The 144179-nt window shown below is 38.5% G+C and overlaps 2 protein-coding genes, 2 non-coding genes and 1 pseudogene across 5 annotated transcripts; 3 read left to right on the top strand and 2 right to left on the bottom strand.

Moving 5' to 3' along the window:
* The first annotated feature begins 2537 nt into the window (after positions 1 to 2537).
* On the top strand, positions 2538 to 2701 carry LOC141414150 (U1 spliceosomal RNA). The gene has a single exon (XR_012439234.1). It is a non-coding gene; the product is annotated as a U1 spliceosomal RNA (small nuclear RNA).
* A 32226-nt stretch (positions 2702 to 34927) lies between these two features.
* On the bottom strand, positions 34928 to 35051 carry LOC141414406 (small nucleolar RNA SNORA70; annotated as a pseudogene).
* A 23703-nt stretch (positions 35052 to 58754) lies between these two features.
* LOC141414385 (U7 small nuclear RNA) lies at positions 58755 to 58816 on the top strand. The gene has a single exon (XR_012439425.1). It is a non-coding gene; the product is annotated as a U7 small nuclear RNA (small nuclear RNA).
* Positions 58817 to 69405: 10589 nt separating this feature from the next.
* Positions 69406 to 125707, top strand: Appbp2 (amyloid beta precursor protein binding protein 2). Of its 2 annotated transcripts, XM_074046332.1 has the most exons (14): positions 69681 to 69818; positions 73286 to 73389; positions 84999 to 85087; positions 90010 to 90161; positions 94028 to 94151; positions 103382 to 103550; positions 108434 to 108523; positions 110010 to 110077; positions 110156 to 110261; positions 111276 to 111400; positions 114187 to 114272; positions 116203 to 116393; positions 117292 to 117457; positions 121071 to 125707. In XM_074046332.1, exons 4-14 carry the CDS (start codon positions 90041 to 90043, stop codon positions 121322 to 121324), a joined length of 1500 nt encoding a protein of 499 aa, XP_073902433.1. In that variant the 5' UTR covers positions 69681 to 69818; positions 73286 to 73389; positions 84999 to 85087; positions 90010 to 90040; the 3' UTR covers positions 121325 to 125707. The 2 variants fall into 2 exon arrangements, with proteins under 2 accessions (XP_020037055.1, XP_073902433.1); XM_020181466.2 differs by lacking the exon at positions 73286 to 73389 and having other exon boundaries at positions 69406 to 69818.
* Positions 125708 to 133694: 7987 nt separating this feature from the next.
* Positions 133695 to 143428, bottom strand: Chct1 (CHD1 helical C-terminal domain containing 1). Its single transcript, XM_020187852.2, has 6 exons — positions 143378 to 143428; positions 141862 to 141963; positions 141432 to 141607; positions 140823 to 140922; positions 137272 to 137461; positions 133695 to 133967 (listed from the first exon to the last, which is right to left on the bottom strand). Exons 1-6 carry the CDS (start codon positions 143426 to 143428, stop codon positions 133840 to 133842), a joined length of 747 nt encoding a protein of 248 aa, XP_020043441.1. The 3' UTR covers positions 133695 to 133839.
* Positions 143429 to 144179: the final 751 nt, after the last annotated feature.

Raw genomic sequence — 144179 nt, 5'->3', positions numbered from 1 at the left:
ATAAGATCCAACACCATTTCATGATAAAAGCTCTATGAAAACTAGGAATAGAAGGAAAGTACCTCAACATTATAAAAGCTATATATGACAAACCTACAGCCAGCATTATACTCAACGGAGAAAAACTGAAACCATTCCCTCTAACATCAGAAACCAGACAAGGATGACCACTATCTCCTATTCAACATAGTACTGGAATTCCTAGCCAGAGCAATTAGGCAAGAAAAAGGAATAAAAGGAATACAAATAGGTAAAGAAACTGTCAAAATATCCCTATTTGTAAATGATATGATCCTATACCTTAAAGACCCAAAAAACTCTACTCAAAAGCTCCTAGACACCGTCAATAGCTATAGTAAGGTAGCAGGATATAAAATCAACATAGAAAAATCATTAGCATTTCTATATACTAATAATGAACTAACAGAGAAAGAATAGATGAAAACAATTCCATTTACAATAGCCTCAAAAAAATCAAATACCTAGATGTAAACCTAACAAAAGATGTGAAAGACCTCTACAAGGAAAACTATAAACTTCTGAAGAAAGAGATTGAGGAAGACTATAGAAAGTGGAGAGATCTCCCATGCTCATGGATTGGTAGAATCAACATAGTAAAAATGTCGATACTCCCAAAAGTAATCTACATGTTTAATGCAATTCCCATCAAAATACCAATGACATTCATTAAAGAGATTGAAAAATCTACTGTTAAATTTATATGGAAACACAAGAGGCCACGAATAGCCAAAGCAATACTCAGTAAAAAGAACAACGCTGGAGGTATCACGATACCCGACTTCAAACTATATTACAAAGCAATAACAATAAAAACGCATGGTACTGGCACAAAAACAGACATGAAGACCAGTGGAACAGAATAGAGGACCCAGATATGAAGCCACACAATTGTAACCACTTGTCTTTGACAAAGGTGCTAAAAATATACGATGGAGAAATAGCAGCCTCTTCAACAAAAACTGCTTGGAAAACTGGTTAGCAGTCTGCAAAAAACTGAAACTAGATCCATGTATATCACCCTATACTAATAGTAACTCAAAATGGATCAAGGATCTTAATATCAGACCCCAAAGTCTAAAGTTGATACAGGAAAGAGTAGGAAATACTTTGGAACTAATAGGTATAGGCAAGAACTTTCTCAATGGAACCCCAGCAGCTCAGCAACTAAGAGACAGCATAGATAAATGGGACTTCATAAAACTAAAAAGCTCTGCTCAACAAAAGAAATGGTCTCTAAACTGAAGAGAACACCCACAGAGTGGGAGAAAATATTTGCCAGCTACACATCAAAGGACTGATAACCAGAATATATAGGGAATTCAAAAAACTAAATTCTCCCAAAATTAATGAACCAATAAAGAAATGGGTAAGTGAACTAAACAGAACTTTCTCAAAAGAAGAAATGAAAATGACCAAAAAACACATGAAAATATGCTCACCATCTCTAGCAATTAAGGAAATGCGAATTAAAACCACACTAAGATTCCACCTCATCCCTGTTAGAATAGCCATCATTAGCAACACTAGTAACAACAGGTGTTGGTGAGGATGCAGGGAAGAAGGAACCCTCTTACACTGCTGGTGGGAATGTAAACTAGTACAACCACTCGGGAAAAAAATTTGGAGGCTACTTAAAAATCTAAACATTGATCTAGCAATGATCCAGCAATACTACTCTTGGGGATATACTCAAAAGAACGTGACACAGATTACTCCAGAGGCACCTGCACACCCATGTTTATTGCAGCACTATTCACAATAGCCAAGTTATGGAAGCAGCCAAGATACCCCACCACTGACAAATGGATTAAGAAAATGTGATATTTATACACAATGGAATTTTATGCAGCCATGAAGAAGAACGAAATATTATCATTCGCTGGTAAATGGATGGAATTGGAGAACATCTTTCTGAGTGAGGTTAGTCTGGCCCAAAAGACCAAAAATCTTATGTTCTCTCTCATATGCGGACATTAGATCAAGGGCAACACAACAAGGGGATTGGACCTTGATCACATGATAAAGCGAGAGCACACAAGGGAGGTATGAGGATAGGTAAGACACCTAAAAAACTAGATAGCATTTGTTGCCCTCAACGCAGAGAAACTAAAGCAGATACTTTAAAGCAACTGAAGCCAATAGGAGAAGGGGAGCAGGAACTAGAGGAAAGGTTAGATCAAAAAGAATTAACCTACAAAGTAACACACATGCACAGGAAATCAATGTGAGTCAACTCCCTGTATAGCTATCCTTATCTCAACTTGCAAAAACCCTTGTTCCTTCCTATTATTGCTTATACTCTCTCTTCAACAAAATGAGAGATAAGGGCAAAATAGTTTCTGCTGGGTAGTGAGGGGGTGGAGGGGAGAGGGAGGGGGCGAGGGAGAGGGGTAAGGGAAAGTGTGGGGGAAGGGGGGAGAAATGACCCAAACATTGTATGCACATATGAATAAAATAAAAATTTAAAAATAAATAAATAAAATTACAAAACAACAACAACAAAAAAGATTATGTGTATACTTACCTGGCAGGGGAGATACCATGATCATGAAGGTGGTTTTCCCAGGGCGAGGCTTATCCATTGCACTCTGGATGTGCTGGCCCCTGCAATTTCCCCAAATGTTGGAAACTTGACTGCATAATTTGTGGTAGTGGGGGACTGCGTTCACGCTCTTCCCTAAAAAAAAGGAATAAAGTAAAATAAAATAATATTAAAAAATTAAGATAATGTGGAATTATTTTGGCATTGAAATTAACTTGAATTTCTTTCAAATAGATGTATTTCCAAAAGTCTTGTAAAACTATCCATATTATCCATTGGTTATTGATATTTTCCTTATTAGTTTTTCTATACTTTGAGTCTATTTCATGGGTAAGTATTCTCATGCATTGGTTTGTTGGTTGGGGGCTATATCTTGCTTTTATCTTTTATTATGTTTTTAATTATTAGAGTTCAATTTCTTCACACATGCACTTTGAGAAGCAAATTAAATATGAAATCAATCTGCTATTGTTTCTTCCCACAGCAAGAAAACATCAGTGACATCTTCTAAAACAGAGTCTATTGTTCTCCTATCTGAGCCATATGTGTATTTACATCACTGAGATAAGGTGTCCCAAAAGGTTAAATTCTGTACACCTGCTTTTACTGTGTTTTTGCAGTTTGGTATTTAACAAAATAATCAGCCTAATCTGACTATGACTGTCACCTTCATTGTGTGTAAATATAAACTGGTAGGAGACACAAAATTAGAACTGCTGCTGCAAAGCTCCCAAAGGTGTCAAACTTGTACGTGTTCTTAATTAGCCACAAAAATTCAATCTACCATGTGTTCTACAGATAGCTGCATTTTCAGTCATTAATATGGAAAGAATATTCAGATCTCTCTCTCTGCAGATAGCTCTACTTACACGCTTAGCTTTTTTTTTTTAAATAAAAAGATGTGGCCCACTCTGGAATTTATTGTTTTCCCTTGATGAAAAAAAACTTCTCTTTTTCTCTTCTTTGCTAAAAAGTTAAACAAAGGCTACTTGTTTTCTTCTCAGGAGGCTGAGGCAGGAGGATCCCTTGAGTTTGAGACCAGCCAAGACAACATAGTGAGACCCTATCTCAGAAAAAAGGAAAACAAAGTTTTGTTTAAATAATCTAGCAAAAGCTTTTTTTTTTTTCCTTGAAGTGATTACTAGGTGGTTTGGTTTTAGTTAGTGTCAGTATTTACTACACTTCTGCTGGAAAAAAGTTTTAAGCCCAAATAGTGTACCCTTCAGATTTTGAGACAAAATCAGAAAACAATGCCTTTAAAATAGAAACTAGTAAAATTCATCCTGTTTTTTTTCCTTTGCGTTTTGAGACAGGGGTCTCACCATATTGCCCAGGCAGGCCTCTGACTCTTGGGCTTAAGAATACTCCCACTTTAATCTCTCTAACAGAGAAGACTACAGTTGTGCACCACCACACAGGTGTTAGTAAAATTAAAACACCACATTAATTTGCTCTCATGTGCTAACAAGATAATTTTGGTTTCTGAACTAGTATAGACAAAGATTTTCTTAGAATACTCACTGTCTTATCTGTGCTGATATGTAAGGTACAGCACTGTTTTCCATATCTAATTTGTGACTCGAGTAAATTTAGAAAGGACTTCAGGGTTGACTTTTAGATAGATGAATTATTACACCACCTATTTAAAGAGGGGAAACCCATATTTTAAAATATATAATATATAGGCTATAATAACAGCTTATTAATTTTCTTTTGATAGAATTCTTATATTTTTTCCCTAGAATAGTCTCTCATTAGAAACCCCTGAGTTTTTCCCCCAACATATGCCTCAACAGAAAAATTTATTTTACTTCCTAACTTTTTAATTTGGCACAAGTATCCACCTCCTAGACTGTAAAGAAAAAACACAAAGGTAATTCAGGGAAAAATAACTAGAATAGTACCTGCGTGCAGTAAGTATTCAATAAATGTTATCTCTTATCATTGTTGCTAATAATTTACTTCTGTTAAGCTTCTTGATTAAATTTTCTATTTTTTTTCTTTATTTTCCTATGATCAGGCCTCCAGCTTCTTTTTGTTCTTGAATTAGCTGCTTTTTGTCTCCTACTTTACCAAGTAGTGTTCTAATTTTCTTGCTCATTGACCTCTCTGCTTCATTCTATGCTTTCACTGCACATGCACATATAGACTTTAAATATTTTATTTTAACGATATTATCAACACATTCATTTCCCAATCTTCTGATGTAGGACCAAGATCTTTACTTTGGATGAGTCTACTGTTTGGAGTTCAATAATCCTCTTTCTGCTGTAAACCACATCAGTAGTACTTCAACCTGTGACTTTCAGTTTTGATTTCTTTAGAGTAGACCAAGAACTAAAAACATGCACCAAGTGCTCCTAATACAGAATCCTTTGGATCTTATAACTTCCCTACTCTACCATTGGTCTTTTAGGTAGGCACTCTACCATTTGAACCCCCCTACCAGCCATTGACTTTTTAGAAGTAGACTCACCCAAACCTAATTTACTGTAATTTTTTTTTTTCAGTACTGGGGCTTTAACTCAGGGCCTTCACCTTGAGCCACTTCACCAGACCAATTTTTTGTGATAGGGTTTTCAAGATAGGGCCTCATGAACTATTTGCTGAGCTGGCTTCGAACTGCAGTGCTCTTGATGTCTGCCTCCTGAGTAGCTAGGATTACAGGCATGAACCACCAGTGCCCAACCAATTTACTGTAATTTTTAAAAATTGATTTGCCTTTATCAAAGGCAAGTCTTTCCAAATAATTCAATTTAGTTTTCATAGAAAAATTATTTTTCCTCCACTCATATTTTATCATGTTATATAACATTTAAATATACTATTAATAAGGACTATAAGCATGATTCAAATGGTAGAACACTTGCCTAGTAAGCTTGAGGCCCTGAGTTCAATTCCTGGTACTGCAGGAAAGTTAACCAACACCTACATTAAATATGTAATTAAAACAAGAACAACTGGAACAAGCAGGTTTGTGAGCAAGCATTGACTCAATATGTGGAGCAGGAGTGTGTGGATGTATCAGAGAGTTGAAGTCTATTCCCAGGGTTCAACATGCACTGGTTCAGTATCTTTTTTAAAGGCAATGGAGAGCATTGGTTAATCGGATATATATTGTTTAAATAGTGATTAGTCAAAAGAGCTTGTATTTAATTACTTTTGTATGGGCTTTAATGACAAAAAAGTCAGATGGCACACAGATAATGCCTGGGATTCTCTTCATAATAAGGATAATATAACTTACTCTGCCTACTTACATACAATTAACTAAAAATTATATGAAGTATGTTTTAATACTCTACTGGACATTTTTTCCCTGTCCAGCATCTATCCACCTTTCTTTGGTAATGACACAATGATTTTCTTCTGGGTAATCACTCCCTTCCTAACTCTCAAACCAAATGATTGAGTAGAATTGGTTCCAGCCCCAGAGAAGGCTCAAACTGGGTTAGGCCAACCGGCATACTGCATCTCCGTGGCCTTAATGATGGCTTCACTAACAACCCCATAATCTAATCAGAGGCCAGTGAGACATGAGAGCATTTGCTGAGGCTTGCCCTGCTGGGAGAGAAGACCTGTTCCCTAGTAACTGAGCTAATGGAAGAGAAGCCACCTCTTCTTAGGACTTGGGGAAATTGCAACTACTGCAGCCATTCTGCTATCACAGGAACCAGCCAATACTCAGAGGAAGAAGATTGCGAGGTTAAGTCTTAGTGACATTATTTGAACTTTGAAGAAAGTTATGAGTATCTGTGGACTTTCTGGCAGTATTTTTTAAATTCCTTTTCTAATGAAACCAGTTTGCCTTGCATTTTTCGTTACTTCAACATAAACACTCTTCGCTGACACAGATGAACTCTTTTCTTCCTTGCCAGGGACCAGCAGATGGCCTGTAACTAGTATAGTTGGTCTTGTTTGCTTGGCCTCTGAAATATCCTGCATTCCTCTATGTTGCAATGTTGCTTTCATCCCATGTGGTCTGTTCTGAGATCTCTGCTTTTTGATGTTCCCTTCTGATATGTCTTAGCTTTTGCTTATGTGCTAATTCAGCATATAGTTTTTATAGTGTGAGAATTTATTTACTGATTTCTTTTAGGCAGAAAATTATTTTTATGTGTTTATTGTTTTTTTATACCCAGAAGTTCCAATTACCTCATGACCCTTCCCACACTCAAAGACAGTTGACTTTAGGCCTCAGGAAAGGATGTTAGAGGAAAAAATTGTTAAATTGCCAGTTTAAAAAAAAAAACCAAAAAACCTTGGTCTTAACTTTAGCCATCAGGGAAATGCAAATCAAAACTACACAATCAGAATGGCTATTATCAAACAAATAAAAAATAACAAATGCTGGAGCAGATGTGGGGAAAAGGTATACTGTTGGTGGGAATGTAGATTACTATAGCCACTGAGGAAAACAGTATGAAGGTTCCCTTAACAATTTAAAAAGGCAGTTGTTATAGTGCATGACTATAATCCTGGCACTAGGGAGGCTGAGGCAGAATTATCAAGATTTCAAGGTCCACATAGGGTATATAGTGAGACTGTGTCTCAAAAAAAATTAAAAAAAAGAATTACCATGTGATTCAGCTGTACTACTCCAAAAGCAATGAAGTCAGCATACATATCTGCACACCCAGGTTTATATAGCATTATTCACTATAGCCAACTTTATAAAATCAGTCTAGCTGCCCATCCTGAGACAATGCATAAAGAAAATTATATATATAATGGAGTATCATTCAACCATAAGGAATGAAGTGATGTCATTTACATGACTTCATGTACAGTAAAAGAAGCCAAAATATGATTATTGCATTTTTTCCTCATATGTGGAATCTAGAAAAAGTGATGATTACCTAAAAGTAGAGGTGAGAGTAATGGAGAAGGGAAAGGGGAGGGGAGATGAAGGGGCAGAGGGCACTAGGGAAGGTAGGTTCAAAACATGATACGTATGGAAATGCAAAGACACCTATTATGTACAATTGATGTAAGTTAATAAAAAATAAAATCTTGGTCTTGGGATGAAAAAATAATAACTCAACACACCAGGTTTTCTTTTTCTTCTTTTTTTTTAATGGTACTGGGGTTTGAACTCAGGGCCTTGTGCTTGCTAGGCAGGCACTCAACCACTTGAGCCGCTCCACTAAGCCTCTTCTGTGTTGGGTATTTTCAAGATAGGGTCTCTAGAACTGTTTGCCTGGTCTGGCCTTGAACCACTATCCCCTTGATCTCTGTCACCCTAGGATTACAGGCATGAGCCACCAGCATCTGGCTACAGCCAGCCTTTTTGTGTTGTTTTTGGTTTTTTGTTTGTTTGTGTGTGTATGTGTGTGTGTGTGTGTGTGTGCAATGAAGGTGATAAAAATATACAACCCACCCAAGAAGACTATATAAGGATGTTCATTGCACTATTGTTTGAAATTAGAAAAAAATTAATTAAACAACAACAACAAAAAAAAACAGCATAAAGAAAGAAAAATGAAGGGCTGGAGGCGTGGCTCAAGCAGTAAGAAGCATCTGCTCTGCAAGCACAAAGCCCTGATTTCAAACCCCAGTCCCATTAAAAGAAAAAAAAAGAAAGAAATGCAAAAAAAAAATTGGAAACAGCCATCAATCATGAAATAGATAAGAAAATGTGATACATTCATATGATTGTGATAGCAGTTAGAGGGATTATTGCTTTAGGAAGAGTTTCTCACATATGGATTAACTGAATCAACATTTCTCCATTTGCTACCTTCTGTTTTTTTTTGTGGGGGGGAACTGGAGTTTGAATTCAGGGCTTCACCCTTGCAAAGCAGGTGCTCTACCACTTCAGCCACACTTCCAGTCCATTTTCTACCTTCTGTATGGAGGCTGAAAAGCTAATCATTCCTCTTTCTAAACGTCATCGCATGTATGCCATTGGAAAAATAATGATATATGAGATACAAATGGAAGGTCCTAATTCAATCAGAAAGGAAGGAAGGAAGAAAGGAAGAAGGAAAGAAAGAAATATTAATATGGCATAAGATATTACTTGGATAAATTTCATACACAAAGCAATACTTTATATTGCTAAAATAATATAATTAGTGTAATAATTAGCTACATGATAATCTATATATTATAAATTAATATATGTAAAATCTAAAAATTGTACTGGAAAGATACAAACAAATACATTAGTTGTGTTTTTGGGGAGAGGGCAGTAAGACCCTGGAATGCAGAGCAAGCAGTAAAAGGACGTCAAATTTACCTACAATATTTCTTCTTTTTAAGACAGGATGAAGAAGTATGACAAAATGTTTATCTTGCTAGTGTTCTTTTCATTATCCTCTATTGATTTCTTTATTTAAAAAAGTTCTCAAAGAGAAAAAAAACCAGGCTGTATGGGGATGTGAAACAGAAGAAAAATTACAGAGGTTAGATAAAGGTGAGTCAGGTGTCCCCAAATGCAAGACAGGTCTAGGGGAGTTGACTGACCTCTAGATGACTTATGGTTCAGGTGCAGCAAGGACTGGGCTTCATTTTATTGAGCCAACCTGGGAAGGCAGGCACTAGCCTTCAAGCCTTACACCTACATTGCTTAGCATGGTGAGGCATGAGGAGAGTAGAAAAGGTGCTTCTGGGATTTGGGAGGTGCACCCAAAAACTAACCTCATAGTCCCCACAGGGAACAGAGTGTCATGGGAAGCAGCAGAAAATGCAATGTGAATAGGTGCCTGAGCAGAGGAACAATGACTGATTAACATTTGCCCCTATCACCACTCAAGGTAAGCTCTACATATGGCTGCACTGACTGGAAGCAGCCTCATTGAATTATTTGAAAGAGCATCCAGCTTCTTAAGATTAGTGTTTTATTAATTTGGTGAAATGGGAGCACCTGACTTTGTGTGCTCACTACATATGGATGTCTTTGATTCTCTCCAGGCCAGTTTTGTGAAATATTAGGTGAAGCTATGGTGATGGGCTCCATAGGTTCTTTTGTTTCCTTTTTTTTCTCTTCCCTTTCTGCTTCTTCTTTCTCTCTCTTTCTCTCTTTCTCTCTCTCTCTCTCTCTCTCTCTCTCTCTCTCTCTCTCTCTCTCTCTGTCTCTCTCTCACACAAACACATGCACACACATCTTTGACATTCTTGACTTTTTTATTTTTTTATTTCCTTTTTAAAGATGTATTTCTTTTGATTTTGAGGAAATTGGAAAGGAATTTGTGAAACCCTTTTTGTAGCCAGTTGTAGTGGTGCACACCTTTAATCCCAGCTCAAGGAGGCAGAGATAGGAGGATCGTGAGTTAGAGGCTAGCCTGGGCTACAGAGTGAAACTCTCCCTGCCCCAAGCAGCCCTCAGAAGAAACTTTTTTGCTTGTTTGTTGGCTTGCTTTTTGTTTGTTTGTTTTGTTTTGTTTTTTGGTGATACTGGGATTTAAACTTAAGGCCTTATGCCTGCTAGTTGAGCACTCTATCATTTGAGCCATAACTGCATCCCTGTTTGCTTGTTTTTTGATGCACTGGGCCTTAAACCCAGGGTCTTGCAGATACTAGGCAAGTACTCTGTTGCAGAGCTACATCCAGCCCTGTGAATCACTATCTGAAAATGGAAGTCAAATAAATTTCTAGCACTGCAGCAGTCTTCTTGCTCTGAAGGGGGTTACGTGCACACACAGAGAAAAGCTGAGCACCAGCTGCTATTCAAATATCCTTTCCTTGTACCTTACCTTGCTGGAGAGTCTGAAGATGTTGTCCTGGGGGGTCCATAGTTTATCTACGTTCTGAGTGGGCTTCTAGAAAGAATGTAAATGATCCTAAGAGTGCAGAGAAGTAGCGTGTTTGAAAACAATAGTTACTGGCTGGAGACATAGCTCAGTAGCAGAGTGCTTGTTAACATGCGTGAGGCCTTGGGTTGGACCCCCAGTGCATACACACACACAAAGTAGAAAACAATACCTACTATGAAACAAGATATTCTTCCTAGAGGTGTAGCATAATTTTCTAAGCATGAATTCTGTAATAGCAATACAGTGGATCTGTTATACTTGCCAGCAAGAGGTATAAATACATGAGAACTTTTAAAAAATTATATTATTGTTGTACTGGGGTACATTGTGTGTGACATTTACAAAAGTGCTTACAATATATCTTAGATTCACCCTCTCCATCGTTTTCCTTTATCCCCCGCCCCCCATTCTTAGAATAGTTCCAACAGGTCTCATTGATTCATTTTCATACAATAGTACATAATACTTCTACCATATTTGCCCTCCATCACCCTTTCCTGTGTCCTTACCTTCCTGTCCTTCATGTTTGCTTGTTTATGACACAAGCGCTTTTTGAATATCCATTTAAAATTATAGACATGACCATCTGTCTTTGTAACTGGTGGGCAATGAACTTAAAGATCTTTGGAAAAAAAAAGGTCTTTGAAGAGTACTGCCCCATTGGGCTTGTACAATTCTGAGAAGCACTACTAGAAATACATGACGCAGGCTCCACAGCCAACTAGGGACAGTTTACAGAAGAAACACAGCAGAGTTCACACAGTCCCCTAAACTGTCATGATGCTGTGGAGAAGAAAACTTGGGCCAGACACAGTGGACATTTTAAAGATAGTGCTACAATGGAATTTTATGCAGCCATGAAGAAGAACGAAATGTTATCATTCGCTGGTAAATGGATGGAATTGGAGAACATCATTCTGAGTGAGGTTAGCCTGGCTCAAAAAAACAAAAATCGTATGTTCTTCCTCATATGTGGACATTAGATCAAGGGCAAACACAACAAGGGGATTGGACTTTGAGCACATGATAAAAGCGAGAGCACACAAGGTAGGGGTGAGGATAGGTAAGACACCTAAAAAATTAGCTAGCATTTGTTGCCCTTAACGCAGAGAAACTAAAGCAGATACCTTAAAAGCAACTGAGGCCAATAGGAAAAGGGGACCAGGAACTGGAGAAAAGGTTAGATCAAAAAGAAGGTAGCACCCACGCACAGGAAATCAATGTGAGTCAATGCCCTGTATAGCTATCCTTATCTCAACCAGCAAAAACCCTTGTCCCTTCCTGTTATTGCTTATACTCTCTCTACAACAAAATTAGAAATAAGGGCAAAATAGTTTCTGCTGGGTATTGAGGGAGGGGAGAGGGAGGGGGCGGAGTGGGTGGTAAGGGAGGGGGTGGGGGCAGGGGGAGAAATGACCCAAGCCTTGTATGCACATATGAATAATAAAATTTAAAAAAAATAATAAATAAATAAATAAAATAAAGACAGTGCTACAGGAAAGAAATCTGCCCTCAATCTGCTCTATGTAGTAGAGGGAAATTGAGAAGGGGGTGTGGAACACAAACCAACCAGACTTTTGTGGTTGAGGAATGGCCGTACATGCAAAAAAGACATTCTGTAGGGAAAGTTATATAAAGGAGCTCAAATAGCAGTGCTGTTATCTGCTAGTGATGTTGAATCCCTTTTTGCTGAGCTAGCTTTTTGCTAAACTCCTTGGGAACAGAGGGAATGCCTTACAATCCAGAAGATGAAAAGTTTGTTACTCCTAATTTCTAAATGTGGGCTTCAAATTGAAGGGAATGAACCATTCATAGAGGCAGATACCTCAATCATTGAAAATCAATTGGCAATAATTTAGGAATGGTGGGGATTGGGTCAGGAAATAAAATGCGCCACTACAAAGACGATGTCAGATCTATAGAAAGGGTCATCCCTGAAATAAAATCCAAAATATTCCAGGAACATTTAGTCACCAATTTCCTCATTCTTTGGGAACCAGGGATTTCCAGTTTAATCCTTGAGCCAGGCACAGTTGTCCTAAGTGTACTCTAGTGCATATGGGTCATGTAGAACTTCCCTGGAAGACTTCTGCTTATACACCATTGGCCATATCTTGGTCACATGGCCACCCCGACCTTATAGAAGTCTGAGAAATGAATTTTTTTTTTCTGAGTGGGTCATGTGCTCAGATAAAAATTCTATTGCTGTAAAAAAAAAAAAAAGACTAGCAGTCAATGCCCAAACTTTCAAGATAGTGTAAATACTGTAATCCCAGTTACTCCAGAGGTAGTGACAGGAGGATCTTGAGTTCCAGGCCAGCCCAGATACAAAAGGTAGTGAGACCCTATCCCAAAACAAAAATACAAATGAAAGGAATGGGGAGTAGCTTCAATGGTAAGAGTGCTTGCCTAGCATGCGCAAGGCCCTGGGTTCAATCCCCAGCACCACACACACAAAAAACAAAGATAGTATAAGTAAAAAAGGATTTGTTATATGGACACAGGGGTATATCAGAATCACACAACGGGAAGCTTAGCCAGGCCTAATGAGGACTCTGAGCAGGGATTTATCAGGAAGCAAGGAGATTGTTCTCTTTGTCTTTCCAGGAGTATAAAGAGTCTTTACTATGCCTTTCTAAGCAGCCTAGGCCTTTGTTTGCTCACCAGTACACATTCACTCAGCAAATATTTACTGAGCACATCCCATGGACTAGGACAGTTCCAGGTACTGGGAATAGAGAAGAGACTCAAACAGACAAAAATACATATCCAATTCCTTCAAGTCTACATGTCCCTTAAATTCCAAGGACTCATCTTATTTGGGTTTCCTCTTTCTATTTCTCAATTCTAATTCTTCAACAAGAGAAAGCATAGGTCTAAGAAACCCTCCTTGAAGTTTCAAGCTGGAGCTGTTCAGTCCTCTGACCTAGTATCATAAAGGGCACAACTGAGCCTCAGCTAGGGAACTGGGAGTCATTGTGACAGTGGTGAGATGATGCAGGCCTCCATGTCAAATGTGGAGGAGAGAATAAAAGTATCCCCTGGGAAAACTGAAGTAGAAAACCATATGATTCAAATGAAATGTCAATCTGAAGAGTATAGGTTGAGAGACAAAAAAAACAGGTAGAAGGAAATAAGGCAACAGGAGACAAGATGAGTAAGCAAGTTTGGAAGGTATATTAAATTAGTCAGGACTAAATCCAGAGGAAGGGCAGTGAGATGGTTGATTGTGATTGTCAACTTGATTGAAATAAGAAATGCCTAAGCTATTGGTGGAGCATGCCTCTGAGTGTATCTGTAAGGGTATTACCAGAGTCAAAAAGACCATGAGGGCTCTGATCTAATGAAAGTTTTGTTGTTTAAAGAAAATAAAAATATAAAAAGAAAATAAAAATAAAGGAGGAAGGAAGGATATTAATCAATGGCTTAATCATTCATTAAATCCCATTTATGGATTTAAAATTTGAATAGAGTATGAGGAAGTGGTGGAACTATGGAAGGTGAAGTCTGTTGGAGAAGGTAGGCCACTGGGGCATGTTCTTGGGGACTGTATCTTCCCTGATCTTTCCCTGTTATGGCTTTGTTCAGTTTCCTGTCTACCATGATGGGAGCTGCTCTACTACACTCTCCCTGCCATAATGGATTGAAGCCTCTGAATCAGAAACCATCTCTTTCTTCATCCAGACCTACCTAAAGAATGGGATAGAAGAGAAACAGTAGCCTCCCATAGATCTTTCTCAAGTGAAGAAGTTCTTAGAAGTCTTCAGCAAGAGTCTCTTAGTTTGCTAGAACTGAGTCACACTGGATCGTTTTTCTTTGCCATGCTACTGACAAAGTCCAGGACCTAGCATGTTTAACTAGTGCTCTACAACTGAGGTATACCTCCAACCCACATTAGATTACTTTTAGACCTGTGGTTCTCAACTATGGGCAATGTTTTCCCCACAGGGACATCTGGCTATATCTGGAGACATTTTTGGTTGTCACAACTGGGAGACAGGGAGTGCTACTGGCCTCTAGTGGGTAGAAGCCAGAGATGCTGCTAAACATTCTAGAATGCACCATAAAGCTTCCACAATTCAGTTAAGAATGCTGAGGTTGGAAAACTCTAGACAAGCAAGCCCATTCCCTAGTACCCAGGATAGGGTAGGGGTAGATACCTGAGGAATATGAGTGTGAGTGGTCAGAGAAGTAAAAAGAAAGAAAGAAGATATCCTGTTCCAATGCCATGGGAGAATTTAAGAAGCACATGTGGTCATTAGTGACAGTGCTACAGGAGGTCAAGAAAGTTTGTTACTGACAATCAACTACTGGATTTAGCTACATAGTGGTTACTCCTTACTTTTGCCTAGGAAGTCCCAGGAGGGTGGTAGAGATAAGTCAGGAGGACAGGACAGGGACTGAGGACTGAGTGAGGGGATGAAAAAGATACTATGATTATAGTATATGCAAATCACTCTAGATGCTTGTCTGTGAATAGGAGAGAGAGAGAGAATAAAAGGCAAACAGAATAAGGCTTAATATTGATGAAACACAATCACTTTTTAAAATGTTGACAGGAAAGATCCAAAAGAGAGAGAACAGTAAGAGAGAGAGGAAAATCTCTGACAAGAGCAAGTTATCTAGAACAGTACTTTTCACATCTGCCCATGAATCAGCTGGGCACCTTGAAAACATCTAGGGGATCCTACTGAATGCAGATTCTGATTCATTAGATCTAGGGTAGAATCCAAGAGCTACATTTTTTTGACAGGGTCATGCTATGTTGTTTAGTGTGATTTCTCTGTAGACAAATAATTATTTTTATTTAACCAGACTGTTATGAAACTTAAATAGCACACATTAGGTGGGATTAAAAATTATAATAATGGCTACTATTTGCTGAAAGATTATTAGGCACCCTTAGCACAACAGCTAGCAAAGGTCAATACTAGGTCTAGGATATAGCTCAGTAGTCAAATGTTTGCCTATCATGTGTAAGGCCCTGGATTTGATCCCCAGCATTGTAAAAAGAAAGAAAAGAAAGAATGAGAGAGAGAGAGAGACAGAGAGAGGAAGAAAGAGAGAGAAAGAGAAAGAAAGAAAGAAAGAAAGAAAGAAAGAAAGAAAGAAAGAAAAAGAAAGAAAGAAAGAAAGAGAAAGAAAAGAAAAGAAAGAAAGAAAGAAAGAAAGAAAGAAAGAAAGAAAGAAAGAAAGAAAGAAAGAAAGAAAGAAAGAAAGAAAGAAAGAAAGAAAGAAAGAAAGAAAAAGAATTTTTTTTTGCAGTACTAGGGACTGAACTCAGGGCTTTGCACCTCAAGTGCTCTATCACTGGAGCTATAGTCCTACCTCTGCTTCTGAGTTGCTGGGATTACAGGCATGTCTGCCATCATGCCTGACCCAAATACCTCCACTTAACAGATAAGAACCTGAAGTTTACAATATTTGTTAGAGCCAGGCACCAGTGGCTCACGCCTATAATCCTAACTACTCAGGAGGCAGAGATCAGGAGGATTACAGTTTGAAGCTAACCCCAGGAAAATAGTTCACAAGCCCCTATCTCAAAAATACCCAACACAAAAAACAAGGCTGGTGGAGTGGCTCAAGTGGTAGAGTGCCTGCCTAGCAACCATGAGGCCCTGAATTCAAATTCCAGAACCGCTAAAAAAAAAAAAATGTTGGAGGACCAGGCCTGGAGATGCACTCTTGTTGTCTCAGCCGCTTGGAATACTGGGGTAGAAGGATCATTTGAGCCCAGCAGATCCAGACCAGCCTGGGCAACATAGTGATACGTTGTCTCAAAATTTTTTTTTAATTTTGCTGTTACAAAAGATCAAGAAAGTTTTCCTAGTTCTCAAACTTTTTTTTTTTTTTGGTGGTACTGGGGTTTGAATTCAGAGAAAACCTAATTTTCATTTATTAACTGTTTTCATTGCTGGAGATGGAACCCAGGACCTCACACATGCTAGACAAGTGCTCTACCACTGAGCTACACCCTCAAACCCTTTCCTCAATTTTAGAATGAAAATAATTATTTCAAAACAGTAAAAGACATTTCCTATCACCTAATATAGCAATGTATTAATTTCCCTACATTCATATTAGAAGTTTGATTCATAGACTTTTCAGTGAGGGCTCATGGCCATGTCTCCTGGGCTAGAGTACAATGAATTCTTCCTCCCTCTTCAACAAACACACCTTCCTCACACCTCTAGCAGACAAATTACCCCTTTCTACCCAAGACTGAGTAGTCTTGCCAATATTCTCTGTAGGCAACATATTTTCTCTGAGGCAGCAGACTAGCAACCCCATCCCATTCCCAAGTCCTATAGCTACTGAAATGAGAAAAAAGAATAGCCTTAGGCTCCTTTGTAGATTTCATTTCTTTAGTTACACACAGTACCTCTTTCACTAACTAAATAATAAATGTACATTGAACACCCATTATATACAATAGCCAGAAGTTATCAAATGAGTCAACATAGTTCTATATTATCAAAGCCACCTAACTCTGTAATCTGGATATCATAATCCAGAATTTTATCTGAATATAGCTGCCCCAGGAGACCACCTGAATAGGACACCAGAGTTTAATCTATAGGCCAGCTGAACTCACCTGCCAGTTTTGGATTTTTACCCAAACTGTGAACATTTCATCACTAAGCCTCTAAATCTCTCATTGTTCTTTTTTTCTCCTTTTCCTTTTTTCTTTTTCTTTTCCTTTTTTCTACTTTGAGACCAATGCTCATTCTTTCTTTCCTGACTCTTCATCCCGCTGCTTCCTTTTGTAAAACATTTTCCCACCCTGATTGCCAGATATTTATTTCTATTATAAACAAACTCTTCTTGCCAGGATGGTAGTACACACCTGTAATCCCAGTACTTGGAAGGGTGAGGCAGGAGGATTGAGAGCTTAAGGTCAGTCTGGACTACACAGTGAGACCTGTCTCAAAAAAGGACGAAGTAAGTAAATAAAATAAGCAAAGTCTCCCACATTCTCCTCTCTTCTATAATTTTTCCTCTTCAAATCCTTCTGGTCTTATCCTGAAAATCATATTCCTACCACTGTCCTTTTGTTATTGGGGATTCGTGGTCTCCAATAATCCACCCACGGTAGAAATTGAAGGGAATTTCAATTTTTTTCTCCATTTCATTATTAGCAAACCAATACTCCTCTCTATGGATTAAAAAAAAATCCCTCACTTTTTTTCTTATCCATCAGTTTCTTTATCCATAAATTATATGCCATAAACTATATCTTATATTTATATGTGCTTTCTTTGCTCACTGTCTCTAAACTCCATATTGGGTCACCATCCTGATAACTTCTCTTTCCTTTGGAAGAAACACTAACCTCCATAATCTCACACTTCCATCACTTACTAAACTCAAGTGACATACATTTCACTCTTGATCAATCAGACTCATACATGACCATCTTAGAAACTGCTTCACACTATTATAAATCTTTAACTCCAATGTACCTATAATTCTCTATCTTCAACCTTTTTTCCATATCACCCATGCCTTAGATTTTACTACTATTCTTCTAAGGTCACATGGAGACCAATATTACTATTCTGTTTTTTGTTATTCTGTCAGCCCCATGTTAGCATCTCTGGTTTGACCACCCTTTTCCTTCACCTTCTAGTCTGACTTCATGGTTTATCAACTCAGCTATCCTATCAGGAGTCCTTTCACTTCTCTTGCATCCCTTCCTTCTTCTGTCAATCTGGAAATCAAAATGTCATTTGCTGAATAAATCCTATGCTGTCTTGTTGCTCCTACACCAAAACAGATGAAGAATAAGTGCCACTACAAGTTTCTGGATCTGTAGGTCCAGAGTAAAACTCAGAAACCTTATTACTTGTTTTTGATCTGCTCCCTCTCCCTCCCATTCTCTTCTTTCACCATTCCAAGCTTCCCCCACTCACCTCAAGTCCCCTTCAATCTGTAATTACTCACACTAAGGCTCACACTTCACTAGTTTTTGTTTTGTTTTGCCAGTACTGGGGATTGAACTCAGGGTTTCTTGTTTGTTAGGCAGGTGCTCTACCATTTGAGCCACGCCCCAAGTCCTTTCATTTTCAGTTTGCTTTTCAGACAGTGTCTTTTGCTTTTGCTCAGGAGGCCGGCCTCTGACAGATCCACCTATCTCCACCCAGACCATATGCTTCAATAGTTTTTTAACTTATTTTCATGCTTATATATTTGAAAAGATTTTTTTTCTTGGCAAGTTTTCATCACTCTTTTTTGTTGTTGTTGGAATGGACTTTGATCTCAGGGCTTTGCACATACAAAGTAGGCACTCTACCACTTGAGCCACACATCCAGTCCATTTTGCTCCAGTTATTTTGGAAATGGAGTCTTGAAAACTATTTGTTTGGAATGGCCTTGAACTGTGATCTTTCAATCTCATCCTCCCAAGTAGCTAGGATTATAAGTGTGAACTACCAGAGCCCAGCAAGTATTGATCACTTTTATTTTTCCCAAATTTTTCACTTCATCTGGATTTCCAATATAATACATATTTCTTTTAATTTACATCTGAAGAATGACTGTGACTGACATGGAAAAGAGCTGAGATAGAAATGGAAGGAGACCATATTGCTCCCCTTTTTGGTCCACTTCAATTCTCAGTTATTTGAGCTAATAATTCTATTATATTTATAGTAGTTTCAGTTGATTTTTTGTTACGCCCAAAAGAGGCTTAACTATTATATTTATGTTTTATGTATGCTATTTATATTTATCCTTTGTGTTTCATAATAGGGCCACAGACCCAGGTTTTTTTCTTATTATATTTGAGTGAGGATAGGTTCAGATTAGGGATCAGCAAACTGCAGCTCATGGGCCAAAACTAGCCAGATACCTGATTTTATTTGTTTGCTTTGTTTGCAGTCCACAAGCTAAAAATAGATTTTATATTTTTAAATAACTACATTTTAAATGGCTATATAAGTACTGACATAATAGCCTTGATAGTATCTCTTGGCCCACAAAACCAAAAATTTTTACCTATCTGTCTTTAAGAAAAACTTTTCCATCTCCTGATTTATATAGATAATTGACTAAAAATGTTCTGTATTTATTTTCCATGGGTCTTCCACTATTTACTCGAATGCTATTGAAATCTTTCATTATGTGGGTTTTAATAACCAGTTCAACAACTTAGCAGCCTACACAAAGTTGAAAGAAAGCCTGTGTCATAGGTCATCTTATCCACAAGTTTGTCTTTGTGGACTTTTTCCCCATTGTTCATTCAAACTGATGCTCCAGGTAAGATTTTTTTTTTTTTTATAGCACTGGGGCTTGAACTCAGGACCTCACGCTTTTTAGTCAGAAGCTCTTACTACTTGAGCTACTCCATCAGCCCCTTTTTTGTGTGATAGGTTTTTTCCAGATAGGATCTCTTGAACTATTTGCCTGGAGCTGGCTTCCTGATCTTTGCCTCCTGAGTAGCTAGGATTACAGATGTGAGACACTGGCACCTGGCTCAGGTAAGAATTTTTGATACTTGTTTTTCTGTTTGCTCTGTCTCTGCGTCAGGTACAAGCATAGTTGCCTGACTTCCTTCCTGGCTGCTTTGAAAGCTGAGTTGAGAGAAACCATCCCTAAGAATAAGGAAACTTCTCCAAGCTGAGATGAGCTACCCACTTTAATGACAAAATGAGAAGTCCAGTCCAGGAATGACCTCACCACAGATTTGTTTTTTGTTTGTTTCTGCCTCCTTTTTTCTCCTAAACTCTGTACAGTTGCCTGCAGGTACTGTTAACCTGTAGCATCAAAAGAAATTCCAAGTAAAATGGCCCCTCATCCCTCCAAAAGACAGCTTTTGCTAGATCTTGTTTCTCTGATTGGTAGTTACTAGTGGAGATCTGCCAGGATCTTCTGTATTTAGTTCTCAAGATACTGCACTATGCTCTTGGAAATGGGTATAGACTCATGCAATGCTTAATGATAGGGATACCTTCTGAGAACTGCCTCATGTTAGGCGATTTTGTCATGTGAACATCATGAAGTGGTACCTTGAGACTTTTCTCAGTGCATACCATGCTAAACTCCTTATCTCATCCCAATGCCATCCTTTGCAGTTGTAAGTTTCAATTATAAATCATTTGCAGCTTTAAGTTCCACCAAAGACAGGAAGCCTTGGGGAAATTCCACTCTTGATTACCTCTCAGGTAAAAGCCCTCTGTTTAAAATATGAATATTGATCACAACTCATACATATGTAATAAAAATACCTGAGAGCTAGCAAAAGTGCAGGCATAGAGTACCCCATGTTGTATGACAAGATCTTGTCGATCACCCTAGCCCATCCTGCAAAGACCGCTCACTTGCCATTTCAATTTATAAAGGCCCTTTAAAACAAAAGATTGGCACTTCTATGCCATCTGGCTGGAGCCCTCTGCTTTCTCTCACAGTGCCTTCCCCTCACCTTCAATAAACTTTACTATCACTTTAACTAAATATTTGCATCTTGCCTGAATTCTTCTCTCACAGGACACAAGTGCCTAGGAATCTTCCAACTAGAGTCTACAGAGACTACTCACCCCGTCACAATACAACATTATGACAACTACAACATTATCAGGCAATAGGAAAATTTCAGTTCCATCGTAATGTTTTGGAACCACCATTATATATGGGTCTATCATTGATTGAAATGTGGTTATGTGGCACAAGACTATACATGAATTTAGCTCTAGCATCAGTCGTAGGTGACCATTATCAAACAGAAATTCTTCTATGACTGATATATCTATGTCTCCCTTCATTTCAACACTGATGCATATTTTATTCATTGATTTTAAGTTTCCTTTGATTATTTAAATCAGTTGCATGGCAATTGAGTAGGTGTTTTCTTCATTCACACTCACTCACTAGAAGATAATAAAACCCATTAAACATAGAAAATGTAGAAAGTGTATTTTCTGTCAGAGGACCATCTGGGGCCCCAAATAGGAAGAATTCATGTCTAAACAGTGAAGTCATGCATGACATGGGGACAATGTGAACTTATTTTCAGGGGAAGGACTGTGATGTCTGGATAAAAAGCATTATTGACTGACTCTACTAAAGATAGGTGAAAGATATAGAACTAAGTAGGGTAGGTTAGCACTGAGGCAGGATATATGAGGAGACAGGAAGAATAAAATAATAAATATTAAAAGGAACAGATTCAGACATTAGAACCAGGAAGTAAAAACTGAAAAACAGCAGCAAGCTCCCTTCTCGTCGCCTCCTTTTAGGTGTTAAGTTACAAGGATAGGAAGGGCTATGTACATCTATCTTCCCCTTTGAGAAGCTGAGAAGCTACAGGGCTCCTTGAAGGGATGGAAACACAAAGAATGAGAGGCATGTCTTACAAAAGGAAGTCCTAAAACACCTAATGTTCCTGTGTTTTGGGTAGGGCTATATCACATCTCCATGTTTAAGTACCCATCTTGGCCACCCAGAACCATTGTCTAATGATTAGGGGTTGCTAGACTTCTTGACTATATTTCCCACGCTCAGAGAACAGGAAACCCAAGAAAGGGCCACCATTTTTGAGCTTGTCTTCTACACCTGCACTTCTAGCAGGAGGCTTTTTACTCTTTCTTTTTAAATTTCTCCCTATTTTTATCATGCTATACTAAAATAAATCCTTGCTAAAACTTCCACCTTGTAAGACTCTCTTTTCTGTGTGCAAGACATCTTGAAATTCCTTTCACATGTGTAGATCTCAAGTACCTGAGATTTTGCATGGAAACTGGGACACTGAAGAAACCCCCTCATCTGATGACAAGCACCTCATTCCAAATAGCCCACAAAACTTTTCCCTTCCTGATGCTGCCAGTGGGTGGTCTCAGCAGACCCTGGTAGAGAAGATCTCAGGTCCTTGTGTCTGTTGGCCAAAGAACTGGACAATGACACAAATTGCAAAACAGGAACAAAGTTTTATTGAAAGAGAAAGGGAAGTTTAGGCAGAAAGATTCACCACAAAGGCTTGGTGGGTTCTGGTTAGATGGTTCAAGATGCTGATCTTTGTTCAATGGGCAATTTACATGTTGTAAGGGCAAACAGGAAAAATCTGAGCAGTTTTTGCAGGAGGGGCTAGGATAATCAACGGGTTTGATTGACAGGTCTTGTTACATAACATGGGCATTTCATGCATGCGCTTATGCCGGTTCCCAGGTTTTTAATTGTATGTATGAGATGCAACCAATATTCATAAGGTCTTAAGTAGAGAGCTTTACCTAAGAGGTCAGATTGAGGAGAGACATCCCTTTACTGGACTTGTGCCATTTTCTTATCAGAACCAACCAGGAGATTCATCTTTTGGGGGAATTTACAACTATAATTCTGACCATAAAATGACCACAAGGGGGGATGTCCAAGGGTGGTACTGGGCATGGACAAGGAGGAGTCCAACATGGAGTGACCCCTTATTGAGGAGGGTTGAGTCCCATGTGGGGTTTTTTGTTTTGTTTTCTTTTTTCCCCTGTTACTAGTCTGCTTTACTGACAGGTAGCAATGATGGATCAAAAAAACATCCCAGGACTGGTGATGTAGCTTAGTGGTACAGAACTTGCCTAGCATGCACAAAAGCCCAGGGTTCAATCCCTAGCACTGAAAATAAATACACACACACACACACACACACACACACACACACATCCTGGATGAGAAGATGTATTAGAAAGAAAGAAAGAGAAAGAAAGAGCAAGCGAGCCAGAAGAATCTACTAGAATTTGATCCAGGCAACAATCTTGTAGATACCTTGACTATACTCATTATAATTTTCCTCTCTCCCTTCCTTTCTTCCTTCCTCCCTTCCTCCTTTCCTTCCTTCCTTTCTTCCTTTCTCCTTTCCTTCCTCCCTCCCTCCCTGCTTTCCTTCCTGGCTGCAATGGGGCTTGAACTCAGGGCCTCACACTTGCTAGGCAGGCACTCTATAACTTGAGCTACCCCACCAGCTCAAGTTATCGTTTTTTGTCTAGGATATTACTATACGTAAGAGGTCTTCTGTTGCATAGCAGGCTAGTGGGATGCTCTTTATGAAACACACTCCATTAATCTTTGGGAGCTCCAGTGAAGGAAACGATGCACTTTAGGGATAACTGGGCTGTTCCACATCAGAATAATCCTAAATCACACAGCAATAAAGATTCATAGTCTGGGGCCAGGCACCAGTGGCTCACGCCTATAATCCTATCTATTTGGGAAGCTGAGACCAAGAGGACTGAGGTCGAGATCAGCCTGCACAAATAGTGTGCAAGACCCTATCTCCAAAATATCCAGACCAAAATGGACTGAAAGCGTGGCTCACGCAGTAGAGCACCTACTGTGCAAGCTCAAAGCCCTGAGTTTAAACTTCAGTTCCACCAAAAAAAAAAAAAAAAAGATTCTGACCTTGAATTTTTTTTTTCATTTTTCTTTTATTATTCATATGTGCATACAAGGCTTGGTTCATTTCTCCCCCCTGCCCCCACCCCCTCCCTTACCACCCACTCTGCCCCCTCCCTCTCCCCTCCCTCAATACCCAGCAGAAACTATTTTGCCCTTATTTCTAATTTTGTTGTAGAGAGAGTATAAGCAATAATAGGAAGGGACAAGGGTTTTTGCTGGTTGAGATAAGGATAGCTATACAGGGCATTGACTCACATTGATTTCCTGTGCGTGGCTGTTACCTTCTAGGTTAATTCTTTTTGATCTAACCTTTTCTCTAGTTCCTGGTCCCCTTTTCCTATTGGCCTCAGTTGCTTTTAAGGTATCTGCTTTAGTTTCTCTGCGTTAAGGGCAACAAATGCTAGCTAGTTTTTTAGGTGTCTTAACTATCCTCACCCCTCCCTTGTGTGCTCTTGCTTTTATCATGTGCTCATAGTCCAATCCCCTTGTTGTGTTTGCCCTTGATCTAATGTCCACATATGAGGAAGAACATACGATTTTTGTTTTTTTGAGCCAGGCTAACCTCACTCAGAATGATGTTCTCCAATTCCATCCATTTACCAGCGAATGATAACATTTCATTCTTCTTCATGGCTGCATAAAATTCCATTGTGTATAGATACCACATTTTCTTAATCCATTCGTCAGTGGTGGGGCATGTTGGCTGTTTCCATAACTTGGCTATTGTGAATAGTGCTGCAATAAACATGGATGTGCAGGTGCCTCTGGAGTAACAGTCTTTTGGGTATATCCCCAAGAGTGGTATTGCTGGATCAAATGGTAGATCGATGTCTAGCTTTTTAAGCAGCCTCCAAATTTTTTTCCAGAGTGGTTGTACTAGTCTACATTCCCACCAACAGTGTAAGAGGGTTCCTTTTTCCCCGCATCCTCGCCAACACCTGTTGTTGGTGGTGTTGCTGATGATGGCTAGTCTAACAGGGGTGAAGTGGAATCTTAGTGTGGTTTTAATTTGCATTTCCTTTATTCCTAGAGATGGTGAGCATTTTTTCATGTGTTTTCTGGCCATTTGAATTTCTTCTTTTGAGAAAGTTCTGTTTAGTTCACATACCCATTTCTTTATTGGTTCATTAGTTTTGGGAGAATTTAGTTTTTTAAGTTCCCTGTATATTCTGGTTATCAGTCCTTTGATGTATAGTTGGCAAATATTTTCTCCCACTCTGTGGGTGTTCTCTTCAGTTTAGAGACCATTTCTTTTGATGAACAGAAGCTATTTAGTTTTATGAGGTCCCATTTATCTATGCTATCTCTTAGTTGCTGTGCTGCTGGGGTTTCATTGAGAAAGTTCTTACCTATACCTACTAACTCCACAGTATTTCCTACTGTTTCCTGTATCAACTTAAGAGTTTGGGGTCTGATATTAAGATCCTTGATCCATTTTGAGTTAATCTTGGTATAGGGTGATATACATGGATCTAGTTTCAGTTTTTTGCAGACTGCTAACCAGTTTTCCCAGCAGTTTTTGTTGAAGAGGCTGCTATTTCTCCATCGTATATTTTTAGCTCCTTTGTCAAAGATAAGTTGCTTATAGTTGTGTGGCTTCATATCTGGGTCCTCTATTCTGTTCCACTGGTCTTCATGTCTGTTTTTGTGCCAGTACCATGCTGTTTTTATTGTTAGTGGTTTATAATATAGTTTGAAGTCAGGTATTGTGATACCTCCTGCATTGTTCTTTTGATTGAGTATTGCCTTGGCTATTCGTGGCCTCTTGTGTTTCCATATAAATTTAACAGTAGATTTTTCAATCTCTTTAATGAATGTCATTGGAATTTTGATGGGAGTTGCATTAAACATGTAGATTACTTTTGGGAGTATCGACATTTTTACTATGTTGATTCTACCAATCCATGAGCATGGGAGATCTCTCCACTTTCTATAGTCTTCCTCAATCTCTTTCTTCAGAAGTGTATAGTTTTCCTTGTAGAGGTCTTTCACATCTTTTGTTAGGTTTACACCTAGGTATTTGATTTTGCTTGAAGCTATTGTAAATGGAATTGTTTTCATACATTCTTTTTCCATTTGCTCATTGTTAGTGTATAGAAATGCTAATGATTTTTCTATGTTGATTTTATATCCTGCTACCTTGCTATAGCTATTGATGATGTCTAGAAGCTTCTGAGTAGAGTTTTTTGGGTCTTTAAGGTATAGGATCATGTCGTCTGCAAATAGGGATATTTTGACAGTTTCTTTACCTATTTGTATTCCTTTTATTCCTTCTTCTTGCCTAATTGCTCTGGCTAGGAATTCCAGTACTATGTTGAATAGGAGTGGAGATAGTGGGCATCCTTGTCTGGTTCCTGATTTTAGAGGGAATGGTTTTAATTTTTCTCCATTAAGTATAATGCTGGCTGTAGGTTTGTCATATATAGCTTTTATAATGTTGAGGAGCTTTCCTTCTATTCCTAGTTTTCTAGAGCTTTTATCATGAAATGATGTTGGATCTTATCAAAGGCTTTTTCTGCCTCTATTGAGATGATCAAGTGGTTTTTGTCTTTGCTTCTGTTAATGTGGTTTATTACGTTTATTGATTTTCATATGTTGAACCACCCCTGCATTCCTGGGATGAAGCCTACTTGGTTGTGGTGAATAATCTTTTTGATGTGTTGCTGAATTCGGTTTGCCATTATTTTGTTGAGGATTTTTGCATCAATGTTCATTAAGGAGATTGGCCTATAGTTCTCCTTTTTGGAGGTGTCTTTTCCTGGTTTTGGGATAAGTGTAATACTGGCTTCATCAAATGTGTTAGGCAGTTTTCCTTCCCTTTCTATTTCGTGGAACAGTTTAAGGAGGGTTGGTATCAGTTCTTCTTTAAAGGTCTGATAGAATTCAGCAGAGAATCCATCAGGTCCTGGACTTTTCTTTTCGGGGAGACTCTTGATTGCTGCTTCAATTTCATTTTGTGTTATAGGTCTATTCAGGTGATTAATTTCCTCTTGGTTCAGTTTTGGATGATCATATGTATCTAGAAATCTGTCCATTTCTTTTAGATTTTCAAATTTATTTGAATACAGGTTCTCAAAGTAGTCTCTGATGATTTCCTGGACTTCCATGGTGTTTGTTGTTATCTCCCCTTTTGCATTCCTAATTCTACTAATTTGGGTTTTTTTCTCTCCTCATTTTAGTCAGGTTTGCCAGGGGTCTATCAATCTTGTTTATTTTTTCAAAGAACCAACTTTTTGTTTCATTAATTCTTTGTATGGTTTTTTTGGTTTCTATTTCGTTGATTTCAGCTCTTATTTTTATTATTTCTCTCCTTCTATTTGTTTTGGGATTTGCTTGTTCTTGTTTTTCTAGGAGTTTGAGATGTATCATTAGGTCATTGATTTGGGATCTTTCAATCTTTTTAATATATGCACTCATGGCTATAAACTTTCCTCTCAAGACTGCCTTAGCTGTGTCCCATAGGTTCCGGTAGGTTGTGTTTTCATTTTCATTGACTTCCAGGAACTTTTTTAATTTCCTCTTTTATTGCATCGATGATCCATTCTTCATTAAGTAATGAGTTATTTAGTTTCCAGCTGTTTGCATGTTTTTTGTCTTTACTTTTGTTGTTGAGTTCTACTTTTACTGCATTGTGGTCTGACCTTGAATTTTATGGAAGCAGGACCAACTTAAAATAGAGTTTTCATGCAGAGTTGTAGGAGACCTAAGAAAACCATGTTTAGGAATAAATTTGCCAGGATATTAACTTCCAGAATAGTAGAATGAAGACCTCAGTGAACTCAGTCTCCCATAAAAATAATGAAAATACTGGCAAAACCACTCAAATCTACTTTAGGACTTTGGAAATTAGCCAAAACCAAATTGTCTATCCAAGAGAAATTATTGAACTTTGGTAAGACAGGGAGGTCTGTAATATTTTAACTTGGCAGATGGGATGATATTCCCAGCCATTCTCTCTCCCCAGCTCAGCAGAGGCAACTGCAAAAGGATAGCAGGTTCACAGCCAGTGGAGAGGACAGACCTCTGGCTCTCAGTTAAAGAAGCAGTCCCTGAACACAGTCAATATTTTGTTCAAACTTGCAGCTACCTAGAAAATTTCGATTTCTTGGGAGTTGTTACTATTTGATTTCACTCAGAATTGAGTTCAGCAGAAAAATGTCCTACCTCTGGGGCATTATCAAAACAATAGCCATCTGTTGGTAACATTGAAGCTGTCTGAGTCTGCTCTCCACTGGGGTAAGCAAGACAGGTTGGGAATTTCAAAGCACATCCAGGAAAACTTGACAGCCATTGGGAACTTTGAAGAGCTTCGGCATTTTTCAGGGGTTCTAAAAGGCTGTGCATGTGCCCAGAAGAAATACAGGAATAGAAATACATGCATAGGGCAAACAAAATTGAACAGAAAATGTCCAAGATGGGGTCCAGATTTTGGACTTTGCAGACAAAGAGTTTATATCAGCTAGCATAAATATGTTCAAAGAAGTAAAGCATGTCAAATGGCACTAAAGGCGAGCATGACAATAACATTTCATCTTTTTTATAGAAAATACCAATAAAGAACAGAAATCAACTCACAACAGAAATTCTAGAGTTGAAATGAGTAGTTACTAAAGTTAAAAAATTCACTAGACATGCTCAACAGCAGGTTTAAACTGACAGAAGAAACAAACAGCAAGCCTAAAGTTAGGTAAATCAAGATTCAGTCTGAGAAACAGAAAGAAAATAGTAGTGAAGCCTCAGAGAACTATGGATAATCCAAAATAATCTCTTGGTCAAGATCTGTAACATCACCTCTGAGTAGTTAATTTTTATCCATAGAAGGTAACATTCACAAGTTTCACAAATTAGGATGTAGATATTTTCAGAGGATCGTTATTCAGTCTACCAGTTAGTATTAATATGAACTATACTGTTTTAAATTAAGTGGTAATTGTAATTCCAAGGACAATCACTAAGAAAATAACCCTGAAAATGTGTAGTAAAAGAAACAATAAGGGGCTAATGGTAGAGCGAGGCTCTGGATTTGATTCCCAGCACCTTCAAAAATGAGATGATAAAGGAGGAGGAGGAGAAAGAGAAGAAAAAGAAGAGGGAGAGGATGATGAAACAGTAAGAAAATTTAATGGTTATGTTAGTTTTTCATCACTGTGCCAAAATGCCTAAGGAAATCAAATTATAGGAGGACAGAATTATTTTGGCTTATGGTTTCGGAGGGTTCAGTTCATGGCTGGCTGCCCCATTACTTTTAGGCATACAGTGAGGCAGTTCATCATGGGAGAAAGGTGTGGTGGAGCAAAGCAGCTCACCTTATGCAGTTAGGGTCTCAGTCATGGTGTCAGAGAAGCAGAAAGAGAGAGAAACAAAAAGGAGCCAAGGATAAGACATACCCTTCAAAGATGCATACACAATGACCTACTTTCTCCAACCAGGGTCTACCTCCTAATACCCCATTCAGCTATGAACTAGTCAATGGATTAATTCATTGCTGAAGTCAGAGCCTTCACGATCCAATCACCTCTCACTAGCACTATCAATTGGGAGCTAAGTTTTCAACAAATGAGCCTTTGGGGGCACTTCATATCCAAAGCATAACATTGGCACACTAAAGAATGCAGAAATCAAGGAATTTGGAACAAAAAAGACAGAAACCATATAGAACAAATAGCAAAAGGGCAGGCATAAATTTTAGCTTTTTCAGCAATTATGTTAAGTGTAAATGGATTAAAATTATAATCAAAAAGCAGCCCAGCACTGGTGGCTCATGTCTGTAATCCTTGGCAGGCTGAGATTGGGAGGACTGTGGCCAGTCTGGGCCCCAGTTTACAAGAACCTCATCTCCAAAATAATCAGACCAAAATGGACTAGAGGTATGGTTCAAGTGGTAGAGTGTGTACTTTGTAAGAGTGAAGCCTTGAGTTCAAACCCCAGCCCCACCAAAAATAAATAGCAAAGATTGAAGAATGGATTTTTAAAAGTATAAGTAAACAGTGTTTACAAGAAGCACTTTTTAGACTGAAAGGCACAAATAGATTAAATTAAAAGAAAAGAAAATAACCTGCCATAAAGGCATATAACCAAAAGAGAGCTGAGTGTCGTGTCTATTCTCTCTCTTTCCAGGGCATTCTTTTTTGAGTAGTACTGGAGTTTGAACTCAGGGCCTCACACTTGCTAGGCTCTACCACTTGAGCCACTCCACAAACCCTTCTCTTCTTCTAGTGTGTGTATGTGTGTGTATGTGTATGTGTGTACATATATATACATATATGTATATACACATATATAAACACACATATATAAAACCTCTATGGGATATAAAACTCAAGAAGTTCAAAAAGATATTCAATGAAAGTTTCCTTTTCTCCCTATATCCCAACCACTCAGTTCCCCCTCCCTAGAGGCCATAATTATGAATTTCTTGTGTGCCCTTTCAGAAAAATTTGCACTTACAAACAAAAAAAATTGAGGTGTAGCTTTTGAGGAAAAGGGAGTTGCTTCTGCTGTAGAGCTCCAGTTCCTTCCACTGCTCCTGACACCACTATTGGCTCTTGCTGACGAATAAGTTGGTTAGAAAGCTGTGCCAGTCATAGCCTGTAAAGACATCCAATGGAACCAGAGGTTAGAATTACATCAACCAGTCACAATATGAACAACTCTGATTTGATCAGAAGCATGAAGGAAAAGAATCTCAAAGTGAAAGGACCAATTCAGATGCTTTCTGAGACTTTGAGAATCATTACAAGGAAAACCCCTTGTGGTGAAGCTTCTATGATTCAGGATCATTTCCAGATGAGAATCCACAAGTCACTCATTCACTTGCACAGTCCTGCTGAGATTGTTAGGCAGGTTACATCCATCAGTACTGAGTCAGTAGTCCAGGTTGAAATTACCATTGCAGATGCCTAAGTCAACTATTTCAATAAACTTACTATCAGTATTTTAAATTAGATATATATTTTTTTTCCTATACAGATAATAGCAACATTGTTTTATTCCTTGCTTTTTTTGGGCAGTACTGGGGTTTGAACTCAGTGCTTCATGCTTGCTAGGCAGGCACTCCACCACTTGAACCATTCCACCAGTCCTGTCTTGGAACTCTTGATCTTCCTGCCTCAGCCTCACCCTACCAAATGCTAGGATCACAGGCATGTGCTACCACATTCAGTCTTGCTTTTTTTCTCTAGCATATTTTGGAGCTCCTTTTCTATCAGTACATAGAGGGTTGCCTCATTTTAAAAGTACAACTACTGGAATTCTGTCATACTTGTGTACTATAATTTATATAATCAGCCTCCACTGGTAGACAGATAGGTTTACTTTGATCTTGTTTTAGAACAAACTACATATTCTTAATACAGTCATGGAATGTCCTACACATATTAGAGCTTAGCTGTAGGAATGTCTATGAGTGGCATTGCTGAGTCAGCATACTTAGTTCTCTTTCTTTCTCACCAATTCTTAAATATTTGGGGTCCAAAATAAATATTTCAGGCCACGACAAGAAAAATGTTGATCTCTAGGACTCTTTGCTCCTGGACAAAGTTGTAATAGCAAGTATTCAAAACCTAAGGTAACAAAGGGATGCACAGAAGGTGGAAGCCAGCGGGGAGAGTGTTGAATCAAATGATACTTCGGAGTGGAAAATACTAGCATTCAGGAGGTTAAGATAGGCGAGTTCAAGGCTATCCTGGGATACATAGCAAGACCCTATCTCAAAAAAAAAAAGGTAAATACTGGGCTGGGAGTGCAGTTCAGCAGTGTAGTCAATGTGCTTAGCTTAGAATATGTGACACTGTGTTCAATCTCCATCATAAAACAGAGAGAGAGAGAGAGAGAGAGAGAGAGAGAGAGAGAAGGAAGGAAGGAAGGAAGGAAGGAAGGAAGGAAGGAAGGAAGGAAGGAAGGAAGGAAGGAAGGAAAACAGGTGGACATGGTGGAATATGCTTGTAATCCTAGCTACTTGAGAGGTAGAGGCAGGAAGATCACCAGTTTGAAGACAGCCTGGGCAAAGTTATTGAGCCCCATCTCCAACAAACAAGCAAAAAATGGGCTGGGGATGTGGTTCAAGTGGTAGACACTTGTCTAGCATGCACAAAAATAAAAAAGAAAGCGAGAAGGAGAATGCTAAGTACTAGAGTAGTTGGAATGCTAAGGGAATAAACCACTAGGGGAAGAGGATAAAGAATAATGAGGTAAATCAGGTAACTTCCTCCCCTACATTTCAAACTATTGTGGGTGGGAAAAACTACCATGGAATTTGAATTCAATCTAATTATTTTATCTCCATGTTCTCCCTCCCTACTACAACTCTACAGGAATTTCTTTAAAATTAATCTTAATTCCAATTAAATTTGATTGCTCCTTGGAATTCTGGTTTCCCAGTATCTTTTCAATTGGGTTCCAGTATCTAAACATTAACCTTCCACATGAACAAATTCCTTTCACACCTAAGGATGAAACACAAAGTCTTTTCCCTCAAATCCCTCCTTAGGCTGGTGAGGAAGAATCCAGCACTCCAGAGAAAATGCTGGGAGATGTCATTTTCTTTTCTTCTCTATTTTTCTTTCTTTCACTTTTTTTTTTTTGAGACATGGTCTTTTTATGTAGCCCAGGCTGGCCTCAAACTTGCAATCCTCCTGCTTCAGCTGTCCAGTGCTAGGATGACTCTCCATATGCAGTTTCACTAATGAAAGCATAACAGGATTTCCATTGGTCTTTAGCCGGGGACCCTACTAAGTTTATGTTTGCATTGTGATTCTTTTTTTGTGTGTATGTGTGTGGTACTGGGAATTGAACTCAGGGTTTTGTCCTTGCTAGGCAAGTGCTTTACCACTTGAGCAATACCCCTAGTCTACATGTTTGTGTGTGTGTGTAAGGAGAAAGGGAAGGTATGTTTAGATGTCTACACTTGATAGAGAACTCTTGTGATTCAACTTTTGCCAATGGAACTGGCTTTGTTCAACTAGTGAACTCTTGTGTTGCATGGAAGTAGGTGCCTATACACTTGGCCCTTCTATTGGCTGTAGTAATTATTAATATTTGTGTTTTTCATAAGGACTTGGATATCTTGGTACCTGATCTCTCCAGGGAACGCTGGCTGGAAACATGTGGGAACAAAGTGACAGTTGTGAGTATGGAGTATATCTCAGAAAGCAGAGATGGATAAGGAGGAGAGAAATAAATCTAGATCTGGGCAAAGCAGAAAAGCAAGGGGGTGGGAATGAGAATGAATGCAAAAGGAGGCACTCTCTTTACTAGATCAAAACTATGCTGAAGCTAAACTGACGTATTATCCTCCTCTCCCTTTCTTATGTTAGTTCCAATGATTCTCTGAACTGCAGACACATGCAGGAGTGTGTAGTAATGCTATTGCCCACATTGTACAGGACAATCATGAAAAGAAGGGCATATATGGTTCAGGCCCTATTCCCAAGGTGTTCTAGTTTGTTTCCACACTTCTTAGGAAGCCCTTCCTCTTCCTACTATTGACAACCCTAGATACCCATAAAGTAGACTTTAATGATAGATGAAGGAAAGCAAAGGTCACTGAGCTCTTCACTTTCACCCTGTATTCTTAGATGCAGAAGTTGTGGCCCAACCTCATTGCCAGGCTAACTTTTGTGCCCTCACTGGATTATACTTCTACATCATCTTCCCCATTTCCCCCTTTAGTTTGTTCAAAGACATATCTCCCTCTTTTTCCTACACCCCTTCAGAGTGTGGTTCTATATTCTATTACTCACTCTATAGAATTAAGATAACAAATTAAAGCCCATTCGGGACAGGAGGCAGCCTTTTTAATGGAGATGGGTCAAAAAGATGTAAGTTCTTAATCCTTCTAATAAACTATTGTGCACAATAGTTTAACACTATCATGATAAACTCTACTCAGTATCAGAAAAGATTGCACAGGAGAGGAATACCAGGATTCCATGCTCTTCAGGGGCTACCTTGGAGACTGACTACTATGGGCAGAAAAAGATGGAGTTACAATGGCACTGAAATTGGGAATTGGAAGTCATAGAAGAAAACATACTATATGATTCCATCAATACAAATTTCAAAAACTTAAAAAACTAAGCAATATATTGTTTAGGAATTCTATTATATGCAACTATGAAGAAAAACTTGTCCCTCCAAATTTTACTTTGAAAAAATTTAAAATCTATAGAAAAGTTGGAAGAATAGTATAATAAATATTATATCCTATATCCTTCAGGTAGATCCATCAATTAACATTTTGCCATATCTATCTGTATTTTCTCTTTATGATTTGAGTAACACTCATTTTATTAAGGTTGGTGGTGAGTACACACATGTTCATTATATATTATTCTTTATATTTACATATTTTATGAACATTACTTTGCATTACAAAAAAAAAAATCTCCTCCTACTGCTGGGGATTGAATCTAGGGCCACCAACATGCTAGGCATGTGCTCTGCCCTACCACTTAGCTTCCTTTTTTGGTGGTACTAGGGTTTGAACTCAAGGCTTTGTACTTACAAGGCAGGCACTCCACCACTTGAGCCACACCTCTAGCCCATATTTTTGCTTTGGTTATTTTGGAGATGGGGACCTTGGGAACTATTTGCCAGGGCTGGCCTCAAACCTGGATACTCTTGATCTTAGTCTCTCAAGTAGCTAGGATTGAAGGTGTGAACTGCCACCCCCCCATGCCCCTCCTTTTTTTTTTTTTTTGCTGTACCTGGGATTGAATCCAAGGCCTCCTGTTTGTACTCTATCACTTCAGCCATGCTCCCAGATCTTTTGTTTGTATTTGGTATTTGAGATAGGGTCTCTAGCTTTTGCCTCAAACTCAACATCCTCCTGCTTCTGCCTCCCTGAGTAGCCTGGATTAAAAGGTGTGTCACCATGCCTGGCTCCTACCACATAACTTCTAACAGGTGTTTATGTTATTTCCATCGAGTATTTGGCCCCACAGCCATAAAGGAAGAACTGCTTCTTAGCCACAATGGCTTCAAATAAACCACATTAAATTTGGTAAAGTCCCACTTCTTTGAGATGTGGATCTTTTAGTAGCCAAGGAACTTGAACTTTGACCTGCATAGGGCCTCAATCACATTCCTCGTTCAGCAGCTTGGTGCAGATGGACAAGACTAATCCGAAACTTGGTCACTATGCCTTGGGGCTTCCCAGAGACACACCTCATACCTGTCTGAAGCCTAGATTGGGACTAGCACAAGATCAGAGTCATGAACATCCACTGAAAAGGGCTGTCTCTAAGGTCCCTTAGGGCAACCCATTCAAGTAGCAGGCTGCATATACTACCCAGGAAGTTGTAGTTGCACATGGGGCCCCCACAAGTATAGGATTTCATCAGTTTAACTGGCTGCAGTCTTAGGGTTAGGAAGAAATTGTCATAATTTGTATATACACGAATTTTCAAATAAAAAGGCACCAACTGAAGTCTCAAATGCTGTGTAGGATTTTGGTTTAGTAATTTAACTGTTGGAGATGAAGTCCTCTTTGCTGATGGAGAATTGACATACTAATTATCAACTTCCCATCATTGCTTAGCATCTGAACCTTTACTCCTAATACTTTCCCAAGATATTTTGCCATTATAGTAGCTAACAACTTGACAGAATGACAACATGAATTGAAACAATGAACATTTTTCTTTTAATGATTGTATCATGATTAATATGGAGGTAGAGATGTAGAAAAGAGAAAAGATGATGGCATCATCACAGGCCACTTTGGCTGGTTTGCATAATGGAGTGGACCCACCTGGAGGATCCATTAACCCCCTGGGCTCATTTCAATGATAATCTCATGACTGTTGTGACTGGTTGTTATAATGAAAACCATACCTGTTGTGTCCACCAGGGGGCATTTCTAAACTAGAATGCATAAAATTATGTTGCAAGATGTGCTCTTTGAAGAATGATCCAAAGTTACAAGGTTGATTTCTAGCTGCAGAGTGGTGTGCCCTTTATGAAGAAACTACTCCTTTAAAGAACACCTGTTAGCAGAGAAAAAAGGTATTGTGTATTGTTAGACCATAAGAGAGATTTCTCTTGCCAGACCTCAGTGAGTTAGACATTCAGGTGTCATCAGGTCTCATGATGGGCTTTTACACCAAACTGGCAGAGGACAGACTAGAGGTTTAACAATGTGTGAGAGAAGAGGGCCTGTTGGGAAGAAAGACTGTGAAATGGACATTTAAAAACAAAAACAAACTGGGCACTGGAGGCTCATACCTATAATCCTAGCTACTCAGGAGGCAGAGATCAAGGATCACAGTTTGAAGCCAGCTCAGACAAATAGTTCAAGAGACCCTATTTCAAAAATACTCAACACAAAACAGGGCTGACAGACTGGCTCAACTGGTAGAGCACCTGCCTGGCTATTGTGAGGCCCTGAATTCAAACCCCAGTACCACCAAAAACAAAACAAAACCCTTTACTCAGTTCTAACAGTCTGGAAAGTTGTCTAGAAAAATAGAATGAGTATCTTGGATCCAGATAAAATTTGACAAAGTAGGAGTTAAGTACGTGGAATGATCTCTGAAGTAGATGGATCTCCCCCAGAGAAAGCCAAAATTCAGGAAAATGTTGAGAAGTACCCTGAGAAAGAAGCAAGCAAAGAGTGTGGCTAAGCTAGGGGTGGTGGCTCATGCTTATAATCCTAGCTACTTGGGAGACTGAAATCAAAGATTCTCAGTTGAAGGTCAGCTTGGGCAAAAAGTTCTAGAGACACCATCTCAACCAAGCCTGTCATCCTAGCTACTCCGGAAATGTAAATAGGAGGCCCATGGTCCAAGTCCCATGGGCATAAATGCCAGACCCTATCTGAAAAATAATGAAAGCAAATAGGACTGAAGGCATGGCTTAAGTAGTAGAGCAGGCAAGGCCCTGCATGTTCAAACCCCAGTACCTCCTAAAGTAAATAAATAAGCAGGGCTGGGAGTACAGTGAATTGAGGGAGGCATTTAGTGTGTACACTGTAAGAAGACAGTGCTTACTCTCCAGGTCCTGCAAATGCTGGTGTATATAAAACATAACTTTTATCCCTTTTCTACAATTCAATCTTAATGTCTGACCTTTAATCCCCATCCTGCCTAAGAAAACAATCTTACTAGTTCTGGCAAAGTGAATCAAATTCAGTTATATCTCAATTAATGTTTAAAATGTACTATGTTCGGGTTTAGCATTCTGCCCCCTTGGAATTTATTCTGTGTGTGTGTGTGTGTGTGTGTGTGTGTGAGAGAGAGAGAGAGAGAGAGAGAGAGAGAGAGAGAGAGAGAGAGATTGCTGTGGGAGGAAGGGAGAGTTTATCAAATTCTCAAATTTTCACTCTCTACTGATCTGGTCCTCTATCTTCTTTCTTAATATTTTTTTTTGCTTTACAAAACATAAATAACTTTTGAACTTAAGAACCAAAATTTTCAACTTTCATTCCTGACATTCCACAGTGATCTCCCTACCCTCTACCTCATTGCCACCTCAATGCAATGGGAAACTTGGAACTAATTCTAGGTTTTGGGAAAACTTCTGGGAGACACAAACAAACAGAACTGATGATAACCTGGAGAGTGAGGAACACACATTAACATTTGACATTTTATAGCCCACCTCCCACACAAAGAAAAACATATGCTATTACAACCAACATGTTTAAGATGTTTATGGAACTGGGCATCTGAGGGAAACCACAGGCATTCAGAGGCACTAACTGGAAACCAGCATACATGACAGCATCACAAAAAGTGAGAGACTAGGTTAGCTGATGGGCTGATGGTGAAGGCTTATTCTGGTTGTGGAGAACCAGTTAAGAGGAAGTTTTTCACCTTATGCTAATTAACTTTGTATTTCACTATAGAAGATCCTTGCAGTGGCTGAAGATGTAACTTGCACAAGGCCCTGGGTTTGCTCCCCAGCACTAGAAAAAAGAAAAAAAGAAAGAAAAAGGAAGATTCTCACAAGGCAAGAGTTGAAATAATATATTATGAAAATGATTCAAAGTGCCTATATTCATATCCTAGGCTTGGTAACAAATTACTATAAACTGGGTGTCTTTAAATATTAATTTATCTTCTCACAGTTCTAGAAGTCCAAGACTGAGGTGTTGATAGGGCTGTGCTTGTTGAAGGGAAATATTTTTACTTTTTTTTTAGGGAGGGGAGGGAGACTGGGATGTCCAAAATCCAGGTGTCGGCATAGCCAGTGTCTGGTGCAAGCTTTCTTCTTGATTTGCAGACAGCAGTCTTATTATATCCTCACTTGGCTGAAAGCTGAAAGAACAGGGAGATCCTTCTTTGACTCGTCATAGCTCTGGTAGTTACTGGAAGTCCTTGTCATTCCTTGCTTTGTAGACACCAATCTCTGCCTCTGTCCTTACATGGTATTCTCCCTGTAAGGCTGTGACTCTGTGTCCAAATTTCCTCTTCTGATTATAATGGCAGTCACCAGATCAGGGTCTACCTTAATCCAGTATGATTTTCTTCTGACTTCATTACACTCTGACGTACTGGAGGATAGGATTTCAACATATCTTCTTGGGGAGACACAACTGAATCTTAACAGTACCTGAAAGTAGAGAAAAAGTGCAGGTAGTTTGTTTGTTTGTTTGTTTTTTGGTGGCACTGAGATTTTGAACTCAGGGCCTCACATAAAAGGCATTGGAGGTGTGGCTGAAGTGGTAGAATGTCTGCTCTGCAAGCACAAAACTCTAAGTTCAAAACTCAAGACTCACAAAAAAACACACATTTTAAGTGCACAGGTAAATATATTTTAAAAAATGTATATACTCAACATGACCTAGACTATCAAAACTGCTGCAAAAATGTTCCTTTATGTACTTCTGTAGTCAATCCCCCAACCTTCCACCCCAGGTACCCATTGATCAGTTTTCTGTCATCATTTTTTATATTTGTTTTTTCATTTTTTCTGTATTCAGGTTACCACCATTTATTGATTACAGACTATGATAGAAGATATACTATATACATTTTTTACCTTTGTAATGGTTAATCTTGAATGTCAACATGACTGGATTATGAGATGCTGAGAAAGTTGGTAAAGCATACTTCTTGGTGTGTCTGTGAGAGTGTTTGTAGAAACAATTCATATATAGACTATTGAACTGATTGTGGAAGATAAACCCTGAATGCGAGTGAAACTGTCCAGTAGTCTTGGGCCTGGATAAAACAAAAAAGTGAAAAGTGGAAGCTCCCACATGCTCAATCTTTCTTGAGAGAGTGCATTTCCTGCTGCTGCCATTATCTGTGGACATGACTCCAGAATCTTCTATATTTCAACTTGGACTTGCACCAGTGAAACTCCAGGGGGCTTCCACACCTTCACCCTCAGAATGGGGCTGCACTATTGATACCTCTTGTTCTGAAGCTTTTAAGTTTTTGAACTGAGCAGCAACTGGTCTACCCAACTCTCCTGAAGACATGCATTGTGGGTCTATTCAACCTCTGATCATACAGAGCAATCTAAAAGACTTCTTCCTGTTATATATATTTTTTCATTCTATTCTGTTAGTTCTATTCCTCTGGAGAACCCTGACTCACAAATCATTCAACTGAAGAAAGACTGGTGCTATACTAACCATCACTTTGCTAACAGTTTAAATGATTTCACAGATGCTTCTCGAGTTACAATGGGATAATGTCACAATAAACCAATGGAAAGCTGAAAACATCATACATTGAAAATGTATTTAGATGGGTGCTGGTGGCTCACACCTGTAACCCTAGATGCCTGAGAGGGTAAGATCAGGAGGATGGAGGTTAAAGGCCAGCCTGGGCAAAAAGTTTGAGAGGTCCCAAATAATCAGAGCAAAATGGATTGAAGGTGTGGCTCAAGCAGTAGAGCACCTGCTTTGCAAGTGTGAAGCCCTGATCAAACCCCAGTTCCACCAAAGAAAAATATTATTTAAGGGGCTGATGGTATAGTTTACCCTAAGTTCTAATTCCAGCACTACCAAACTAAATTAATTAATTAATTTTAAAAAAGAAGAAAGAAAGAGAAAATGCATTGTCTGGCATGGTATGATGGTGCATGTCTGTAATACCAGCACTTGGGCAGGAGGATAATGAAGCCAGTCTGGGTTCCATAGTGAGATCTATTTTCAGTTTCTGGGGTCCCTGTATCTTCCCCTCCAACTGGACAGTGAAGGTCATACAGCAATGGATTCTGAGCCATCTGGGACACTTTTCAGTAACTGAGAGGGGACGAGTACTGCAGCACCAGAAGGACTATCCATCAGGGTGTGGACTCTATATTTGCCTTTTTATTTCTTTTCTTTTCTTTTTGAGACAGGGTCTTGCTATGCAGCCTAGGCTGGTCTAGACCTCTCAAACTTCCTGTCTCAGCCTCCCAAGAGATAAGTGTGAGCATCATGCCTACTTTATATTTGCCTTTTCTATGATTTTTTTTTTGGTGGTACTGGGATTTGAACCCAGGGCTTCACACTTGCTGGTCAGGCACTCTAACAAATGAGCCACATTCCAGCACTGTGCTGGCTTTTTGAATAATGAATAGGTGAGGAAAATTTTTTTTTCAGTCAAGAATTCAAACAAAAGGAGAGCCTCACCTGGAAAACAGGAACCACACCTCTCAGCACTGTGGAACCTGATGCAGCAGGTACAGCAGCCACTGCAGCAGAGCAGAGGAGATAAACTATGGCAGATAAAACATTCTAAACTTGCTCAGAGTGATGCCTATTATAAATATATGGAATCATTTCCCTCAGAAGTAAGAGTGGAGGCCATGTCCTATGGCTGAAGCACCAGGAATACAGAAACCAAAAATGGAAATGGAAATTCTGAAGTTTTAAAAATATAGGAAGAAGATGCAGTGTTTGTTGCCATTTTGGGTTGTCTAGTATCAATCCTCCTGCTTTGGGGTATCTCTCCCTTTGTACATTCTTGGAAGATGATATTTGGGCTCCTAAGAGTAGTGTAATTCTGAGGAATCAGATTTGGAAAATAAATAGCAACCACAACAATGCAGGCCCAAGAAGCAGGAATCAGAACAGCTGTTTTCGATCAAGAGGTGCTTACTGCCCTGCCTCTGCAGCCCCTGTTGTGAATGAATTTGGATTATTCCTTCATCTTTTCCTCACTTATGAAATATTCAAATTCCAGGATAGGCACATTTGCTCTGACTGCTGGGAAGAAGAAGGGAAGACAGAATTTGCCCCTTTTGGTTTCTGTAGTGTGTGGTAAACTATTACCTCTCACCATGAAAGAGGTTGGATGATAATTAAAAAAAAAAAAAAAAGGCAGCCTACTAGTAAGAGTTTTATGAATAACCATTGCCCATTTCCTTTCTTTTCTTTTTCAAAGATACAAAAGTAGAGACTGGGGATATAGCTCAGTGGTACAGGGTCCTCAGTTTGATCCTCAGCACTGGGGAAAAAAAGAAATAAAAGTAATTGAGGTGCTATTGTCTGGGAGAAGTAGAAGATAATATATGCAAGGTAAATTTCGCTTCTCAGGCCATGTGAAGCTGTATCCTGCTTATTATAGTGGACCTTCTCCCAAATTGAATTATTTTTATTTGTTTGTCTGTTTGTTTATTCATTCATTCATTTATTTCTGTGGTGCTGGAGATTGAACCCAGGTGAGGTCAGTGTTCTACCACTGAGCACTACATTCAGCTTCTCCCAGTTAAATTTTTATTTCACATGTGGCATGCTCTAAATATCTGAAATGGACAAATAAGACTCACTGCAAATCTAAAATACAGAAATTTTTTCCTTTTTGTCTCTACTTTCTTGCCCCAACAAAGCAATTTCTGCTAAAAACAATAACTGCACCTGGCCTATGGATTTAAATTGCACTACATCATTGCTTGGGAAATAAGTTTTGTGAATAAAGAGATTTTTCTGGAACATTGTCTTGGGCCCCTTTAGAACTCAGAAAAAGAACAGAATTTGGTTGGAACACCCTGGGAAGAGCTGGAGGAACCAACAGGGTGTAGAGGAAGATGGATAGTTAGTGTTGTCCAAGAAAGAAAGAATGAGGCCTCCTCAGTTACTCTCCTGCAAAAGAATTGGGAATGGGGAAATTTGGGGATTTTAATGCTTCTTTGAGAGAAAAGGAGAGAAGATTCATTTGGGGAACATCGATATCTCTTAAAACTTAAGGGGGAAAGGCCATATTGTAAAATTTTAAATATTATGACTTTAAAAAACAACTTTTGAGTAAATAAGCCATGATTTTTCAATTTGTGTATAATGTGGCTGATAAATAAAAAGTGAATGTTCTGCTTTGACCCACTGCAAAAGCTTCAGAAGCCAATGTCAAAGAGGCATTCATTAAGGTCTAGAGGAACCAGATTGTTTGTCTCATTTGCCCCAGACCAGTGTCTGGGAAGCCTGTGCAAGAAGTGTAGGAAGGACTTGTCTGATATTACCTTGATCTCCTTCTATGGGTACACAGTGTTCCTGGAAAAATTGATACAAAACAGTCAGCGTAAGACAAATTCTGGAAAACTTGCCTATTAGGCTTCAAGTCTAAAAAGATACTAGAAAACATTAGAACCATAAAACAGTACACATAAAAATTAAAAATACTTCTTAAAGCCCTAAATCACCATAAATGAAGAAAAATTCAAAGTGACAATCAAAGAAAAATATTTTGGACCACTTGTTAAAGGTTAGTATTCATAATATTTATTGGAGAAAAACTAGGATGGGGGGAGAAAGAGAAAAGCATAAATAAATTCATAAAAACAACAAACAGCTAAAAACATGATAAATTTTTCAACTTCAGTAATTTAAAAATATTGATGAATGCAGCAGTGGTAAAATAAGTTTTTATGCTGGGTCCCAGTGGCTCATGCCTGTAATCCAAGCTATTCAAGAGGCAGAAATCAGAAGGCTCTCAGGTGAAAACTAGCCTGGGCAAATAGTTCTGAGAAACTGGATCGCATGAAAACCCATCACTAAAAGGGCTGGTAGATTGGCTCCAGCTGTAGGCTCTGAGTTCAAAACCCACAGTACTGCCAAAAAAAAAAAAAAGTTTTCATGTACTTCAGAGGCAATGAAAGACCAATATCACCCAATGAATTTCCAGGTTGTAGAAATTAGGCAATTGTGTCCTGTTGGTGAAAATACAAATTGGTATAGCTTTTTTGCGGGGTTATGTGACAATGACCATCAATATTTACAATGTATATTCCTTTTAAAGTATTAGTTCCTCTACCAGAAAAGTATCTTATAGCTATGCAGTCATGTGCCATCTAATGTTTTAGCCAATGATGGGCTGAATATATTAAAGTAGTTCCACAAGATTATATTGCCTAGTGATATTGTAGGGTTTTAGTTTGTGTAAGCATCATCTATGATGTTTACACAACAAAATCACCTAACAATACATTTCTCAGAATATATCCCCTGTGTAAAGCATTCATTCCTGGCTGTATTCATACAAATGAAATACAAATTGCAAAGATTGTTCACTGCAGCATTAAAGGAATAAAAACTAATTTCAATGTAAATGTCCAATCAATTGGAAAATGATTCAATAAATTGGTAAATACCCATCCAATGGAAGACTCTGGAGCCATTAAAAATAACAAGATCAAGCTCTTTTTACTGTATCTGTGTTCAGTTCAATAAATTGTCACAAGGCAATAAAACCCAGTAACAGCTCAAATGCACTTTCATACACCTTCCTAGTCATAATCCTCCTCAAAGGATTTCTAGCCTTCTAGGTTAGTTTTGCCTGTTTTGAACTTTATATTTGAACAGTACATTTTTTGTGTGTCTGGCTTGTAGTGTCATTATTGTTTGTGAGATATATTTATGTTGAGTATACCACAATTTATTTATCTGTTCTATAACTGGATTCTTTCTAGTTTGGGACTATATTACAAATAATTTTTCTATGAACACTTCTTTTTGTTTTTTCTTTTTTTGGTGATACTGGGATTTGAACTCAGGGCTTCATGCTCACAGAGCAGGCATTTTACCATTTGAGTCATACCTCCAGCCCATTTTTTTTAACCATGTTAACTAATTACTTCTTATTAGGATATATTTATTGTACAGGGGGATTCACTGTGACAATTCCAAATAGGCTTGCATTGTACATTAGTTAGCCTCCAGTCCATTTTGTTCTGGTTATTTGGAGATTTGGGGGGGGGTCTCACAAACTATTTGCCTGGGCTGGCTTTGAACTTAGATCCTCCCAAGTTCAGCTTCCCAAGTAGCTAGGATTACATGCATGAGCCAACAGCACCCAGTTTGAACATTTCTCTTATATGTTTGTAGTTCACATATGTCTACATTCATGCTGGGTATATAACTAGAAGTGAAATTATTATGTGCCTATGTATTAATTGTTTTAGTAGATGCTGTCAAACAGTTTTCCAAAATGGTGTGCCAATTTATAGTCCTACCAGCAATATGAAAATTTCAGTTGTTTATATAAAAAATCTGAAACTACATATTAATCCTAACAGAAGCTACTTCTGGGAAGTGTGATTAGGAGAGAATGGGAGGCTGTATAGTTAATATGCTTAAATACTTGGGACTTTGTTTTGTTTTCTTTTGCAGTGTTGGGGACTGAACCTAGGGCTTCATGTATGCTAGGTAAGCACTCTATATCCCCAACCTCACTTAATGGTTTTTTTTTCTTTTAACAATAGTATATCTTTTTCCCAAAAAACTAAAACACTAAAACTAAAATACTTTTCCCATAAAACTAAAATATTTTACCCAAAAAAAGAAAACACTTTTAGTTTTTTTCTGTATCCCTCTGATTTTATAATTTTAAAAAGTAATTCTTAAGTAGAATAATAGAGATGTGGTCCAAAGAAATGGCAAAGATAATTAGGCTCATAGGAATTAGGTTAATAAGAATGAGTTCAGTGACTAGACAACAAACTTAACTTTGAACTGCCCGAGAGCCTTGACAGTATATTCTGACTTATTTGGGGTAAAAAGGTACTCTCAACATTGACAAAAATGTGTCAATAAATAAAGCATGGGAGGTATGATTCATCGTGTATTTTCTGGTTAGGCAATGGCCAGATTTTTAGTACAGTTGGAGATCAGATTTCAAAAATAGGGATATGGAGACAAGTGCTAGGTGGGAATAATGAAGGAGATTAAAAAGTAGATTAGGTTAGTTTGTGAAAGGCTTTTAAAAGCTGTATTGTGAAATGCAGACTTTATGATTTAGACAGTGATGAATCACCAGAACTCTTTAAGCAGGTAAATAAAATGGTATGTCTTTGTTTTTGAAATTTACCATGTGTCACATTTTTTCCTCCTTCTTGGTTTACTACTTCATTTTAGTACAGTCCATCCTCTAATAGTTATTCGAGAAAGAATACCTAGGAAGCAATTTTTTAGATGTTCAAGGTCTGAAAATAATTTTGGTTTACCTTCTAGGTTGGAAATATTTTTGTCCCAAAGGAATATTTTCATGACGGTGTTGCTATTGAGAAATTTGATGTCATTTAAAAAATTCTTATTATTCCTCAGTGTTCTGAAATTTCACAATGTTGAGTCTCGGTGTAGGTGTATTTTTACTGTTTTCTAGGTACTTAGAAGGTTCTTTCTGTTTCAATACTCATACAGCCATGTCCTTCAGTTTGGGAAAATTTTTCCTAAATAATTTCTTGATTACTTTCTCCTCTTTATTTTTTCTTATTCTCTCTCTTTCTTGACAATCACCTTTCTCTTCCTTTATTTACTTGGCAGTGCTGGGGATCAAATCCAGGGTCTTGAGCATGTTAAGGCACTAAGCTACATTATTTTTTGGATTTTATAATACTTAAAAAAGCTATTTCTCGAGACACCAGTGCCCAGACCGCTTGGGAAGATGCAGACCACAAGGTGAGCTAAGTGACACATGGTACTCCCACAGACAATCCTGGGCCAGATCAGCATAGCCCCCTAGATACCAACCCCCACCCAGGGAAAAAAGAGAAACTGAATAATAAACAACAACAAAAAAGACACTAGCAAAGAGGGCGGGGTGCCCTGAGCACCGAAGGGGAGGGGAGGGGCAATCCTCCACAGAACTGTAAATAAACAAGCAGGCCAGAGAAGGCAGGAGTGGTGGCAACTGTCCAGCAACCAGGAGCAGGAAAACTTGTAAAAGTGGCAGTGGGAGGAAAACTCCACAGGAGAGGGGGGAAGGCCCACTTCCCACGTGAACTGTAAATAAACACACCGGCCTGAGAAAGCGGGTGTAGTGCCATCTCCCCCAATGTGCCTGGAAAAGGGAAAGCTTGTAACAGTGGTGGTCGTACCCAGGAGAACTCTAAATAAACAAAGCCTGAGGGCCTAGGTGAGTGTTAAGCTCACTCCTGAGATCTGCATAAATAAAGCCTCCAGCAACAGCAGGTGGACTGCAGCAGGCAGGTGAACCACAGCCTCAGATAGCCATTCACGGAACTGCCTCCAGACTCTCTTTTTTTTCTCTCTTCCTTTGATCAGACAACAACTGAACTACACCTGCATGCTGAAAAACTTACTGAAACTGTATTGCATTTGAACATGGGACACTTTGTGGTATTTTGGTTTTTTGGGGTTTTTTTTTTGTTTTTTTCCCCTTTGATGAGACAACAACAGAACTGCTTCTGAGACATCTCCAGGATTGGAGGTTGAGGAACTAATACAAAAATTATTAAGACTGAAACTTTATTGATTTGAACTTGGAGATTTATTTTATTTTATTTTTCATCCTCTCTCTGTCTCTCTAATGCCTGTTAAGCTTACTGTTGATTGGTATACTATCTCTCCCTGTTTATATCTTTGACACTTTTTTGTTTGTTTTGTTTTGTTTTTACTTGATTGTTTTTCCCTTTTTCTTTACCTTCATTGCTTTCCCTCTCCTCTCACCCTTCCATTCTAAATATCACCACTGTTACTATTACAAGCTAGAAAAATACTTAATTGCACACAGTACAAGGACAATAACAACACCAAGGGCAATGATGGGAAGACGGAAAAAACAGGGAAACCAGTTTCCCCACAGCAAAAAATCAGCACAGGAACCAGAGGGCAATGAAAACAGATACTTAGATCCAGACTCCAACAAAATGAAGATAAACTATACCAAAGAACCCAATGAAGCCCACAAGAATAATCTAAAAGAAGAAATACTACAGGTAATCAATGAGAATTTTACAAAGATGATACTGGATACGGTCAACCAAAATGTACAGGAGACACTCAAGAAATTCCAAGACAATAAAAATAGAGAATTTGAGAAAGCACAAGAAGAAATAAAAGTAACCATAGAAGCACTGTATAACCACCAAAGTAAAACAAAGAACATGATTAATAAAGAGATAAATGAACTCAGGGTGAAAATAAACAACATTAAAGAGGAAGGGACTCAGGATATGGAAAACCTCAGAAAAAAGAACGAAACAGAATTGCAAAACAAACTGGAAGGCCAATCCAGCAGAACAGAACAAACAGAACACAGAATCTCAGAACTCGAACATGAAATGGTAATTAAAGGAAAAACCGAAGAACTATTAGTTAAACAATTCAAGACCTGTGAAAAGAAAATGCAAGAACTCACTGACTCCATCAAATGACCAAACCTGAGAATCACTGGCATTGAAGAAGAAGAGGTGCAAGCAAAAGGAAATGTGTAATATATTCAACAAAATAATAACAGAAAATTTCCCAAACCTAGAGAAAACTATGCACACACAGGTAGAGAAAGCCTCCAGAACACCAAACAGACCAGACCAAAATAGAACTACCCCATGGCATATTATCATTAAAACAACAAGTACAGAGACTAGAGAAAGAATACTGAAGGCTGTAAGAGAGAAAAAAAACAAATAACATACAAAGGTAAACTCATCAAAATCACAGCAGACTTCTCAACAGAAACATTAAAAGCACGAAGAGCTTGGGGTAAGATCTTTCGGGCACTGAATGAAAATAACTTCAACCCTAGGATACTCTACCCAGCAAAACTATCATTCAAAATGGATGGATCAATAAAAGTATTCCACGATAAGCAGGAACTAAAACAATATGTGACCACAAAGCCACCACTACAAAAGATTCTTCAAGGGATTCTGTACACAGAAAGTGAAACCCAACATAACCATAAAAGGGCAGGCAGCAGCAAACTACAGGAAAAGAAAAAGCAAGAAAGTAGAGAGTAACCTCAATTTAGGTACACACAATCAAACCTTCAAACAACTAAGACAACTGAATGACAGGAGTCACCACATACTTATCAGTACTAACACTTAATTTTAATGAACTTAATTCCCCCATCAAAGGCACCGTTTTACAAACTGGATTAAAAAGGAAGATCCAACAATTTGTTGCTTACAGGAGACCCATCTCACCGACAGAAATAAGGATAGGCTTTGGATGAAAGGCTTGGAGATGTACCAAGCCAATGGCCCCCGAAACCAGGCAGGAGTAGCAATACATCTCTGACAAAGTAGACTTCAAACCTACATTGATCAAACAAGATAAAGAAGGACATTCCATACTAATAAAAGGGGAAATAAACCAAAAGGAAATAATAATTATCAACCAATATGCACCCAATCTCAATGCACCCAATCTCATCAAACATACCCTGAAGGACTTAAAAGCATATATTAACTGCAACACAGCGGTCGTGGGCGACTTTAACACCCCATTATCATCAATATATAGGTCATCCAAACAAAAATATCAATAAAGAAATCCTAGATCTAAAATAATACCATAGATCAAATGGACCTAGTTGATGTCTACAGAACATTTCATCCAACTTCTACACAATATACATTCTTTTCAGCAGCCCACAGAACCTTCTCCAAAATAGATCATATCCTAGGGCACAAAGCAAGCCTCAGCAAATATAAAAAAATAGAAATTATACCATGCATTCTATCTGATCACAATGCAATAAAACTAGAACTCAACAACAAAAATAAAGACAAAAAACATGCAAACAGCTGGAAACTGAATACCTCATTGCCTAATGAACATTGGGTCATTGATGAAATGAAAGAGGAAATTAAAAAGTTTCTGGAAGTCAATGAAAATGAAAACACAACCTACCGGAACCTATGGGACACAGCAAAGGCAGTCCTGAGAGGAAAGTTTATAGCCATGAGTGCATATATTAAAAAGACTGAAAGATCCCAAATCAATGACCTAATGATACATCTCAAACTCCTAGAAAGACAAGAACAAGCAAATCCCAAAACAAATAGAAGGAGAGAAATAATAAAAATAAGAGCTGAAATCAATGAAATAGAAACCAAAAACCATACAAAGAACTAATGAAACAAAAAGTTGGTTCTTTGAAAAAATAAACAAGATCGACAGACCCCTGGCAAACCTGACTAAAATGAGGAGAGAGAAAACCCAATTAGTAGAATCAGGAATGCAAAAGGGGAGTTAACAACAAACACCATGGAAGTCCAGGAAATCATCAGAGACTACTTCAAGAACCTATATTTAAATATTTGAAAATCTTAAAGAAATGGACAGATTTCTATATACACATGATCATCCAAAACTGAACCAAGAGGATATTAATCACCTGAATAGATCTATAACACAAAATGAAATTGAAGCAGCAATCAAGAGTCTCCCCAAAAAGAAAAGTCTAGGACCTGATGGATTCTCTGCTGAATTCTATCAGACCTTTAAAGAAGAACTGATACCAACCCTCCTTAAACTGTTCCACGAAATAGAAAGGGAAGGAACCCTGCCTAACACATTTGATGAAGCCAGTATTACACTTATCCCAAAACCAGGTAAAGACACCTCTAAAAAGGAGAACTACAGGCCAATTTCCTTAATGAACATTGATGCAAAAATCCTCAATAAAATAATGGCAAACCGAATTCAACAAACATATCAAAAACCAGTAATGCAGGGGTGGTTCAACATACGAAAATCAATAAATGTAATAAACCACATTAACAGAAGCAAAGACAAAAACCACTTGATCATCTCAACAGATACAGAAAAAGCCTTTGATAAGATCCAACACCATTTCATGATAAAAGCTTTAAGAAAATTAGGAATAGAAGGAAAGTACCTCAACATTATAAAAGCTATATATGACAAACCTACAGCCATACTTAATGGAGAAAAACTGAAACCATTCCCTCTAAAATCGGGAACTAGACAAGGATGCCCACTATCTCCACTCCTATTCAACATAGTACTGGATTTCCTAGCCAGAGCAATTAGGCAAGAAGAAGGAATAAAAGGAATACAAATATGTAAAGAAACTGTTAAAATATCCCTATTTGCAGATGATATGATCATATACTTTAAAGACCCAAAATATTCTACTCAAAAGCTACTAGACACAATCAACAGGTAGCAGGATATAAAATCAACATAGAAAAAATCACTAGCATTTCTATACACTAATAATGAACAAACTGAGAAAGAATATATGAAAACAATTCCATTTACAATAGTCTCAAAAAAATCAAATATCTAGGTGTAAACTTAACAAAGGATGTGAACGACCTCTATCTACAAGGAAAACTATAAACTTCTGAAGAAAGAGATTGAGGAAGACTATAGAAAGTGGAGAGATCTATCATGCTCATGGATTGGTAGAATCAACATAGTTAAAATATCTATACTCCCAAAAGTAACCTACATGTTTTATGCAATTCCCATCAAAATCCCAATGACATTCATCAAAGAGATTGAAAAATCTACCATTAAATTTATATGGAAACACAAGAGGCCATGAATAGCCAAGGCAATACTAAGTCAAAAGAACAATGCTGGAGGTATCACAATACCTGACTTCAAACTATATTACAAAGCAATAGCAATAAAAACAGCATGGTACTGGCACAAAAACAGACATGAAGACCAGTGGAACTGAATAGAGGACCCGGATATGAAGCCACACAACTATAACCAACTTATCTTTGACAAAGGAGCTAAAAATATATGATGGAGAAAAGACAGCCTCTTCAACAAAAACTGCTGGGAAAACTGGTTAGCAGACTGCAAAAAACTGAAACTAGATCCATGTATATCATCCTATACTAATAGTAACTCAAAATGGATCAAGAATCTTAATATCAGACCACAAAATCTAAAGTTGATACAGGAAAGAGTAAGAAATACTCTGGAATTAGTAGGTATAGGTAAGAACTTTCTCAATGGAACCCCAGCAGCTCAGCAACTAAGAGACAGCATAGATAAATGGGACTTCATAAAACTAAAAAGCTTCTGCTCAACAAAAGAAATGGTCACTAAACTGAAGAGAACACCCCACAGAGTGGGAGAAAATATTTGCCAGCTACACATCAGACAAAGGACTGATAACCAGAATATATAGGGAACTTTAAAAAACTAAATTCTCCCAAAACTAATGAGCCAATAAAGAAATGGGCAAGTGAACTAAACAGAACTTTCTCAAAAGAAGAAATTCAAATGGCCAAAAAACACATGAAAAAAATGCTCACCATCTCTAGCAATAAAGGAAATGCAAATTAAAACCACACTAAGATTCCACCTCACCCCTGTTAGAATAGCCATCATTAGCAACACCACTACCAACAGGTGTTGTTGAGGATGCGGGGAAAAAGGAACCCTCTTACACTGCTGGTGGGAATGTAAACTAGTACAACCACTCTGGAAAAAAATTTGGAGGCTACTTAAAAAGCTGGACATCGATCTACCATTTGATCCAGCAATACCACTCTTGGGGATATACCCAAAAGACTGTGACACAGATTACTCCAGAGGCACCTGCCCACCCATGTTTATTGCAGCACTATTCACAATAGCCAAGTTATGGAAACAGCCAAGATGCCCCACCACTGACGAATGGATTAAGAAAATGTGGTATCTATACATAATGGAATTTTATGCAGCCACGAAGAAGAACGAAATGTTATCATTCGCTGGTAAATGGATGGAATGGAGAACATAATTCTGAGTGAGGTTAGCCTGGTCCAAAAGACCAAAAATCGTATGTTCTCCCTTATATGCGGACATTAGATAGAGGACAAACACAACGAGGGGATTGAACTTTGATCACAAGATAAAAGCGAGAGCCCACAAGAGAGATATGAGGATAGGCAAGACACCAAAAAATTAGCTAGCATTTGTTGCCCTTAACGCAGAGAAACTAAAGCAGATACCTTAAAAGCAACTGAGGCCAATAGGAGAAGGGGACCAGGAACTAGAGAAAAGGTTAGTTTGAGAAGAATTAACCTAGAAGGTAACGCACATGCACAGGAAATTAATGTGAGTCGACTCCCTGTATAGCTATCCTTATCTCAACTAGAAAAACCCTTGGTCCTTCCTATTATTGCTTATACTCTGTGTTCAACAAAATTAGAGATAAGGGCAAAATAGTTTCTGCTGGGTATTGAGGGGGTGGAGGGAGAAGGAGGGAGCGGGGTGGGTGGGAAGGGAGGGGGTTGGGGAGGGCTTGGGGGGAGGGGGGAGAAATGACCCAAGCATTGTATGCACATATGAATAAGAAAAAAAAATTTTAAAAATGGGACTTCATAAAACTAAAAATCTCTGTTCAACAAAAGAAATGGTCTCTAAACTGAAGAGAACACCCACAGAGTGGGAGAAAATATTTGCCAGCTACACATCAGACAAAGGACTGATAACCAGAATATATAGGGAACTTAAAAAACTAAATTCCCCCAAAATTAATGAACCAATAAAGAAATGGGCAAGTGAACTAAACAGAACTTTCTCAAAAGAAGAAATTCAAATGGCCAAAAAAACACATGAAAATATGCTCACCATCTCTAGCAATAAAGGAAATGCAAATTAAAACCACGCTAAGATTCCACCTCACCCCTGTTAGAATAGCCTTCATTAGCACCACCACCAACAGGTGTTGGTGAGGATGTGGAGAAAAAGGAACATTCTTACACTGCTGGTGGGAATGTAAACTAGTACAACCACTCTGGAAAAAAATTTGGAGGCTACTTAAAAAGCTGGACATCGATCTACCATTTGATCCAGCAATACCACTCTTGGGGATATACCCAAAAGACTGTGACACAGATTACTCCAGAGGCAACTGCACACCCATGTTTATTGCAGCACTATTCACAATAGCCAAGTTATGGAAACAGCCAAGATGCCCCACCACTGACGAATGGATTAAGAAAATGTGGTATTTATACACAATGGAATTTTATGCAGCCATGAAGAAGAACGAAATGTTATCATTCGCTGGTAAATGGATGGAATTGGAGAACATCTTTCTGAGTGAGGTTAGCCTGGCCCAAAAGACCAAAAATCGTATGTTCTCCTTCATATGCGGACATTAGATCAAGGGCAAACACAACAAGGGGACTGGACTTTGATCACATGATAAAGGGAGAGCACACAAGGGAGGTATGAGGATAGGTAAGACACCCAAAAAACTAGGTAGCATTTGTTGCCCTCAATGCAGAGAAACTAAAGTAGATACTTTAAAGCAACTGAGGCCAATAGGAGAAGGGGGCCAGGAACTAGAGAAAAGGTTAGTTCAAGAAGAATTAACTTAGAAGTTAACACACATGCACAGGAAATCAATGAGAGTCAACTCCCTGTATAGCTATCCTTATCTCAACTAGTAAAAACCCTTGGTCCTTCCTATTATTGCTTATACTGTCTCTTCAACAAAATTAGAGATAAGGGCCAATAGTTTCTGCCCCGTAGCGAGGGGGAAGGAGGGGGGGAAGGAAGGGAGTTGGGGTGTGGTGTGGGGAAGGGAAGGGGGGAGAAATGACCCGAAGATTTGATGCACATATGAATAAAATAAAAATTTTTTTAAAAAGTGATTTCTCCTGGCCTAGTCCTCTTTTTCTCTCTTCTATTGTGTTCTCTTCATCTTTCTGAGAGATTTCTTCAACTCTGAAGTCTAAAAACACTATTGAGATTTTTCATTTCTATGATCCTATTTTTAATTCCCAAGCGCTCTTCTGCTTTCTAAAGTTTAGAGTTTATGCTCCTCCTTTTAAAATTGTACCTTATTCTTATTTGGATGGATGAAGTATCTCTGAAGATATGAGTAACCTTTTTGTTGTTGTTTTTTTGTTTTTTGCTTGTTTTCTTCTTTCTCATCATAGATTTCCTTCAAGTTGCTTTTTTCTGTTTGCATTAGTCACTATGTTTTACTTCAGATGCTTTTGTCTCATGTGAGGTGATGCTTGCCTGAGTGCACATTTTGAATCCTGGGTTGCCTCTAGGGTTCATATGCAAGTACAGCTTGTTGACTGAGGCCTTCACTAGATGGTAACCTGGCTCAGCTATTTTCTTGAGCAAGACTTGTGTCACTTTCTTTAACTTTTTTGGGTTGTTTGGACTACCTAGACAAGCCTCTTCTCTGAGCTGGAGGATACAGATCTGGTTGCCAGGATCTTAGGAGCTAAGGCAGGAAGAAGGCTGAGGAGTATCTCAACATGTGTTAGAAAAATTTCCACTTAGTGTACCCATTTTTGCTGTAGAACTGCTACTCCTGGTATTTCTCAGATTAGAGAAACCAGAAACATATGTGTTTCATCCTGTCTGAAGAATAAATTCCCATTTTTCTGCCAGGGTGGAGAAAGCAGAGTTGCCTGGTAAGATGTGGACAGGCGGGCACCAGATATCCTAGTATTTACTCATCAGATTTGCAACCCTTTCTTCTGTTTTTGGTTTCTCCTTTCCCTCAATTCCAGAGGAACCTGAGGCCACTAATTACTAAATCTTTTATGATGAGCTCAGTGATATATATCAGATTGAATCCTAGGACTATTAAGACCATACCCATCTATCTATGTTCCTATTGCCCAGATTTTGGTTGTTGTTGCTATTCTTTACTGTTGTTATAATGGAGTTTTGCTAAAGGAAGTTTCTGGCAGAAAAACACAGCTATTGAAAGCCATTTTTAACTAGAGGTTTGGAATAGTTTAAATACTTTTTGGTAAAAAATTAATACAAAACAGATGTTGCATTGGCCAAGATAGTGAACAAATCACATTCATTCCACTTCCTATCTCTCCAAATTCCTGATAAAATGACTCAAGATAGGTAAAAAGAAAAATTTCGTCTTGCCACAGGAAACTAAAGAGGAACTCCTTTTATGCATCAGTCTTTCATTTCCATGAAGCTGAGTCAGGTAAGAGGTTTGGAGGACAGAATCATCTGTATAAACAATTACTTTTTTTTTTTTTCAGTACTAATCTCTGCTAAGACAGGCACTCTTACCACTTGAGCTATGCTCTCAGTCCTTTCTCCTTTGGTTATTTATTTTGGCTCTACAGGGGTCTGAACTCAGGGTCTTAGTGATTGCTAGGCAGGTGTCTACCAGTCCACCAGTCCTTTTTTGTGTTGGGTATTTTCAAGATAGGGTCTCATGAACTATTTGCCTGGGGTGGCTTTGAACATCAATTCTCCTGATCTCTGCCTCCCCAGTAGGTAGGATTATAGGTGTGAGCCACCAGCAGCCAGCGCCTTTGGTTATATTTGAGATAGGGTCTCCCTTTATGCCTGGGCTGGTCTGGACCTCAATCCTACTATTTATACCTCCTGTATAGCTGGGATGACAGGCACATGCTACCATGCCTAGATTTTTATTGGCTGAGGTGGGTCTCACAAACTTTTGTCTGGCCTGGCCTGGAAGCTTGATTCTCCATCTCCTGAGAAGCTAGGATTACAGGTGTCAGCCACTGTGCCCAGCCAACAATTTCTCAAAGTTTGAGATTATATAATTTGGCGATGAAAAAGGGAACTTGTGCACTGAGGATTTTCCACAAATAACCTCTATTTGGGAAAAAAAAACCAAAAAAATTCATATTGTCTGCATTTTAGATACTTAAATAAGAAAAGCCAGTAACCCGAATAGCATCAGTAAACCTGATATTTCGATATCAGGGGGTATCTACATATGCCCCATTCATTCACTTCAACAAATACTGAGTACCTGCTATGTGCTTGTTATTGTTGTAGCTCACTGGAGATGGAGCAGTGAATAAAATAGACAAAAATCTCTGCTGTCATGGAACTTACATTCCAGCAGGAGAGGCACTAACAATAAACACCAAAACTAGTTTATGTGATATGTTAGAAGGTGCTATAGGAAAAAATAAAGCAGAGAAAAAGAATCAGTAAATGGATCAGAGGACTAGTTACAATGTTATTTAGGGTGATCAGGAAAGGTCTTATTGCAAAGGTATCATTTGAGAATGACTTGAAGCAGGGGAAAGAGTTAATAGTATCTATGGGTAGAGTGCTACAGGCAGAGGGAACAGAAGAGCAAGGAGACTACTGTGTCTAGAACAGAATAGAGGAGAACAGTAGAAAAGCAGGTCGAAGAGGTGAGGGAGGATGGGGGAATTTCAAATTATGTGGACTCCTGTTGGCCATTGTAAGGACTTTTGATTTTACATTGAGTGAAATGGGGATGCCACTGTAGCATTTTGAGCAGTGGAAGGCCAAGTGTGAAAGCAGTGTGACCCATTTTAGGAGGCTATCTCATTTGTCCAAATGAGAGAGGATAGTGGCCTGGACCAGGATGGTAGCAACAGACACAGTAAGAAGCAATCAGATTCTACATATATTGTGAAGGTGGAACCAACAAGATTTCCTGGTGGGTAGAATGTAGAAGAGGAACTGAAGATGATTCCAAGAGAATACTGGTGACTTTTCCTTATTCCAAAGAACTCAGAAAAACAACAACAAAACTTTACTGGGCTGGGTGTGTGGCTAACTGGTAGAATGCTTGTCTGTGGCTAATTGGTAAAATATGCAAGGCCCTGAGTTCAAAAAAAGAAGACAATAAAACACTGTTTACAGTTTTAAGGGAGAAGGGTCCTAATTCTACAGTGTTGTACTTGGTTCTGCAAGGCAATTTATCAAGGCAGCCAATAAGATCGGCTGTCTGAGTTCTAACTAATTTTAGGCAATCACAACAAAGAAGGAGAGAGAAAAAAATTTAAAAAGCAGGGGGGTGGGGAAGGGGATGGGGCATAGGATGATGACATTAGGCACAGTAGTCAAATATTATCTGTGAAGTCCCTTAAGCCTCTACCTCATGTTTGCTCTGGCAGGGTCTGTTTGCCATTCTGTTCCCCTATTCCATACCCACTCCTCACACTCAGGGTAAAGTCTGCTGGCAGAATGCTACAGCCTTGGGATAGGGGGCCTTACTCAGGGGAAATTGCTCAGCTCAGTGACTGACACAAGTTTTTGTTTGTTTTGTTTTTTTTGAGATAGGGTCTTGCTATGCAGCACAAGCTGGCCTCAAAGTCCAGATTCTACTGTCTCAGTCTCCTGAGTGCTGGGATTATAGGTGTATACCATCCCCCTCCCCAGGTCTGACACAAATTTTAAGGGGTATAAGCCATCTTTCAACAGAGTTTGTTTTTTTCCCTTCAAGAAGTTAGTTCTATGGCAGAATAAAAAATGAATTGCAATAAAAAACTCAAAAAGGAGCCAGGCATGGTGGCACACACTTAAGCAGTTACATATAAAATAATGCTAGTCAAAAGTCATCAACTGGTACACTTAGGATGGATGACTTTTATATGTATGCCTTAAATTTTTTATTAAAAAAACACTATAGTTTTGGTTATATAAATCCATTTTGTAGATTCAGCTATGGTAGACATTTATTGTTTTTATCTGCCAGACATCCCTAACCCCATCTTTTGTAACATCATCTGATTTTTTTTTCTTAGGCTATTATTTCTTTTCTATTTGATGTAGTTTTGGTGAACAAAAATATTGTCTTGTCCTCTCACAGTCTAAAGTGTGCATGTGACTCAAAATAGCTAATCAGACTCTCTGCACCTAGAATTTGAATCTTTAATCATGTGATCCAAGGACAAAAAAAAAATAGTTGGAGCAGTTTCATTCTGCCAGTGATCAGCCTCTGCAAGATGGGTAATGTCCTATTTGGCCCATGGCCATTGTACCTAACCATCATTGCTGTGCTTTCCTTCTTTTGGATCACAGAACATCCTCTTCTTCCCTCTGTGATAGGTATCAAACCAAATCTTCCACACACTAGGCAAGTGCCCTACATTGAGCTACATTCTCAGACCTATCACTGAGTTTTTTTTAATAAATAGTATTCTCTCTCCTCTCATCGGCACTCTTTGGTACACTAGAATTGTCAGCCCCTGTGACAGACTGCCAGTGACCAGTTCTAGGGGGCTGTCTAAAGTTCTTGGACACACAGAAATCATTCCATTGCCAGGCGCTGGTGGCTCATACGTGTAATCCTGTTACTTGGGAAGCTGGGATCAGGAGGATCATTGTTCAAGACTAGCCCTGGCAAACAATTTGCAAGACCCAATCTCTAAAAACAGAGCAACCAGAGCAAAAAAGTGGGCTAGAGTTGTGGCTCAAGAGGTACAGCACCTGCTTTGCAAGCATCAAGCCCAGCATTCAAATCCCAGTTCCACCAAAAAGAAAAAAAAAATCATTCTGCTGTTCTGAGCAACTTTTGGGTTTTCAAAGGACTGTACAGGTGCTGGGTACCACTAGGTATTCAAAAAAGTCATTCTACTATTCCCATACATGTACGATTTTCTTAGATGTCTAGGATCCATCTGCCTGGGCTTATCAAGCAGCTGTTACCATTTTAGAGTCTTTATTTTTTTGTTGGGGGAGGGCCTACACCACAAGCCCTTTTTTGTGAAGGGTTTTTTCAAGATAGGGTCTCGGGAACTATTTGCTCAGGCTGGCCTTGAACCTTGATCCTCCTGATCTCTGTCTCTGAAGGACTACAGGCATGAGCCACTGGTGCCTGGCCCATTGTAGGTTCTTATTGTCCTTCTGGACTCTTCCTGTAAAAGTAAATCTGATGTACTCAGATTCATCTCTTTTTTTCTCCATTCTTACTCTAGGATCCATATGAAGATAGAGGTAGGAGTAATGGTAAGGGGACAGGGTGCATGCAGGGTACTTCCTCCATAATCTGGTTTCTGTACTTTCTATTCTGGGCTTTCCCCTCCCTTCCTTTCTCCTTTCCAGGGAAACTGACTGGTCTAAGAACCTAGTAAGCTCTACTCAAGACAGTCCTGAATCTACTGTGGTGTCTGCATATGCAATCTTTCTTTTTCCCTTCAGAGCACAGATGTTTGAAATGCAAAAACATAAGTGTCACAGCTCTTTTGGAATTTGTCCAGCAGGTTTTCTGGCTTATGCTGGAACACCTCCCCCCAATTAAAAAAAAAAAAGAAATGCAAAAGCAAAGAAATGGCTCCTTGTTTCTCTTTTCTGTGCTCTCTCACACTAAACAAATGGGCATAGAACCACACTAGCTGCTGCCTCCATGGCTGGGGGAAGGGCTGCTGAGTAACATCAACTCATCTTTTAAAAACTGTTATCTTATTACATAAACAAACTGTATAAATACCCTTCTTCATGAATTTACTTGCGCATGTGAGGCAACACGTATAAATTATGTTGGAATTTGCACACTTTTAAGGCCCTAAAATATTTGCCTAAACATTTTCCAAATAACTTTAGTGTCAATTCTGCATTTGGTATACTTTTCTCATTGAGCTAGCTCATCACCTACCGTGAATTTTTGTGAAATATAAAAAATATTTTCCCATCACTTTACAACCATTAGGATGGCTATTATATTTTTTTAAATGGAAAATGACAAGCACTGGCCAGGATGCAGGAAAACTGGAACTCTTCTGAATTGCTTGTGGGAATGTAAAATGATGCAGATGCTGTGGAAAATAATTTGGCAGTTCCTCAAAAAGTTAAATATAGTATCGCCATATGGCGATTCTACTCCTAGTATAGTCCCAAAAGAACTGAAAATAGGGATGCAAATACATAACTGTACATTTATGTTCACAGCAGTGTTTTTTGAATTTGCCAAAAGGTAGAAATAGCCCAAATGCTCATCAGCAGATGAATGGATAAACAAAATTTGGTATGTATACACAATGGAATATTATTAGGCCTTAAAAAGGAATGTAAGTATGATATATATTAAACATGGATGAACCTTGGAAACATGTCAACAAAAATAAGCCAGATCCAAAATGACAAGTACTATTTCACTATATTAGGTACCTAGACTAGGTAAAGTTAGAGATAGAAAATAGACAAGTAGTTGCCAAGGCCTGTAGAGGACAGGAGAATGAGGAGTCGTCATTTCAGTAGACTCAAAAGTTTTGATTGGTATATGATTATAGCTACTTGGGAGGCAAAAATCATGAGGCTCATGGTTGAAGGTTAGCCAGGGCATAACCTTTGGGAGAACCCTGTCTCCACCAATAAAATGATGGGTGTGGTGGCATGTGCCTATCATCCCAGCTACAAGGAACCATCAATAGGAGAATTACAGTCCAGTTGGCCCAGACATAAAGTGAGAACCTATCTCAAAAATAACTAAAGCAAAAAGGGCTGGAGGCATGGCTTAAGTGGTAGAGCACATGCCTAGCAAGCGTGAGGCCCAGAATCCATTCTCATTCTCATCATTGTGTTTAACCACACTTGTGTGAGGCAATCATGGTGACATGATTAAAGGGAACAAATTTGACTCTCTTTTAAATATTTTGAATTATTGTTGGGTTATTAAAAAATTATTTGAAAGAGAAAAAAAGATGCTTATGGGCCAGTTGAAAAGGTGAGGCAACTGGGTATGTTATAAATATTTAAATCATAACATAAGACACTATTATAAGGATGCTAGAGGGCAGTTTATACAACCTTAACTTTTTCTTGAACTATATCTTCCCTTCTTTTGATATACTCTTATCTTCCCTATCATCAATTATCAAGTATTTTTTCCAGTCTTGAAATTTTTTCTCATTTGTTTGAGTATCTTATGGATAGACATATCCTTATATATAAGATACTTAGATATATCCTTAATAAATTCAAAACTACACCCAAACTCCTCAGTACGCTAAGATCAGTAAATTGCCTCACCATATATCTTTTCTTTTAAGTTAAAAACCTATATCATGTAAAGTCATGCGTTGTGGCTCACACCTGTAATCCTAGATACTCAGGAGGCAGAGCGCAGGAAGATTGTCATTTGAGGCCAGCCTGGTTGAGACTCTATCTCAGTCAATCAGTCAGGTATTATGGTGAGTATCTGTCATCCCATCTACTCAGGAGGTATAGGTAGGAGGAGAGTGGTCTATGGTGGCTTGGACCAAAAATCATCAGACCTAGCTGATAAAGTAACTAAAAGCAAAAAGGGGCATGGCTCAAGTGGTATAGCACCTGCTTAGCCAGGACAAGACCCTGAGTTCAAACTCCACTACCACCAAAAAAAAAAAGTGTCATTTGAGTATTTTAACTAAAATAAAAGTTAGTCAGGAGTTGGAGAAATATGGGATCACTTAGATAATGGTACCCTTATCAGCTGGTTCAAGAGTTATTATTTTATGGCTATATCATATTGCTTATAGTTAATCTCATTCATATTTTCTATCACATTAAAAGAGTCAGAGCTTTTCACTACAACAAATAAAGAAACATGACTGTGATTTACAAGTTTCCATGCATTTTTTAATATAGTGGTAAGTAGAAAGTTTCCCAGAAAAATTTCCCAGGTGTGACATCAAGTGAAAATGAAAAAAACCCACTTAAATTATTCAAATAAATCTGTTCCAGTGGAGCTTTTTTTCCCTTACAAACTTTGCAATTAATAATACTTTGGTAATTAACCCATATTAGAATTGCATTATTACATCCAAAACCAAGTCATTATCTTCTCCTTAGTACTCCCATAATATCCTGCACAAACCCTATCACAGTATTTCTCATACTGAATTGTTATTATTGCTTACATGTCTACTTACCAAGCATGATCTTTAAGTCTTTATTGTATACATTAGACCAGCATCAGCAGCACAAATTCTAAACTACTCAGTCTTTTTACACTGATTATTTCACATTGTCAGCTAAGTAGGTAGAATGTGTGTGCAGGGAGAATTCCAGGACTTACTCAAATAAGGACTGGCAAATGCTAGGCTATATTCTTTATTACTTCATAGGGTCCACAACAGGGATGGAATATATGTTAATGAAGACATGAGAAGTCAAAAACAGGAGGGAGACCCTACCAGGTAAGTCTGGATCAATAGACTGTCGTATTTAGTAAGCAGGGTGAATTTAAAGCAGCAAAATAAGGTGGACAGGAATATGAACATGTCCAGGAATCTCTTTTGAGTTTTCTGATGTGGGTGTGAGAACTAAGCTGAATTCCTATCTGATTTGTTTTCCCAAGAGAAGAACTTGATAACAAAGACTTGCTCTGATCTTTGGTGGGTGCAAGTTTCATGGGTCACTACAAAATGACCCAGTCATCAGCCAGGTACTGGTAGCTCACACCTGTAATCCTAGCTATTTGGGAGGCTGAATCTGGAGGATGAGGTTTGAGGCCAGCCCTAGCAAATTGTTTGTGAGACCCAATCTCCAGAATAACCAGAGCAAAATGGACTGCAGTTTTGGCTCAAGTGGTAGAGCACCTGATTTATAAGCATGAAGCAAAAAAAAAAAAAAAAAAAACACAAAATGACCCAGTCATTTTGTTATAGTGTAACAGAGTCTGGCATGATGGTGCTTGCCTGTAATCCTAGTACTTGGAAAGCTATGGCAGGAAGATCACAATTTCAAGAACAGTGAGGACTACAGTGGAAGTAAGACCCAGCTCCAAAAAAAAAAAAAAAAAAAAAGAAATGGAGACATTGTCAGAAAGTTATCCAGCACAGGCTATGAACTGCATCATTTTCATGAAGAAATTCACATGCTTAGTAACATTTAGCTATGAGAGGGAACAGGTTCATTATGGAATCTAAGGTTATGGGCTCCTAGGAACTCTAGGGGATTGAAATGGGGCTCTCCAGTTATATACTGTGACATAATAAAACACCTCAATCTACAAAACATCAAAAAGACCATTCACCACGACCAAATAGGCTTCATCCCAGGAATGCAGGGGTGGTTCAACATACGAAAATCAATAAATGTAATAAACCACATTAACAGAAGCAAAGACAAAAACCACTTGATCATCTCAATAGATGCAGAAAAAGCCTTTGATAAGATCCAACATCATTTCATGATAAACGCTCTAAGAAAACTAGGAATAGAAGGAAAGTTCCTCAACATTATAAAAGCTATATATGACAAACCTACAGTCAGCATTATACTTAACGGTGAAAAACTGAAACCGTTCCCTCTAAAATCAGGAACTAGACAAGGATGCCCACTATCTCCACTCCTATTCAACATAGTACTGGAATTCCTAGCCAGAGCAATTAGGAAGGAAGAAGGAATAAAAGGAATACAAATAGGTAAGAAACTGTTAAAATATCCCTATTTGCAGATGATATGATCCTATACCTTAAAGACCCAAAATATTCTACTCAAAAGCTCCTAGACACCATCAACAGCTATAGCAAGGTAGCAGGATATAAAATCAACATAGAAAAATCATTAGCATTTCTATGCACTAATAATGAACTAACAGAGAAAGAATATATGAAAACAATTCCATTTAAAACAGCCTCAAAAAAAAATCAAATACCTAGGTGTAAACTTAACAAAGGATGTAAATGACCTCTACTAGGAAAACTATAAACTTCTGAAGAAAGAGACTGAGGAAGACTATAGAAAGTAGAGAGATCTCCCATGCTCATGGATTGGTAGAATCAACATAGTAAAAATGTCTATACTCCCAAAAGTAATCTATGTGTTTAATGCAATTCTCATCAAAATCCAAATGACATTCATCAAAGACATTGAAAAATCTACCATTAAATTTATATGGAAACACAAGAGGCCACGAATAGCTAAGGCAACACCCAGCAAAAAGAACAACGCTGGAGGTATCACAATACCTGACTTCAAACTATATTACAAAGCAATAGCAATAAAAACAGCATGGTACTGGCACAAAAACAGACATGAAGACCAGTGGAACTGAATAGAGGACCCGGATATGAAGCCACACAACTATAACCAACTTATCTTTGACAAAGGAGCTAAAAATATATGATGGAGAAAAGACAGCCTCTTCAACAAAAACTGCTGGGAAAACTGGTTAGCAGACTGCAAAAAACTGAAACTAGATCCATGTTTATCACCTTGTACTAGTATTAACTCAAAATGGATCAATGATCTTAATATCAGACCACAAACTCTAAAGTTGGTACAGGAAAGAGTAGGAAATACTTTGGAACTAATAGGTATAGGCAAGAACTTTCTCAATGGAACCCCAGCAGCTCAGCAAATAGGAGATAGCATAGATAAATGGGACTTCATAAAACTAAAAAGCTTCTGCTCAACAAAAGAAATGGTCTCTAAACTGAAGAGAAACCCACAGAGTGGGAGAAAATATTTGCCAGCTACACATCAGACAAAGGACTGATAACCAGAATATATAGGGAACTCAAAAAACTAAATTCTCCCAAAATTAATGAGCCAATAAAGAAATGGGCAAGTGAACTAAACAGAACTTTCTCAAAAGAAGAAATTCAAATGGCCAAAAAACACATGAAAAAATGCTCATCATCTCTAGCAATAAAGGAAATGCAAATTAAAACCACACTAAGAGTCCACCTCACCCCTGTTAGAATAGCCATCATCAGCAACACCACCAACAACAGGTGTTAGTGAGGATGCGGGGAAAAAGGAACCCTCTTACACTGTTGGTGGGAATGTAAACTAGTACAACCACTCTGGAAAAAAATTTGGAGGCTACTTAAAAAGCTAAACATTGAACTACCATATGATCCAGCAATACCACTCTGGGGGATATGCCCAAAAGACTGTGACACAGGTTACTCCAGAGGCACCTGCACACCCATGTTTATTGCAGCACTATTCACAATAGCCAAGTTATGGAAACAGCCAAGATGCCCCACTACTGACGAATGGATTAAGAAAATGTGGTATCTATACACAATGGAATTTTATGCAGCCATGAAGAAGAACGAAATGTTATCATTCACTGGTAAATGGATGGAATTGGAGAACATCTTTCTAAGTGAGGTTAGCCTGGCCCAAAAGACCAAAAATCGTATGTTCTCCCTCATATGCGGACATTAGATCAAGGGCAAACACAACAAGGGGACTGGACTTTGATCACATGATAAAGTGAGAGCACACAAGGGAGGGGTGAGGACAGGTAATACACCCAAAAAACTAGATAACATTTGTTGCCCTCAACACAGAGAAACTAATACAGATACTTTAAAGCAACAGAGGCCAATGGGAGAAGGGGACCAGGAACTAGAGAAAAGGTTAGTATGAGAAGAATTAATTTAAAAGATAACACACATGTACAGGAAATCAATGCAAGTCAACTCCCTGTATCACTATCCTTATCTCAACTAGTAAAAACCCTTGGTCCTTCCTATTATTGCTATACTGTCTCTTCAACAAAATTAGAGATAAAGGCCAATAGTTTCTGCCCGGTAGCAAGGGGTAAGGAGGGGGAAGGGAGGGAGTTGGGGTGTGGTGGTTTAGGGAGGGGGCGTGGGGAAGGGGGAGAAATGACCCAAGCATTGTATGTACATAAAAAACACCTCAATCTTAGTTACATAAATGAACAACCATTTTATTATGTCCCTCTAGGTCAGGAATTCAGACAAAGCATAGCAGGAATGCTTGTTTCAGCTTGGCCTTCATCCAGGAAAACTGAGAGTGACTCAATGTCTTACAGTGGGAATTACCTGGAGGTTCTTTGCTCAAAACGTCTGGTAGCTGGGCTGGTATGATTCTGCTCAAATGTAGCCTTCCATGTACCTTGGGTTATCTCCATATATGGTGGCCTCATGGTAGTTGATCTTTTTACATGGTATCTTAGGGACCCAAGCATGAATATTCCAGAGAACAAGGTCAACTCTGCATGGCCTTTTCTGTTCTAGCTTTTGAAATCAATCAGCATCACATCTGTTGCATTCCAATGGTCCATTCGAAAACAATCTACCTGAATTCAGGGAGAAGTATTTGACTCCATCTCTCAAAGACGGAAGCCTGAAATAAATCATAATTTAAAAGCCATCACAATGTATAAGCTAACCTCTTAGTAGTCTCAAGAATCTTTCTGGGCCAGGTTCATGTCTTAGATATCTCTGTATAGTATTAGGCCTCCTGCCAAATTTGAGACTACCAGAAGTCAAGGCTTAAAGGGAATTGGTGAACTGCAGGATTAACTTTGTAACACTAAGGTCTTCTGTCCACCACAGTTTTGTAAGCTTTTTCTGTGTTCTATCCTTCTGAAGCTGGGAGCATATAATTCTAGATCCTCTTTCGGCTCTCTCTGCTGGTCAAAGATTATTGCCATACTCTTTCTGACACACAGCCTATCTGACTTCTCTATTATCTTCAAGACAGTCCAAGGATATTAGCATCACATACAAGCCCTTTTATGATTTTGCCCTGACCACTGGAAATTCAGATTCTATGCTATAGTCCAGGATATGAACAACAACATAACATTGTTACCAAATCCTAGCTCTGGTACTTCTCATTAATGCCCTGAGACACATGGGAGAATCCTCTTTCTGCAGTTGAGAACAGCCCACAACAAAAATGGCCAATTGTTGGGTGCTGGTGACTTACCAGCTACTATAATCCTAGCTACTCAGGAGGCAGAAATCAGGAGGAGTGCAGTTCAAAGCCAGCCCAGGCAAATAGTTCTTGAGACCCTATCTTGATTAAAAACCCTTCAAAAATGGGGCAGGTAGAGTAGCTTAAGATGTAGGCCTTGAGTTCAAACCCCAGTACCGCCAAGAAAAAAAAAAAAAAAAAAAGGCCTAGTTCCACTATTTTCTGTATTCAGCCAGTTCTTGAGGGCTCAAGCCTGCAAATGGATTGGAATCAATGGCTCCTCTTTGACACTTGATGCTTGTGTAGATGGCAGTCCAATGATCCCAACTCCTCTGAATTCTCAGGGGTTTTATCTTTTTTACACAGTCCATCTCTTTTTTGGTTAGGGCCTCCAAATTCATCTCACATATTTTAGTAACTTTCAGTCTCAATGAAGAAGAGATCAGTCTCGTGTGTGTGTGTGTGTGTGTGTGTGTGTGTGTGTGTGTGTACCTTCTTTCCTCCCTCCCTTTCAAGAGCTGGTGCTCAAACGCAGGGCTCATACATACTAGGCACATGCTGTCCCACTGTGCTACATACCCAAATCCATTTTTTAAAAATTTTGGCAGCACTGGGGTTTGAACTTAGGGCCTCGCAATTGCTAGGCAGATGCTTTTACCTGCTTGAGACACTCTGCCAGTATTTTTTTTTGGGGGGGGGGGTTCAAGATAGGGTCTTGCAAACTGTTTGCCCAGGCTGGCTTTGAACCACAATCCTCCTGATCTCTTCCTCCTGAGTAGCTAGGATGAAAGGCATGAGCCACTGGTGTCCAGCTCCCAGACCCATTTTTTTGTTTGTTTGAGATAGGGTCTCACAATACAGCTCAGGTTGGCCTAGAACTCACAATCCTACCATCTCCCAGTCCTTCCAGCCCCACTTTTAAAATACCTAACTCTGTCTATCAGCATCTAAGATCTTATAGCAATCACTATGTGTGCCTGACATACTTCATCTTCATCTATTTTCAAGCTCTGAGTCTAGGTCCTGATTCAGCCAAATGCCCTGGAACATCTACATTGATTGAGGGGATTCATGAGTCCCTTGAGGTGAGGAGGCTGGGTAAAATGCAGGTGACAAGTTAAATTTGAATTCCAGTTAAACAACAAATATAATTTTAGCATAAGTATGTCCCAATCGATTTTTGTACAGATAATGGGTAGTTATGCATTCCTGTGGGGAGGGGCTCCAAATGTTTAACAGAGCTTCAAAAAGGTCTTTAAAAACTGGTGCAGGATTTGCTGAAGGAACTATGTGCTTTAGTGACTCTAAAGGAGTGAAACTAATTGTTTTTTATTCCCATTGGACCTGGAAGGAGTGAAACTATTGCATGGAACATACTCATATTTACAAAACATTTGTCTGGGCATGGTGGCAGATACCTGTAATCTCAGCAGTCCGGAGGCTGAGGCAGGAGGATAGTGAGTCTAAGGACAGTCTGGGCTACATAGCAAGACCCTATCTCTAAAAAGCCAAAATAAGGCTAGTGTGGTAGGTCACATCTGTAATCCCAGCTACTCAGGAGGAGGAGATCCAGAGGATCAAGGTATGAGGCCAACCTGGGCAACCAATAATTGGTTATCTCAACCAATAAACTGGACATGGTATTAATCCTCTGCAATCCCTCCTACACAGTAGAAAGATTATACAGTCCAGGTCAGCAGTGCAAAAATGTGAACCCCTACTGGAAAAATAACTAAGGCAAAAAAGTGTTGGGGAAGTGACTCAAGTGGTAGAGTGTCTTCCTAAGCAAAGTACAGAGGCCCTGAGTTCAAACTCCAGTACTGCCAAAAAAGGAAAAGAAATTGAATGAAAAAATCCCCCGCATTTGTTTATCTAAAATTAAAATGTAGCTAAGTCGCTGTATGTATTTTTGACTTGCTGCATCTGGAAACTCTATCTTGAAGCCAACCATATTTTCCTAGGTTCGTGGGGTTATAGATTAAGGAAGGTATGGATGGAAAGACAAGTGTGTTTCTTTCATTTTTCCAAGTTATTCAACTATTAACACTGCAATACGAGGGTGAAGGGTAAATCGAGGAAGCTCCTTCCAATCTGTTAGCGCTAAATATCAGGACATTATCATTGTTTCAGAATTTACATTGTTACAGAGCGACTCCGAGACTGACAACATTGCCGATAGTTAAGGCAGTGGTTTCCTTGTTAAATTCCTAGAACAGAAAGAGTTTGCAGCAAGTTCTTTAAATCAGACTTAGAAAATTTCATTACAGAAACAACGTATGTTCAGACTGAGGGAGGGAAAGAGCGTAAGTAAATACACAACAATCCGTCCTTGAAGCCAGGACTGTAACCCTGGGAGAGAACAGCAATCTTCATTTCTATCAGTAAGTCCTATCACGGCTACCATTTAGCCTTTCATATTAAACCACTACAGTGTTTGTGCTCAAGCCTACAACCAGGCTAACCTTCCTACCAAATTCTTCTAGAGCAGGAGTTCTTTTTTCCGGTACTGGGGTTTGAACTCAAGGCCTACACCTTGAGCCACTTCACCAGCCCTTTTTGTGTTGTGTATCTTTGAGACAGGGTCTCGCGCACTGATTGCCAGGCCTGGCTTCGAACTGCGATCCTCATGATCTCCGCCTCTGAGAAGCTAGGATTACAGCGTGAGCCACCGGCGCCCGGCTTTTTTCTCTTCTTATTTTTGTAAATTTTATTTGGATACACAAACATGGTAAAGAAAAAAAAAAAAGTCCATCAATGCAAATAGTTATACAAGTTTCCCTTCCATCGTGACCCCGGGTCCTTGACATGAATTAGAGACTGGGGTCTCAGGAAGGATTTCTAGAGTTACGTGAATTCCCTGGATGCATAATTTTCAACGTATGGATATTGTGCGCTTTGTGGGGAGAGGATCTAAACTTTTTACCTGAGAGCTCAAAAAGGTGCGTGTCTAAGAACGCCCGATGCAGGACTCGCTGAAGGACTCTACGTGCCCGAGTGACTCAGAACGGGGATTAAAAACCCATTATCTTCGTGTAAAACGCCCACAACCCAGCCCGCTCCCGGGTCCCCTCACAAAGTAGGCTCCATGTAGAAAGGACCGAGCTTTCTTTCCAAGTTTTCCGCCTACCGCATTCCTTCCGTCCAGTGCGTCGGCGCGCTGACGTCACGACGCCGCGCACGCAGCCCCGCCCCTGCAGAGCTTGGCGCTGGGACGGAACCCGGGTTCCTCTCCAACCCGGAATGTGAGGCTTCGGCTCAGCTGTGGGTTGTTCCTGTCCCGCTCTTTTCTCCAGGCCTGTGTCGGTTGCCGCTGCCCCTCGGCTCGCCTCAGGAGGAACCAGGGCGGCCGTGCCCTTCTGTAGTGTGCCCGCGTGGCTGCCGCCGCCGCCTCTCCGAATCCTCCGGGGCAGCCGAGGAGTTCGCTACGGAGGGAGGCGGGGGCCTTCGGGAGGAGGAGGCGGAGGAGGCGGAGGAGGAGGGAAGGAAGATGGCGGCCGTGGAACTAGAGTGGATCCCAGAGACTCTTTACAACACCGCCATCTCCGCTGTCGTGGACAACTACATCCGCTCCCGCCGAGACATCCGCTCCTTGCCCGAGAACATCCAGTTCGATGTTTACTACAAGGTACGGGCTGGGGGCCTGCTCGCTGCCCTCCTGTCGTAGCCCCTGGGGCCGCACCCCCTTCCACGTCTGCGAACCCCCGCAGTTAACTCCTCACCCCGTAGCAAGATCGCCTCTGCGACGTCTGGTGCGGGGCCGCGGTCCCCACACACAGACGTCCTGTCTCTCACTTCGCCTGTCCCCTTAAGCTTTGGGGCCTTTATGTTCCTTCCTGATGAGTATCGCCCGCTTTTTGGTGTTTCCCTTCTGCACAGTGGCCCCCTCGGGTAGGCCTTTTGCGTGAGATTCCTCCATTGCGCCCCTGTCCCACCCAGGCCTTCTCTATCTTTGGGATATTTTCCGCCCTCTTCTCCCAATTAAGTGTCAGCATCAGCTGGACTTTTTGCTGTGCTCCTTCCCCATCCCCCAATCTTTCCTACTTTTCTCATCCCAATTCCCTCCGAGTGGTTGGTTTGTTGGTTGGTTTGTAGGGTTTTTTTGTCTTATTTTTTTTCTTCTGCTTCGTGTTCCTTCTTTCTCTTCCCAATCCGAAGGGAGTTAGGGATTATTCTAAATAGTCTGTGTGTTTTATTTTCATATTCTTTAAAGCTTTGATTTTTTTTGTTTATACTTGGTGTTGAATTGGGGATTTTATTAATGAGAGTTGTTGGTCGACTGCTTGAAAAGGAGATATCCCGAAAGAAAAAAAAAAAACCTTCAAATTTTAAATTATGTCCATGTATTTGAAAAGTTGCAATCTTGCCGCATTCCTCAATCTTTTTCCCCCTCAAAAATCTGAACAAAAGTCTTCAAGTCACTCTCCAAGGAGTTTCAAGGGTAAGTGTCCTTAGACGTGGACAATTTTGCAGTGTTTTGAGAGGGAGGAGAAGTTTATGGACTCGAGACCTCCCTTTTCCTCTCCCCCGCAGTCGAATGTGAACAGTGGATTTATTATTCAGTACTCCTTGCCTTGAGTCAGCGTGGATAACTCTAGTCTGCAGTAGCTACCCTGGCAAAATGTGACCTGAAGTAGAATAGGACTTATTTTTTTAGATCTTAAAATACTTCCCCTTGATTTGTAAGCTAGCTGGAAGAGTGTAAACTGATATTTAACAGATGTGTATGTTCTTCCATATGCATGGTGTTTTACGGTAGTTGTTTTATTGGGAAGATTGCCTGCTTTCTCTAACCTCGGAATATTTTTTCAGGATTAGCAACATTCTACATCGAGCTGCTTTGCACCAGTTCTAACAATTAAAATTATTTTTCTCCTAAATATTTGGAAAGTTTTATTTTGGCTATGCATATTGTTACTTTTTAATTAGAGGAAAACCTCCCTTCATTCCAAATCCCTTTGATACACTGATTTATTTTTTTGTATAGCAAAGGAAATTTTGTGCATTTAAGATACATTCCTCCCCAAGGGCAGATTACATTTGCCTTTCTCAACCAGGGAAATTGCAGCATTGTGTGTGCTATTTCTGTCCGTTTTAATAGATCATAAATAAACTTGTACATTTTTTAGAGGAAATCACCTGAAATTTAACCAGTGGAAGTACTTTTAATATTTAAATTCCCTCAAAATACTTGAATATCTTCTAGTAACTTCTAATTCTAATTGAAGCTCTTTCTTTGAATATTATTGAGTATGAACAGTTGGTGGTTTTTGTCACGTTTTCTGTCTGACACAGTTCAGAGTTTTAATATTGTTCTTTTTGCTACTCTTACTCCTTAATAGTTGTGTGCTTTGAATTGTTTTAAGTCTGTACCTGGAACAATGCTAAGCATTTTTATTGATGTTATCTTCTTTAAGCCTTACAATTAAACAGAGAAGTAGAGTTCATTCCTGTTTTATAGGTGAGAAAGTTAAGTAATTTACTTAAAGTCTCTATTTAGTTCCTGAGTACCTTACTTTTTTGCTAAGAAAGATTTTGTGTGTTGAGGTTTGGTTGTTTTAATGGGTGATACTTTAGAACTAATTTTTTATTAAGTTCTATACAACTTGATAGTGAAAGTCAATCCCAGGACTCCATTTTTTAATGGAGATAGAAGAAGGAAAAATTTAATTACAATACCAGCTTATAAAAATAAGATATTTTTTAAGCACTTTAAGTACATACATAAATGTAGCTATTCATCCCCTGCTCAACTTGTGGAAATTTTATGCATATTTTTTCCAGTTTTTAGTTTTTCTCCACTTTAGAGCCAAGGAGAACTCATAATCAGATCTCTCCAACAGTCCTTAATTTCCATCTTAGGCATAGTTATAGACAAAATGGTCGTGTTCTCCCATGCCTCTTGATTGGTGTAGTTCAGTGTAACTATTAATTTTGGTCAGTAGCTTCAAATGAAGACCCAGTGGTTCATTAGGCATGACAGCTATGGAATGAATGACAGGCGAAGTAGGAATGTTGACTGCTCCCTAAGAAGGGAAGGGTTGTTGAGTAAAAGGGTAAAGTATGAAGTGACTTCTTCTTTTTAAATAATGAAATTCATTAGAGTATATTTTTGGTCAAATAGCAGAAATCAAAAGAGTGAGAGGTTGAATATACCAGTTAGGCTGGAAATAAATTATGGAGCAGAGTCCCTGAGCAGAAACATGACTCTTGCCCTCTTGGTCTTTTCTCCTTCACTGTACATAAAGTATTAGTCTTAAATTGGAGTTAGGGGGAAAATATTTATTTTTCAGAGATCAGAAGAAAAGACTTAAAGATCCAAGGTATCAATATAAGTAACTTTGCAAGGATTTGTTGTCATGTATTAGGGGGTGAGATGATCTGCTGAGGCTAAAGTTAAGAGTGATAGATTTTTGTAGAAAGTTAAACAGAAGTTGGAAATAAGGGAAGGAAAACTGACTACAAATATGTAAAAAAGCCAGGCACTGATGGCTCACACCTGTAATCCTAGCTTCTCTGGAGGCAGAGATCAGGAGGATTGTGGTTTGAAGCCAGCAAATAGTTCCCAAGACCCTCACTCAAAAAAAAAAAAAAGAAAGAAAAAAATCACAAAAAGGGTTGGTGAAATAGCTCAAGCAGTTAGAGCACCTGCTTTGCAAGCATGAAGCCCTGAGTTCAAACCTCAGTCCAACTAAAAACTAAATATATGCACATATATCTATATATATGTGTGTATGTGTGTGTATATATGTAAAATAATTGATAGGCAGTGGATAGATGGTTAAATAAAAAGTTGATACCCCATGAAATATTCTGCATGTTTTTTTCTCCAAGGGCACTGAACCATCTTGGTATAAAAGTGGGTAAGGTGAATTGAAAGAATTGTAAGCTGTATATACATTGAAAGCAAATAAATTGAAGTGCTGTGTTGTTTCAAGAATGAAGTTTATGATCTGTTTTTGTTTTGTTTTGTTTTGTTGTAATGACTGCTGAATGGTCTATTTTGTGTCCTTTCTAAATACAAAGTTTCCATAGAATTAAGTTTTGGCTAGGAGAAGTACTTAAGCAGTGAATTCTACTTAATTGTTTTCACAGTCTTTATTTTTTTGAGACTGGGTCTTGCTGTGTTCAAGGTTTGCCTTGAACTCTGGACTCAAGTGATTCATCTGCCTTAGCCTCCCAAGTCGCTGAGACTGCAGGTATGTGTTTCCATGCCCGGGTACTAGTCTTTTTTTCCCCCAGCTAACATTCTTAAACTTAATGATTTTTTTTTTCAAAAATTATTACTTCATGTTGAAAACCACACTAACAAATGCTTGACTTAGGATTAAAGTTAATGTTTTTCTTTTTGTGTGTATGTTTGTGTTGTGTAGCTGGCTATATATACAGCCTCAACCAGTATTCTGAGAATCTTTTGATTCATTGGTAATAAATTGGAAAAACAGTTTACAAGGTATTTGACAACCTAAAAGTTAATATTCTTTTCATATAAAGAGCTTATAGGAATAAGATGAGAGCTCACACTTTATGGGGAAAAGGGACTTAAGAAAAATTGCCGACTGAACTATTTGTCTGTATGGGAGTTAATATGTAAAGTCATCTTGGTTTAAGCTGTGAATTTATAACAATTTAAGTTAGTATCTGGAATTTTACTTGATATAAGAAAGATTAAATATGAAGTTCATGTGGAGGAGTTAATTATCTGAGAAAAATGAACCAAGGAAAATTTGAAGCACAATGATTAGGAGAGATGTCCATTTTAAGATAGTAAAGTAGCCAGGTATGGTGGTGAATACCTTGTAATCCCAGCACCTGGGAGGTAGAGATGGAGGATTTTGAGTTTGAGGACATCATGGGCTATCAAGAAAGACTGTCTCAAAACAAAACAAAAGATAGTTAAGTCAAAGATGGCATATTAGAAATTTTAAAACTGTAGCATTTGCACAAGAACAGTACAGAGAAATTGATTTCTCAGACATAGTAGACAGTCCAGAAGAACCCAAAGCATAGTTATGATTTTATTATATGATAAAGTTATGAGACTGTTAATATTTCAAATCCATGGGAAGGTATCTTTTAAATGCTTTGAATAACTGGCCTTTTGGGAAATAAAGTTAGACCACTACATTACACCTTAGCACCAGAATGAATTACATGTGAATTAAAGATTTAAATATGACTATTGAAATCCAAAAAAATTTAGAATAAATTATTGGGTCAATTTCTTATAGTGAGAAATGACTGAAATTTTTTCTTTAAAGAAGTTATTTTAAAAGTAATTTACAAACTATAAAAATGTCAATTATGGAAATACATAAAAGGTGAAGACCTCTGTGTTACTCATCTTGCCAACATTGTGATGCCATCTTGGCATTGAGAAGGCTTTTCTAAGCATGAAACAAACAAACATGGCAAAAAAGGAATTGGTACTTTGAGTACTTTAAAAACTAGGGGGAGCTGATGCTGGTGGCTCCCACCTATAATCCTGGCTACTTGGGAGGCTGAGGGTAGAAGGATCACAGTTTGAGGCCAGCCTGGGCAAATAATTCTAAGAGACCCTATGTTGAAAATACCCAGCACACAAAAGAAAGGGCTGGTGGAGTGGCTGAAGTGGCAGAATACCTGCCTAGCAAGCATGAGCCTCTGAGTTCAAACTCCAGTACTGCCAAAAATAAATAAATAAATAAAACAATTTTAAAAATTGGGGGGGGGGGGCTGCGACACATTTTAAAAATGACTTTGCAAATGATATTTATAAAAGGCATGCTTCTTAATACAGGAATATCTAATATAAATCAGTATGAAAAAGGCAACTGACTTGTGTTCAGAGGGCCTGAATAACCAGCTATCTTTTATAAGAGAGGAAATACGAATGGATGGTAATAGCATCAAAGGATGGACAACTGAAATACAAATTCAACTATCGTATTGGGCTAAAGCAATCATAAGGAGGAAGAAGAAAGAAAATCTGTACGACTTAGACCACCAAATACCTAGCAATATTAAGATAACATGGTATTGGCACATGGGTAAAGCAAATAGACCAAGGAACAAAGCAGTCCAGAAAAACACTGACACATAGACTGTTACTTGGTTTATAGTAAAAGAGACACAACAGTACATTGGGGAAAGGAAAGTCAAATAAATGGTGTTGACCAATTAGGTATCTATCTGAGAGAAAAAGTGTGTGTGTGGGGTTTGATCTCATAGCTTCAAACTTTGAGGCAGGCACTCTACCACTTGAGCCATACCTCCACCCCTCAAAGTTTCTTGATCTTACCTCATATTACATGCAAGAAGTCTTTTCCAGAGGTACTGCTGATCGAAATGTGAAAAATAAAATTCAGGGTTTTTTATTTTGAGAAAAATTTTCTTTTTGTGTCAGTAAAGATCAAGTAAATAGAGTACAAAACCAGCTAAATATAAAATTTCGTAAATTTTGGTATATGAAGATCAAGAACATTTGTTTTTGTTTGATTGTTTGCTTGCTTGCTTTTTCTTCCAAGCTAGTGTCTTGCTATGTATCTCTGGATAGGCTCAAACTTACTATTGTAGTCCAGGCTGGCCTCAAGTGTTTTTTGTTTGATTATTTGTTTGGTGATGGTTGGAGGGGGGGTAGTACTGGAGTTCCAACTCGGCTTTGCGTTTGCTTGGCAGATACTTTATCACTTGAGCCACTCCACCTGCCTCTGGCCTCTAACTCTTGATCTTTTTGCCTCAGCCTCCCGAGTGCTTGCCCAACCAAGAACATCGGTTCATCAAAAGATAACATTAAGAGAGTGAAAAGCCAAGCCAGAGTGTAGAAGATATTTGCAGTACATGTGTCTGACAAAGGACCCATGCTGCATCTGAAGAACTACAAATTAATAGCAAAAGATAAAAAAACAAACAAAAAAACTCATTTCTTTTGTTCTTTAGGGTGAAAGAACTTTAATAGCTCCAAAAGGGAATATTCAAAAGGTCAATTAAACACTTAGAAAGTGATTTCAGCATCATTTTTCGTCTTCAAGGAAATGCTATTTCCATCAGAATATCTACATGAAAAAGGAAAAAGTGTTAGGAAATGTGTTAGTTTGCTTTTCAACACTGTGACAAAATGCCTGAGAAAACGACTTCATGGAAGATGGGTTTGTGTTGGCTTAGAAATTTCAGTCCCTGATTATTTGGCTCTGTTGTTTATAGGTTTGTGGCAAGGCAGAAATAGTATGGTGGATGGTTATGTAGGAAGAAAACTGTTTACCTCATAGCAGCCCAGAAGGGAGGGAGGAACAAGAGATGCTCTTCACTTCCAATCAAGTGCTACCCTCCATAGTTTCCACCACTTCCCAATAATCCATTCAATCATGATTCCATTTATGCTTTAATCCATTGATTTAGTTTAGTACCCTCATGATCCAGTCAATTCCCCAAAACTCTACCTCTGAACATTCTTTGGGGACCAAGCCTCAACAGTGTGAGCCTCTTGAAGTATTCTTCATACCCAAACCATAACAGCAAGAGTATAGTGTAATCAAAATCCTCATACAGTGCTAACAGAAGTATAAATTGATCTGTAATTTTCTAACACTAGCACTGTCTTAGTGTATATACTAAGCTGGGCACAGTGGCTCATGCCAGTAATCCTAGCTACTCAGGAGGCAGAGATCAGGAGGATTGCAAGACCCTGTCTCGAAAATACTCAACAGAAAGAAGGGCTTGAGGAGTGGCTTAAGTGCCTAGCAAGTGTAAAAAGCTCTGAGTTCAAACTCCAGTACCACCAAGAAAAAAAAAGAAAAAGATATATATGCTAAATGAGTTTTCATAGCAGCACTATTCGTAATATCCAGAAAGTACAAATTGTCCAAATGCTTATCAATAGAATTGATAAATTGTGGAGTGGATATATAGTACAATAATGAGTGGACAGCTGCTTGAAACAATATGGATGAATCTCACAAATAGTATCAAATAAAAGAAACCACTCACAAGATACAGTAGTTCCCCCTTACCTAAAGTTTGTATGTTTCTGTTACCTGTGGTCTGAAAATACTAAATGGAAAGTTGCAGAACTAAGCAGTTCATGATTTTTAAATCATGTGTTGTTCTTAGTAGTATGATGAAATCTGTCCCCATCCAGCTCCATCCCATTGAATGTGAACCATCACATTGTTCAGTGTATCCATGTTGTATATGCTGCTGTGTTGAGTCAGTAGCCATCTGGGTTATAAGACTTGACTATTGCAGTGTAACATTGCTTGTGTCCAAGTAATCTTTATTTGACTTAATAATGGCTCCAAAACACAGGAGCAGTGACAAAAGGAGGCACCAGGGGTGCAAAAGTTTTTAAAAGTCTTCACCTATAAGATTGTCAAGGTTTAAAAATTCAAACCATTTACATCTTTTAACCCACAATGCCATATGAAGATTTTTTTTCTACATGGATGTTTATTGAGTATGCAGAAAATTCTATTCAAGATGATTCAATACAGTATTGGTAATCATGGCAAAAATTGAAAGCAACCATATGATAATAACTTAGGAATGGAATCTCATACTGTGGTTTGTTTTGCTTTTTTTGTGTTTGTTTTTTGAAACTGTCTCACTCTGTAGACCAGGCTGGCCTCCAGCTCAGGATCCTCCTGTCTCAGCCTATAGATTGTGGGATTAGAGGCAGATTCATGCTGCAGTTACAAAGAATGAAGATTCTGTACCGGGATAGAGATGCCAGAGCACAGAGCAAGTGGAGAAAATAAAAAGCTTGTTAAGAAGTAGTGTGAGCTGGAGGCATGGCTTAAGTAGTACAGTGCCTGGGCAAATCTCTGGAGTTCCCTCCCCAGTACTGCCAAAAAAATGAATGAATAAATGAATTTTTTTAAAAAAAGGTGGAGTGGCTCAAGTGGTAGAGCACTTGCCTAGCAAGCATGAGGCCCTAATGGGTTCAAACCTCGGACCACCAAAAAAAAAAAAAAAAAAGTAATATGAATATATTAGATCAGTTTCACTGATCAATATATAACATTTTCATTACCCTTCAATATCTGGTTGTTTTTGCATTTGTTTCTGTGGGGACTTCGTACATTATATTACTAGTGATTTTTTTTTTCCTGTATTGAGGTTTGAACTCAGCCTTGTGCTTGCTAGCCAGCACTTACATCATGCCTCCAGGCCCAAGTAGAGCATGCAGTTGGTTTTTTTTTTTTTTTTCAGGGGTATTGTGGTTTGAACTTATGAGGCCTTACACTTGCTAGGCAAACGCTCTACCACTTAAGCCACACCTCCTGTAGGTAATATACATTGTGACTGCATTCTCACATTTAACTCAGCTTGTAGATTTTGGTTTTTCATGGAGACTTTCCTAAGATCATGGAAGATATTCTATCTAGCTTTTTTAATCCACACATCAGGTAGGTAGTTAATCTACAAGTCCCTTTGCTTATGGAATATGCTACCTGGATGCCTTTCTGGCTTTTGCAACTCTAGCCTGAAACCATTCAGAGGTATAAATTGTTCTATTTTGATTTTTCCTTTCCAGCTCTTTTCAAGTTTGTATTTTCTCAATTTTTGGCAAGTGTGGAGTTTCTGCACTTGACTCAGCTATTTATACAAAAGTTTTTTTGTAATATTTTATCTTGTTTTGAAAAGGGTTGGAATGTTTTTATCTGTCAGTGCCATTCGTCATATTTCTAGAAGTTTACTCCTATTTTCTTTTGCAAAACTCAACTGAAGTTCTTCTTGGAGATGGTATTTCATTTTGGTCCTAAAGCCATTTGGTTACCTTCATCACTAATCTCTGAGCATTATTTTTCTGCTTTGCTAGATTATAGTTTTTTGGGAGCAGAAAACAATTCTTTGGGCTGTTGTGGTGACCATAGTCACTACTATATCCTTCAAACCTAGCATTATGTCTTATGCAAATATTCCTGATATTAAGCTAATAAAAATGGGGCTGGAGGTAGAGCCCATTGTCAGAGCACATGCATATCATGTGTAAAACTCTAAATTTGATCTCTAGTATAAATAATAAACTTTGTTTTATAGAGAGTTACTATAAATACAGGACATAAGACTGCCTATTAAATGTTTCTCTTTAATAGGTTTACACCCTGGTTGGGGAGAAAACAGAAATTGTGTTAAATTGGTTTTTTGCTTTTAGTGTCAAATTCATCAGTCTCTGGAGAGCTTCAAAAGATAAAAATAGAGTAACAGTACTGAATACTTGGTTGGCTAATTATAAACTCCAGAGTAGAGACTGTATCTTGATTTTATTTTTGTTCTGAGGTTCTAAGTGTCATCCAAAGGAGATAACTACCAATTGGGATTATTCATTCAGAAAATAATTGAGTGTATATCTAGTGCTAGGCATTATGTTAAGTATTGAGGATATAATAGTGACTTTCGTCACCTCATAAGATTGTAGAGTATAATGGAGTGCCATATTTAACAGATGACCACTTAAGTGGATGCATGAATGTCTCAGTGCTACTGTGGAGGAAAGGTACAGTTTGTTGTGGGAAGGTGCAGCAGGAGACAGAATTTAGATTGGGGAGGCAAGAAAACATCTCATTGAGGAAATGGTATATTAAGACAATTTGAGCAAATAGTCTAGTCAAAGAATCATGTTACTGGTGTTTCATTTAGAGGCAGCAGTATATCTGTACAAAGGTCATAAACTAAAAGAAAGTTAAAGTGGTGGGAATGTAGGGACCAAGATAAAACAACAATAAAAGATCAGAAAGATAAGCAGGGACTAGGTGACTTTAGGAACTTGCAAGGCATATTAAAGATTTTGGATAATGTTTTAAGTGTATCTGAGATGCCTATTACTATAAATTTTTTCCCTTTTTTTGGTGGACTGGGATTTGAACTCTCGAGCTTCATGCTTTAGAAGAAGGTGCTCTAGTACTTGAGCCAAACCTCATGTCTATTATAAGGTTGTAAACAAGGGGATGGCATAATATGATTTGCTTTCTTAAAAGATCATTCTGGCTACTATGTGGACAGTTGATTAAAGGGTGACAAGAGTAATAATGGAGAGACCAGTTCTGCCAAACCTCTGTAATAATCAAGGCAAAAGATGATGATGACATTGTAAGTAAAAACATGAAGTGGGAGGAAGCAGAAAGCGTGCTTCCTAAAGTAAACTCTGGAGAGACTCTGGAGATACATCTGGCAGGAAAAACCACCAAGAAGAGGCAAAACTCCGACACCTCCACACCCCCAACCCACGCATAGGATCTCCAAGCCACATTAAACAGAGAAACCAGGAGGGCTCCGGTGCCACCAGATGCCAGTTCCTAACCTGCTTAGGAGACCACCAGCTCACTGTTGATTAGTACACTATATCTTCCTGTTTATTTCTTTGGCTCTGTTTTTTGTTTTGTTTTGTTTTGTTTCCCTTTTTCTTTATCACCTTTGCTTTCCCTCTCCTCTCACCCTTCCACTGTAGATATCATCATCGTTACTATTATGGATCTGCCATGTGACCTAGCAAAACCGTTCTTGGGGATATATCCAAAGGAATGCAACACAGGTTACTCCAAAGGCACTTGTACACCCATGTTTATTGCAGCATTATTCACAATAGCCAAGTTATGGAAACAGCCAAGATGCCCCACTATCAATGAAATGATCAAGAAAATGTGGTATTTATACACAATGGAATACTACTCAGTCATGAAGACGAATGAAATCTTACCATTTGCAGGTAAATGGATGGAACTGGAGAACATCATACTTTTTGAGGTTAGCCAGGCCCAGAAGACTAAAAAGCATATGTTCTATCTCATATGCGGACATTAGATCAAGGGCAAGAAGGGGACTGGAATTTGATCACATGATGAGGCGAGAACACACACGGGAGATATGAGGATAGGCAAGAAACTCAAAAAAAAAAAAAAAGATAGCATTTGATGTCCTCAATGCAAAGGAACTAATGCAGAAACTTCAACGCGACACAGGCCAATAGGAGAAGGGGACTAGGAACTAGAGAAAAGGTTAGTTTGAGAAGAATTAATTTAGAATATAACACATATGTACAGGAAAGCAATGTGAGTCAACTCCCTATATAGCTATCCTTATCTCAACTAGCAAAAATCCTTGGTCCTTCCTATTATTGCTTATACTCTCTCTTCAACAACATTAAGAGATAAGGGCAAAATAGTTTCTGCCTGGTAGCGAGGGGGTAAGGGAGGAGAGGGAGGGGGTGGCGGGGACGGGGGAGAAATGACCTAAACATTGCATGCACATATGAATAAAAGAAATAGAAAAAAAAACTTGAGATATAAGTCCTGTACCATACCATAGATGTAAACATTTTGTCTTTTCAGATTTTTATATGTTAAGGGTGTGTGTGTGTGTGTGTGTGTGTGTGTGTGTGTGTGTGTGTGTGTAGTAGTAGGTATGCAGTGTAAAAGCTAAAGTGAAATTATTTTACTCCAATTTTTGGAAACTTGTTCACTTTCCATGTTATCAGTCATTTTTTCTTGATAGTAACCCCTTTTCATTCTTGAAGTTTTTACTATTTAATGACTCATCAAAACAGTTCCAAACATAAGTGATATATCCAAGTTTCCTCTGTGTGTGTGTGTGTGTGTGTATGGTTGTGCACATGTAAGTGCTTGTTTGTGGCTTTTCATAATTTTTTTTATGGTACTGGAGTTTGAACTCAGGGCCTCATGCTTGTTAGGCAGGCTCTCTACTACTTGAGCCATTCTACCAGCCCTTTTAGTTTGTGTGTGTTGGGTACTTTTGACATAGGATCTTGAGAACCATTTGCCAAGACTGGCTTGGAACTAAGATTCTCCTGGTCTCTGCCTCTTGAGTAGCTAAGATTATAGGCGTGAACCCCTTGGAACCAGGTTCCCATCTTTACCAAAGAGTTCTCTGGGTTTTGGACTGTCTTGCATTGCCTTGGCAACAGTTGCCTTTAAGTATTTTGTTTTGCTTTGCTTTTTTGTCATTTATTTATTTATTTATTTGAGAGAGGATCTCAATATGTAGTTCACAGTAGCTTGAAACTCACGTAGTCCAGGCTAACCTTGAATTCATGATCCTCCTGTCTGATTCCTGAGTCCTAGGATTATAAGTGTGTACCACCATATCTAGCTAATTTAATTATTTTACAAGATTTTTGCTTTAGTTCCTGGAAGCCCTTGCTTCTTATCTTCTTGTATTATCTTCCAAGAGGTCGTATAGTGTAAGTTGTTAAGAACATGAATGTAAATTAGGTGTGATGGTACATGCCTGCAGTCCTGGCACTCAAAAGGTTTAAGACCTGAGCCATGTAGCAAGATCCCAAAACAAAAAAAAGAACACATGGATGTAAGGACAGATTGTCTGGGGTCAGATTTCTGCTTTGTTCTTTCCTAATTGCATGATTTTGAGATAATTAATTATTAAACTCCGTTATGCATCAGTTTACTCATTTTTATTTATAAAAGGATAAAGTGGATTATTTATGAAAAGTATTGAGAACAGTGCTTGGCTCATAAGATCTCTTTAGGATTAGATGCTACTTTTATTCCAAATTGGTATCCAAAAGCTCCTTTATTTATATAATTTTCATTTTTGGATAAACTTGGTAAGGAAAAACAAAATTTAATGAAACTATTAAATCATTACCTTCTTTCCACAATTTAAATGTGAACTCACTTTTATCTAGAAAAGTTAAGCATCTCAGTATTTAAAAAATTGCTGGTGTTTGTCATAGGGTATATTTTCAAACTGTAACTAATGAAACAACTTTGCTAAACTCTGGTGTACCATTTTTTCAGTCATTAAAGGGATAGTGTGAGTTATGGAACACGTAAAATGAATTTGTTTTTATTCAACTAGTGAGTATAGGCAAAAAAGCTGTATAACTTGTTTTTACTTCTTCTATCTTCTAAAAGAAATTCTAATTCTAAAATTTGTTAATGAGTCACTTATTTTGGTAAAAAGCTAAAGTCTTTATGTTAGTGCTTTCAGAGTATGTGTGTCTGTTTATCTTGGTAAGTGCACTTACGATTCTGCTTCACATCAGATGTTCATCACATTGCTTGGGCTACAATAGGAATTTGGTCGTAAATTCTCAGTTTTAGTTTCCCTGAGTTATTCTGTAATGGCTAGTAGTCAAGTAAATATGACAATGATTAGTAGTAATGAAATTCTTTTCAGTCGATGAATATTTATTAAGCCCATAAAAATGGGGCAGAGCTGTGAAATGACCCTCTCTCATCTGTGTATAAGTCACAGTGCCCTTCCAGAATCATTGCCTTGCTGTTTCTCTTCAGCTAGGTGTGCCTGCATTTCACTTGTGTTCTACAGTTACACACAACACTCAGTGTAGTGATAAGTTTTTTCAAAAGTTTGAGACTTCTCAGAAAGTGGTAGATAGCACAGTGCTATGGAGACTTTAGTTCATTTTAAAGATACACTGCTGTGGACTCATTGATTCCCATCGAGGTGCTGATCTGGTCTAGCTTCATGTGCAAAGCTGGTGGTGGCCATCTTGACATCCGTAGAGAATTCAAAAGAGTGTCACACACACACATCCATGGTCGTCTCTGGGTTTGCAGCCTACTGTAGGTCAGTGGTTGAATCTCAGTTCATGGCTCCTCTAGAGAAGTGGTTAAGTCCTCTTCAGAGGTGCTCCCCACATCGGCTGTTAACTATGGCTCACCATTTAATTCTGACTCACTGGCTGAGTCTAGAGGAGCTGGGGGCAATGTGGGAAAAGCCACAGCCAGGGCATACAAGGTGGAGAGGTTCAGGACCATGGTGCCCACTGGGAGGGGAGGGCAGGAGAGAGCAGGTGAGCAGGCTGGAAGGCAGGAGGTAGTAGTGATGACTTTTACTGTATATGTTCCCAGGAGCTTTTACTGTTCTACAGTAGAAAATAGTCATTTCCAGGAACAGCAGATCTTTCCTTATGAAGGTTTTAATGTTAATACGAATTAATGTCAGCCATTCTGTGAAGATAACATTTCTTCCTCCCCTTCCTTAGCATGTGTCCCCTCTCCCCTCAAGCAGCCATTACAGATTTGCATTAATACTTCTTTCATTTTTATTTCTTATTTTTTATAAATAAATTCTTTTTTATTTCTTAATTTTTTTCCATTCTGGAGCAAACTGAGGGCCTGGCCCATACTGTACCACTGAGCTACATCTCCAGCACTGTGTGTGCCCTATTTGACCTGGCCTCTGTGTTGCTAATGGTTTTTGCCCAAGAGTGTGCCAACTGTCCCATTTGGAGAATGAACTCTAGACCATATCTTCTTTTTTGAAACCCATGTTCTCATCATCTGAGCTAAGTATTAAATGCCTGTAATATAAAGTGAAAAAAAAATTAACAATACCTGCCTTTTAGTGCATTGTGTTATTTATATAGCATATGTAAACTCAAAATTATTTAGTAACCATGTACATGTATGACGATAAATATTTTAACACATTTATTACAATGTTCTTTTAAATAACAGATCTAACAAGTCAGAATGTATAAATAAATGATTATGATATTGTTAGAACTCTTGCCATCCTGGATTACTGTAGACATGCTCTAATTCTAGAGTGCTTGTAAAATACCCTGTCCAGAACTGAGCTGAGGTTCTTGAGATGTCTGAAGGTCCCAGCTCTGTTTTCTGAATATTGGCCCAAGAGTTTTTATATGAGTATATGAGTTGTAGAAATTTGTTACATTTCTCTTCCTACCTTTTCTGATATTATATAATTTATTGACATTGAGTCATGTTTACTAAAATCATCAAATAGTAAATCAGTTATATATTCATCAAATATAATTAAAGTAGAAATTCAATTTAAAATCATCATTTTTCTTCTTTTATTCCAGCTTTACCAACAGGGACGTTTATGTCAACTGGGCAGTGAATTTTGTGAATTGGAAGTTTTTGCTAAAGTATTGAGAGCTTTGGATAAAAGGTAAATTCCTCTGTGTGTGTGTGTGTTTGCTTTCTGAAACAGTGTCTCTCCCTCTTTTTTATTTTTTTGGCGGTACTGGGGGTTGAACTCAGGGCCTCATGCTTACTAGGCAGGCTCTCTACCACTTGAGCCACTCTGCCACCCCTGGCCTAGAACTCTTTGGCTCAAACAATCCTGTCATAGCGTCCCAAGTAGCTGGCACTATAAGATGTAAGACACCATATCCGGTAGTAAATTTTTCTTTTTAAATGTGATAAAATTTATGTTACATAAAATTTACCATTTTAACCACTTTTAAGTATATAATTCAGTGACATTAAGTATTAACTTTGGTCTGCAGCCGTCAACACTATCCATTTTCAAAATGATTTTTCCATCCCAAAGAAAAACTCTGTACCCATTAAATAGTAACTTCCCATTTCCTCTTCCCCTCAGCCATCACAACCACCATTCTACTTTGTGTTTGAGTTTGACTAGTCTAGGTACCCCATGTAAATGGAATCCTATAATATTTGTCCTTTTGTGTTTGTTTTATTTCAGTTAATAATGTTTTTAAGGTTTATGTAGTAGCATGTGTCAGAATTTCATTTTTAAAAGGTGGATAATATCCCATTTGTATGCGTATATCACATTTTGTTTATCCATTTATCTGTTGATGGGCTTTTTTTCTTGGTGTTAGGAATTTTTTTTTCTTTTACCTGCTCATTCTGCTTCTTAACAAAGGGGTAAAGATCCTTCTGATCCTCACTGATTTGGCACAGTTCTATAGCTAGTTTGTCAATTTGTTCCCGGAACTTTACCTGGCTCTCCCTGATGGTGTGGACATGGGACTCGAGCTGTTGCACAGTGGATTGCAGGAACTCCAGGAACCACTTGGTGAGGAGGTCATGGCTTGTGGGCTCCGCCACCTGGGTCCCTGCCCTGGACACAGCGGTGAAGCCAGACCCTGCCCTGTTGATGGGCATTTGCTATGTTTCCAGCTTTTGATGAGTACAAAAATACTTTTGTGAACATGGGTGTACAATTAATCCTTTGAATCTCTGCTTTCAGTTTTTTGGGTTATATACCATTTTATGCTAATTTTGATTTTAATTTTTGTGTGTGTGTGTGAGGGACTGGGGTTTGAACTCAGGACTTTGTGCTTGCAAAGCAGGTTCTCTACTACCTGAGCCACATCTCAGCCCATTTTGTTCTTGTTTTTTTGATATGAAGTCTTGTGAACTGTTTGCCTGTCCTCCCGATCTCAGCCTCCCAAATAGCTAGGATTATAGGCGTGAGCCACTGCACCCAGCTTGTTCTTAATTTTTGGAGTAACTGTCATATTATTTTCCATAAACTCGTTTTAAGAACCATTATTTTTCACTAGTTCCTTATGTATTTGGAAAGTATTTTTTAAATACAATCATATCAAAAATCTTAGATAAAATAATCTTGCCTTTATGAGTGCAGTGCCAATATACATCTTATAAAATTGTTTTATTGAGAAATTGTCTCAAATTAGTTTATCCATTTTTCTGGTATTATTTTGTTCATTTATTTGCATTTGTCACCTAAACCCCAGGAGCTCTGTCCTACTTTTTTCTAGTCACTTTACCTTCTCCCTGGGGAACCACGAGGCTCATTTTGCCTGTTTTAGATAGACTTAACATAGTAGTGTCCTTTTGTGTCTGCATTTCCGCTCCCTCCCCCCCCAATTTTGTGATTATTTTTGAGGTATGAATCAAGCCTAAGGCCTCAGGTATGCTAGACAAGTGTTCTACCTCTGAGTTACATCATCAGCCCTTTTTTTCTTTATTTTGAAACAGGGCCATTCTAAGTTGCCCTGGCTGGCCTTGAGCTTGCAATCCTCCTGCCTCAGCCTCCTGAGAAGCTAGGTTTACAGGCATGCTCCACCATGTTTTGCTCAGTGTTCTGTATTTGAGTCACCTATCTTGTTTAGTTTATTCCTTCTCATTGCTGAATAGGTACAGCGTTCCATTGTATATCATTTTTCTTTCTGTTATTGATGGACACTTGTGCTGTTAACAGTTTTAGCTATTACAAATAGTGCTGATGTGATTATCCTTGTTACATGCTTTTTGTTGAACATATGTATCCATATCTATTAGATTTATTCCTAGAAGTGTATTTCATTTTTATATACATATAATATATATCTAGAAGTACAATTTGAAAACAATTTAAGAATAATAACTTAAGAAGTATTAGCTAGCACAATACAGAATATAGTAAAAATACTGTCACAGTAATTACACAGTCCACACAAACTTGGTGACAAAGAGTAGAGGATTTGTTCCACCTGCCTCCATTCCCTTTGGAAAGTTAATATTCTTGCAGTTTAGCTTTTTGAGTTGAAGAAAGACTGAATTCATCTTCCCCAGTATAGGAGGTATTTTGAAGTAGGAGCCACAGAGCGATGATCTGACTTTGATTGTATGTGCTGTTCTCTTTAACATTCTTCCCTAAATTTGCTTTAACTGCTTCTTCTTTTTTCTAACCCACATTTCTAAGAAAACAAAAATACAATTTCACAAAATACTGTTGATCTCTATTATGAGTATTACCAAGTTGTTTCATTTTTTTCAACAAATTATATAAACAGTTGTTGAATGTCTAGTATATGCCAGGTACTGTTCTAGATGCTGAAAATACAGCAGTTAATAAGAACTCCAAGGTCCCTTCTTCATGAAGTCTATATTTTACAGAGGAATGGTAAGAAGTAAATACGTAAAATGATTTCAGTATTCAACTTTTGAAATGTGACCTGTTCTAAAATTAGAAACGTTTTGGTTATTTGATTAATTAAAATTGGTATATAAAAGATTTATAAAAGATAGTAGGTGAGAACTTCTCAATTTTAGTAAAAGACTGTAGAAAATATTTTAAGGACATTCTTTGGAGTTAGGAACATAATGCAGTGATAAGAGCATTTGCCTTGCAAGCATGAGGCCCTGGATTTAATAATCACCAGTACAAATAAAATAAAAATGAGAACAAAATTTAAAAATAGATTTAAGGAAAAGTTAACTTTTTTTGGATTTGATATCATGGACTTTGTAAAGATATAGTGGAATACCTAGCTTAGATTATTTTTCACCAAGTCCAAATCCTTTGGTAAGTGTTTTATATATTTGTGAAACTAAAAAGCATGTAATTAGATCTTTTTTTCCTTTATACAAAAGTGACTCTATTACTTACAATTTTTTAAGACTTTTTAGACTTGAGATATATTCTCATACCATAAAATTTCCATCTTAAATTGTATCATTTGGTGGCTTTTATATATTCATAAGATTTTGCAACCATCACTATTATCTAATTATAGAACATTTCATCACTTCAAAAAAAACCTCTGGGGTGGAGGTGTGGCTCAAATGGCAGAGTGCCTGCTTGGCAAGCACAAGGTTCTGAGTTCAAACCCTGGCTGATCATTAATCTTTATGTATTTGCCTATTCTAGGTATGTCTTGTAAATGGAATCATACAATATATGGTGTTTTTGAACCTTTCACTTAGCATAATGTTTTCAAAGATGGTAATGTCAGTACTGCTTTCCTTTTTTATGGCTAATAATTCTCCATTGTAAGGATAATAATTGGGTTTTATTTATCCAGTCATTTGTTGATGAACATTGATGAACATTTGAGTTTCTACCTTTTGACGGTAATGAGTAATGCTGTATGAATGAAGATGGGCAAGATTTTGTGTGGAATTCTGAATTCTCTTAATTACATATTTAGGGTGTATAGATATAATTACCCTGTGCTTAGCTTTTTTTTTGGGAACTGCTGAACTGATTTTCACAGCAGGCATGCCATCTTACATTCCTTTTACCAATGTCTAACGGTTCCAATTTTTTCACACCTTGACAATACTTTTCTTAAAAATTATTGTAGCCATTCTATTGAGTACAAAGTTTTATCCCATTGTGATTTTGATTTACATTTCCCCAATCACTAATGATATAAAACAATCTTGTGCTTATTGACTGTTGGTATATTTTTTTGGAGAAATTTCTATTCAAATCTGTTGCCCAGTTTTAATTGGGTTGCCTTTTTTTCTTGGTTGAAGCCGGGGCCTCATGCTTATTAGATAGGAATTCTACCACTTGAACCATGCCCCCAACCTTTTTTGCTTTAGTTATTTTGGGGAGAAGGTCTTAGATTAATGTCTGAATCAGCCTGGGCCATGATCCTCCTATTTATGCTTCCCACATAGTTGGGATGTTAGGCATGTACACCATACCCAGCTAATTTTGTTGAAATAAAGTTTCATGAACTTTTTGCCAGGGCTGGCCTCAAACCATGATCCGTCCTGTCTCTGCCTCCTGAAAAGCTTGGATTACAAGCATGAGTTACCACATCTGGCTTGGGTTATCTTTTTATTATTGGAACTATAATTAATTTTTATATTTTATAAGTGAAAAATTATAATTAATTTTTGCCAGGCACTGGTGGCTCATGCCTGTAATCCTAGCTACACAGGATGCAGAGATCAGGAGGATTGAGGTTCAATGCCAGCCCCAGGCAAATAGTTACTGAGACTCTATGTTGAAAAACCCATAATAATGACAGAATGGCTGAAGTGATAAGAGCACCTGCTTAGGAAGTGTAAGGCCCTGAGTTCAAGCTCCAGTGCTGCCAAAAAAAAAAAAAATTATATATATATATATATATATAATTAATTTTTAAAGCTGATTTGAAAGTTAGCCTCATCCTTTATCACCATCAAGTTCAGTGATCCACTGAGTAAAGATACCAGAATAAGTTTTGAATTACTGTAGCCTTGTAATTTATAAGGCATGATTTTTTTTTTTCATCTTATTCCATCTTGGAAAGTAATGGTGTTTTTATTTAATAGAGGAGCAGCTAGCTTTCCAGACAAACAAAGTTAACCTCTATAAAATCTTTTCCTCTCTTTCAGACATTTGCTTCATCATTGTTTTCAGGCTTTGATGGATCATGGTGTTAAAGTTGCTTCAGTTTTGGCGTACTCATTCAGTAGACGGTGCTCATATATAGCAGAATCAGATGCTGCAGTAAAGGAAAAAGCTATTCAGGTTGGCTTTGTTTTAGGTAAGTAATGGTAAAATAGTAGAAGTTTTATACTGTGATGGACTCATAATTAAGCTGCTAACAATAAAGAATTCCTCCAGGAGTTTGCCAGAGTGTGTGTAGGAGGCTTATGAGGAAACTATCAGAACTACGTGTGATTTATTGAGCATTAAATCTTTGCTAAGCACTGTACTAGGTATTTAAGTGATATCTTCCTAGTCCTCATGGCATTCCAGTGAACTAATAGTATTTATAGCATTTTACGTATGAGGAAGTAGATTCTGAAAACTTGAGTAACTGGATCAAGTCACATACCTTGTAATAAACTAAGTTTAGAATATTGTGTCTCTATTATTTCAAAGCACGTCTCTTTCTGTCATATTATGCTGACACCAAATTCTTTCACTTGCCTACTATGTGCTGTGGCATGGGACTTAATATTCTTGGGTCCTCATTCTTCCCATCTCTAAAATGACGGTTATTTTTAACTTTTTCATGGAGTTGTGAGGATAGTGAAAACATAAATGTAAAACATTTCTCTATATATGGTATACATACAGAAAGATGGTTGATATTTGTACAGCATTTGACACAGTTTTCACAGATGTGTTTATGTATATTTCAGGCAATTGTTTATTAAAGTTGTTACTGTCTAAATTTTAAATGATTGTACAGTCACAGAAAGTTGCAAAAGAATACTTAGAGTTCTTGGAACCTAAGTCCTTCAGCTTCCTCCAGTGATTACATATTCAGCTGTAGTATAATACCAAAATAAGGAAATGATCATTGGTGTTACACGGTTAAGTAGACTATAGACCTCACTAGTTGTCACCATTTCTCACATGCATTCATTTGTGTGTGTGTGCGCAGTTGGTTCATTATAAAAACTCATACTGCCTTTGTTATCAGGACACAGTATTCTATCATCATAGACTCTCTTTTATTTAGCTTCTCAGTTAATGTGTGTATGTGTGTGTTCTCTCTCGCACACGTGCACATTTTTGCCAAGTTTTCAATATTATTTCCTTCAGACGTAGAACAATTCTCTGTAGTAGTTAAAGACAGTTAGCTGGAGGAACTTCAAAATATTATTTTCTAAAACAGAACTCTTGGCATTTATCTTTTAATGGTAGAATATACATTGCAACAAAGAATTGTCCAAACAATGTCTCTGAAAATAGGCTGTTTGTGAGCTGTATTAATATTAATGATGATGTTTCTTTAGTTCCTGATAGTCATATAAAAATCTGTGTTGGAGAAATTTATTATCAAGTAAGTTGGAAGATGGGAAAGCTAGTGTTCATTGAGATATTCTGTCATCTCCACATACACTAAAGGTCTCATTTAATGAATTAGATGGATATCTTATAGGTAAATACCAAGTCCTAGCAAACCCATATTATCAGTACGGATCCTGAAATCATCCAGAGTGAAGAAATTTCATACTGAAGTATACAGTGCTAGAAATATTGTTTTGAAATAACAGCTTTAAACAGATAAAATTCACTTATACAACTCACCCACATAAGGTATACAATTCAGTGTTTTTTAGTACATTCACAGAATTTTGTTGTTTAGTGTGTAGTCACAGATTTTTGCACACATGATTTAGAACATTGTCATCACACCCAAAAGAAACCCCATTTGTGTTAGCAGTCATTCTTCATTTCCCTCCCACCCCAGGCAACCATTAGTCTACTTTCTGTTTCTATAGATTTACCTATTTCATATAAATAGACTCACAAAATAAGTGAATAGCTTCTTTCATTTAGCATAGCATTTTCAAGGGCCACCCATGTTATAGAGTTGAAATTTTATGTAACAAATTTTTATCCAAGTGTTAACACAAAAAGCCAGAGAGGGAGCACTGCTGTATTCAGTGCCCCAGAGCCCTGAAGGGAGTCCATGAAAAGGAGGTCTAAGAGCTAACAACTGGGTAGCTATTGCTGGTGTTGCTGACAGGGTGCTGTGAGTCTGGTTTTGCAAGTCTTGGAAAACTGCAGCTGGAATTGACTTGCTTACTGGAATGAACTCACTGTCAGAGTAAAGAAACATACCCAGGGGTGTTCTGTCAGCAATAAGAAGGAGTGTCCCTTGCTCTTCCAGTCTTGCAGGTCCTCCCTCTAGCACTTCCTCATGGCAGAGCCTAACATGGAGCCTTGATGGCACAGGAGAAACGCGTTTTGCAGAATACTGTGTCTGCATCTTGAAGTAGAGTCTAGAAGGATAGGTTTGAAGCTGAGAGACAGCCTAATAACCAACACATCATATAATATATTGGAGTGATAAGTAGAAGGTTGCTTAGCACAAATATACATAATAACCTCATTTTTTTCTCTTGGAGAGTGTCCCAGACTGTTCTGAAGCATGGTTCTCGCCCATTAACAAATTAGTATTTATTTAATTACATCTAGGTAAACATAAAACATCAGTCTGAGCAAAATACGATATTTTGTTCAGGCTCAGACATTATTGATACTACTAAGACACAACTATATTTTTTGTGCTACCAAGGAAAAAAATGCTGCCAATTAATGTAAGACATTATTAGCCTCATAATATGTCCTAATTTCACACATTTAAAAATGTGCATAAAATAAGTTATAGAACTGAAAAAAGCACAGTATATTACTTTCTGTTTTTCCTATAATTAATCTTGTATAGCACAATGAAAGTGCTCCTGATAATAGCAGATACAGATGAAGCCTTGGAAGCTCAGAAGTCAGATTATAAGGATTTGAGTCTTTCCACTTGTTAGCTTATAAGCTTTGGTTTCTCTGTGCCTCACGGTTTTTAATCTGTTAATTTGGGGTGATAAAAGATAGCATTTAAGTTGGTGTATTATGAAAATTAATGAGAGGATTCACGTGGAGTGGTTACATAATAGTTTGTGCATTGTAGTAAAAGTGTTAGCCATTATTAGAGGTTAAGATCCTCAAAAAAAAGTCAGGCATAGTGGTGTGTGCCTGTCATCCCAGCTACTTGGGAGGCAGAGGCAGGAGGAATACAAGTCCAAACCCAGCCTGAGCAATTAAGCAAGATACTGTCTCCCCACCCACCACACAAATATACAAATCCTCAAGAAAGATGAACAACAGTCAGAGAAACAGTGTCTAATACCTTAGGACTCTTTGAGGACAGTAATACAGTTTCTTGTTTAAAAAATGAGATGAATGCTGGGCACTGGTGGCTCACACCTGTAATCCTAGCTACTCAGGGGGCAGAGATCAGGAGAATCACAGTTTGAAGCCAGGCAGGCAAATAGTTCATGAGACCCTATCTCAAAAAAAAATCATTACAAAAAAGGGCTGGTGGAGTGGCTCAAGGTGTAGACCCTGAGTTCAAACCACAGTACTGCAAAAAAAAAAAAAAAGAAATGAGCAAGCATCATTGCCATCCCTTTGACATATATATCCTGTGATGCTGCTAAACTAAGTCTATTCAGATTTCATTTTCTTCTTTGCTACAGGGCATAGATTAATAGTTATGTGTATACCTCAAGAACACAGTAATGGTATAGTTATAACTCTTAGACCAAGGGATATTCTTAGAGGGTTAAAACTCTTAACCCGTTATTTATGGTCTCTTTGATCCTAATTCCCCTAGTTCAAAGCCTTTTTATTTATTTTTATTTTTTGGTGATACTGTCAAAACCTTTTTATAATAATCTCACAATATCTTTAGTTTGGGTGATGGTGCTCAAATCCAGGCCCTGGTGCCTGCTACATACATGCTTTACCACTGAGCTGACCCCCAGCCAGAGTATGTTTTCAGATAAGCACAAAATATAGTTTTTTTGTTTAGAAAATATTCATTGTATGCATGTGACTTTTAATTTTCAAACAGTTTGCTAAATTATCTCATTACTGGTTTTCTTTGTTCTTCAGGTGGCTTTCTTTCAGATGCAGGCTGGTACAGTGATGCTGAGAAAGTTTTTCTATCTTGCCTTCAGCTGTGTACTCTGCATGATGAGATGCTTCACTGGTTTCGGGCAGTGGAATGTTGTGTGAGGTAAGTTGGAGCAGCTCTTATAATTAGGTGCTATAGTGGAACTTACTGGCTTTTGTAATTTTAGCTCTCTGTGTGTACTCCAAAGCCTGACTCAATGTCTGAAATGTCTTTTTTTTTTTCCACAGTACTGGGATTTGAACTCAAGGCTTTACACTTGCTAGCTGGCCATGTCACAGTTTCACTACTCTGGCCTCTTGTCTTCCAGCTAATATAAATTAACCTGCCGTCTTCACTAGTTTAGATTTTAGTATTATGAATAAGAATGTGTATCTTTGCTTTTTCTTAGCATTTGTGTACTTTTTCAACTGGTGTTTTGACGCAGGGTTTAGCTTTGCAGCCAAGGTTGGCCTTGAACTCAACAATCCACCTGCTGGGTTTATTGGAATTACAGAGGTGTGCCACCACACCTGACAACAAACATTTATCAGATGCTTTTTATGTGGTAGGAACTGTGCTAACCAGTGGATGCTAGAAAATTCAAGAAATACACATTTTTAACTTGACATGGTAGAAGAGGCCTGTAATGCCAACACTCAGGAAGCTAAGGTAGGAGACCACTAGTTTAAGGTCATCTAGGGTACATGGTGAGTTCAAGGGCAACCTAAGCTATATAGCAAGACTGCCTCAAAAAAAGAGAGAGTGAGAACAAAGAAATATACTTTTTTCTTCACTGTCATTTTTAAGCCTTTTTTTTTCCTTTCTCCTTTTATTTTATCGTTTTTACATTTACTTACATGTGTATACATTGTTTGTGCCACCTCCCTCCCCAACACCTACCCCTAAGCCTTTCTTTGTTTACATTTCCTTAATTGTGCATAAGATTAGTATTTTACTTATAAATATTTTCCTTGAAGATATTTATCTTATTCTTGTGATAGATGTACTTAAAGGAAAGGCAAGCAAATCCTGCTTTATTATTTATTTCTCCTGCTTTTATTGCCCCTGTTTTTTCTATACATGTGACATTTACCTTTAGCTATTGTCATGTAGATTTTCTTTTTTCCCCCAGTTTGATTTGGCATTTTTTTTGTGTTCCCTATATTGTCCAAGTGGGCCTAGAACTGGTGATTCTCCTGCCTCAGCCTCCCAAATAGGTGGAGCTACAGGCATTTACCACCATACCAGCTGTTTTGGCATTTCTTAAGAATTTTCTTTATAAAAATAAAGTAGAAAGTAAAACACAAATTGCTTGCCTTAAATGCAGTTAACTGAATTTGCATTCATCTGTTTTTATAGAATTAAGGTTCATGTTTCCTAGGTATTTTAGATAAGTTAATTAAATCCAAACCCCTCTTTAGCTTTTTGAGTATAGATTCTTCTATAAAACTGTTGTTGATGTAAATTGAAATTGAATAAACCCTTCTCTCCCTCTCCCTCTTTGTCTCACTGTCTTTTTTAACCAGTTGGGTTTCAGTCTTTTCAGATTCTTATGTCCTATTTTATACAGGGCTTACCTGTGTTAGAAAAATGTTTAGATTCTGAAGTTAATTTTGTAATGTGCAAATTTATTATAAATATTTTAGAAGCTTAAAGTTGAACATAGTGGTGCACACATGTAATTCCAGCCCTGAGGAGGCAGAGGCAGAGGCAGGAGGATCTTAAATTTGAGGCCATCGTGGGCTATATAGCAAGACCCTGTCTAAAAAACAATTTCAGAAGTTTAGAATTTATATGTAGGAATATATATTTATATAAAGGGATTTGCATTTGGGCCTGTAATTTGCAGTACTGATGAAAATAATCTCTTACCACCTCTCTTTTGCCTGTTTTTTATCTTTGTAAAATAGTAGGCTATCCCATATATGATTGGGAAATTAGATAATTAAGCCTTTCTGTATACATGAACTAGTTTATTTAGAACAGGAAAAACATTAACCTTTTTTTCATATGTGCTTGATTTTTATTCACCCAGATACCTAATACCTAATGCTGCTTCTGTCTAATTTTAAGGCTTCTATATAAATTTTGTTTTAGCCTAACCCAAAGGTTTTATTTTCTCACAGAACCAGGGCATTTCTGTCCTTCCTAATTTGTCATCTTTCCTTCCTTCCTTCCTTCCTCCCTCCCTCCCTCCCTCCCATTTTAATTTTAATTTTATTCATATGTGCATACAATGTTTGCGTCATTTCTCCCCTCTTCCCCCACCCCCTCCCTTACCACCTACTCCGCCCCCTCCCTCTTCCCCACTACCCCCTCCCTACCTGGCAGAAACTATTTTGCCCTTATCTCTAATTTTGTTGAAGAAAGAGTATAAGCACTAATAGGAAGATCAGGGGTTTTTGCTACTTGAGATAAGGATAGCTATACAGGGAGTTGACTCTCATTACTTTCCTGTACATGTGTGTTACCTTCTAAGTTAGTTCTTCTTGATCAAACCTTTTCTCTAGTTCCTGGTCCCCTTCTCCTATTGGTCTCATTGCTTTAAAGTATCTCCTTTAGTTTCTCTGCGTTGAGGGCAACAAATGCTATCTAGTTTTTTAGGTGTCTTACCTATCCTCATACCTCCCTTGTGTGCTCTCACTTTTTTTTTTAATTGTTTTATTATTCATATGTGCATACAAGGCTTGGGTCATTTCTCCTCCCTGCCCCCACCCCCTCCCTTACCACCCACTCTGACCCCTCCCTCTCCCCCAACCCCCTCAATACTCGGCAGAAACTATTTTGCCCTTATCTCGAATTTTGTTGAAGAGAGAGTATAAGCAATAATAGGAAGGAACAAGTATTTTTGCTGGTTGAGATAAGGATAGCTATACAGGGAGTTGACTCACATTAATTTCCTGTGAGTGTGTGTTACCTTCTAGGTTAATTCTTTTTGATCTCACCTTTTCTGTAGTTCCTGGTCCCCTTCTCCTATTGGCCTCAGTTGCTTTTAAGGTATCTGCTTTAGTTTCTCTGCGTTAAGGGCAACAAATGCTAGCTAATTTTTTAGGTGTCTTACCTATCCTCACTCCTCCCTTGTGTGCTCTCGCTTTTATCATGTGCTCAAAGTCCAATCCCCTTGTGTTTGCCCTTGATCTAATGTCCGCATATGAGGGAGAACATACGATTTTTGGTCTTTTGGGCCAGGCTAACCTCACTCAGAATGATGTTCTCCAATTCCATCCATTTACCAGCGAATGATAACATTTCGTTCTTCTTCATGGCTGCATAAAATTCCATTGTGTATAAATACCACATTTTTTTAATCCATTCATCGGTGGTGGGGCATCTTGGCTGTTTCCATAACTTGGCTATTGTGAATAGTGCCGCAATAAACATGGGTGTGCAGGTGCCTCTGGAGTAACTCTTTCTGCTTCCTCCCCCTAGCCACCATCTTGGAATCCCTTTCCCATCTAATGTTTAAAATTGTTTTATGGCAGTTGAGACATGCAGCATATTTGTGAGCCATAAAGCAGAACAAAATGATCTAATTTGTCATCTTTAGCAAGTTAGCTCACAACCTGAGGGTTGCAAGTGTTACATGCAGAGAGAAAGAGGAAAGGCAAAAGACTTAGGCAAACTCAGTCTTTTTCTTCTTCTTTTCTTTTTGAAATCAGAAAAAAAAGTAGCTTTCCCCTAAGCCTACTCCTATCTCTATATCCTCCCAACCCATGTGAGATGTTTGTTTTAAGGAAGCAAAACATTTTAATTTTGTATATTACTACCCTGAATATATAATGTATCAGGGATATATAGTAAGGAAGAAAGGGAAGGGAATATTGAATAGGTAACTACCAGTACAGTAAATAACCTGTCTTTGGAATGAGCATAAAGTTAGAGTATTGACGATGAAGAAGCAAAGCCAATTTCAATACCTGCTTACTATTTGCATACTAAGACAAAATAATTTATGAGTTTGAAGTTTCAAAATAAAATTTAACACTGCACATCTATACTTTCCAAATTCTTGGTCATTGTAAGTACATTTAATATAATTTATATGTAATTATAATTACATTTGTTATTCGAAAAAATCAAATTTTTCTAACATTTAAGGCAGAAGGAAATTTGGTGTATTCATTGATCATGTGTGGTTGAAATGGAAAAGAAATATTTTGCAGAACAGATGCTAATGAAACCCTTTTGGTCAATCCCAAGGGCTTTGAGCCTGATAGAAGAATAAGAGTGCATTCTTTGGTTTAATATCACAAAGCCAGTTTCTGATCTGGTGTTAGCATTAAAACAGAGCAAATGTCAGAGAGTCTTCTTGGCCTTTCTGTAGTTAAGCCTGGTACTATTATTAGTTCTTTTTTATTCCTTGGGAATTTTACACATTTCCTTTTACTCATTTTCTGTTTAGTAGCTTTGTGTTTTCTGCTTATACATATCTGTTGCCAAAAAGTCAGAAAACTATGAAGAAAATAAATGCTAGATGTAACATTACTGCCCAGAAATAACCACAGTTACTGTACAGTCATTCCTCAGTATCCATGAACTATTGGTTCTTAGGATCCCCAGGGTATATCACAATCTGTAACATTCAGTCCTTCACATAAAATGTAATGGTATTTGCATATTACATAGGCACATCCTCCATGTAGTGTAAGCCATTGTAGATCACCTGTAGTACTTAATACAGTGTAAGTGCTCTGTAAATACTGTTTTGTTTAGGAAATAATGGCAAGGGAAAAAAAGTTTGTACCTATCCAGTATAGACCCATTTTTTTCTAAAAAAAAAATAGTTTTGATCCACAGTACTGCTAGATATGGAGGCCCAACTGTAGTGGTGCATTTTTGGAAGATTTACAACCTAAAACTTACTTGATCCCCTTTCCATCTTTTTATCTGGAGTTTATCAGTCCACATGAGCATGGTTGAGGTCAGAGAAGAAAGCAGAAATTGCCTTTGTTCTTCCCAGGATGGGAAAGAGAGTGCTTACTTTTCATTTCTAACTGGGTGTGGTGGTGCATGCCTATAATCATATACATATGTGTGTATATATATATATGTGTGTATATATATATGTGTGTGTGTATATATATATATGTATATATATATATGATAGAACATTAAGGATTTTTTTTCAAACTGGAGATAAAAGGGAAATTTTAGAAATAATATGAAACTGAAATTCTCAGCTACAGCTTGTTCTCAAATGTAAGATAAAGTTGTTTTGTTGTTTTTCCCCTGAACATCATTGCTTTGTAAAGTTGCCTTACTAAGTCTTTCCTATTATGTGTGAATAAAATGATGCAGCTGCAGTGGAATACAATTTGGCAGCTGCTCAAAAAGCTAAACATAGATTTACCATGTGACCCAGCAATTTCTTTCCAAGGTATATACACAAAAGAATTGGAAACAGAAAATCAGATTTGTGTGCCTGTGCTCACAACAAACAGCCAAAAGGTGGAAACAATTCAAGTATCTATCCACAGATGAATAGGTAAACGTATATGTATAGATTAAATTATTCAGCCAGTTTTAATGTATGCTGCAATGTGAATGAACCTTGAAAATTTCATCCTATGAAATAGGTAAGGTACAAAGGGATAAACACTGTATGATTCTACTTATATAAAATATCTAGAATAGGCATATTTGTAGAGACATAAAGTAGATTAAAAGTTACCAGGGTTAGTGCATAAAAGAGAGTAGGAAACTATTGCTTAATGGTAACAGAGTTTCTGTTTGGAGTGATGAAAAACTTTGGGAATGGATGGTGGTAACGGTTGTATAATGTAAGTATAATTAATGTCACTGAATTGTACACATAAAAATGTTCGATATAGCAAATGTTCCATATATTTCACCATAATAAAATATAAAATTAAACTCATACCAATCTTTATTTTCATTCTGCAACCCTCTCCATTCAATCTATCCTTAATTTCCAAAAAATTTTTTGTTTTTTGTTGCTGGGGATTGAACCCAGGACCTCAAGCAGTTAACCACTCACTGTACCACTGAACAATGCCCAAAGGCCTTTATTTCCAAATTTTTCCACTTGTTAGAAAAAGGCACTTGTAAAAAAGGAGAGAGATTCTTTCCTTTTAGGTTTGCTTTCAGCATATTTTATTTTTGTCATACCTGTCTGATGCACACCTAACTAGTCATCTTTTTCAGTCTTATAATATTCAAAATTTTAATGACTTCTAAATTTGTATATTTTATATTTCAAACTATGAACAGTTTAACCAGTTAAACATAATTAAATAACTGTTGATCAGGTGGATGTGATTTTGTGTTTTCATGAAAATAAGATCCTACTACATTTGGAGAACCTTGACTACATGCCTTTCCTTAGGCTAAATTTTGAGACAAAACTAGACTATCAGCTGGACCAAAAGTCCCTTGGGGATCTTGATCCTGCTTATTGTCAGCCCAGATGGACACACACAGACCCTAAGTCTCTATACGTTTAATTTGCTCTTTTGTTTCAATTGAAAACCTGTTGGGACTGGAGAAAATATCAGGCTGTGCCTCTTTGGCATAAATTGTTTAGTTTGTTACCTTGTTATGTGCTAGTTGCAAAATAATGTCCAGAAGTTATTATTTTAAGGGAATAATTGCAGTGAAGATCATTGGAAATGCAATTCTTAGCATTGTGGAAATGAGAAGTAAGCACTGTTCTAAATAAGCACTCTGTAAATTTACAACCTGTACCTAAGTTTCTCCTTTTTCTCATTCAAATCTGTATTTCTTCTAAGACTAATCCTTGTTTTTTTCTCAAGGGAAAAATTTTTTTTATTCTGGTTGTTTTAATGTCTTCTGTCTTGATTGCTTTGCTTCTACTCTTGGCTTTTCTATAATGTACTCTCCACACTGCTGTTAGAACAATCTTTCTAGAGTTGCACTGTCCCATATGGTAGTCATTAGCCATGTATGACTGTTTACATTTTAGTTAATTAAAGTTAAATTACTTAAAATTTAGAAATCAGTTCTGATTCATACTAGGTACATTTCTGATACTCAGTAGTCACTTGTGGCTAGTTGGTACTATATTGAGCAGCACAAGTTGAACAGTTTTTTAAAGGCAGGGTCTCACTATGTAGCCCTGGCTGTCTGCAGGCTCATGATCTTCCTACTTCAACATCCTGAATGCTGGCTTGCACTGCATCCAGCTCTCTTAACATTTCTTACAGCTCAGAAAATTTCTGTTAAGTAGAACTCAAATTTAGTCACTGACTATTACATCAATATTTCTTTCCATGGCCAGCCAGCATGGCCCAACAAAATCTTGGTTCTCTCTCTTTTCTCCTTTCCCTTTCTCATTTTGCTTTATTCAGTACGTTCCTGGTAAGTTGGCTGCCTTTCTGTTTTATTTTAAAAACATACAGTACTCCTTGCCTTTCTCAGGACTTTTGCACTTGCTATTCTGTTTGGAACGTGATTCCCCAAGATAGTTACATAGCTGCCTTGTTACCATTTGGTGTGAATTCAAATATTACCTTATTGGGAAGCCTCTTCCCAGTCTACTCTAAGTACATCCTTTAAGAAGCTTTTATATGGTAGAGCACTTGCCTAGCAAACACAGAGCAATGAATTGAAACCTCAGTACCACCAAAAAACAAACAAAAAACTAAAGCTTTTGTTCAGGATTGTGAATGTAGCTCAGTGAGAGAGCCCTTGCTTGGTATGTGGGAGGCTCTGGGTTTAATCCCCAGCACCATCGGGGTGGAGGGGAAGCTTCATAATACTCTTATTTTTATTGTCATCATAGCATTTATCCTGAAATAATAGTATTATTTGTGTGTCTACCTATCCTACCACCTTTCTCCCCACTAGAAGGCAAGCGCACTATATCTTTGCATCTAGAAAACTGACTGGCATGTAATAGTACTCATAGGTACTTGAATGTGAGATTATTTCAAAACATTATCATCTGAAATACCTTATTTTTTAACTGTTTTCCTAAATTTCAGTTCTGTTTTCCTGTGTACAGTTTATTTTCAGTTTTGACAAAGGATCATTACATACTACTGTTTGATCATCTAACAATTTGACAGTCAAATTACATTGTTTATCAGGACACTTATCATGATAAGTCTGTAGTCTAAAACACAGTTTTTCCATTTCTGCTACTAAAAATATACAGTCATGTTACCCACCATTCTAGAGTGAAGTTACTCTTCTGTTTTTAAAGATTAAAAGTTTGCTTGAATTTTTTATCATTTTGGATTATTGACCTGTTGATATTTTTGGTATAACCAGAAAAGATAAATTTTAAGTTTCTGTTGATTTTCTCTTTCTTTTTTGGTCAGTACTGGAGTTTGAACTCAGTGCTTCTCACTTGCGAGGCAGGCACTCTACCACTTAAGCTGCACTTCAGCCCTGCTTTGTCTTTACATGTCTTTTATATATTTGTTCCCTGTCAGGGTAAAGTATTTTCAAAAAACTGTATTAACCTAATATTTAATGTGATATCGAAGCCTACATTACAATAGGTAATATTTGTCCATTTCTAACACTGTTCTGTTTAGTATCATCTGTGTAGATGTATGTTTTGTTACTATGTAGACTTTAGTCTGATCTAAAGCATTTTACTGCTCTTGCATATCATTAAATCATTAACATGGCAATACATTTACTTTGCATAAAGATCTCTGTATTTTTCTCCATAGAGAATAAAAGTTATAAGAGAAATACCTGACACTACTACTTTTTTCAGGGAACTTATCTTAGAGAAAAACTAAAGGCTCAAATGATAGAGCACCTGCCCAGCAAGTGTCAGGCCCAACGTTCAAACCCCAGTACAACATTTAAAAAAAAAGAGAGAGAAAAGAAAAATGAGCAAAAATTAGCATTATTGAAGCATTGTAAAATCACTGTTAACAGATCCAGTGTTGTGTTGCACAAATACACTAAGAACAAGAATGGTAGGCAGTGGTGGATAATACTGTTTCAGGCTGATTTTTATTTTCTAGAATTCTTATATTGAAAATATATTGGTTTTGAATTTAGAACAAAAAGAATGGGTTCTTGATGTTACTGTGTAAGCAGGCTAGTCTCAAAAATCATGATCCTCCTCCTTCCACCTCCACAGTGGCACATGTAGAGTACCCAAAAAAATATAAAAGTAGACAAGGAATCAAAAGTGGATGAGATTAATCATGAGAAGCTTTCTTGGCAGGCCATGTACTATACTTCCTGGTGGGCATAATCAATTCCAATTTGGACCAGAATTTTTTGTAATGTGGCCTCATTTTTTGCATTGAATTATATTGTCACTTAGGCAGAGTTATTGTAAGAGATTATCATATCCACCATGCTGGAAGTATCAGAAATAAAAGACGGTTACTTGTCTTTTGCAGGTTGCTTCATGTACGAAATGGAAACTGCAAATATCATTTGGGTGAGGAAACATTTAAGTTAGCTCAGACATACATGGACAAACTGTCAAAACATGGCCAGCAAGCAAACAAAGCTGCACTGTATGGAGAGCTGTGTGCACTACTATTTGCAAAGAGTCATTATGATGAGGTAAGTGTTCAAGCATGCCTTTCATTGTGACCAGTAAGTGCCTATAAAACAGAGGATAAATCAAATAGTCTTCTTATTATATGCTTTATAAATCTCATTTTCATGCATTTGGGTTTTTTGCGGAGCTGGGCTATTACCATGTAGCCCAGGCTGGCCTCAATCTTGTCATCCTCCTGCCTCTGCTTCCCAAGTGCTAGGATTAAATGCATGTACCACCATGCTTCACTTTCACATGTTAGGTTTACTTGGCACCTTTGTAATGAATTATGTAAAATAAGGCCAGTAATATTTGCGAGATGGATTTTAAATATATACATGTACAATTTAGGGCTTTTTGTTTTTAATTTGACTAAATGTTTCTCTGCCTAAATTGTTTTAATGGACATGCTCTGTTACCTGAACTTCATTTAATACATGCTTTGAGCCAGGTGTGTCATGCCTGTAATCCTAGCTACTCAGGAGGCAGAGATCAGGAGGATCATAGATCCAAGCCAGCCTAGGCAAATAGTTCATGAGACCCTATCTCAAAAAAAATCCTTCACCAAAAAGGGCTGATGGAGTGACTCAAGGCGTAGGCCTTGAGTTCAAACCCCAGCATTGCAAGCAAGCAAGCAGTAAATAAATAAACAAATAAATGCTTTGATTGGATGTGTAGTTTTGGTGAACTCTCTGAACTTGGACCCCATTTATTTCAATGGGAAACTATATTTTATTTATACTTTAATGCATTGATTTGGCCCTTCCTCTCCCTGATGAGAAAATAGCTTTTTTATTGGATTTGTAATATTAAATTAATTCTTTGATGATAATAAATATGTGATTGATAAGTGATCAGTATATGCGTAACTCCTTTGCTTGGTTGCTTTCTTAATGGAAGAATACCATAATTGTCTCATGCTATCAGATAATTTTTGTTTAGGTAATATATTTTAAAATTACCCCATCTTGATTTTTGCTGCATTCTATTTCACATACATATTCTGTATTTAAATGAAAATTACAATTAGAAGTGAAACCAGAAAATTCTAGAATAGGTAAAAAATGAGGTTTATGTAATTCAGACACAAAGATCATCCTGTTTTCTAATATCTATATGGAATACATCAAACCAGCATGTAAAAATCTAAAATCCTTATCAGCACATATGTACTATTTAGGAAGTTTATATACTTCTGCTCATTTTTTATGCTGAGCTCTGTATCCACTGTATTTGTTCAGTTGATGGGTTGTTTTGTGGCCCCTGGGTAATGACTGCTCCATAGTTGATCAACTTAAATATGGAATTTGGCCCCCATGTAATTTTCACACACTAAACGCCATTCACAAAAGGCGTTTGTGCAAATAACTGACAAGTACAAGTACAAGTAGAAAGTACATCATCACTTTGAGTAGTGAGTAATTCCTATCTTAAAAGTTCTTCAGATGCCCCATCTTTTCATACCTCTGCATAAGAACCAGAGCTGTCTGGTGGTTGTTTTTTTTTTTTTTTTCCCCTAGTACTAGGGCTTGAACTCAGGGCCTACACCTTAAGCTACTCTACCAGCCCTTTTTTTGTGTTTTAGAGATAGGGTCTCACAAACTATTTGCCCAGGCTAGCGAACTGCGATCCTCCAAATCTGTCTCCCAAGTAGCTAGGATTATAGCCGTGAACCACTGGCTCGCAGCTCTGGATCTTCTTCTATTATTGCTTCTTATCCCTCATGTCTCACACTGCTTTCCTGAACTCAGTATTTTTCTTTCTGTTCCGTAGAACAATTCATATCCTACCATTATTTTTTGGTGTACTAGGGTTTGAAATCAGGGTCTTGAACTTGTTAGGCCAAGAGTTCTGGCACTTAAGCCACACCTCCAGTCCTTTTTGCTTTAAGTTATTTTTTAGATAGGGTCTTGGGGTTTTTGCCCAAGTTGGACTGGACCTAAGATTCTCCACTTGTCTTCCATGTAGGTGGAATTACAAGCATGCATCACTACACCCAGCTTATTTTGTTAAGATGGGGCCTCACTAACTTTTTGCTTGAGCTTGCTTTGCACTCCAGTCCTCCTGATTTCTGCCTGAGGAAGAAGCCACTGTACCCAGTCCCTACCCTATCCTGCCATTTTTTACCTTTTACTACTTCCTTTTTTTTTTTTTATTTTTTTTTATTTACTGAGCTAATACCAGTTAATTGACTTAGGGCTTTATACTATGCCTTCCTTATTTATGGTCTTTGCAAAGTCTTAGCACATTCATGGAGAATGTTTAAGTACATTGGCATTTCTTAGATAATTAGCATATATTATATGGGAGTTTCATTGTGACATTTCCATATATGCTTACAATGCACCTTCATCCCTCCTCCTGCTTGTTAAAACTATTTCAGCTGGTTTCATTGTTCTATTTTCATATAAGTTTATAAAGTACATCCACCATATTCATTTTCCTTCACCCTCTCCATTCACTCTCCCTCCTTCTACCTCTCCTTCTCCCCACTCCTCCCTAGGAACTGGACTTATTTTACATTCATGACCTCCTTTTTTTTTAAGTGTATATTAATTGTTTGGGGGAGTTTCTCTGGGTTATTTCACACATACTTATATTGTCCTTTAACCAAATTAACCCCTCTATTACTCTCTCCTTATTCCTCATACCCCTCAATTATTCAACAGTTTTCAGCATACTTTATCTCCATACAGAGATGTGATGTATTTAGATATTATTCACGGTATCATTCTTTTTTCCTCTCCCACCTAGTCCTCTTAAATAGTCCCCTCAAACAGTCCCACTATTACAAACATGTTCTCTCTATATGTGTGTATGTATATATGGTCACGTATGTATTTATGTATACATTTATCTTATAGGTCTAGATTGCACATGTGAGAGAGAACTTAAAACCTTTGTCCTTCTGCACCTGGCTTACTTCACTTAGCATGATCTCTAGTTCCATTTACCTTGTACTTTTGTCTTTAGCTCCCCTCCCCCAAGGGGGCTTGAAACTTCATGCTGTTTTTCTCTGATGCATGTTACTCTTGCTTTTCTGCTGTCCTGCCAACCTCTTTCATGGATCCTGAAGCTCTTTCCTCCCTTTCTCTCTTCAAAATAGTCAGTCCTTAGTTATCTGACTTTTGTCATTCATAGAGTCAGAATTCTGAGTGGATACTTCAAATACACCATCCTACCTTCTCTTTCCCCTGTTTATTCTTTTAGACTTTTCATTGATAACTACAAGAAACTACATAAATCATGAGGATAGTATGTGATGAATTACCATCAAATTCTTATTAGTTATGATATTGTTGCCCATTCTGAGGCAATATCAATCCTAAAACAGTGACTTGGAACAATAAAAGTTTATTTCTTGCTCACACTGGGAGAGCTGTAGCTGTCCTTAATATTTTGTCTACACTTTGATCAAGACCCACTGTGGTTTAGCACATCAATCTGGAGCATTATAAGCCTTGGAGCCAAGGCAGAATATAAGAATATAATGGAATGTACTGCTGGCTTTTAGAGCTTTTACCCAGAAATGATACCTTTAACTTTTGCTCATATTTTAATGGACTGAGAGAAAGCACTCAGCTACACTTGTCTCTTTTTTTTTCTTTTTTTTGCAGTGCTAGGGATTGAACACAGTCAAGTGTTCTGCCACTAAGCTGTACCTCCAGCCCACCCTTGTCTTTAATTTGGAAGAGAAGTATGTCCTTCTCAAAGTGGGGAAGAAGGAATAGAATAGTATTGTTAAACAGTATACAGTCTTCCACGGTTCTTTTACATTATTACTTTGGAGCAAAGCCAACATATTTCCTGTCTTACAAACACAAACCATGTGTTTTGGCCTAAATCTAAGTGGGATAAGTAGCTTTTATTTCATTTTTGCATCACAGTTATTTCTAAATCTTTCTCCTCCACCCCCACTCCCATCCCCAAACCTTTCTCCTCTCTCCACTGGGTTTGAACTCAGCTGTCTTTTGCTTGCTAGGTGAGCATGCTATCACTTGAGCCACAGCCCCATGCCCTGAATAGCTGCATCTCTTAAGTGAAATGTAAAAGGAAGTTTACAAAAGAGAACAAATTATTATTTTTCTCCCCATTCCTTGGATCCCTTCATAAAATTGTTTTCTTTCTGCTGTTTTTCCCCTTCTACTAATAACTAGGAGGAGGAGGAGGACATTCTTTGTTTTGTTTCCCACCGCATACATATTAGCTCTTTTGCCTGCCACTTAATCTCAGTTTCCCATAATAATAGTACATACTTCATGTTGTGTCATTTAATCATGTTAAGGCACATAGTGCTTATTAGAACAAAGTAAGCACTCAGCTAAAGAGGCAATTAAAATGTAAAGTAATTAAATATTATAGAAGGGGAGGGAAAATACAGGGAACCTAATCTAGGGCTGAAACCTGAAAGATAATTAGATGAGCTAAGAGGTTAGAAGAAGAGGGGATGCAGCCAGGCTCTGGTGGCTCAGAGCTATCCTAGGCAAACAGTTCAGGAGACCCCATTTCCAAAAACCAAAGCAAAATGGACTGGAGGTGTGGATCAAGTGACAGAGCCCTTGTTTTGCAAGGGCAAAGCCCTGAGTTCATACCCCATCCCACCAATAAAAAGAAGGGGGAATGCATTCTAAGGCAGAGGGAATACTATATGAAAAGGCTTCTGGGCAAAAGAGAACATGGCTGTCATTTTCTGAGAATGTGTCATATCTGTGAGGTCTAAATTCAGGAAAGCTATAGATACTAAGAATAAAAATAACATAACTCATACTTTGAGAAAATTTAGCTTAGGAAATTATAACAATATTTTGTATGTTCTTATTTACTTAAAGCTTGTAGGAAAATTATAGTTTCATAAGTACTATCAGTTTGACTTCTTTTCTTAAAAAGTTTATTTTGTTTTTTTTAGGCATACAAATGGTGCATCGAGGCAATGAAAGAAATTACAGCAGGCTTGCCAGTCAAAGTTGTGGTGGATGTTTTAAGACAAGCTTCTAAGGTTACTATAATGTTAAGATTCTTAAATGAATTATAGAATTTATCAGGCTTTGGATTTGCTAACCTAGTATTTAACATCTTAGTTTTAGGTACTATGTAGACTAATAAGGTCAATTTTCCAAGTGTCTCTACTCAGTTTTAAAAACCTGGTTTCTAACCAAAACTGTCTTACATAGACTTTAGCTGATTTTCCTTTACTAAGAAAACCCGTGAAGAAATTCATTTTGATAAGTGTTTCAGCTCACTAAAGTATACAGATTAAAGTAGTATTTTGGTGCTGTTCTGGCTTAAGTTTTTGTTTTTTCTTAAACCCCTATAGTAACCTCAACTTCTTTTGCCAAAATTGTGTGAGTTCTGATCATATTTCTCCTAAAGGAGAGTCTAGTATTAAATGTTTTGTTCAGAGTATTTCAGTCTCTTGGCAAGACACTTGCTATACTTAGCCTGATGGATAATCTTCATTAGATTTTTCTCTAGTTGCATCTTACTCTGTAAATGAATTCATTAACTCTTTGAAACCATTTCGTAGCATTTAAAAATTACTGTTTTCACTTACTGAAGGCGTAAAGCAGTAATGTACTTTTCATGCATATTGTTCCTGCATAGAAGTTTCTCAAATTTTAATGCTCCATTTTGGTTGGTTTTACTTAGGGAGATTTAGTTAGGGAAAAGAATACAAAATTGTAGATTTAGAAGACTGAAATATTTCTGTGAAATGTTAAATCAGTGATTTTAGAGCAATTAAACAGCAGTATAAATATTCAAGTCGTCAGCACTAAAAAAGGAATATTAGTATTCTTAATTCAAAATACTGAACAACATAAAGATGGCAGAGTTTAAAAGATTAACTTTCTACGTGGTTCAAAATACTTTAAAGAAATAATAGGACCTCACATGCATGAGGCCCTGAGTTCAATCCCCAGTACCACAAAAAAAAAAAAAAAAAGAAAGAATAGGAAAACTTGAAATTTCTGTTTATTTAAAAATTATTAGATGAATCTATGGCCATGCCACCTGGAATGTGCCATATTTCACAGGCTAAAAGCAGGGTTAGGTCTGATTAGCACTTGGATAGGAGACTGCCTGGAACCATATATATATAAAGATAGCTACAAAAGGTTGTCACATAAGCCATTCCAGAACTGGGATAAGTACCTTAGAAAATACTGTATATGGTAAGCCCTTCCCCCCACCATTCTATTTTAATATTGTAGAAGGATAGTAGTACCAGCTATGTGAGGTAACAAGTGTGCACTAGAAATGATGGTCAAAGTTTTAAATTACATGATTTTCCCAGGTTATATAGATCTGTTTATAATAGATCTTTTAAGTACTTGGAAGGAAAGGAATTATAAATAGAACCTTTGTGTTTACATTTGAAGATTGTTTCTTATTAACTATTATAATAGGAATATATGAGCTGTATTTACTTTGCACGCTAATGAACTGTTTGAGAGGTATTTAACAGTTTTTCACTTTGTCTTTAGGCTTGTGTAGTAAAACGTGAATTCAAGAAGGCAGAACAGTTAATTAAACATGCAGTGTATTTGGCACGGTAGGTGATTGTTACTAAAAGTAACATTTCATATTATCTCTCTGCTTTATATCCTAATAGTTTTGTATCTTTTTATAGGGATCATTTTGGATCCAAACACCCAAAGTACTCTGATACACTGCTAGATTATGGGTTCTACTTACTCAATGTAGATAATATCTGTCAGTCTGTTGCAATTTATCAGGTATGTTAACCGTTACCCTTTTTATTAACTATTATCTAAATGGCTTAAAAGTTCAGTGTTTTAAGGATTAAAGAGAATCATTGAGGAACATAATTGTTGGATTGTGAGCCCATTTTTGTCTTTTGGTTGATTCACCAAGTGTCAACGTAGCTGCCTTTCTACCTGCAAGGACTGATAGCAATATTAGGCCTTATAAGTTGTCATTCTCAGGGAAATAATGTGTGTACTTTGACTCCAGACAAGGTATCCTTAATTTTATAGTTCACTTTAAAGAAGGACAGAAAAGGTTGGCGGAGTGACTCAAGTGGTAGGTTGCCTGCCTAGCAAGCGTGAGGTCCTGAGTTCAAAGCCCAGTGCCACCAAAAAAAAAGAAACCTAAGCTGGGCACCGTGGCTCATGACTGCAATCCTAGCTCCTCAGGAGACAGAGATCAGAAGGATCATGGTTCAGAGCCAGCCTGGGCAAATAGTTCAAGAAACCCTACCTTGGAAAAAAAAAAAACCCAACACAAAAAAGGGCTAGCGTAGTGGCTTAATGTGTAGGCCCTGAGTTCAAGCTCCTACCCCCCCAAAAAAATAAATAAAGCAAGGAAGGACAGAGAAAAAACTTGATGTGATTTCCAAGACACAGGAAAGATTATTAAGCCACTGCCTATTTTTGGGGGGGGAGGAGTTTGTTTTTGTTTTGTTTTGTTTTTTTGAGGCAGCACCTTACTGTGTTAGCCCAGGCTGGCCTCAAACTGGAGATCCTCCTGCCTTAGAATCCCAAGTGCTGGGATTATAGGTGTGTGCCAACACCTTACTAAGCTATTACCTTTTAAAGTCAGGCTCCAGCTTCACAAAATAATGCATTCTGGGTGACTTTCATGATTTTTCTACAATTTAAGTACAACAGAACTTTCTTGCTTAAAAACTTAAGGGATTAGCTATATAAATTATGAGGATGTTTAACTTAACGTAGGTATTATTTTGTAAAGTTTTACAGTATTATTAAATATTTTTATGACTCTTCCAGGCAGCCCTTGACATTCGACAGTCAGTGTTTGGTGGCAAAAATATCCATGTAGCAACAGCTCATGAAGACTTGGCTTATTCTTCTTATGTTCACCAGTATAGTTCTGGGAAATTTGACAATGCACTGTAAGTTCCACATTCCTTTTCAGTGAAAGATTAAATACTATTTTTGGGGGGTTTCCCTAGTATAATAGTACTTACTGCATTTTATTTCTGGAACTTTAAGAAGATGTCTAAAATGCTTAGGAAATCATTTGAAATCATACTAATTTGTAAGCCATTCATTCATTAGGCTTTATGTGGTTTTAATATTGAGACTTGTATATTTCCATATAGACTATTATGTATCTTTTGAGTGTTTGCTTCCACAATTTCTTTGAGTAATAATTAGCTAGACAGCAGATTTAATACCCTAAAAACTTCTTGCTCAAAACTTACAGAAACACTGAATAAAATATAATAGTCAGCTCTTACATATGTGCGACTAAGCCTGCAAGAGTGAAAAGAAGTCCCCAACAAGCAATAATGGACCCTAACATCTATAGCATGAACTGTGGTATAACCACAACCACTCTGGGATGGTAGGAAATCTTAGAGGTTTCTGTAATCTTGATTGCACAATAATCCTTGTGCAACCAGCCTCTAGGAGGCTATGAGTTAGCACTGAAACCCTCATATGAAGCCAAGATCAATGATATACCCTCAGGAAAAGGACTTGGGGTGAGACTAATTGTCCATTAGCAGAGCATGACAAAATTTGTCCATCTGAGCTTGGGCCAAAACTAACCAAAAAAGGAGTCTCACAGGGGAACGTACATATAACTGCAGACCTATACCACTCTGGCCTGTGTGGATCATGCATGGAAACTGTGGAGCCGATAGTTCTCTTGTGATGCCTTCTAGGAAAAAACACAAAATTCTTGAAGGTAATTAACTATCAACCCAAGTCATACAGACATCTTATAGATTTACCTAAAATGAACTCAACATCAAAAATACACATTACATAAGGAACCATTTATCCTATGAGTGAGATTCAGCAGACATAAGAGTAGGATTAGAACTTTAGCAGAATTTTTTGATAATTATAAAGTACATATCCTTTAATGATTAAAGATATAGAGTGGATTGGCAAAATAAGATTTTACTGGAACATAGCCATACTCATTCGTTCGTTTATTTTCTATAGCTGCTTCCACACCACAATAACAGGGTTAAATAGTTTTGACAGAGAACAGCCAACACAGTGTAACATATTTACTGTCTGGCCCCTTTCTGAAAATATGCCAACCCTGATATACAAGAAGGTATTAATAATACTTTGGAAGGAAAATAGGGCAGGCTTTACTTTTTACTGGTAAAAATGTATCAATAAAAAGTCTTGCTATGTTCCACAGGCTGGCCTTGAACTTTCAGGCTCAATCAATCTTCCTTCTTCAGCCTTCTGAGGGCTGGAAATAATGACAGGTGCCACAGCACCTGGCTTTGGTTTTACAATAAAACAACTGATAATATGCCACAACATGGTTGAATCTTGAAATCTTTCTGCTAAGTGAAAGAAGCCAATCATAAAAGGTTGCCATCTTACATGATTCCATTTCTGTGAAATGTCCAAAATAGGCAAATTCATAGAGACAGAGAATGTAAATGGTTGTTACTTAGGCTGAGGAGTTGTAGGGAAGTGGAGAATCACTGCTAAATTGGCCTGGGTTTCTTTTTGAGATGATGAAAATATTCTAAAATTGATTACAACTCTGTGAATTATGTGGTATGTGAATTACATTTTAATAAGAAAAACCTGCTATTAAACAAATAGCACAAATGACTAGAAATAGAAAGTAGTTATTGACATTAAATCTCAGTAAACAAGTTAAACAGCAGATCACTTACAACTAAAGAGAGAATTAGTGAAATTTGAAGATAGAGTTGAGAAAATGTAGGATTACTTAGACAACAGGAATAGGAAGCTTATAGTTGTTTGAAAAGAACTGGCAGGTAAAATGAACAAATAATTCACCTTCTGTTTGGTGAGGTAGACTATAAACAACTAACCATACATGTCAGGCAAGAATACTGCTGTGAAGAATGAGATAGGCTAAGCATTTAGTGGCAGGTTATTTTTAGAGACTTCGTATGAATAGTCTGTTCTGGAAAGACATGTTCAGTGAAAGTGAGCCATGTGGATATTCAGAAGAGCATTGCAGAAAGAGAGGGAAAAGCAAGTGGCAAGGATGACAACATGCTTTGTGCATGTCAGGAAACTGGTAGACCTGTGTGGTTGAGGGGTAAGAGAAGGTTGGTCTGAGAATGGTAGAGCTGGATGCTGCTGGCTAATCCTAGCTACTTGGGAGGCTGAGATCATGGGGGTCACAGTTCATGGCCAGCCCAGGCAAACAGTTGGCGGGACTCCATCTCCCTATGGCTCAAGTGGTAGAGCGCCTGCTTTTCACATGTAAAGCCTGAGTTCAAACCCAGTCACACCCAAAAAAAAAAAAAAAAAAAAAATAGCCAGTAAGATCAGAGGTAGCAAGGTGAGAGATGTGAGAGATTGTGTTGAGCCTTGTAGGCCATAGTAAAGATTTCTTATTTTATTCTGAGTGAGATAAGAATCTTTTAGGTATTAAAAGCTTAGGGCCCAACAGATGAAAATTTAAAACAACAGTAAACTGATTCTTAGGGCTAGGGATGTAGTTCAGAGGCAGAGTGCTTACCCAGCATGTGAGAGGCCCTGTATTCAATTCCCAGCCTGAAAAAAAAATCAGAACTTTAGGAAAAACACAAAAACTTGATTGTTTACCATAGTTGTAGAACTACTTTCTATCACTATTATATTATAGATTGTGATTTTTTTGAATGCTTAAATCATTTGTAACTGCAAAGAAATGCCACATTATCTCTATCTGTAATTGCAGATTTCATGCAGAAAGAGCTATTGGTATCATTACTCACATCCTACCTGAAGATCATCTTCTTCTGGCTTCTTCAAAGAGGGTGAAAGGTACCCTTTGTAATCCAGTGTCAAATTATTTTAAATTGGTGGTATATGACAAAATAAGTGCCCTTGCTTATTTCTCAGAAATACTATGTTTAATCTCTAGCTACATATTACTAAATTAGCCAGTTTTCTCAACTCCGTTTAAAGGTTTCTCATAGTTACTTCTACTGCATTGTTAATTCAAGTTAATTTCTTTCTTTTGTCTTTATTTATTTATTCATGCATGCAGGCACTAGTTTCTTTTGAGGAGAACCTGAAGGAATAGCACAAGTGATTCCACAGTAATGTGAATAAGACATTGAAGATGTTATTTCATAGGTTTAGCTTAATAATGCTAAAATTTCAGTCTCTCTCTTTTTTTTTTTCTTCCTGTTTTTTTGTTTTGCACAGTACTGGGGGATTGAACCAAGGGCCTTGCATATGCTAGGCAAGTACTCAATCACTATCCCTAACCCTTCCTATGTTTTTGGGGAGGGCCCAGGCAGACCTCAAACTGTGATCCTCCTACCTCTGCCTCTTGAGTACTGGGATTACAAGTGTGCTACATCTGCTCCACTATAGTGCAGGATTCTTAACCTGAGCTTCAGATCAGGTTGTCCTGAGTATCGCAAAGCTCTTGCCAAATATCACTTTGGTTTTTTTGTTTGTTTGTTTGTTTTCTTTTTCTGCAGTACTGAGGTTTGAAATCAGACCAGATATCACTTTTTTCCATTTCTTATTTTAACTTTTCTTTTAGCCACCACTATGCTCTTTCATTTTATGCATTTATTTTGCTAACATGATTGGGTCATTCTTATAATAATTCCATGCACATAGGATAAGTTTTACGTAAATCCTGGGGCTGTTTTTTTTTCTCCCTGTAGATTGGAATTAAGCTACACAAATAATATGTCCATAAATTAAGTTACCTGAAAATGCCGCCAATCCTGAATCAACATTTTAGTGACTTTTTTCTTTAAATAAGATGAATGAATAATTTGTAGTTTTATAACCTTATTATTTCATTTAATATATCATGAACATTTTTCAATATGCATAGGTATTTACCTTTTCTTCTGATATATTTAATTTCATCTCTATTATTGGGCCTTTGTGTTGTTTTAAAACCATACATTCTTTAAAAATGCTAGTTACCTTTGTGCATGTAGACATTTGTCCAAGAAATGAAATTACCTGGTAAAACATATATGTTCTTAAGACTTTAAATGATTTTGAAAGTCTTGAATGGAACTTTGAAGTTGAAATGTCTTTTAGTTTGATTTCGTTGGTCAAGTGTGTAGGAAGAGCCAGTTCTTTTAGTTGTGTTTAGTTAAAGGTTATGATTTATAAAGTAGTCTCAAAATTTTCAAAAGTGTAGGTACTCCTTGATACAGTTTCATAACTTAAAAAAAAAATTGCGTCTTATCTGGGCAATAGTGGCTCACACCTGTAATCCTAACTACTAAGGCAGCAGAAATCAGGAGGATTCAAAATCAGCCCCAGAAAATAGTTCACAAGACCTATCTTGAAAAATACCTAATCCAAAAAAGGACTGGCACAGTGGCTCAAATGGTAGAACACCTGCCTAACAAGTGCGAGGCCCTGAGTTCACACCTCAGTACCACAAAAAAAAAGAAGAAAAAAGGCTCATTTTGCATTTACTTTCAAAAATAAATTCTTATCAGCAGAGTAGAGCAGTCTGTTAATATAGAAGCTAATTCTGCAAAATAATTTGATGTATACCATTGTTTTTCTTAAATTTAGATTCATTCTACTGTGCAAAATAAAATGGCTCCTGAAAAGTATATTGTTAAACTAGAATACTTTGTTCTTGACCAGTTCTAAACCATAGTCATATATAATATATTCAATAAATATTTCTGTATAAATTTTCTGTTAGATGTTCTGATTTGTCAGTTTTGATGTGCACTAACTTACTGCTTTCTTTATTCAGCACTTATTTTAGAGGAGATTGCAATCGACTGTCATAATAAGGAAACTGAACAGAGGCTGCTTCAAGAAGCCCATGATTTGCACCTGTCTTCACTTCAACTCGCTAAAAAAGCTTTTGGAGAATTTAACGTGCAGACAGCAAAACACTATGGAAACCTTGGGAGACTGTATCAGTCAATGAGAAAATTCAAGGTAGAAACATGTTTGTATTTTTCTTTCCCTAAATAATAAATCTTTAGTAATCTTAAATAGTGAAATACACATTCATTGTATTCCTACCTTAAATACTAGTAAAATTAGCAAATCAACACCATGGAAAAATAAGAAACATGTTAAATCTAAAAGCCTAACATGATTGTTAGACTTCAAACATAGTCTTAGCTAAGTATGTTAAGCTTTTAGTAGAATGTGTGGCATGTGGTAGGTATAGAAATATCAGATATTAATAGTAGTATTGTTCACATATAATTCATTTTATAATTATTAATAGTTAAGTAGCATTTAGAGTAGCAGTGCAATAACTGACTTTTGTTTCCCTTTTAGAATTTTGAGTTATCAGTTATTTTGCCTATTTTGGGGTCTCAGAAGAGACAGAAAGTCTGCCTAACATTTTGACTTTCACCTGATAATCAATCTGTATATCCCTCAGTTAGCCTGCATTTAGTTTGTTGGAATAAAAATGATCAAAACTCAAAAAAAAAATGTCTGTGTTAGTTAACCTCTTTTTAACAAGGTTCAATTAAACTTTGAATGTGTTAACTTAAAGATAAAATTTTCACTTTTAATTTCTTCTAGCAGTTTTGTTAAGTTCTTTTTTAATTTCTTCTAACAATTTTTTATTACTTGAAAAAGTTTTCTCTCATCACTTTTGATATAGCACAGTACTGCTGTCATTGGCTTATATGCACAATTTCCAAAAGCCAAATACTTTCTGTTGGGAGCTTTTGGAATAACATAGTATGTTCCTTGATCTTATGCATTATATCATTCATAAGCTATCTTTGACATTTAGAGCAATCTTCTTCATTGGACAGTTGTTGACCTAAGAAAAAGTATAGTTGAATGATCGATTGGCATAATTATTTTTTAGGAAGCTGAAGAAATGCACATCAAAGCAATTCAGATTAAAGAGCAACTTCTTGGTCAAGAAGATTATGAAGTAGCCCTTTCAGTGGGACATCTGGCATCTTTATATAATTATGACATGAATCAGTATGAAAATGCTGAGAAACTGTATTTACGATCTATAGCAATTGGTATGTTACATTTAAATTTTCTTTAGTCAGTTAATTAACAGATCAGCATGTTTTATATGTTGTATAAAGGAACTGTTATTACTGGGAAGTAAAAGTTGAGAACTGCAGAGGATTTTCAGAAACTACCAAAAATCAACCTGGAACACTTGGCTAAAGGTGATTTTGATGTTGGAAGTCAATAGTAAGAGGTGTGAGCCTGGAGGGTCAAGTGTAGGTAAAAGTAGTTATTTTCAAGTGCTAGTGCAATTACTATCCTCTCTCATGCCTTTAACGTCATAGATTAGGTTTACCCGGGGTTTTGTTTGCTTGCTTGTTTATTTGTGTAGGTTTTTGGTGGAACCTAACTTACTTGTTGAGGTGGGGGTCTTGTGGACTTTTTGCTCATCCTGGCCTCAAATCATGATCATCCCAATTTCTGCCTTCTGAGTAACTGGGATTACAGATGTATGCCTCCATATCCAGCCCCTAGATTTTCCTGTTTTTGAACTTGATATAAATGGATTCATATAATTTATATATTTATGTCTAGATTCTTTTGGTGAACATTGATTGTAAAATACATCTGTGTTGCATATCACTACCACTTCTTAATTTCCAGTGCTATATAGTATTTTATTAGATTAGTGTATTATTATTTGTCCATTCCACTATTAATGAACATATGGAACGTTTGGGTTGTTTTTCATTTTCGTGTATTACAAAACAAGATTTGTGGCCATCATCTTATGAAGTGCCTGTTAGATAGGTGTGGTGATACAAGTCCGTGATCCCAGCACTCAGGAGACTGAGGCAGGAGGATAGTGAGTTCCAGGCCAGTCTGGATTACATAATAAGACCCTGTCAAGAAAGAGAGAAAGAGAGATGCCTGTTAAATGTCTTGTTATAAACCCCGTATGTGCATTTTTTGGTAAAGTACTTGTGTTTATTATGCACAAAGTTCATTGTTGTGCAACATCTAAGCTTTATAGAAATCCTGAGGTAACAGTGTATGGTAAAAAGTAGAGCTAGTGAATTAGCCAACTTGTAAATAGGTTATAATCAACAGAAAAGATGCATCTTTGACCTGAAATTGTCACGCCTCTGGCATTGTGAGTAGTACTTGTTCATTAGGCTGGTAGCAGAGGGGCCGAAGGAAGCCTATAGGGAGAGTTATGTGCAGGTGTGCTCAGATTCACAGTTTGATGAGAGCCACTGATGTGTATGTATCTTCTGTCTGTACTATAGAGATACATTAATTCAGTGGGAACATGCCTGCTTGCTAATATTTTAATAGTGTAGATATGATAATGAACTCTCAGAAACTATGCTTAGTGTACTCTTGTTTTATGTCTCATTGTAAATGGAGCATTAAGGGAATGAAGTATTGTAACTCTGCCAATAATTCTGTCTAGAGAGAGGCCTGTTGCCATTTCTGTCTTCAGTGAAATTTTTGTCCCCAAGGAAGGCAGGGTTATAATTTTTTCCTAACAGATTGAGTTGGTGTAGTGTATTCTTGGCTATCAAAATATTCATGTAGTTTTGGGATTGAGTTGGTGAGTATTCACAGTGTGTGGAAAAGCATGATACAGACCATACGATCTCAGTTACCTAAAATGGATCGTTATGTGTACACAGGATTTAGGACAGTCCAACTGTACTGCTTGTGGCTATGGATGATTTTGTTCTTTGCTTCATGTGTTTGTTTCCTGTAATGCACATGTTAACTTAATAAAGGTTATTTTAAAAAATAAATAAATAAATGTCTTGTTATTTTCATATTGAATTGTCATTTTCTCTTTGACTTATGGCAATTCTTTATACACTATAGATATGAGAAGCTCTTTATTGATTATATGTTTTGCCAGTATCGTCTCTCATTCTACTGGTTGTTTACTAAGGGTACCCATTAAAAAATAACACTTCTTAATTTTAATGTAATTAAATGCATTCCTCTTCTGTGATTTACAATTTTAATATTCAGCTTAAGAAATCTTTTCCTACTCCAAAGTCATGAAGGTATTCTTCTAAAAGATTATCTTTTGGAAGTATTACTTAACCATTCACACTTAGATGTACAGTTACACAATTGATTTTTGTTTATGGTGTGAGGTAGGAATCAAATTTCATTTTTTTCCATATGCATAGACAGTTGACCTGGAACCATTTCTTCAGAAGACTGTCTTTTTTCCTCTACTGTGCTACCTTTGGCATAAATCATGTGTCCATGTATATGTGAGTCCCCCACTAGCTATATTTTGATTTACTCCCTTAGTCCTAAAATTCAGTTTCAGAATTGCTAGCCTATACATCTGTGAATAACAGACCTACTACTTAGAGTTTGATCTTTGTTTAGTTTTCATTGTCTTTACCTTGAAAGTAGGATATATTCAGAATGTGTTCAGAAGTAGTTGAAGTTAATTTATTTATTGCCTCCCTTCAGTGTGGATATGTTACTCGTTTGAAAAATAATTAGGCTTATTTATGTTTATATTACATTTCGCTTCCTCTATCTTTTTTTATTTGAAATACTTAATGTTCCTAAAATCACAACTATATAGAAAAGTATGCTCCTAGAAGCATGTAGTTTCCCCTAATTTCTTCTGCCCATTTCCTACCCACCTGGGTAACCAATCTCATTAGCTTCTGGTTTATTCTTTCTGTGTATATTTTTGCACAGAATTGCAAATAAACAAGTATTCTTTTTTCCTTACCTAAAAAAGAATATCTGTTGTACAATAGATACTCTTTTATACTTTTTATTTTTATTTTTTGGCACTACTGGAGTTTGAATTCAGGGCCTATACCTTGAGCCACTCCACCAGCCCTTTTTTTGTGATGGGTTCTTTTTGAGATAGGGAACTATTTGCCTGTGCTGGCTTCAAACCTCAGTCCTCCTGATCTCTGCCTCCTGAGTAGCTTGGATCACAGGCCTGAGCCACCGGTTCCAAGTTTATACATTTTTTTTAACTTAAAGATACACCTGGGCTGGTTGAGTGGCTCAAGTGGTAAGACCCTGTCTGCCTAGCAAGTATGAGGCCTTGAGTTCAAGCCCAAGTACCACCAAAGAAAAAAAGATATACCTTATAAATCACTCCATATCAGTTCATAGCTGAAAGCCTCCTTGGTTTACACCTGAATAGTATGCCATTGAGTGGGCTACAGTTGATTGAACCATTTCCTCTGTATTTTCACTTTTCACTATTACTGGGCAATAACAAATATTTCTGTAATGAATAGCCTTTGTGAGTATGTGTTTTCATTGTTAGCGGTGCTGCCATTCTTTACTTTGAGTTCTTTTAAAAATCAGGCCCTTAAAACCATGAAATTTCATAATTCTGTTCTAATGAAATCAACCTCTTTAGACAAGAGAAAGTCTTACATATAGCTCATATTTAGGAGTGGGTTAAGAGGCATTAATATAAGAGTTGTATCTAAGATAGAGCACCTGTCTAGCAAGGGCAAGGCCTTGACTTCAACCCCCAGTACTGCTCCCCCCCCAAAAAAAAGAATTGTATTTATTCCTTTTAGGGGAAAACAGGCCAACCTGTTTAATGAATTAAGCTTGTATTTGTATTGAAGAAAAAAATGCTTTTTACTTTATTATTTGACCAACTTTTGTTTTTGTTACTTTCAGGAAAGAAACTTTTTGGTGAAGGCTACAGTGGACTGGAATATGATTACAGAGGTCTCATTAAACTTTACAACTCCATTGGAAATTATGAGAAAGTATTTGAATATCACAATGTTCTGTCTAACTGGAACCGGTTGCGAGATCGGCAGTATTCAGTGACCGATGCTCTTGAAGATGTCAACACCAGCCCCCAGTCCACTGAAGAAGTGGTGCAGTCCTTCCTGATTTCTCAGAATGTTGAGGGACCAAGCTGCTGAGGGAGGACCTCAGTTAACCAATTACCTTTTCCCAGATTCCAGGGAATTCATACTGTGAAATCAAAACCATGTTGTTTGGGGGCTGGGTTTGCATTGAAACACTGGTCCAGTCCCTTGAAGACCCTATTTTGGGTAACCCTATCTTGCAGAGTGTCAGTAGAATAAGCATATATTCAGTTATATTCAGCATGTAATGCATGGATAAGTAGTCTGGCCCATATTTTAAACTTAGTAGAGCAAACAGGAAATCTTTTTTTTTTCTTTTCTTTTTAAAAAAAGAATTCATTTTGCAAAAAGCCCGAAAGAAAAAAAAAAAGAACCCCTAAATAAAACTATTTAAGAGTTTTAAAGAGTTGCATTCTTATTATGTAAGGATGATTTTAACAACTTTTTAACATAATTCTTCCATGTGGAGGTATTCAATACTGTATTGTAAAGAAGTTTTATGGAGAAAAATCTTTATATGCAGTATAGAAAAGTAAACATAAGTACTAATAAAAGAGGGACATCCTGACTTAGGTTTGGCTGCCTTACCCAGAGAGTGGACACAACCACTCCAGAACTATACTACAAGGAAAGGACTGTCAGATTCATCTGAACTGGACCAGTGTTGATCTGTAAGTAATAGCATATCTGATAGTCGGGCAGTTTTAACTCTTAATTGTTTTGGTACAACAATGCAAGATGCTCTAATAGCATTTGCTAACAGGACCAGGAGAATCTAAAAAGGACCAGCCTGATGAAGAAGGTGGTTATTTGGACCAGAGGCTTTAGATGATTATTTTAGCCCCTGCATATACTTTTTTTAATAGGGTGATTTCATTTAGACATATAATGAACAATGATAATGCAAAAATTATATTCACATAATAGATATCAAACTAGGGAAATTTGGCAATTTCATTGGCATATCTTTTGTTCAGGTAAACAGATGGCAATGCCATAAGCAAGTGTATCTGTTGCATCTACCGCCCTCATGTTAATTGTTACCCTAATAATCAATGCTGTTAACAAGTACATTGGCTAAGAGTCTTGAAACAGCTCATGTCTAGATGGAAATTTCAGTTTATTATATGGTTTATGGGGATTAAAGAAAATGAATGTCCAAAAAATAAGTCTTGGAAAGTCCTTCATTTTTTTATAGTACATAATAGTACAACTGAGTCATTTTATTTGAAATGCAGGAGCCAAATGGAAAGATCCCCTAGTGATATGTCTATTTCACTAATTTGTTTATTGAGTTTTGATCTTTTTTTTTTTTTAAGCCTGTCTGGTTATTTAATGTTGAGGTAATGTTCAAATTCTTAAATTTGAAGTTGTGACACGTAGCAAACCAAGAAACAAAAAGGTCTTTTGCTGTTACCTCAATTCTTCTTACAGTGGCCCATCAAGTGCCTCTGTAGTTAGAATCTGGGTTTCTCCCCTATTTTCAGGGGTTCATGACTTGGCCGTTAGAAACGTTGCTCCCGGCTAATGCTTGGAGTACTCTGTGGGTGAGTGGGTGTGTGTTGAATTTTGTTGGTTTTTTTTTTTTTTTTTTACAAGCATGTTGGGTGAGGGGGAAAAAATGTAAACTCTGTCACATAGAGTACAGAAGAATTAATTGGAGATTTCAAAGTTTATGTTAAATACTTGTTTGAACTTTTCACCTTTAAACTTGTTTGAAACTGCTCTTTGCAGTCTTAGTTATGAGCCAGTGCATTTGCTTCCTCATGAGATTTATTATTGGGGGGTGTACCTAAAGAGATGAGACAAGCCCACACACTAAGATAATAATAACCTTGCGATTTAGAAACCTGGGCTTATTCCTCAAATTGAATGACTTTCTTTTTTTAAGTTCTGGAAAGAATGAACTGGCACACCCACACTTTACGAAGCTGGTCCCCCTCCCAGTTAATTGCCGTCTACTGCCAACAGGCACCCTTTATTAAAATTACCAAATAGTCTGTGTGACCAAGGACTAACATTTTTAAGTTACTCAGCTCTATCCTCATGGGCTTATATATTTAATAACTCCAAAGATATTTTCAGGATAGACTTTGTATACTTTATTGGTTATTTAGAGCCCTGTGGTATGTTTGTGGTATAGGAATGTCATGGTCAATTGTTTTTCAATAAATATTTTGAAATTTATGTTTCCACATGAAGTTTTTTTTTTTTAAATCTGATTTTTTTTGGTTTTAGGCACATATAGCATTTTGTAGTATTAAATCAACTTAAGGCCTCATCTGCCCTAACTCAGTTTGAACTCAGCTCACACTCGGTGATAAAGTAACATGTATAGAAACCTGTGATCACAGGGGGATAATGTCAAATGGTAGCCAGTTTTTCATCATTCTCAGTTTCTCTTTATCACCACTGCTTTAATACAGTTTTTTAAAAGTTGATAAAAATGCCTACACTCTAGCTTAAGGAAACAAATTGCTGATTTGCTAGTGATATGACTTGATAGGTTATTTCTGATTCTAACGAAAAATAGTACCTTAATTTTAAGTGCAGGATTTATTCCTTTTGCAAGGATGTTTAGAATAAGAGAGGAATGCCACCATGCTTTACGACATTAAAAAAAAAAAAACTCAAAGGAAAAATGAATAAAATTTTCTTCACAATAACCAGTAGCTTGCATAAACTTTTTACATATTGTGGGATTGTGTCTAAGGAAGCCCTGGCCAACTTAAAAGAATTTTCTGGAGGTTCAGTGAAGTAACTTTAAGTAAAGGACTTTGATCTCATCCTTCCTTAACTTCTCTTCTACCCAGTCGTTTCCTGACATTTGGTGCTACTCAAGTTGGGGGCATCAGGGAGCTCTTGCCCACGCCACACAGGAGGTGAGTCACTCACGCATTCAGTGTAATAGAGCCAACTGGGTTTTTTAGAGTATAACATTTATGAATCTTCTAAGCAACCTTGGCCCAAAAGATTAGGACCCTTCTTGCCATCACATCTCTGTTTGGTTAAAAATGAACTCACTATTGCTTTGTATTTACTCCTGCCTAGGTATTCTTGCATTGTGAAGATAAAGGATTTGACAGAGATGTTTGTTCCTACCCTATTAGAAAGAGTTTATAACCTTGTGATAATTAAGTACTGAAAGCCACTCATTGTGGCACAAGAACCCTGAGGCATCAGGATTACTTAAGCCCACGAATTTAAGATCAGCCTAGGCAACCTAGCAAGACTCTTGTCTCAAAAACAAAAACAAAAACAAAAAAACAGTAGCTTGGGTCTTAGAACTAATGAGAAAACATTCTGCTGTTCTTTATAGTGCAGATAGAAAGCTGAGCAGTAAACACATGCCTAAGACAGAATTTTTTGCAGCTTTTGACTAAAACTTTGCAAATTGAAAGAATGATTTGCTAAGTAGCAGATATTTTTAACTGATGCTTCTTTTTTATGTTTCCCTGGATGCATAGCCTTGCTGCTTCCAAACTTATTTTTCTGGATGGCAAAATCACTACTGGAAAAATAATTACTTTTTTAAGAGTTTCATTTTTGCTTTTAAAATTAACATATATTTCACCTCTTGGCTTTGGAGGGCCTCAAATTACCAGGAAATTTTTTTTTTTTTTAAATAAGACATTTGGATTACTCTCCAGCTTGAACTCTAGTAGTACTTTTGCCCACGAATCTCAGGAATGTTTTAGGCAGAAAACTGGTTTTCCCCTGTTGATGATCTGAGGGAGTGTGCTTTAAGGTTATTAAATAATGCTATGCTTCATTGCAGTCCTAGGTATCTATAGCATGAGTGGCCTTAGTGAGTTTGTTGAAGTGCACATGTTTTTCAAGAGTAAAATTTAAGATTAAATATATATGCTATACATAGATATCTAGAAAACTTGGTTTGTGGTGCACAGTTAAGTGTTGGATCACTAAATAACCATTGCAGGTACCATTTGTGTAACATCGTTCATTCTGTACATTCCTTTTATGGGAAGATATGTTGCCATGGTAACTAAAAACTTTTCAATTTAGTTCTACTTTTATGATGTGAATGAATGCTACATTTTATTAAATATTACCAGGTCAGTACTATTTTTATACTTTATTAAGCAACAGGGGATTTTAGTTTAATAGGCTCAAAATAAAAAGCTCTTAATGGAACAATTAAAAATAAATCACTAACATTCTTTACGGGAAAATCCCCACTACTAGTGCCACAGTAATTTCTATAGAAATATCTAAGGTCATTAATAGATTTTTGAAGACAGCTCATTGTGTCAGAATGACCTTGCATATTCTCACCGACGTGTAGTGCCACCATCATTTGTAACTATGAAAGCATACTAAGTATGTTTGTAACCAGCATTGTGATATATTCTGTACTTGTATTGCTAAAAAATGAACTGTTGACATAATAAATATAGTGTTCCTGCATTCATAGTGTATCTGTTTCCACTTTAGTTGTGATTGCTTTTGCTTGGGACTCAGAATTTAAATTTTGCTGACCATTTTTATGGAGAAACTGTTGGAACTAGAACAAAAGTGCTCTTGTTCAAGAAAATTAAAATGTGTGGCAGAGGAGGCTCGTGGTAACAGTGTCTGAAGATGATGCTGATGAAAATACTCTGGAAAAATAGAGCACTATGTTAAGCAAGGGAGGTTTTAGTACTTATGAAAGTGACTGTACCACTCCTTCCCTGGCCTTCCATTGCTACAAGGCTGAAGATGGCTGACAAGAACTGGGAACAGAGAAAACCCTGGGTTGTATTTCAGTTCAGCTTTGCGTCTGAACTGTAGGAATTTGAGTTATGTCAATTTAACCCTCAGTGGTTCATTACCTCACATGGAGAAGATTAAGTTAGGTCTGTAAAGAACTCTACTGTGACACACATAAATCTTAACATACACCCAAAAGACTTAGAGGAAATGAAGCCACAGTTTAAAAGACTAAAGAAAACATATCAGACAAAATTCCACCTTTGTAATAATAGCAGTAGCTTCATTGCTTGTACCTTCAGCAATACTAATTCTTTTTAATTTTTCTTTTTAGTCTCATGACTTTGAAACTTTGAACATATGTTTCCTCCTCTATATTTAATGCCATTTCCTGGGTAAAGTCTTACTTGCCTATTAAGTTCAAAGGTCAAGAAGTCTTCCCTTCTTAAAATTTGAATTGCCATTTCTTGTTACTAATGCAGCATTTTTCTCAAAACTTCGTTAAAGCAATTACCATATAGTCATGTAGCTTGTAGTATTTAAGACTACTTCCAGCCAGGTGCAAGTGGCTCACTCCCATAATCCTAGCTATTTGCAAGGCTCAGATTGGGACAATTGAGATTTGAGGCCAATTTTTGGGCAAATACTTTTTTTTCTTGTAGTACTGGGGCTGGAATTCAAGGCCTTCACCTTGAGCCACTCCACCAGCCTTATTTTTGTGAAGGGTTTTTTGAGAAAGCATCTCACAAACTATTTTCCCAGGGTTATCTTTGAACCACGATCCTCCTGATCTCTGACTCTGGAGTAGCTAGGATTACAGGCGTAAGCTACCAGCGCCCAGCCCAGCAAATAGTTCTTGAAACCCCATCCCCAGAATAACCAGAGAAAATAGGCTGGAAGCATGGCTCAAGCAGTGGAGCACCTGCTTGGTAAGCATGAAACCCTGAGTTCAAACCCTGTCCCACCAAAACAACAACAAAATTCTAGATTATAAACTGATTTGTGCATTTATTTAACAAACATCATAGAGTTACCCTGTGACAGATAATTGTTCTAAATGTAGCAACTGCACCCAAATAACTTTAAATAGTCCTAGATCACTAAGAAGTTGGAAGTGGTGGTGCACACCTTTAATTCCAACACTGGGAAGGTAGGAGAATCACAAGCCAGCCTAGGCTATATAGTGAGACCCTGTCTCATAAGAGGCAAGGGGAAGGAAGCCCCATCTCTTAAAAGGAGCATTATTTGAGAATATGTGGATATATATTTAAACTACCCACTGGACATTGAACTTGCACCTCTCTGACTTGAAAGTTTGTGCACATCTCTGATTCTTGTCTTATAAATTCTTGGTAGCTGAGTTACTGGATCAACACTCAACTTTGACATATGCTGCCATATGTTTGTATCCATTTCAAGTTATAGTGTGTTACAGCACAGCTCTTTCCACACCCTTATTAACACTGAACTTTATGATCTTTTTCTACTGCCAATGTGGCAAAGTAGCATCTCATTCTCTTAATTTGTTTTGCTTGAATTAGCAGTGACAATTGGCATTTCAAGTCTATGCCTCTTCAGTCTTTCTTCTCAGGAGTCTCCTGATTGTCAGTAGCACCCCTGTTGGTCCTGTCTAGTTCGGAGCATTTCTTTTGGCCCTCTCACTCCTGTCATAGTTTTCTGGAACTGTAAGCTATCTGAATGTAGCTCAAGGCGTGACTTGGACTCCAGTTTGCCTCTTACAGAAAGAAATCTTGGGAGGAGAGGGAAGAGAACTCTGATGGGTAAAATTCTAGTCCAAATGTCGGGGTTGAAGACTGTTCTACTTTAATCTAGGAGGATTATGGTTCTTTTAGAAATAAGAGCAAAGTTAGCCAGATGTAGTGATGCACACCTGTAATTCCAGTACTTGGGAGGCTGAAGCAAAAGAATCTGGTGTTTGAGGCCTGCCTGGACTACATAGCAAGATCCTGTTACAAAAAGAAGAAAGAAGAGAAGGAGAAAAGAAAGGAAGGAAGGGAAGAAGGGAGAAAGGAGGGAGAGAGAAGTGAGAAAAGCAGCTTGACATTCTTTGAAGCTTTCAATTATGGAAGATTTCAAACATGTAAAAGTAGACTAGCATAGTGATCTGCCCCCTTAGACCTCTCATCCAGCTTATAAATACATGGCCAGTCTTGTTATGACTATTCCCTTGTCCACTTGTACTGCTTGCCCCTGCTATGCCACCTGCCACTGGATTGTTTTGAATCAAGTATCAGTGGCCAGTCTCAGTAGTCCCAGCACTTGGGAGGCTGAAGGGGAAGGATCACTTGAGCTCAGGAGTTGGAGGCCAGCCCGAGCAACTTAGCAAGACCCTGCCACCACCCCCAGAGAAAGAACTTAGTCATCATATTTGTCCACAAATATTTCACTCTTTCTAAAACATAACGGCTTTTGTGGTCCTGGAGCTTGAACTCAGGACCTCATGTTTGCTAAGCAGGTGCTCTACCACTTGAGCCATTCCACCAGCCCAACATAAAAACCTAAAATATGTATATCCACGATGCTGTCACCATACCTAAAAACTATGAACGATTATGCCTCTACATTATCAAACAGTCTGAGTTCAGATTTCCCTAATTGTTACATAAATGTTTTTGTTTAACTAATTGGCTTGCTTTAATCAAGATACAAACATGGTCCTGATCTCATTTGGTCATATTTCTTCAGTCTCTTCTAATCTCTAGATCCCTCTTCCATTTCAGAGTCATAGGGTCTCACTAAGTTGCCCAGGCTGGCCTTGAACTCCTGGGCTCAAGTGATGCTCCTGCCTCAGTATCCGAAGTAGCTGGGACTGCAGGACCAGGCCACAGCATCCTGCCTTATTTTTTCCCTTGCAATTTGTTTATTAATGTAACTAGTTTGTTTACTCTGTAGTTTTGCAGAGTCTGGATTTTACTGATACTTTCCCCCAGGTATCATTTAATATGTTACCCACAAAACTGGACATTAGAACTTGAAGTTTGATCCAGTTCAGGTTCAGAAAAAATTTTAATGAATGCTGTGTAACTAGGGGTACATAATGTCTGGTGGTTCATGATGCTAAGAATAATCTGGAACTCAGGTGTTGCCTACTGTTTAACATCACTAAACTGGTATGGTGGCATAGACTTGTAGTCCCAGCATTAGGAGACTAAGGTGGAGGATCACTTGAGCCCATTTGTCTCAGGACAGCCTGGGCAATGTAAGGAAATCCTGTCGCAGAAAAACAAGGCAACAAAAGAACTTAAGCATTAGTGGTTTTGTTGTTTTTGCGATACTGGGGATCAAACCCAATGACTCACGAATGCTAGGCAAGTGCTCTACCACTGAGCTTTACCCCTGATCCCACTGAGTTTTTAATATCAATGAATAATATCAAAGCTCTATTTGGTTCATTTTCAAGTCGGCATACTATTCCTATCACATCCTATTTTGTTACTATAGTTTCTTTTTCTTCTTTTTCATTAAATTCTAACCCTTCATATACAGACATATCCATGGACTACTTCAAAAAATAGACCCAAATAAATCAGGAATTTAATAGAGTGGCATTTCAAGTACTGATAGAAAGGCTGGATTTTCCTTCTATATGATATAGCCTTTAAATAAACTTCCACATATGCACAGGCAAGTGCTTAGCCATCTGAAAAAATTACATATATATATATATGGATTCCTACTACACACTTAAACCAAACTAAACTTCAGATAAGCCAAGGATTTAAACACAAACACTGAAACCTGAGGCTAGAAGAAAATAATTTTAAATATTCTCTGAAGAAGGCCTTCCGAAGTCATAAAAAGGCATAAAAATTGAAAACCACTATATTCAGAAGAGAGACGGAGTTAGGGATGTGGCTCAAGTGGTAGAGCACCTACCTAGCTAACGTGAGGCCCTGAGTTCAATCCCCAGTACTGTGAGGAGAAGAAAGAGGATCAGGAAGGAGGAGGAGGGGGAGGAAGAAAAGCAACATCATAAAGTCAGGAGACAGGAATACTATGTGTGGAGTCAGGAGGCCTGAACAGTGGGCATTTGTGACTCAGCTGCACCAGCCCCTGGTCTCTGCCGCCTTCCCTGTAATGGGAAGCAGTCTCCCTCACAAGTCTGACACTAAAATCTAATGAGAATGAATGCAAAGTACTCTGCTCTCTCTCCTGAGTTACAGGCATTGATTGTAGCATTATTATGAAGAGGAGACAGTGGGTGAATCCTGGGGACTCAGGTAGGACTGGGTCAGGCAGTGTAGAGTCATTACATTTGTGGTTAGGAGCCTCTTCCATGTAAAACGTTAGGAGCCAGCTGTGGTGGCACATGCCTACAGTCCCAGCTAATTAGGAGGTTGAGGGAGGAGAATCACTTGAGCCTAGGAGCTCAAGACCAGCACAGGCAACACAGCTAGACTTTATTGGACCCCTTATCCTCTAGAAGAGGGATTCTTCCTGAGGGCTGCCTGGTCTGGCCACTAGTGAGCCATTTTCTCTAGAGTGAGCTTTACCCATAAGGCAGTGTGGGCCAAGGTATGATTTAGGGCTTCCACCAAGGCTCCCTACTTCCAAATAGCCTCCCTTAATCACCTGGCCACCATTTGAGTCATACTTTGGGTAGAGATACCTTAACTACAAAAGTACTACTAGTCTTAGGAGAAATAACACATTTAGTCTTATGGGATATTTACATCCTGTGAAAAATGAGTGTGTGGGAAGCATGCTGGCCTGAGGGTCATCAGGACAGAGTCCTAGTCCTAGTTCTGCCATTGACTTTCTCTACAACCTTAGAGAAGTCACTTTTCTTCTTTGGCCTGTTTTCCCCTCTGATCTAAGAGGTAGTTGGGCATAATGCTCTGTTTTGGTACATTTGTTCACTCAATAAATTTGTTGAGTGACTACTATGTGCTGAGCACTTCTGTAATTGCTTAGGATACAGCAATAAACAGGCAGACAAAAATGGACATGGTGTCATGTGCCCATGGCCTCAGCCATGCAGGAGGCCACAGGTAGGAGAGGCCAACCCAAGACAAAAATGGAAGACCCTACCCAAAACAATAACTAAAAGGGCTGGGGGTAGAACACCTGCCTTGCAGCTGGGGTTTGAGCTGAGTTCAAACCCCAGTAAAAATGAAAAAAAAAAAAATACAAAGAAAATCTCTGGTCTGTGGAACTTACGTTCCAAGGGAAGGAGACAGTCAAAAAACAAAATCATTAAATAATTATTTAGTATTTCAGGGATACAAGTGTTTTAGGGAAACAAAAAACAGAGTAGAGATAGAATGGGGAGTTGAAATTTAAAACAGAGGGCACACTGAAGTGGTGACATTTGCATACAACTTTGAAGGTGGGGCTGGCGAAGTGACTCAAGTAGTAGAGCACTTGCGAAAGAAAGCCAAGTAGGTATCTTGGGGAAGAGCATTCCACACAAAGGAAACAGCCAGTGAGAAGGCTCTGAGGCAGTGGTGCTGTGGTTTGGATCTTAAATGTCCCACAAAGACCTGTGTTTAAGGCTTAGTCCCCAGCCAGCTCGACACTTTTGGGAGGTATAAACTAAGATGTAGAGCCTTCTGGAAGATCTTAGGCAATGGCCCTTGAAGGGTACTGTGGGAACCAGTCCTTCCTCTTTCTCTCTTTTTTACTTTCTAGTCACCATGAGCTGAGCATCTAGCTCCACCACTATGTACATCCTACCATGATGTGCTGCCTTGCCACATGCCCAAAAGCAACCAGACCCCTTGGCCATGGACTGAAACCTCTAAAACTATGAGTTAAAATAAGTTGTTGATTATTCTCCTTCTAAGTTGGTTTTCTCAGGTATTTTGTCACAGTGTCAAAAAGCTGACTAACACAAGTGGTGTACTTGACAAGTATGACAAAAGCCAGGATGAGGACAGAGAAGTAGCAAAATGGAGGGTGGGGGTAGATCTTTGAGGGCCTGGTAGGCCCTTGCAATGACTTCGACTTTGACTTTGGATGAAATGAAGAGCTGCTAGAGAGCTCTGAGCAGAACAACAACGTGTGATCTGCTTTTAGAAATTGTAAGATCCTACTGAATTGGAGGAAAAAGTAAAGAGGCTTCAAAACCAGCCTCACCCTTAGGCCTTTAGGCCTGCTGGCTGTTCCCAAGGCTCATCTGAAGCTCCAACCTTGTTTGGAAGAAGGCACTTGTACTATCCCATAATCCCTCTAGGTGGCAGTGCTGTCTCGCATAGAGGGCACAACGCTCTATTTTGGGCTATTCCCAAAGCAACCAACTCTTTCCCTGGGATTTAGTGAACTCTTTCAGGAGTAGGAGAAATTGGGAAGCCCCTAATCATGGTGCACTCCCTCTAGCCTGCCTGCCCTTTTCTCCCAAGGCCTCCTTGCTTTGACAAAACTGTGGGAACTAGGCCAGCAAGGCTGACTAGGTCTGTGCCTCTCGGCAGTGTCTTCTTACCACATCTAGCTAGGAAGCAATGGATAAAAGGAAAGAAGAGATGGAGCTGTTTCCCCGTGCCCTGCCCTCTTTCCCTATTCACATTTTTCTGTTTGGAGTAGATTGATGCTCATTTTTACATTTTAAGTCTAGAATAATACTCACTTCTGGAATTGAGAGAGGAGGAGAGGAGAAAGGGTCACACATTTGCCATGACCCTAAACTGCCTAACCTGCTTGCTCCAGGGCAGCACTGAGCTTCATAGGCTGCTGTTTCCCGTGGATCTCTAGTTAACCTGTCTCCCATGTTTGGAGGAAATGATTGGGCCTCCTTCCCCTCTGTAAGTAGACGCTATGTACCACTTTGACTTTCCTCCCTCCCACATCCATTCTCAAAACCCATCAATTAACAGCTGAAGGGGTATAGCTCAGTGATAGAGGTTTGCCTAGCATGTGTGAGGTCCTGAGTTTGATCCCCAGCACTACAAAGAAAGTAAAAAAAAAAATTACATTATTTAATCTCATAAATGTGTAATTCTTTTCTGCATACCTTCCTTGCCTTTGTACACCCTGGAGACAGCAGTTTCCCAAGGGTTGCACAGGTAATCCAAATGAGTGAAGAAGGCTAGTGTGTAAGGCCACTGGGAGGGGAGCAGACTGCAGTAAACTGGGAAGCGTATCAATGAAGTCCACCTAACAGCTCCTCAGCCACAGCCAGTTGTTGTCACATGGGAAACCATGAGAAGCCAAAAATCTGATGATGTCTTTAATCTGATGATGTCTTTAATGTGAGAAAAACAAGTTTTAATATTGGCCACTAATATTTTTTAATGTCTCAAGCAACAAGTAGAATACATCAGGGAAAGCAAACACATTGATAGGCTGCCAAATTTTGACCACTGGTTTGGAACCCCCATTCTAGCTAAGACTTCTGATGATTCTTCTTTGGTCTCCTGTTTCTAGCATCCATCATTTCCACATTACTCACAGACGTCAGAGAACCTCCCCAATATCCAAGTGACACCAGTTCATTCCACTGGACAGGATGAAGCCCAGATCACTCTCCTCTCCTGTGCTCTCCCATGGCTGACAACCCATCAAGTTCTTCGTCACCTCCCTCAGGCCAGTCCCACTCACTGCATTCATGCCACTGTAATGTCTACCCACAAGTCTGTCTCCCGCTCTGGACTCTGATGGTCCTCGACACAAGCGACCACATCCTATTCATCTGTGCATAGGTGAGGCACCAGCCACAGATAAAGATGAAGGAATGATGACTATTAGCCAAGTAAAGTAGGACTGCCTTAACAATGTTTATTTCCCACCCCCATTTATTCATAATTAAGACCTGAGCATCCCTTTGCTGAGGATAATTTTCTTCTTTCCTCTCTTTGGTCCCCATCCCTCCAGGAGCTGATATATTGAAAGTGCGCAAGTGCTCAGGGAGCCAGCGTGAGCTGACCCTCTGTCCCAGTGGGTCTTTTTATGGGGCACTCTCGAGTTTCTGGGGCTTCCTTAATTCTCTTCCTCTTGAGTTTTGGTTTTTGAGGAAGTTTCCTCAAAGAATCTGAAAGAGAGAAGGTCCCCATGCCATTACAAATAGTAAGAGAATCGCAGTAACAGAGAGGGAGTGTGGAGAGGGCAGAGAGGAAGAGTAATAATATCTTACTGTACTTCTGGCTATGTCCTTTACCCTTTCCTCAACGAAACCCTATGAGGTAAAGGGATGACATCACCCTTGTAAAGAGCCTCACCCAGCAGGGTGCTGGTGGCTCATGCCTGTAATCCTAGCTACTCAGGAGGCAGAGATCAGGAGGATCGCAGTTCAAAACCAGCCCAGGCAAATAGCTCATGAGAGCCTATCTCGAAAATACTCATCACAAAAGAAGACTTGCAGAGTTGCTCATGTGGTAGAGCACCTGCCTAGCAAGTATGAGGCCCTGAGTTCAAACCTCAGTGCTGCCAAAAACCAAACAAAAACCTGACTCATGAACATAATGCCCAAGAAAAGACACACAGTTACTTTTATTTATTTATTTATTTATTTATTTATTTATTTATTTATTTGTGGTACTGGAGCTTAAACTCAGGGCCTACACCTTGAGCCACTCCATCAGTCCTATTTTTGTGATGGGATTTTTCAAGACAGCGTATCTCAAACTATTTGCCCAAGCTGGCTTCAAACCACAATCCTCCTGATCTCTGCCTCCTGGTAGCTAGGATTACAGGAGTGAGCCACCAGCGCCCAATCACACAGTCTTTTAATTGCAGGGTTGAGTCTTAGCCTGCAAATGGTGTATCCACCAGGTATTATGTACTTTCTAATGTAGCAATTGGAAGGACACAACCTTATCTCTAATGTATCCTAGCAAAAAACTAAAAAGGAGCTGGGGATGTAGCTCATTGGTTTATACCTGAGTTCAATCTCCAATACTACAAAAAAAAAGTTTAATTCATCAAGACTTTGAATCTAAAGTTCTGTTTAGAGCTAGAGAAACAAGCTAAAAGATGTGAAAAGGAAACAACAACAAAAAAAATCTGAAAGTGGAACATTCTGTGGAGCAATAGTCTGATCTCTCCAACAAATCAGGGGTGTAGAAAAAGGGGACGACTTTGTTAAGTGAAAAGAGTTCAGACATAACCAGGTGAAATGCATGGTTGAGAAACCACTGCAACAATTATCTCCGTTGATTAGGTGAAATAAAAATGTTGACCTGGAAAGGCTGATACCATTACTTTTAAAAAGAAATTCAAATCAACATTGCATATACAAATTCCAGCACTTGGGAGGCTGAGGCAGGAGGATTGAAAGTTCAAGGACATCCTGGGCTTGAACAACAACAACAGAAATGTGGCCATGGCTTGAGTGGTAGTTAAAGGCCCTAAGTTCAAACCCAAGTACCATTAAAAAAAAAAAAATTCTTGCTATGATTCAGTATCATCATCAATAACAAGAAATCCAGAAATGCTGTTTCAATGCATATACAGCAGTCTCATTTGGATTAAAATACATATTTATTTGATAAGATCTGAGAACTGATGACAAGGTGATGCTTATATTTTCCTATTTTTTTATCCGCATTTTATTTTCTATGTTTATAATAGCTTAAAAAAATAGTAAAAATATATTCCTGGCTTGAAAGGGCTGGGAATACAGGTCAGTGGTAGAGTGCTTGCCTAGCATGCATGAGGATAAGACCTTGGGCAGTACTAAAAAAATGGAATTGAGGCCTGGAGGCATAGCTCAAGTGGTAGAGTGCCTGTCTAGCACACCCAAGTGTCTGAGTTCAAACCCCAGTACCACCAAAAATAATTTTTGGTTTTTTGCATGAAAACCAAACTCCTCAGCCCACTCTCTGAGGCTTTTCTCTATTACACCCCTGCACTGCCTTTCTCCACTCCAGTCTTTCATTTCTTCCATCCACTGCCAGGCCCAGACTGTCTGCTCATTGCCCCCCCTCGGCACCTCTTTCTTCCCACTCTCCTCTGCCCTCCTCCACCTATCTCCCTATCCCTTTCTTTAAAGCTTGTCCCAAACCTACCTCTTGCAGTCAGCCTGTCCTAACTAACATACAGAGCTCCTCTTTCATTTACAAGGGGGACAACAATCCCCACCTACCTCTTTGGGATGCTACAGGGGTCACTGCAGCAAAGATACAAAGCACCTATCACAGAGCTAGGCAGGCCCAGAACACCAGAGTTCACTTTCCTCATCTAGTTCAGGGACCACCGGTTGACAGCATCTTTCCTCTTTTCTTCCAAGAGCATCTTAGTTATGGCCCAGCCTTCATTCTTTGAAGTCCCATTGTATGATTTACTTCCTCAATTTAAACTGTAGGCACCAGGGCCACACAGGGGCCCTCACTAACCATGCACCCCAGGCCTACTGCCATTGACCTGTTTTCACTTCTGCTCACTCCCTGGATCCAGGTGGGACTGGTGAGGAGCTGCTCCTGAGGCCACCAGAGGCCTTCTGCTCCGCATTAGCTCCAACTAGCCAGGCCCTCAAAGGGTCCATCTTAGAACCACACTCTAGGTCCTCAAGCCATCTTGTTTGCCTCTATCTTTCCCAGCAATAGCCCAGTAAGGACATCTAACTGTGGCTTACAAGCCAGTTCCAGAAGAGTGAGAGGTGGATGGGTTCAACGTCTCCCTGTGCCTCAGTGCACAGGAGGGGCCTTCATGGGTTCCCACCTTGGCTGGGGCCCCTGTCACTAACGAGGCTCAGTCCTCTCTTAACCCCCAGCCTCTGTGTAGATTGCCAGACACTGAGGTCATCACAGAGGCCAAAGTGGCTGGGAAGACCATTCCCACACCATCAGGCTCACTGTAAGGATGAGTCCCTGCTCTTCCATGCACCCCACTGTACCCCACCTGATAGTGGGCATCCCACTGCTGCTACATGGATACTTCCTGGGAGTCCACAGTCATAGCCACTTAGAAACCACCACCACCCTGCTTCCAGTTATAGGGAAACATGCCTTTATTTAAACATTAACTGAAAAATGCAGGATTCAAAACTGTCTACACTAGGAGACTCTCCTGGGGAGAAATTATACTGAACACTGAAGGAAACACACTAAATGTTCACAGTGGTAGCCTCTGGGTGATGGGTAATCTTTTTCTCCTTTTTTTTTGCACTGAGCTGTACATTTGAAATGTTCTATAATGACCATAGGGAGGAGCTAAAAATAGAATAGAGACTGTGGAGAAGGGAAGGGAAGAACAACAGAAATGAAAATGCAGGAGGAAGAAAAGGTGGAAATGAGGGAAAGGTTTGGGCCAGAGGCTCCTGGCTGCTCAACTTTGCTCCAGGGAAACCCCCAGAGTCTACTCCCAACCCGTCACCCCCACCATCAAGTGAGCATTACCTCTCCTGTTTGGGGACCCTGGCTCCCCCAGCATGGCGGCCTCTCGGCCAGGATCCTGCATCTTGGACAGCCTCTCCTTCATGCCGCTGATGTTGCTGTGTAGACCCCAGGCATTGCAGAGTTTGGGCAGACTGTCCTCCAGGTCGGCCAGCAAGGATCTCTCTGAAGAGTCCAAGGGGCAGAACGCCACCTGCAATGGGGCCGCAGTGCTGAGGACAAAGGAACCTGAATTCTACAGGGCCAGCTCTGTACTTAAGAAACTACTGAGTCTGGCTGTACCTCACACTTGCCTAGCTAAAAGGATGGGGTGAGGTTAACAGGTGTGGAAGAGAAAGAACTTGGGAATGTTGAAGCCAGGCTGGCAACTTGGCAACTGCCTCTTCTAGGGTTGTCCCTTATACTATTATTGTTATTATTATTACTACTAGTACTATTATTGTTTGTGATGTGAGGAATTGAGCCAGGGCCTCATGCATGCTAGACAGGTGTTCTACAACTAAGCTACACCCCCAGCCAGGTCATGCTTTGTTATTTATTTATTTATTTGCAGTACTGGAGCTTGAACTCAGTGCTGACACCTTGAGCCACTCCACCAGCCCTTTTTGTGATGCGTATTTTCAAGATAGGGTCTCACAAACTATTTGCCTGGGATGGTTTTGAACCTCTATCCTCCTGATCTCTGCCTCCTGAGTAGCTAGGATTACAGGCATAAGTCAGTGGTGCCTGAAAAGTTGTTTTTGTTGTTGTTGTTTGTAATGAAACAATGATAGCTGTTTTAAAGTTCCAAAGGAAAATTTAAGTGGAGATCCTGGAGATATTTTTTGAAGATATTTGGCAACTCCCATATTCAGAAAAGGAATCATTAGAGCAGGGCACAGAGGTATAGGTTTATAATCTCAGCTAACTAGTTGTGGCAGAAGGTTCTCTGGAGCCTAGGAGTTCATGGCCAACTGGGACAACATAGGGAGACCCCTCACCCACTCTTAAAAAAGAAAAGATGGGACTAGAGATGTAGCTGAGTGGTTGAGCACTTGCCTAGCATGCAAAGGGCCCTGAGTTTGACTTCCAGCACTGAAAAAAAAGGAAAGAAAAGGAATCATGAAGTTAACCAATCATTCATGCTCAGAGGAAGAAGCAAAGACAGACAAGGAGAGGGTTTGGTCAAAGCTGCACAGCTAGAGTGGTGGTGTGGAGGGTGTGGCTGGTTGGAACAGGATTTTCACCCTGGCTTTTTCTTCCCACTTGCTGTGTGGCCTGTGACAAGTTACTTCACCTCCCTGCACTTGAGATTTTCATTTACAAACTGCAAACAATCATTCAAATAGTCTCTTAGGGTTACATTTCTTTTCCAGGATTTGCTGCTAAATTTATTGTATTTCCTTTTCTCTTTGCAATACTGGGGATTAAACAAAGGACCTTGTGTATGTCCTGCTAGTGCTCTACCACTGAGCTACATCACCAGCGCTTGAGTTGCTTTAGAAGATCATTTGAAGGAATACAAAGTATCTGACACAAGGAAGGCTTTTACATCTGTTATCTATGATTATTATTATTTTGGACCAATGATTCTCAAAGCATGCTCTGAAAACCTCTGGGAACTATTCAAGTGCAAAAGGCAGACCAGTGGATTCTAATGAAATCTAGTCTGCAAAGCTCATTGATGGTCAGGAGTGGTGATACATGCCTGTAATCCCAGCACAGTCCTCCCTGTGTCAAGTTATCTTACCTCCTTCAGAGGCAGGAGGATCATGAGTTCCAGGCCAGCCTAAACTATAAGGTGAAACTCTGTCTTAAAAAAAAAATAAAAACAAAACTATCATTGATACAAATCCAAAAATGCGCTCTGGACTATATCATTCCAATTCCAGCTATGTGACATTCTGGAAAATAAAACTATGAAGACAGTAAAAAGAACAGTGTTTCCTAGGAACTTGCTGGCAGGGAGGAAGGAAGGGAGCACTGAGGATCTTTAGGGCAGTGTTAACTATTCTGTATGGTATTATAATGGGTACATGTCATCATACACTTGTCAAAACTGATACAATGAGCCCATGTGCTGGTGCATACTTGTAATCCCAGCACTCGGAAAAATGAGGCAGGAGGATCACAAGTTTGAGGCTAGCCTGGATTCATCACAGCCTGACTCTGTTAAAACAAACAAACACACACACACACAACCCTCAAACCGCTATAGAATGAACACCACAAAGACAATAAACTGTAATAATAAGCTAATAATAAATAATAAATAAATAATAAACCTGTAAACTATAGGCTTTAGCTAATAATAATATATCAGTATTTGCTCATCAGTTACAACAAATGGGCCACTGTAATGGAAGTCACTAATACATGGGGAAGTACAGAGGAGGAATGTATGGGAAACTGTTTTCCACTCAATATTCCTGTAAACCTAAAAGTGCTTTTTTAAAAAATCTAGTGAAGGGCTGGGGGTGTGGCTCAAACAGTAGAGCGCCTGCCTAGCAAGCACAAGGCCCTGAGTTCAAACTCCAGTACCACCAAAAAGAAATGTCTAAATTCAACAGAGTTCATTGATATGGTTCAGATTGCACATTGCAATTAGGAAATTGCCACTTGTTTAGTTTTGGTCTGGTGGCCAAGGACAATAGCCACAAGTATCTGGAAAAACTAGTAAAATTGTTCCCTCCTTTCTAAGAGGGCTCCTGTATGAGGTTGGGTTTTCTTCATGTACTTCAACCAAATTAGTATGTCATAAGAGACTCTAGAAGTACATCTGAGAATCCACTGCCTTCTGTTAAGCTAAAGAGATTTGCAAAAAAATAAAACACTACTACCCTTCTGAATTATTTTTGTTTTGGAAAAGTTATTTTTCATTAGAAAGACATGTGTTAGCCTGGGCTCCTTGTTTTAATTTTCAAACAAGTTAGTAAATACATATTTAAATTTTTTTTTCTTTAGCTATAATTGCTTCAAGGATATATTTTTTTATTTGGTTTTGTTTTCTGAGACAGGATCTATGTAGACAAGATGGGTTTAAACTCTCTATCCTCCTGCCTTCACTTCTTGAGTGCTGGGATTGCAGGTGTGTACCACCACTGTTTGGCTAATAGAATAAATATTAATAGAGATAACCCACATAAATAAATGCCCTTTGGGCTTCTCAATGATTTTCAAGAGAGTAAATATGTCCTGAGGCCAGAGTGTTTGGGAACCGCTATTTCTGGACAAAGCCAGGTCAGGTTCTGTTGACAGGCCCTGAAGACTTCCCTAAACTGGCCTGTCTCAACCATTCTCACCCATGGCTCCTCAGGAATGTTCCTGCCCCTACTATCATCAGGATGAATAAATGTCAAGAAGTTGGTACTGAGTCTCTGCTGTGGTCAGCTCTCCTCTGTGCCAGTGCAAGGAAAGGTGGGAGCAGTAGGGTCTTCCTCAGGCAGAGCTTTGGGAAGGACCAGAGGGGCCAGGCTGTATTAGAGGGCTACAAAGTCCCAGGCCTCCCCACATGAACTAAGAGCACAAGGACCAGCCCTCAGCTGGGCCCTAGAGCAGCTCTTCCTAAAGCTCACCAGGAACTCGGCTGTCTGGTTAGTCTTGGTGTACTTGTAGAGCTGGCGAAGCTGCTTTGTTTCCAGTTCTGAGAAGAGGGACACGAATCGCCAGAGCATCCTGCAGGGAGAGACCCGGCTGAGGGTCCTTTCTCGCTTGGCCTTTGTCTGGTGACCAGGACTCACCCAGGGAGAAACGGGCCACCTGTTTTTTCCTTGGTTCTGGTGGAGAGGTTGGGAGGTGGAATGTCATGTGCTGGTGACGAACACCTGTGCACAGTGGTTGACTCAACTCTAGTCCCCTCCAGGATCCTGAGTCCTCCTCATAAAGATGAAAGACTGGGGATCTTTTTTTTTTGCAGTACTATGGTTTGAACTCAGGACTGTCACCTTGAGCCACCTGCCAGCCTTTTTTAGTAAAGGGTTTTTTGAGGTAGGGTCTCACAAAGTATTTGCCTGGGCTGGCTTTGAAATGTGATCCTCCTGATCCCTGCCTTCTGAGTAGCTAGGATTACAGGTGTGAGCCACAGACACACGTCAAGACTAGGAGATCTTGACTAAGGTGTGACCTTGACTAGAGATGGGTGGCCCAGGAGCAGGTGTGGGGGAAAGGCAAGGAGGCCATCCTACTTCTTCCAGTATTTGATTTCCCAGGCTTGGCAGTAATCCTGCAGAAAGGTGTTGATGTGGTCCCCTAGGACCACAAGGCTCTGCTTCATGTACTTCAGCCTCTTCTTCTGGGGAAGGTCTTTGGGCAGGTGTAACTTTCGCAGGAACTTCTTCAGTGGCCTTAAGCATTCTTTACACTGAGGAGGCAATAGGCAAGGTGAGGGGCAGTGAGGGGAAAGAGGAGGCAGATGGGCAGCCCTGAGTGACTAGCAGACTGGCCTGGCTGCAGCCCTTACTGGCTCAGGAAAGGCTGTGTGAGTTTAGCCAGGAGGCTCCTAGGGACCTCTCATCCCACTTGTATCCCAAGAGTGTGACATGTGGGGAAAGGAGCTGTGGATCTATTTCTCACAGGGAAACAGGGGACAGGGTTCCAGTCTGGCCCCTTACTCACAATTTTGAAGGTGTCCTGGTCCAGGCCCTTGGCATGGCAGACGAGTGAGTCTCCGGCGGGAATGGTGCTGGAGCTCCTCTCTAAGCAGGACACATTGGTCACCTGGGAGGAGACAGTCAGCTGAAGGGCTTGGGCCACTGTTCCTGAGGGGACGTGCTGGGCAAGCACTTGCCCAAGTGGAAGCCAAAGCCCCTCTCCTTTGAAAGAGTCACTGTGACTCCTTCTTGCCCCAGTCATGATGTGAGTGAGCCTGGGCAAAGAAAGTCATCTCTGAAAAACTTTGCTTAGAAAACCTGGAGTGTGTGGCAGGGTGTGGGGTGGAAGACCTCAGTCCAAGGCTGGCCCCAGGCTAAAAGATGAAATCTTATCTGAAAAATAAACTAAAGCAAAAAAAGAGGATGTGGCTCAAGTGGCAGAGTTCAGGTACAAGGCCCTGATGAGTTCAATCCCCAGTAACACACACACACACACACACACCCCTAGAATATTGTACCTACTTCTTTTATAATAATCCTAGTATGTTACACTAGGTGACTTTGCAAAGTACTTGATAAACATTAACTCATTTTCTTCAACTACATATTCTGGAAGGTTAGATACCATTATTCCTGGTTATATGGGGTATCAAAAAATTTCCCTGACTTCTTGGGAGAATGAGCAGGGAGGGGCTTGTTTATTCTTTCATTCAACAAAAATTTATTGATTGCCTAAGTTTCAGGCCCTGTCTTTACATCTCTAAGTTTTAGCATCATGGCATACATCTGAAGGGCACTCAGGAAAAAAAGGGTGACAGTGACTACAAGAGTCTTTTGATAGCAAAAAGTTGGAGCAAAGAGAGTGACAATTAGTGGACATGAAGTGACTGTGAATTCTACAAGTCAGAGCACAGGGTTAGACTGATGTGACTGGATTTGCACCCATTTCAAAAGCCTCTCAGAAAAATGAGTGTTCATTCCTGCCTTTTTTCTGCACCCAAACCACTCTAAAGGGAGACCAAGGGGCAGGTACGGAGGTGATTGAATAGGGGATGGGACAGGGTCCTCCAGGCCATAGAGAGGACTCTGGCTAATCTATCAACAGAGCCACAACCACCACACAACCACACACAGACCGTAACACATGTGTATGCGCACCACTTAGACATCCATGTGCATGTGCCCTGGGCCTTCATAACTAAAAATGTTATGGGACCCTCTTCCCATCATCCTGCCAGGAACACATGTCTTTGATAAACATCTGTTAGTCATCTCTTTCTCTCTCTCTTCTCTTACTCTTTTTTCCCCCTTGAGGTGCTGATCAAACCCAGGTCCTTACATGCTAGGCACATGCCCAGTCACAGAGCTACACTCCCAGCTCATTTGCTAGGATGAATTATGTTCTCTTGTTCTTTGAGCCTCTTGCTAATTCATGTACCCCATCATTTTTCCTTCAACTTCATGTTCTCTGCTTTCCAAAACCAGTCCCATAGGACAGGAGCCTCCTTTCTGGCTCTCTCACGTGGGCAACCTCAGTTCACCTTCTCTAGTGGCTTGTCTCCTTCACCCCCTGGTCCATCTGAGGCCTCCATCTGCACAGGAGTGCCAGCAGGCTCCAGGGTGGCACTCCTGAAGTCCCCTCAGGCTTCTGTGACCTTCTGAGTGTCTCAGAGAGTGGGCTGAACTCGGAGCAAAACCATGGCAACTGCCAACACAGAGCCCAGGCCCCTCCCCCACCCATCCCCTCACTCTTCTCGGCTGCCACCAGCCATCTCCTCCAACTGGGACCTGAGTAAGATGTGCTGGGCAGACTGGATTTTGTCAGCACTCCCAGCTGTGCAGGAGGGGCTGGCATTCCTTCTCTCAAGAGTACTGTCAAATGCTGTTGATTTTGAATTCTAGTAAGATTTGTGCATCAACTGTTCTGCCTGGGTACCAGTCCTGCCTTCTCAGTCACAGGGGGTTGGGGGTAGGGGTGAGTGGCATTCCATTCCGGATTTGGGACAAACTGAGAATGGACTATAGCAAGTCTAATCGAGATAACTTCCAGGAAGGCAACCGTGTTGGATGCTGGTTGAGTAGTGGGCTGCTTTTAGGACAGGTGTACAAAAATACCAGCCACTGTGTGTCTTTTCATTAACCCTCCGCACACCTTCTCTGGGATGGGTACCAGTAGCGACCCCATTTCACAGAAGAGGAGCCGGGACACAGAGACGTCCCGTCACTTGCCTTTGATACGCGGCCACTAAGTAGCGTACAGCGCTCCGGCTTTTCCCCCCGCGGGTCCCGGAGGAACCCTGATGTCCCATGGGTCCGACCGGACCTCAGGCTTCCGAGGCGCCT

Source organism: Castor canadensis, chromosome 11 (assembly GCF_047511655.1).
Source record: "Castor canadensis chromosome 11, mCasCan1.hap1v2, whole genome shotgun sequence".
Classification (NCBI taxonomy): domain Eukaryota; kingdom Metazoa; phylum Chordata; class Mammalia; order Rodentia; family Castoridae; genus Castor; species Castor canadensis.
The sequence above is the reverse complement of the archived record's forward strand: the minus strand, read 5'-3'. Positions and strand labels throughout refer to the sequence as shown.

Bases quoted from the DNA above. Each gene is read 5' to 3' on its own strand.
- Chct1 (XM_020187852.2), bottom strand. From the start codon at position 143,428: ATGGAGGCCTCAGATGGACCAGGGGGTGAAGGAGACAAGCCACTAGAG. The intron at 140,923-141,431 runs GTAGGATGGCCT...CTCTCCCTGCAG, and splicing joins GAAATCAAATACTGGAAGAA to GATGCTCTGGCGATTCGTGT. The intron at 133,968-137,271 runs GTAATGCTCACT...TCTCTCTTTCAG, and splicing joins AGGGTCCCCAAACAGGAGAG to ATTCTTTGAGGAAACTTCCT.
- Appbp2 (XM_020181466.2), top strand. From the start codon at position 69,681: ATGGCGGCCGTGGAACTAGAGTGGATCCCAGAGACTCTTTACAACACC. The intron at 103,551-108,433 runs GTAAGTGTTCAA...TGTTTTTTTTAG, and splicing joins CAAAGAGTCATTATGATGAG to GCATACAAATGGTGCATCGA. The intron at 114,273-116,202 runs GTACCCTTTGTA...TTCTTTATTCAG, and splicing joins TTCTTCAAAGAGGGTGAAAG to CACTTATTTTAGAGGAGATT.